We start from the raw sequence: 144179 nt of genomic DNA on the forward strand, positions 1-144179 counted from the left end.
AACTCTGGGCTTGATACTGTGATTGGCAGAATATGTTCTCAATACATTCTTGCTGAATAAATGAATGAATGCCCATGGGGCAAGCAGAATAGGGTCTTACAATGCTGAGCAGGGCTGAAATGAGCAGCAGCTTGCAACCCATATGTAGGAACTCTGAGCTTGAGGGTATGACATGCTGGTGCTTCTCTGAGAGTCCCATCTGTCAAAGCCCTTAGAACTGTGTGCTGAACGCTGTTTAAGTGGGGGTAAACATTAACACACCATAATTGCCCTGAATGTGAACTCAATCTGCACAGTGCTTATCTCTTGTTATGATCACCAGATACACTCAAGGAAGACAGATCAGTACAGGATTTTCTGCCTTTCTTCTCCTGGATACACTCCTACTCCATGCCCTGATATCCTTTGCTCTTTTAAGCTTCTGGTTCCATCTTCACTATTTATTTACTTATTTTGAATCTACTTTCTCTACACCCAGAAGACTGCCCCTGGTGGTCCTCTACCTCCCACCCCAGAGATTGAACCCAGGGATGCTTAACCACTGAGCTACATCCTCAAGTCTTAGTCTTTTATTTTGAGACAGGATCTTGCTAAGTTTCTTAGAGCCTCCTGAAGTTGCTGAGGCTGGCTTTGAACTTGTGATCCTCCTACCTCAGCCTCCAAAGTCGCTGGAATTACAGGCATGCACCACTGTGCCCAGCTGAAGGCTACCTTTTCTTTTTTGGTTTTTGTATTCCAGAAGGGTCTCAGGCATTCTTGCCCTTGTCTGGATTAACCAGCCTCCATGCTCAGGTCTCTCTGACCATGTGGGCTGATGGATCAGGATGTCACCTTTGTGACTTAACACCCACTCTCTCAGTCTATGTGCAGCTCTCTCTCAAGAGTGAGAAAGCCACTTCTCATGCCCCTGTGGTTTGAGGAGGAGGCATTATTTCATCACTAAGTCCTTAGAAAACCATTCCCCAGAATAAAGACATATCCCTTTCTCTGCAGTCTCTATTTCCTTTTTTAACTTCCTTTTTTGTTTGTTTGTTTGTCTATGCAGTCAACAGAAATTAAGATCATAATTAAGATCATAACTGAATGGACATCAAAGTTACTGCTGAAAAAAACTAGAATTTTGTGTGTATTTATTAATTATTATTATTCAAAATTTTATTATATTTCATCGTGATGTACATACTGTAAAATTCAATGCATATGAAAAGTAGACATGAAATATTAGGTCTACCTCCTATGCCCACACTTCCCCTTTGTAAGTTTCTTGCATAACCTTCCGGAGAGACTTTCTATGCATTTCAAATGCACAGATAGCGTCACTATTCTCTCTCTCTCTCTCTCTCTCTCTCTCTCTCTCTCTCTCTCTCTCTCTCTCGTGGTACTGAGGATGGAACTCATCCATAGTGCCTCCACCCTTGTTAAATTTTGAGACAGTCTTGCAAAATTGCCCAGGCTGGCCTTGAATTTGTTATCCTCCTGCCTCAGCCTTCCAAGTCGCTGGGTAAATTACAAGTGTGGGCCATGGTGCTCAGCTTTGTTCTCGTTCTCTCCTCACTTTTACATTATTTTGCTCCTTGCTCTGTCCCTAAACAGTGTGATCTGTATCAATAATCTAAAAGCTTTCTATCTTTTCATAGCTATATAATGTCCTATTATTTGGACAATCATAATTTTGAAGAGATGTAAACTACAACCTCACGTTAATTCAATTATAATAATGAATAAATTTTTAGAAATCAAAGGGTTTTTGTTTTGTTTTGTACGAGGGATTGAACCCAAGAGTTCTTAACTGCTGAGCCATGTCCACAGCCCTTTTAATTTTTTTTTTTTTTTAATTTTGAGACAGGGTCTCACAAAGTTGCTTAGGAAAATTGCTAAATTGCTAAAGCAGGCTTTGAACTTGCCAACCTCCCTCCTTAGTCTTCCATGAGGCTGGGATTGTAGGAGTATGCCACCATACCCTTCTGTTCATTTTTAATTTGATAAAGAGTTTCAAATTTCCCTCTAATTTTTTTTTAAATGCTGTCTTTATCAATACAGATTACACAATCTTTTTTTTTCTCGTCTGGGAACTGAAAAATGCATTGACATTGTAATTTTAATTTGCATTTCACTTGATCTCAAGTATGTATTTTATGTTTAGAGAATTTATGTTTCCTTCTCTATGAACTCTTCATGTTTTTGCCCACTTTTTCAAATGGGACAATAGTTTTTTCCTGATTGATGTGTAAAAGTTATTTACATTTTAAGGAAGGTTGTTTATGGTAGGTTTGTCTTAAGGAATTAAAAAAAAATTTTTTTTTTAAAGAGAGAGTGAGAGAGGAGAGAGAGAGAGAGAGAGAGAGAGAGAGAGAGAGAGAGAGAGAGAATTTTTAATATTTATTTTTTAGTTCTCGGCGGACACAACATCTTTGTTGGTATGTGGTGCTGAGGATTGAACCCAGGCCGCACGCATGCCAGGCCAGTGCACTACCGTTTGAGCCACATCCCCAGCCCCTAAAAAAAAAAAAATTTAAAGTATCTAAATTCACCTTTCTTTCAAGAAATATGTTTGTTTTTGTGCCATACTTAGGAAAGCCATAAATGGAGTTGTTATAAAAGTTCTCTCATGATCTTTTTCTAATAATTTAATTTTTTTATATAGATAAATCTGCTCTATCTGGAATTTAAGCAGTAAGATAAAGATTCATGTTAATTTTATTTCCAGATGGTCACCTTGATATTCCAACACCCCTCATTGGTTAATCTATCTTTTCCCTGCTGACTTGAAAAATCAAAACTTTATCATATCCTAAATCCCTAGGTGTCTCTGGATCTGCTTCAGAGTTTTTTGCTCTATCCACTGTTTTATCTGTGTAATGTCTGTCTTCATATTTTAAACTCTTTTGACTTCTATTATTTCAGAGGGGTCCCAACAGTGTTTTAAACTTGTATTAGGGGTCATGTTGTTATGTTGGTATCTAGCAAAGCTAACTAGACCTATGGAAACTGAATTCTCAACTCTGGTCTAAATAACTTTTTATTTATCCCAGTGCCAAGTACTCCAAAACAAGTTCTGACACTTTTAAGGAACACTGAGCTGAGGTTGTCTAGACACCACATCCTGCTTTCATGAAACCTTCAGGACTACCCTATAAGGCTATGTGTTCTGTGGGTTATTTTGGTTGCAAGAAATAGAGATTCACTGAGGCTGATTAAAAAGCAAGGGGTATTGTTTGTATATTTGTAAATGAGAGATGTGAATCTTAGTCACTTCATCAGAATAAGCCACACAGCAAGACCTCACAGGAAGGCCTCATTTTTTAAAATTGCACATCACTTATGTAATTTAAAAATATAAACATAGAAAACTGATTGTCTCAGCTTGAATGCTTGTGTATTTAAGGACCTATATCAAACATATTAGAAGTGCCCTATGACAAATGTTGGGAAGGAAAAAGGGTATGAAGATCAAAGTGTAAAAAGAAAAAAGTGAAAAGAAATAAACTGGAAATAGAGGGATTGTAGGTTGAGAGTGTGAATAGTGAACCACTTATATACAAGGTGCTTTAAAAATCAAAAGTCAAGCCAGGTGCGGTGGCACACGCCTGGGCTGGAGGATTGTAAGTTCAAAGCCAGCCTCAGCAACTTAGTGAGGCCCTGAGCAACTTAGTGAGACCCTCTCTCAAAATAAAATGTGAAAAGTGCTGGGGAATGGATGAAAAAAAGAAAAAAAAAAGGTCAAAATGCAAGACTCCAGATGTTGGGGGGTGATGTGAGAAGTAGGAAATCAGATGGAGGACTGCAAACCTGGTGCGATGCAGGGAGGTGTTAGGAGGAGCAGATGTTTGTAGGAGAGCCAACATTTCAAGTACCATATCTGTGAGGATGAAGTAGTTTATGCCACAGTAACAAATCACTCCACATTTGGCTTAAAACTAAGACTTACATTACTTGTCAATTCAGGTTGATGGGACTCCACTCTATATCCTCCTCCATCGGGGATCTAAACAGATACAGCCTCTGTCTCTGTGCTTCTATGATAGCCAAAGCTCAATTGTTGGGGGGCAGTTGCTGAATTGTTTCACTGGCAAAGAAATTCACATTACTGTATCTAACCTTAGAGGGACACAGTAAAGTAATTCTTCCATGAACTTGGAGGGAGAGGTACACATATTTGGTGAATAGAACTAATAATCACCACAGGTAGTTACTACAACCTATAGGGATGTGAGGCGTAGGGTGAACTAACCCAACTTTAGATTTCTGAACAGAACTCTGGGATAGAGTCATGTTGGCTCACAAGTCAGCTGAGGTCCACTGGGAGGTGGCTGCATACTGATGACACCAGCTGTCCCTGCCTGTGCTGCAGGCATGAGTAAATCCTCAAAACTTTCCCAAAGGCTTAACTATCAGAAACACACACGACCATACACCATTCCAAGAATGGATTGTCAACTCTTATCTTTGCCCTAAAAATCTGGTCTCTGTAATTAATGTTTTTATTTTCAGTCCAAAGATATATTGGACAAATAACTGTCAAAGCAAAAAACCAAGAACAGGGATATATTGTTCTTCTGGATGTTTTAGCTGATACTTTTACCTTGACTCCCTGAACTCCTATGTCTCCTTGAAATACCAACTAATGTTGCAAATGGGAGAAGCCAACCCCACATTTCCCCTGATGGCTCAAATCCTACTAATAGTGGTGCCGTACTTTTCTCCCTGATAAGATTTAGGGAAGCAATTTTGTAATATTGACCAGCCAGATTGACCAATGAGTAAGTGTTCTGTGGCCTTTTTTGAGTGACAGCTTTCTAATTCTGCAGAAATATAAATACAAAACAAAACTGCTTGCTTCACTGAGTTCCAGAACTATAGATCTATATAATCTATTGTAATGAGACCATGTGTTTCTAAATTGCCCATCTGGGTTACCTGGGTTACCTTGCAGGAAGCAGGCTCTGGATCTGTGACCCTGTGAAGCAGTGACAAACAGGCATTGCTGCTTGTTTCTTCCCAAAGCCCTTGATATTGTTTGGGATCCATCCTCCAATAACAAAAAGGGAGATGATGGGCTGGGGTTGTGGCTCAGTGTTAGAGCACTCACCTAGCATGTGGGAGGCACTAGGTTCCATCTTCAGCACCACATACAAATAAACAGATAAAATAAAGTCATTGTGTCCATCTACAACTAAAGAAAAATATTTTTTAAAAAGGTGTGGGGTGGAGAGATGACTCTCTCTTCAGCTCTAGAGGTGAGCCCTGATTAGTCGAAAGCCAGGATATTTCAGCCTTGGCATGATTGAGATTTGGGGCTGGATAATTTTAGGGTGGAGGGGGCCTGTTGTATGTATTCAACAATGTTTAGCAGTGTCATTGCCAGTCTCATTTCCCCCACTCCAGTTGTAACAATCAAAAATATCTCCAGAGCTGGGTGTGGGTGGTACATGCCTGTAATTCCCGAAATTTGGGAGACAGGAGTATCTCAAATTCAAGGTTAGCCTTGTCAATTTAGTGAGATCCTGTCTCAAAATAAAAAAATAAAAAGGGCTGGGGGTATAGTTCAGTGGTAAAGCACCCCTGGATTCAATCCCCAGTATCAAAAGAAAAAAAAAAGTGTCTCTAGATATTGTCAAATGTCTTCTGGGCCTGTCACCCAGTTGTGAGCCCCTGATATAGGCTAACCATTATAAACCTATTCATATTTCTAGGTAACTGGTTGAAAATGGGTATGTGATCATTTGGCTAATGAAATTAAGGGGAAAGAAAGTTGCTGAAGTCTTTCAGGAAATGCTTTTTTTTTTTTTCCTTTCCTTTTCCTCTTTCATTTTTTTTTTTTTTTTTTTTTTAACAAAAGGACCCATGGTAACGAGATTTCCTTTCTCTTTCTCTTTATTTCATTGTGGACAAAACCTGGATGCAGACATCTTGCCACCCATTTGAAGATGAAACCAAGTCAGGGAGCAATGTAGAGCCAAGAGATTCTCAGAGAAGTAGGGCCAGACCCTGACGCACGGGACTGGCACCTGGCCCACCCCTGGGTAGCTTTTTATTTGAAACAACAAATATCCTTATTGTAGGAGGCAGGGTGTTCTGTTACTTGCATCTGAAACCAAACTAAATGAAGTCATTGGGAGAGAGTGGCACAGACAGAGGGCTGCTTCAGTCTGCTGAAGCTGCCACCAACAGGGTCTGGGCTCCTGTCTGCTGGGACAAGCATCTTCTTAATTAGAAGCACTACATTTCCCATCATTGAACTGACAGGAGATGAAGACGTTCACTTGGGTTTTTGGCAAGTTCATAAGAAGAAAACTGAGCTTCCGCTATCTAGGGGCAGGGATGAGGCAGCTACAAAGATTAGAACAAGATGTTGCTGGGTCAGGAAGAGATACAAAGATTGGAGATAGGCAAGGGGTCAAACTGGTGCTGAGGGGCTAGTAGAGTCAGATCTAGATGTCAAGGCTGACCCAGTCTCAGCTGATCTCCCAAGCACTAAAACCAAAATACCCAGAGTTATGACAGCCCTGGTTTTTACCATTGGCTGCACACTGGAACTACGGGGGCGGGGGTGGCTTTAAAAAATTCTGATGCCTGGGTTCCATCCCCAAAGATTTTGATGTAATTGGACAGAGGTATGGTTTTTTTTTTTTTAATTTAAAATTATGATGGATTCAGGTTTCTTTACTTCCAGCCCTTGTCCTTTATATTTTTCTGTGCTACCTTCACAACAGAGGACTCTTTCTTAATTTAATTTTTTTGGCAAATAAGATATACTTGTACCTGGTACATGCTGGGTGTGGTGGTATATTTCTGTAAACCCAGAGACTCCGGGGTTAGGGTTGGAGTATCACACATTGGAGGACAGTCTCAGCAATTTAGCCAGAACCTCAGTAACTTAGTGAGAGCCTGTCTTAAAATAAAACATAAAAAGAATTGGGGGGTGTAGCTCAGTGGAAAAGTGCCTCTGTGTTTATCCCCAGTACAAAAAAAAAAAAAAAAAAAAGAAGGAAAAAAGGAAAAAAAAAGGATAGACTGTCTCTGACACCTGGTTTCTCTCTCAGAGGATACTTTATGAGTATATGCAGGAATTATGGTTTGGATCTGAAATGTTCCCCAAAGGCTCATGTGTTGAAGGCTTGGTCCCCAATATAGCAGTATTCAGAGTTGGGGCTCTTTGAAAGAGATTGAATCATGAGGCTCTAATCTCATCAATGGGTAAGTCCCTTAGTGAATTCATAGTTGCATGCACTACTGGGAGGCGATAGAAACTGAAGGGAGCAGGTCCTTGGAGTCAGGTCCTTGGGAATTATATCCTGTCCCTGGGAACCTTCCCTCTCACTCTTTCTGCTTCCTGACCATTGTGAAGTGAGCTGCTCTGTTCTGCCACATGCTTTTGTCATGATGTTCTGCCTTGCCACAAACCCACAACGATGGGGCCAAGTGGCTCTGGACTGAAATTCTGAAACTATGAACCAAAGTAAATCTTTGCTCCTTGATGTTGATTTTCTCAGGTATTTTTATCACAGCAACAAAAAGTGACTAAAACAACAAATATATATTTATTTTACTGTTAATTCCTTTTTATGTACCAACAGTAACTTTCTATGCAGACTGTTCTACATCCTGCTTCTGCTGACTTAACTGCAAACTGTAGATCATTCTGTATTCATACTTAGCTTGGTTTTTAAATTCGGTGGTCAAATTGTTTGTTTGTTTTTTAACTAGGGATTGAACACAGGGCCTCATGCATTCTATGCAAGTGCTTTACCATTAGCATAATAAGTTACTGAGGCTAGCCTTAAGCTTGCAATCCTCCTGCCTCAGCCTCCCAAATTGCTGGGATTACAGGTGTGTGCCACCACTCCCAGTACAGACCAATAATTCTATTGGGTGGATGTGCTGTAGTCTACCTAACCAATCCCCAAGTAGACAGAATTAAGGTTGGGTCTAGTCTCTCTATGGCACAAGATGTGAAGACTCTTACACAGCATGTGTGGGTGTACCTGTAACAAAAAATGGAATCACTGGCCCATAGAGCAAGTGTACCTATGTTGTTGGAGAGTGTCCAGTAGATCTCATGGAGGCTCTATGCTCCTACCAACAATGTGATTATCTATTCTATAATACTGAAAAAAAAATACCCAGGAACTTCAATATATATGTAACTCAGACGACTAGAACTAGAAGAGAGGCTTAACAGTGTTTCACGGATTTCATTTCCTCCTTGGAAGATCTGTTCACTTTGTTGGTAAGGTGTGTTATCATTATTTGATTTTTGCCCAGCTGATGGGCAAAAAGTGTCAGTCGAGTGTAAACTTGTATTTTTATTATTTGTGGGTGATATTAGTCATATTTTCATATGTCAAATAGTTATTTGTTATTTTCCTGTGAACTCTGCGTCCTTCACCCACAGGTTGGATGCATTTTTCTTAGTAAATAGAAGAAGGTCTCTATATCGTAGGAAAACAAACCTTTTGTATTTGACATATTTTTGATGACTGAATCGGTGCTCTTTTATGGTCTTTACTTTTATGGCATTTAGGTTTTTAGTTTTTCTCAGACAATGGCTGCGATTCAACAATATTGATTTAAAAAGCAATTGAACAAGATTTTCCCAAGGATTTGCAGAAATTTTGGGAGTAGTCCTGTTTACTTTTCCACATGAATGTTAGAATCAGTTTGTTGATTTTTTTAATCCATTACTTTTAGATGTATTGCATTTTAAATTTACAGATTAACCTAAGGGGATGTGAAATTCATGAGGTACTGTTAGGCCTCCCGATGTATTCAAGTCTCCTGAGTTCCTTGCAGGGATTAAGTTCCTAGGAATTTTGTCTTTTTGTTCACTGTTATAATAGAAGAAAAGATGCCATTAACATCTGTTGTTAATTTGGCATCAGGACTATTAAAAGCTCTCCAGGTGATCCTCACATAATAGGTACATAAGGGGTAGGAAGGGAGGGTTGCTCTCATCTAGAAAGCAGTACTTTGTCATTGATGTTGTTTAGAATTGCCAGCAATGACAATAAAAGCCAAACTGACTAAGGGTTTTATTATGGCTCATAAATTCTCTAAAGTGAACTCAATAGTGCCTGTCTGTAATCCCAGTGACCCTGGGGCTAAGGCAAAAGAATTGCAAGTTCAAGGCTAGCCTTGGCAACTCCGTGAGACCCTGTTTCAACATAAAAAATAAAAAGAACTAGGATGTAGTTCTGTGGTAAAATGCCCCTGGGTTCAATATGTAGTACTGACTAAAACCCAAAACAAAACAACAACATCAACACAACAATCCTGTCCCAAAGAGCAGTCAAGGCTTAGAACCATTGTCCTGGAGTCTTCCACCTCTCCCCGCCCTTCACATTTAATTACTTATCATGTCCTGTCCAGGCTGCCTCTCACATTTTTCTCACTTCTTTCACCACTTCCTTCTGCCATGTGTCTAACAGAAACCTTCATCATCATTTGCATGACTCTGGTCTCATTCCACACTGATCTGGACCAGACCATTGTACTTCTCTTGGGAACAAATCATACATATCCGGGACTTTACATTGGATGTTCCTGCTACCTGAACTTTTTTTAAAGCCCTGAATTCTTATTGCACAGAGGAGTTGTCATTATGAACAATGCATTTAGGAAACTGGTATTCAGGATTCACTACATGGAAGTCTTCACACTTTCCATCTTTTGATCTCATGAACTTTGCAGATGACAAAACTAGGGCTTGGAAAGACCCGAGACCAACTGGCATTCCCATGCCAGCCTCCCATGCCACAAGACCCTTCTCATGGCTCTATGCCCATCAAGATAAGAAATTTAGACATGTAGCCCTCATATCTGGGATGGTCTTGGAACAGTCCCCCCTGGCAATATTTCTAGTGGCTTTTTTATATGTGCTGTGACACTGCATGCATGCGTGGATAGGTCTCACCTTGTGTGTGGGGTCGGCATGCCAAATCATCTGGCTCATTGTCAATTCATTTGTGTCAGTTTTTCTGGTGTCAATTTGCCTACTACTTCCCCCCCAATTTAACTCATGGAGTACAGATATCCTATTTTTCAGTCCTTTGATGCATTTTGGATTTTAGAAGGTCAATTTGTCTAAGTGCATTTTAAACTTTTCAATGTAGCACAGTCAGTGACTGTTGGGTGTGGTGGATATTTGCCAAGCTTTGGGACTTCCCAGACTCCTTTGAAAAACTTTGTTTCTTTTTGTGATGCTAGAGATGGAATCCAGGGCTTCATGCATGCCAGGCAAGTGCTCTACCACTGAGCCACATCTCCAGCCCTGAACATCTTTTTTATATTTTGAGATTTTTCCACCTTATGACTCCTGACTCCCTGGCCTGCTTTTGTAGCTTCCCTTGCAGCTAGGCCATGGGTGTGGGACTAAATCTCTGCTATTCCAGCTGTAAAATGTCAATTTAAAAGTCAATACCCTTAAGAAGGAAATGCTATATAGAATTCCTTCCATCAAGGGTGCAGAGAGACAGACATCCAGCTGTTAAGGGCAAATGTGGCACATCCTGGCTATAGCATCCCATGTCTGGCATCAGGAGTAGGAGCAGAGATGCTAGCCCAGTGACCATAGCAATAGAATTTCCCCTGGCAGAGTTTTAGGGTGGAGCCTAGGCATCACTCTCAGGTGGTTAGCTTCCAAGCCTAATTCTCTGATCCTCCAGAAGGTCCAATAAGGGGTTTAATATTCTTCAATAACCTCCTTTTGTCTTTAAGTTAGCTTGAATGGGTCCTGTTTGCACTTCTTACAAATGAAATGAGATTGTTGTGAAACCTTGTGGCTTCCATTTTTAAATTTTAAGTTTCCCAATCTCTGAAATTTATTCAATAAATTTAAAATTTTAAATTTCCCAATCTCTGAAATCTATTCATTATAATTGAACCATGAAATACAAGAGGTTATACAGACTGTCAGTGCCCAATATTAAAAATAACATGAAATTTATATACAGGCCAGGTCCATCACCCTCATTCTTAAAATTCTCTACATGATCCCATGCTGCAACTTGATAAATCCTAACAACAACAACAACAACAACAGCAATGACAAAAATAATATTTGGCAGAGGGAGGTCTTTTGGCAAAGTAGTGTCTTTCTAGGATAGTTCATGAGGTCCAGTGGCCAGGCTCAGGCCAGTGTAATGTGGGGACAGTGCCAGCACCAGCCTGGCATGAAATTGGAAAGCTGGCATCCACATCTAGTCAGACCACCCTTGGTTGATATTGGCCTGTGTCTTCTACCTCCCTCTTCCAAAACTCTACAGCAGGTAAAGGCATAGACATATTGGGCATGGTGACTCATGCTTGTAATCCTAGCAACTCCGGAGTCTGAGGAAGGAGGATAAAAAGTCTGAGTACAGCCTGGGAAACTAAGGAAGACTTTGTCTCAAAACAAAAAGTGAGAAAGGTCTGGGGGTGTACCCAGAGGTAAAGCATCCCTGGGTTCAATCCCTAATACATAAAACCCCAAATCAAAAAACAGACAAGGACACAGACACATTGATTTGTTAATGATTTCTTATATTCCATAATATTTGTCAAATGTGTTGCTTTTAAGTCTCTGACTAAACAGTTAATCCCTTAGCAGCAAGAATATTTTTTAACCCTTTTATTCTTATGTAGTGCTGAGGATCAAACCCAGTGCCTCACACATGCTAGGTAAGTGCTCTACCATGAATTAAAACCCCAGCCCCAGGAATCATAGTTTGTTTCCTTGAATCATCGTAAGGGTTTAATAAATATTTGTTGATTGATTTTTGTTATGGAGCTGTAGAGTGTAAATTGTATGATTGTCCATCACTTTTCAATGTCCACATGTGCCTGTGTGTGTGAGAATCAATGAATAACAAACTCTAGGTGTGGAGTTTGGAGTCCAAAGAAATCAAAGATACAAGTCTCAGTGTTATGTGGGTAGTTTCCCTTTAGTTTGTCATGTCTGAATTGTGGCACATACAATAACTACTCCAAAGTTGGGTGCAGTGGTGCATGTCTGTAATTCCAGCAAGTAGGGAGACTGAAGCAGGAGGATTGCAAGTTTGAAGCCACCCTTGGAAACTTAGTGAGACACTTAGTTTTGAAACTCTGTCTCAAAAAAAAAGGGGGGGGGGCGTTAGGGATGTGGCTCAGTGGTAAACTGCCCCTGGATTCAAACTCTGGTATGGTTAAAAAAAAAAAAAAAAAGAAAGAAACCCAGAAAGAAAACAATACCTATTCCAATCATCTCCCAGGATTATTGGGAGCTTTGTAAGAGATAACCTATACTTAAAGACTTAAAGCACTTTGTGATCATTATCTGGTCCACATGAAATAGGACCAGAGAGGGTAGTGGAGGGGCTATTACAATTAGTCTGTGGAAAAGGTATCACAGTTGCCCTGGTCTCACTGGCTTTGGTCCCACCTGCCTGGGGACAATTGATTTTATAGTACAGGGATTTTGGCTTTTCAAGTGTTTCTAGGTAGCAGGCATTTTCTTCTTTAACCCCTGCCTCTAGCCCAAACCATTGATTCAGCCTCAGACTTCATAACACCTAAACCCATAGCCAGCTCACTGGCTCAGGTCCTTATCTTATAGTTTCTCTCTTTCCTTGTCTCTGGTCTCTGACCCTCTTCCCTTATCCAATGGAGGGCTGTTATTGTCTTACAAAAGCAAGTGTGATCATATCACTTCCTGCTTTAAACATCTCTGTTGGATATCTAAGTCTGCTGGATATCTAAATACAGAAGCCCAGATATGAGGCTGATGTAATTAGGCGAGAGATACTGAGTGTGTGAACTGGGGTAGATAGAGAGGTGGGAAACATTTGAGAAACATTTGATATATAAAGCATATAAAGCTAAACTCTCTGTATTGCTATACAAAATGTGAACCATGGACATCTTTAGGATTTCTTCTGTTACTTTATGCAATAAATACCTAATTACATGCCTACTATTTGAAGGGCACTGCAAATATGAGGGAACAACATAGACACAGACTATCCCCTTTTGTAGTTTGGTCTAGTGAGAAGAGAAAGAATAGGAAATCAACAAAGCCAAATAATAGTGACTTGGGAACTTGAGAAAAAATGGTCAGAGGAAAGCCCTCTGAGGAGGCGATATCTGAGATGAACCTCATTGAGGGAGAAAAGGCAGCAAGAAACAGGTCTGGAGAATATTCCAGATCGAAGAACAAGAAAAAGCAAAGGCTCTTGGGTGGGAAAGAGCTTGGCATTTTCGAGGAAAGTATGCCAGAGTGAGTGCTCAGCAGTGTACTGAGGAAAGTCTTACAGGACAGACAAGGAAGCAGGGATCTTAAAGTCTGGTGTTCATTGTTAGTACAAATTTTATTCAAAGACTAGAAACTGGCAAATGGCTTTGAGCCAGGAAAAGACAGTCTGGTTTGTATATTAAACACATGACTTTGGTTCCTGGTTGAAAAAGACATTATAAGCTGGAAGTGGTGGCACAGGCCTGTAATCCCAGCAACTTGGGAGGCTGAGGCAGAAGGATTGCAAGTTCAAAGCCATTGTCAGCAACTTACTGAGGCCCTAAGTAACTCAATGAAACCCTGTCTCTAAATAAAATATTTAAAAAGGGATAGGGATATGGCTCAGTGGTTAAGTGCCCCTGGATTCAATCCCCAGTACCCCCCCCCCAAAAAAAAAAAGACATCATAGGGGTCAACATGCATGGGGGTAGAAAAGAATGGAAACAGTAGTACTGGCTCTGGCCAAGTTATTGGTGGCTTGGCTAGGATGTGTCCAAAGACATGGAGAGAGAAATGTCATCAATACTCAGGGTCATTTTGATAGGTCAGACTGACTGCTTGTTGATGGATTGATTAATGTGAGGGTGAGTAGCAAGAAGGAATCAAGGATGATTAAAGTGAATAGGATGCCATTTGCTGACACGATTGGACAAGGAAAAAATTTGGGGAAAAAAAGTTGAATCCAGTGTTGTATATATTAAGTGTGCAATGCTCTCACTTCATGGAGATGACAAATGGCAGTTGGAATAAGTCTGGAGCTCTGGGAGAGGTCCTTGCTGTAGAATTATCTTTGTGAGTCACCCTGTGCAGATGACATAACAGTCGTGGGGCTGGAGGGATTACCCAGGAAGAGAATGTAACAAGATCAGAGAATAGGGTGGAAGGTAGCCCTGGAATACTCTAGCAGTCACCAGTATAGAAAACAGGAATTGAGGAGCCTGGGGAGTGAAGTTAGTGGAAAGCCATTAGAGTGAAGCATCTGGTTCTGACTGGGTATCCGAAGGTAAGTCCAGATGCAGGATGTGAACAACTGTCCCTAGAATTTTTGAGAGATGGAGGAAGAATAAGGGCAGGAGACAGAAGAGAACACAAGATTTTCAACACATAGGCCATTATGGTGACTATGATCAAAGCAGTTTGGTTTCAATCCTGACTGGAGTAAAGGGGAAGAAGGCTGAGGATATGCATTTGGCAAGAGTACACAGCTTATAAGTTTTGCTGAAAGGTGGGGTCGTGTGTGTGTGTGTGTGTGTGTGTGTGTATGTGTTTCCCTAACAATGAACATTCATTTCTTGTTTTCTTCTTCTTGATACTAGGACTTGAACCCAGGGCCTTGACATGCTAGACAAGCACTTAACCATTGAGCCAGGTCCCCAGCTCAATATATGTAAATCTGGGGACCTTGCTTCTCTCAGTATCTCTAAGCCACTCCACCCACCAAGGTCCAAGATCATCCAGTTTCACACTTACTATCACCTATTTTTGACCACATATTAGACCCAAAGCTGCAGGCAACGCTCCTTTCCTGCCTTCTTCATTCCTGCTCCTAGAAAGGAAGGATACAATAATGGGGAAGAGAATAAGATCTTAAAGCCAAAACGGATATGGGCTCCTTTTACCATCCACCACTGGTTAGCCATGAGGCCTCGGATGCCTCAGTTTCCTCACATGTAGTACAGGATTAGTAAAACCCATAGTTTATCAGTGGGGTGAGGGATAGATGGGCCGACTGTTCTAATGGCTGTGAGAGTAAGCAAGCAGTCAAGGCGGCTCCCTTTGCATCAGCGTTAGGCGGACCGGTTGAGCCCTAAATTAGGGTGAGAACCAGGATGCTTCAGAAGTGTGACTGGGTGATGGGGACCCCTCACATGATCTCCAAATACCAGACGGTGTCCCTCTCCGCGACTGGGCCAGGGCGTGTGCGGGTCCAGTGACTTGTCTTTCCAGTCATTCCACGCCTCCTGGGCCAGAGATCACGCGCCCCCCACCCGTAGCCGAGCCTGACGCGGCGGTGGCTCATGCGCCTTTGCGTTCCAGCCTCTTGCCACGGAACACACGTCCCATCCCCAGCGCCCGGCCCCGCCCCCTGCCCCAGGCGAGTCTCTGTAGCTTACCCGCTCGGGTGTCGGAGCGGCCGCGCCCGCGGGCTGTGCACGCTGATTGGTTGTCCCGTGCCGGCGGGCGGCCCGCGGGCGCACACACCCTCCCTGCGCGGCCAATGAGATTGCGCGCGTCACTGACCCGCCCGCCCACGAGCCGGCAGCCCCTCAATAAGCCACATTGTTGCACGAACCCCAGCGCTGGAGTCCCAGGCCACCGCTGGCAACGCGGTGTCACTCAGCTAAGATACGCGGGAGGGAGCATAGCTCGAGTGAGCCCGATAGGTCCGATCGCCCTAGTGGAGTCGGGCTGTGATTCTTGCTAAGTTGAGCCTTAGTGACCCTGTGGGAGAAATTAGCGCCTTGACGTTGGGCATCCAGACTTGTCGCCAGGAGCGATACTTAGGCGCCTTCTAGTAATTTTGACTCCCCAAACCTGTTTTTAGAGACTCGAGATCCCCTAGCCCGTGTTAACCTTCTCTGTGTACCGCCAGGAATCCCCGCTCCTGCCAGGCAACCGGGCCCCATTACAAAGCGGTTAGGACCTCGCTACCCGCTTCCCTTGCAAACACTCGCGCCTCAGTTTCCCAAGTCGGCGCCGTCTGGCCGCAACAGGATGATTGCCTCGCATATGATCGCCTGCCTCTTCACGGAGCTCAACCATAACCAAGTGCAGAAAGTAAGTAGTGGCGGGCTGGGGTGGGTTGGCTCGCTTCCGATAAAGTTGCGTGTTCTCCGGGAAACTCTTGCCGGGACCCGCTTCCTCCTTATTCAGGGATTGGGACGCAGGAAAAGTCTTGGGTAGCTGGGAAACTCCTGGGCGCGAGGAGCCACGTCCGCTAGGCGCTGGCAGACTTGTGCGCGCGTGCGAGGCGCCAGCGCTCGAGCACCGCCTGGCGCTCTTCCTCCCTGCTGTCCCGTGCGCGCTCGCGCTCTCCCCCTACCCCTTTTCCCCAGCTTCTTTTGGAAGGGCGGGTATCTCGGCACGTAGTCTAGGACTGTTGGGCCCACGTGGGAGGAACCCCCCCTCCGGTAGCCTGAGTTCCGGCGAGAGCACGTGGGGAGAACCGTAGCTGGGGGAGGAGGCGCCGCGGCCGCGTGGGGCTGCTGGGGGCCTCCAGCGCTTAAGGAAGCGTTTAGGAGGCGTGCTGTTCTCCCTAGTCGTCCCTCCTCGCCTTGCGGAGGAGGGCCAGAGGAAAAGACGACCCAGGAAGGAGCGGGAAAGCGCGCAGACTAGCTCTGCCGCCGCGCCCCCTCCCCGGAACTGAGGTGCCCGGAACTGAGCTCCACGAGGGGCGTACATCCCCCTAGCAGATCTGCCTCTGGACGGCTCCGCCTCGCGTCCCCGGGTCCCGCCTCCGAGTGGGGGTCGCCCTTTTTGTTACTTTTTGGTTTTCCCTTAGAAGTTGCTCGGAGAGGACCCCTCCCCCTCCCCAGATTCTTTGAGATTTTGTGGTTCTGAAAATGAGCCTTTTCTTGCGCCAGGCCCCGACTTGTCGGTGCCCCTTGCGCTTTCCGCAGCCCCCAGACCCGAGCTCCCTCCGCGGCCTGCGGGTTCATTTACATAAGAAAGAGCCTCGGGCCCTGCTGCGAGCCCTCTCTCTCCCTGCCTCGGGGTATGAAGGTGGGGGTGGGTTAGTTAGGGCCAGGTTCCTGGCGCTTTCACTCTGGGGGAGAATTGAGTTTCTGAAATACCTTGGATTAAGGGTATTGGCTCCTGGCCTGAGTCCTTGACTATGATTTGAGGGAGGGAATGGTCTGGGCTGGGGGTGGGTGGGAGTTTTCTTTTATAGCTGTGAGGTAATGACAGCATTGCTCGATTACATATTTGAGATTTCAGGGTCCAATGGGAACACTTATTTAGGGAAAATGTCTTGACATCGTTCTGTGGGGCGAGCTGTTCATATTCCCATTTTGGCGGTCCTGAGGGCATAGGAAAGAATGGTAGGTTATAATCTTGATGTTTCCAGAGCCTTGGCAGATGAACCTCAGACCTGAGGGGGATCCAGAGGCGCTGGTTTACTCTGTTTGTAAATGTCTTTACTTTCTGACCCCTTCTTGGGATGTGGCCCTGCACTTTAATTCAGTTTATTTAAAAACATGTCTTTGGGCTGGCAGGATCTTGGCAATTTCTGTAGGCTTCTCTGCCCAAGATAGGAGTTAACTGGTGGGGGTGGGGGTGGGGGAGAGACTGTGATCTCTTGGCAAGCTCTAAAATACAAAGTGGAGGATCATTAATCCCAGGGAGGTCTCAGTTGAGTGAATACCGCTCCAGGACATTTGAATTCTTGAACAAGTTTGCTTTTCCCTCCTTCAAAGGAAATAAGACTGGAACTGTGAAGTTGTACTATTCTTGGGGTCTGGAATGGGGGGTCATCTCCCCGGATTCCAGAGTGGAAAGAAAATTAGCCAGAGAATCTGGAAGTGAGTTTTAATGTCTTGTGGCTTATTCACCACAGGACCTTGAACCGCTTTGGACTTACTATTTATTTTTGTAAGATGCATAAGGGAGCAGCTTTGTCCATTTTAGAGAAGTACGATGAGACACAACAAAGTGAAAATATCTCTCCTGTAGGCTCTTCTCTAGGAGCTACCTTTCAGTCTGTGAAGTGTCCCTGAGAACATTTGGATGTATTTCCTGTAAGTTACCAATGGGGGCAGAGTTGAATCAGACCTTTAACTCACCAGGTGTCAGATTTAAGTTCTTAGTTTGGGTGAGCAAAGCTGTTTGATTCTAGCTGTAGTTACATGGAAAGTAAGAAAAGAATCAGAATGAATTTCTGGATGGAAGAATTAGGAGAGAAGGATGAAGTTTGAATTTAATTTTATAGTCATTTGGAAAGGTCTTTATTTGAACTGTTCTGAAATTACTCTGTGATGACATCATCTTACCTATTCTAGTTTGAGAGCATGGAAGGTTTATGTCACCTGTCCAGAACTAGGCACATTAGGAATCACTTGTCTCCTATGGACAATCCTAATGTTTTGGTCTTTAGGGCGACACTAAGGGTTATTTGCTCACTTTTGCTGATTGAAACTTTGGAACTCAAGAGCAAACATGAAACATCTACTCTGTACCTGGGAACTGTCGTAAGCTCTAGACATAGGGTAACCCATGAGATAAGTACCATTATTAAGAGCATCCCTATTTTGCTGGTAAGGAACTGAAGCACAGAGTAACTTGCCCAAGGTCACTAGCTTTTTTGCAAGAGCACTGTGGTGTTTTTTTTTTTGTTGTTGTTTTTGTTTTTTGTTTTTTTTTTTGCTTATTTTTCTTTTTGTAAGAGCACCATGCTCATGACCACTACTTGCCTACCTCTGAGGAACATAGTGGACTACTGATTTATGCCTTCTGGTAGCAACTGTACTCAATAATGTCCAGAAATAGAACTAGCTCTCCTGTTGGGAGCTCTGAAATCATTTTCCTTTCTGACTGCTCCACCTTTGTCAGCTGGTCTATGGGTTACTTCAGAGGCCTCCTAAAGTTTCCCCATTTCTGTTCTCTTTTTGGAGCTAGACTGAATTATTTCAAAAGCCTCTGACAACTTTGTATTGGTTACTGCATGTCCTGGACCCCATCCTTCATCTTCAGCCTCTTCCTCCTCTCCCTCTTTTCATTCCCCAAAGACTTGAATTGCCATACCTTTAAGTGTATGCCGTTCACATTGGGTCATTCCACCTTTGCCCTTGTGGCCTTGAACATGCAACCTAGCTTTTCTCAACAAGACCCCTTCCAGCTCCAATGCTACTTCCTCTTCCTGCTTTTTATTACCCCTCCTGTGTGCCCACGTTGCTGCACTTGAATCTTGCATAGTGTTGGTTGCATTTCTACCATACATGAGAGTTGGTGGTTTTCAGTTTCAGTTCCTTCCTCAGGACAGGCCAAATCCTGACTATTTCAATTTTACCACCACAATTTCTGTCTGCAGATGAGGTGGGCACTCAGTGAGAATGAAAGAGGAGGCCTTCTTGGAGAAAGAAACGGAATAAAGAATGGGCAGATGAAAATGGGCAGAAGGAAATGCAGTTCTCAGGGCTACTCTTTCCTTGGGATTATGGCCTAAGACTGATCCTGAGTGGCAGAAAGACAGAAGGGGGTACCTTTCCTGTTTTAGCAATCAAGGCTTTGTGTCCTATCTGGAGAAATAGAAGATTCATTTTATTGGGGTAAATTAATATACAAACTACAAGATTTTTGTTTTGTAGGAATCAGAATCAGAGCAGAGTTAACTGTAGATCTGAAATTAAGCATTTACCTCTTCCTTTATCCATTGATCAAATTGTTTTGATACACGTAGATTGAAAAACATTTTATACCAATTCTGGAATATACAGAGCTCACTTATGGTTTCTTGCTGTATAAGCAAGTGGTGACCTTCAACTGTGGACTTGAGGGGAGCATCTTGGAAGCAGAATGATTCAGCAGCAACCAGAGTCAAGACAGATAAGAATTTTAATTTCTTTCTTTCTTTCTTTTTTTTTTTTTTTTTCCTTCTTTATTTCACCTAAGGGTGCAAGGCTTTCTGGGTACCATGTAGGAAACAGAAACACTTTGCATTTATCTGGAGAGCTAAGTCTCCAGGAAAAGATAAACTTATGGCTATTAAACCTAAAGAGGATACATTGCCATGGTGGGGAGTGAGTGCCAATTAATCTCTAGATAAGGGGTTAAAATAGTAGGGGTAAACTACTTGCTAAAACCTTAATAAAATTATTTTTGACTATTAATTCCTGCTGGGTTAACTGTCAGGTACAATGTGTCATTTTTTCAGTTTGTAACATTTTACTGTCTTAATACAACCCCTTCTGTTGCTCAGAAGGCAGCTGTTGGTGGTAGTAAGAATACTTTGTAGCTTTTGTGAATCATCCATTTGCCAAGATCCTATTCACTAAGAAGCATTTTTTTTTTCTTTATTCTTGAAGGGATTAAAATTCCCTCAGGCTGCTCAGCCAAAGTCAGCATTTTACTTTTTTTTTTTTTCTTTTTTTTTTTCTCATTTTTCAAAGTTGAATTTTTCTAGCTCCCCGAGGAGTTTGGGGGCAGTTGAGGGCCCTTTTCTAGGGAGAATCAGAGCCACACAAACCACAGAGTTAAATGTGGCAGCTGGAGTAAGGAGATCTGATGTACCAAAAAATCTTGGGTGCCCCAGAAAGTGGGCCTCCTTTGTTTAGATACTTCCTGTTTCAAAGACCAACTCTTGATAAGAGGTTCCTCATTATCATTGCAGAGTTTTGAAGTCAGCAAGTTCGGTTTGTTTTCTAACACTGTGTGTTGTCTGTTGTTGCCATTTCAAAGCAGTAGGGGTGGGGTGTGGCAAATCAAAACCCCACGTTCATTGGATGCCTCTTGACATTGTCCCTCTTTCTTGCACTGGAGGGGTTGTTCCTGATTATTTCTAAAACTGTTTTTTCAACCTTGGTGCTTTTGACAGTTTGGGCCAGAAAATTTTTTCGTGAGGGCCTATCCCAGCAACAGAGTCAAGATTTGTAGGTCCTATCCAGCTTTATGGAGTTCTGGGTTTTTTTTTTTTTTTTTTACTAGTCCTTTAGAGCAGTATTTTTAAACTAGGAGTGAATTTTGTGCTTTGGGCAACTTTAGCAATGTCTGTCACCATTTTGGGTTGTCACATTGGTGGGTGAGTATGTTTTATTGGCATCTAATAAGTAAAAGCTGAGGGATGGATGATAAATACCCATCCTGTGTCCCGTCCTGTCCCATCCCGTCCCCCCCCCCCCCCCACAGCCCCATTCTCTGTAAGTAATTATCTGGTTCAAAATGCCTGTAGAGTGGAGGTTGAGAAACTGCTTTAGAAGAACATAGCCCATTTCCTTTTTTTCCTTTCAATTTTCAAGTACATCATTCATGGTTGTATAGCTAGTTGGCAGCCCTGGTTGAGACCAAAGCCCTCAGCTTTCAATAGTGTGTCACATCATGGGAAGTCATGGTGGGAGATAGGCTTTTACAAATAAGGAATTTAAGGTGAGGTTACCAGTCTCCAGCTGTCGACAGATGCCCATGATCTCTCCCTGAAGGGTGGGTTTCCTGAGGCAGGAGCCAATTGAGGTTTCTCTGTTCTCAACCAGAAAAATGGAGGCGGTGCCCATTTTCCAGGAAACCAGTGGGAAAGAAGTCTGCTCTTATCCTTGGGAAACTCTCGCTGTGGCTGTGTTGGGAGTTTCTAGGGAGGCTGAGTATCTGCCAGGCTTAAGGACAAGGCAGGTGTGTGACCTGGTGAAACCTGAGCTCAGGAGCTGCTATAGCTGGGGAGCAGAGGAGAGGGGCCAGTGATACCCACTGGGGTACAGGGACAGTCCAGCAGTTCTTGGGGGAGGCTGTGTAGTGAGATATGGAGTCGGGCTCCCTGGGGTTGAATCCTGACAGGGTGAGCTTGGGCTAGTTTTGAAGCTTCTCTAGGCCTCAGTGTCTTTCTTTTATAAAAGGGAGAGATTGTTGAATACCATCCTAAAGAGGATCGTTTTAAGGATTAAACAGAGAAAGTGTTAATATGTCAAGCTCTTAGAACTATTATGGACACATAGTTATTATGTAATGAAATAATAGTACACAGAAGGAAAAAAGAAAAGACACTGTTACCTACCCTCCTGCCTTACCCAGGTGGACAGGAGCAGAAAGAGGCCCTGCTTGGACCTAAAAATAATTCCCATGAGCTTCTTTTAGAGTATGTGGGTACTAGCTTGCCTGTGCTTCCTTATGATAGATTTGATCAGAGGACCAAGGGCTGGGGTCGGGGAGAGTCCTGGAGCTGGGAAAAAAGGAAACATCTCTGCCGTCCCTTTCAGCTTCTAAAATCTCTTACCTGAACTTAGGAGAGCCAGCCTTGACCCCCTCCTCTAACATGATTTCTTTCTGGTTCTCTGAGGCACACCCCCATTTGGTGATCTCTGGGATGCCTTGCCCATTGGTGTACCCCAGGTTGAAGCATCTTCCTTGCGATGCCATGAGAAACACAATTGCATTGAATGATCATGGTGTTAGTTTACTCACTCCTGTTCACTGGTGAATGCCCTCCCTACTGTTCCCCAGTGAGTTCCCAGAAGTACAAGGGTAGAGACCCCAAGGGCAGTTAGCTGCTCAGGCTTCTCCCTATGGAAGTTTTCTTCTGTTGTAGAGTTTACCTTTTGGATCCTTGCTCACCCTTGCTCCTCATGTCTGCCATAGGCCTTGTCTTCCCACTGAGGAAAGCCTTTGAGGTATCCAGGGCTAAAGAATCATAAGACAGGCCTTGAGAGGCTTGGCTCCCCTTGACTCCTGGAGATTCCCTGAAGGGTCTCAGCAGGGAGCTCTTTGCTCCTCATATTCAGACCCCTGGCCATAGAGTGTCTTCCCACTCTCATGTCTTCCCTCCTGCTGAGAGTAGTAGGGTGCCCCTACTTCTTGACAAACCTCAAAGGATCCTTTGTGTGGAACCCACACTCTGGCCCTCTAATACTCACTCCTGTTTCCTGTTAGAAACCGGGTATGGTGTATGCCTGTAGGCAGACAAGCAGGAGGAGTCCAAGTTCAAGACCAGCCTCAGGAATTTAATGAGACCCTGTCTCAAAAAAAAAAAAAAAAGGGGGTGGGGGGTGGGGGGGTGGGGAGTGGTGGTGCTAGGGGTGTAGCTCAGAGGTAGTGCTTGCCCAGCCTGTGCAAAGCCCTGGGCTCAATCCCCCAGCACCAGAACCAAAAAAAAAAAAAAAAATCTCAAAACAACCCAGTTTGGAGGTCTGGAGTCTTGACCTTGTTCCTGTGAATAGAGTCACACATTTCCCTGGAGTGCCACCCTCTTTTACAGGTGAGTCACAAACTTTTTGTGCTGTTGTCTCTGGATCTCTAAGCATTTCCTTGACATTCCTTCACTGGAGGGACCTTGATATTAAGCCTTATCTCACAGTTCACCAGCAGCTTGAGTCAGGCTCTGAAAACCAGCTCTGGTGCCCACCCCCGCATCTACCCAACCTTCTGACCTCCTTCACCATGCCTCCTTGGTTGGCCCCTAAAGGCTGGAGGTGGTCTGCATTCTCATAAGACCTATTCTCAACCTTTTTCTTTTCTCTGTATCATTGAAGGAAGGAAGGAATGAAGCCAGACAAACTACCTGACTACTTTAATTAGGGTTAATGAGAGCTTTTTAGGTTGCCTCCTCCATACCCATTTTCTAATTAATTAATTAATTATTGCTGTACTAGGGATTGAACCCAAGGCTTCTTGCATGCTAGGCAAGTGCTCTGCCACCGAGCCACATTCCCAGCCCTTTTTATATTATTTTGAGATAGGGTCTCATTAAGTTGCCTAGGCTGGCTTTGAACTTGGTATCCTCATGCCTCAACCTCAATAGTAGATGGGTTTACAGGCCTGTGCTACTGTTGCCAGTTTCTTCTTTCCCATTTGAGGGACTTCCTCTTGCTTATGCGCTCTCCCAAATATTCCTATTTCAGTACCCTCTGTGAGCTGGCTGCAGTGGTGCACACCTGTAATCCCATCTACTCAGGAGGCTGAGGCAGAAGGATTGCAAGTTTGAGACCAGCCTGGGCAATGTAGCAAGACCCTGTCTCAAAGTAAAAATAAAAAGGACTGGGGATGTAGCTCAGTGGTAAAGTGACCCTGTGTTCAATCCCCAGTATCAAAACCAAACCAAACAAACAAACAAAACCTTCCCTGAAGCCTTCCAATGATGTCCCATTAGTTCCTTCCCCTCACAAAGGACTTAAAAGGTAACAAACAAGTATAGTGCTTACTAAGAGCTGGCTTCTGATCACATGCTCTTTGTGTGGTAGCTGAGCTACCCTTAAACTGCCTCCCGGTGTAGGAACTTTTCTTATTATTTACCATTCAAATGAAGATAACAGGCTCAGAACCAAGGACAAGCTAGAATTCAAAACCTGGCAGCCTGACTCCAGAGCCCATGCACTTTCCCTTCAGCATGGGGCTGCTCAGAACAACTGGTGGTGGTTGATAATGTTTCAGTTTCATGGGGTTATGAGTCAGGTGTCAGCCGGGAAGGGATCTTTGGGATCACGTAATCCAAACTCCTTTTTACAGTCAAAGAAGCCAGCTGCTACAAACTAAATGAATCAGCCCAAGCTTTTTTTTTTTTTTTTTTTTTTTTTTAAAGATAGAGGAGGGAGAGAGAGAGAGGAGAGAGAATTTTTAATATTTATTTTTTAGTTCTCGGCGGACACAACATCTTTGTTGGTATGTGGTGCTGAGGATCGAACCCGGGCCGCACGCATGCCAGGCGAGCGCTCTACCACTTGAGCCACATCCCCAGTCCCCAGCCCCCAGCCCAAGCTTTTATAGGATAAGCACCAGATCTGGAACCCAATCCCCCAATCCCTGTCCTGTTTCCTTTAAATATATCGTTAAGGTTCCTCAAAAACAAAGTAAGAATTTGCTTTGTGGGCTGTTCCTGTGGGGACCCTATAATTTATTGCCCAGTTTTGAGAGTACTATTCACAGCCATGGTACCACCACAGGTGCCAACTGAGATTGTCTTGGGCAAGCTGGGACATATGGGTGCCTCTCCTATGGTGGGTGTGATCTTGGGGTGGGTATCAAAACAAACAGACTGGGAGGTCTGGTGCTAGACATGTGGAGCCGAGGGATAGAACCAGAGGGATTTGGTTCAGCAGGTGGTCAGATGGCAGCAGCAGAAGCGGGGAGTGCAGATGTCACTGTGAGGTGAGAGGCTCAGAGGGCAGTCTCTGGTCACTGGCATGGCACTGTCCAGGCAGGGGTGGGCAGAGTGTTATCTCTAGGGAATCTAACATCCTAGGCAGGGCAGGTGAGGGGGGGGGGTAGATTGGGAGGAAATGAAGTCAGGTTCTTATACAGTGAGAGTGCAGGCCTGAAGAGCAAGATCAGATACACAGCATGTGGTGTAACCCACTCTTCCCCTTCACCAAGTTGCTCTTCCAACTCTTCTCTTGGCATTCCTACCCCTGTAGGTAACCATAGCAAAGATTTCTTGAGCACCTAGTTTATCTTGAGTGTTGAAAGCCGTGGGCATCACAAGTATGTCGTAGATTTAGCTGGTACCTTTAGTCCTCTGGTAAGAATGAAAGAAAGGTGTCAAAAGTACATTGACATGGGCTGGAGAAAGGCCATTTGTGCTGAAGGGCGAGTGGGAGTTTGTTAGGTCAGAGGAGAACATTCTAGGCATAGGAGTCTACACATTCATGTGTTTCTAACCTTTTTCAAGACAATGGATCCATAAAATTGATTTGATGTGTGAGACTTAAGTGATTATAAGTCCGAATTTTATTACAATGAAAGAATCCACCTGTTGTCTGTCCTCACCTTCAGTTTATGAATGGAACTTATTCTTGGGAATTTTCTCCAAGCCTCAGTTTCCTTGTCAAACATTTGTTGTCTTATTTGCTTCCTGTCACCACCCATGGACTGAGTCTCTTTCTGGAAGAGGCTAGTGTCTGCTTTACCCTGGTATCCTTAGTGCCCAATCTTGGCACACTCAATTTGGTGCTCAGTCAATATCCATTGGGTAAATGAACTTAGCCAGGTCGTGTACATCTGGGATATATTATTCCTTTGCACTGCTACTCCACAGCCAGAACACAATGTCTGAGGACAGAAGGGCCCTGGGCTAGGCCTCCCAAATGTCCATCTCCTGGACCCTGGGACAGGTGCTGCTGCCTGAGGTCTGTCTGTCTGTAACTTGATGCAGCTGAGAGTGAGAACTGGAAGAACAGGAAACCCTGTGACTCACCACGGTGCAACAGGATCCTGGAGGAGTGGCCCATATGCCTCCCTGGTCAACTCCACACTTACCCTGCTGCCTGAGGCTTGTGAGTACATGGTGTGTCAGAGCTGGAATCTCCCTAAGGTGGCATGATGGCCCTGCTAAGGGGCCTCCTGATCCCATCGGTGAAGAAAGCATTGTAGCAGATCTGTTACTTTTTGTTCAACTGGTTTTCAGAGGACAGGGGCTTAATGAACCGGTGTTCTTCTGCTTCATGTCTTCCTCCCCAACTCATCTTTTTCCTTTTTATCAGAAACATCTGGTTTTGCCTTGGCAATTTTACAAGATAAACTTGCTGCTCTTTGCACAGCCTCGGCCCTCCCAGGAGGAGTCTGTGAGGGCATTATTATTAATGAGGTCATTGATAGCATTTGCCCGGCTTTCCTGGGATGGGCACACCTGTGCCCTAGGTTGGGGCACTCGACTGGCCACCGGATGTTGTGGGTCTTGCCAGGAACTAGCTTGCGGTTTGGGGAAGCTTCTCCAAGCTTTGGTTTCCTTGTCAAAGATTTGTGGTAAAACCTTGGCAAAGGAATAATGCAAAAAATATGAAATTCTTTCAAAACTAAGTTGCCAGATGTGTCAGCACAGAGTCACTGGAAGGCTGTGTGTGGCTGGATTTAAACTATGAATCTCCCCTCTGGATTGTCCTCTTGTGACCTCTTGTATCTCTTTTGGTGCTTTGACCATGTGTAGTAGGTAGACTAGGGTCAAGTCAGTGCCATCTGCCTTTTTTTCTTAACTACATTAAAAAAAAAAAAAGTAAAAATATGATACTGAACACATGGGGCAAATGCCACCCAGACACGATAACAGATCCTTCGTGTCAGTCCCACTTTCAGGCACTTGCACTCCTCCCCCACCCTCCCCCACCTTCCCCCACCCTCCCCACCACTCAGTGTGATCATATCATGATTTCTGACAGCATAGATCTGTTTCATACTTAATGAGTGGACTCACTTTCACGTCTGCTTCTTTCACCCAGCATTACATTGTGAGCTTCATCTACATTGTTGTGGGTGGCTGTAGGTATATGTTCTTAAATCAGATGGTATCTCCTGTCCCACCCTGGTCTGACTGTGTTTGATTTAAAGCAGACAAGACTAAGTCATACTTCCAGAGAACACAGTCCTTCTTAAATTTCTTTTGAGGAGGCCAGGTTGGAGCGTTGGCCTAATAATATAGATGATTTGGTTGTATCTTCCGGACAAGAACAGTGTTTAGAAAGCTGGGGTCTGGAAGCTAAAATGTTGTTCCACTGCCACCTGGAGAGAGTGTTCTAAATATTAACAGAAAGATCCAAAAACTGAAGAAAGGAACTGGACGGTGCCTCAGGTGTCCCTGAATCCATTGCCCTGATGCTTCTAAGCTTGTAGAGCCACTTTCTTATCCTATTTGATCACTTGAATTTACCCTTCTGCCAGGAGGGTGTGTCCTATAGAAATGACTGATGAGCATTTGCTCGTTCGTGTATTATTTATTTTCTGCCTGCTTACTAAAAGGATTTGGCGATTTGGGTCAGCTTTCAGTAAAAGGATTTCTAGAACAAGAGTCATCAAACAGGCAGGGATGATTTCCAAAAAAACTTAATTGGAGCTAAGGACAGAGCTTTGAGCTTCCTGACAGTCAAGACAAAATGGATCATTGTCCTTAAATCGGTATTTTCATCTCATTGGGATAGCAGGAAGCACGATGTATCTGGGCAGACAAACTTTTTCCTGACACTCAACCCTACAGGGAAATGACCAGCCCAGGAAGAGTTAGTGTATAGCACGAAATCTTTAGAGTAGGATGGTCTTCATGGTCCTTCCTTCCGGTGATTAGAAATAATGAGATCACATTTGGCCAGCTTCTTGCTTCTCAGGGACTCTTGTTAACTAGGTGGAAAAAGTCTGTATAGTTATGTTTATGCTAGAAGCATCTAAAAAATTTAGTATTTTTTTTTATCTGTTGTGTCCCCATTTGAAATATCTCAGATTCTACATTGTACTAGTTGATTATGAATAACCAGTTGCAAATTATAAAGAGCTCTTAAAAATGATAGAGTTAAATCATAAAACAATTAGTGAGGAACTATGAAATGTAGTGATTTGAATAGCTTCCTGGTACCTTGAATTCATATATACATATAGATGAGAAAAAATATATTTATGTATATACACACATTTATTTGTGTGTGTGTGTGTATGTGTGTGTATTTTTTTTTTTTTTAGTACTGAGGGGTGCTTTACCACTGAGCCACATCCCTAGTCCTTTTTATTTTTTAATTTTGAGACAGGGTCTCACTGAGTTGCTGAGGCTGGCCTAGAACCTGCAATCCTCCTTCCTCAGCCTCCTGAGTTACTGGGATTTTAGGCATGCACCACCATGCCTGACTAGAATTTGTAATCATTTTAGATCTTGGGCTTGCTCACCCCTTCTGAGACTTTTCACATTGTGGCCTCCAGGTCAACATTGATTCCCTGAGATGACTTAGCTCAAGAGCTCTCTCTTCTGAATGCTGTTGTCACACCTGTGACACTCCAGGGCCTGCCCTGCATCATGTTTGCCTTTCTAATCTACCAGGAGGCATCCCTCTGTGCATTCTAGAGGCCTTTATTGGTCTATATTTTAAATCAGGTTCTTCATTATCATATAAAATCCTATAGAACAGGACCTTGATTTCTTAAAATTTTTATTGTGATGATATATATAAAACAAAGTTTACCATTTTAACCATTTCTAGGTGGACAGTTAATTCAAGGGCATTAAGGACATTTACACTGTTGCACAGCCATCACCACTATCCATATCCAAAAGTAATTTCTCTTAAAATTATGGTTCTTTACCCCAGAGTATTTTATACCTAATTGGTGTTCAATAGATGCTATAACATAGGAGGCTGAGGTGGCATCAGTAGTTAGGGATTCAGGTCTGAGTGATAATGAATTCCTCAGATTTGTACATTGAGATTCATGGTTTCTTCTTTCCTTTTGAACCTCTTAAGGTACCCAAGATTGAATTCCTAGCCTGTTAAGATAAACTGTCAAAGTTGAACTGTTGCTCTTTTCTAGGCATTATTTGATAAGGGCCCGTTTCTCACTGAGACCAGATAGGGTGACTCCAGGATCCAGGCATTGGTCACCCGCCATTCAGTTGGATTTGGCCTATGAAATGAGATGGACCCTTCTGGACCAGCCAGGTTGTCATTCATCTGGGTGGTCCAGTTTCCAGTCTTAACTCCGGACTTGCTGAAGGCTGCTCCCTGATGGGCCTCTTTCTAGTTCTCGCCTCCAGGCCTCTAATTCTCACCTCCAGTGCCCTTGGGTCGCTGCCATTTCTGGTCAGGGCTGTGCCTGACTCAGCCTGTCCACTGTACATTTTGAGGTGGAATCTCTGTTAGATTGATCTTTTGTTTTCTCCATTCTTTATATTGTTTCCATGACACAATTTGCCTTCCTTTTAGTGCTGGTCCAGGGGGAAATTGGACATTTAAAGGGATGGGTGTTAATGGCATCCTAATTTGGGTTCTTGTTTTTATAAAGAGTATGGGGTTGATTTCTTATTAAGGCTACCCCTGCCCCTACCCCCAGCTCTGTAGAGGAAGAGCTGGTGTGTTATGGGAAAAAGGAAACTGACCAAAATTGCCCAATGAGGAAGTTCTAATCTCCTCAACATTGCCGAATAGGCATCAACTAAAACTGCTAACTCTTTCTCTCTGATACACACCCTTGCCTCCTGGGCAAGCAGGCAACTTTCCCAGACCCTATCCCGGCTTTGCTCTGGCCTGCCTTTGGTTCCCTAGCCTGGAAGGCTTCTTCCTTTCTTCCAGATAGAGAGAAGCAGTCCTGATAGGCCACATGCCCACCACAGGCATAGAAGGAAGCATTTTGGGAAATAGGCTCTGCCTTGTTCCCTGAGTGTGACTAAGTTGGGTTGAGAAACATCCTTGGCCTTCCAAGGATGCCACTTGGTGCAGAGAAATCTAGAAGAAAGAGAAGAGGTAGAAAGAAAGCAGGGCAACATAGAACTTCATGTTTGGCATTGCCATTATAGTCACCATTGCGTTAGGGCTCCTCATTCTATTTTATAGCAAGGAAACAGGGGCTCAGGGGAAGAGTGGCTTTTCCAATGTCTCACACCTGTACTGGTGTTACAGCTAGGATTTTGCACACTGGTTTTTCTGTTGCCAAAGTCCTTGCTTTACCACCACCAGCTACAAAATGAGGCTTGGCCAGAATGATTCTGCTTTGATAGTTTCCAACAACTTAATCTTTTCCCAGCAAGTGCAGGGTTTGTCTTTCCAGCTCCCAGCACCCTGGATCAACACAGGATTATTTCAGAGGCACACACTTGGCCCAGTCAGTGTCTTAACTACTGGCTATTAGAGACTCCAGGCAGAAAAGTGGTAAAAATGATTTTTATAAATAGTGTTGATCAAACAGTGTTGGTCAGTCATTATCACATCATTGGCATGGTAGAAACCTGCCCAGGACATGGGAGGATGTTTGAGCCACCAACCCTAGAAGTATCCATTTAGTTAGTCTAGAATGGATGTTTGGAACTTTTAATGCTTTTAAAAAGTTCCTTGTTTGGGCTGGGGATGTGGCTCAAGCAGTAGCGCGCTCACCTGGCATGCGTGCGGCCCGGGTTCAATTCTCAGCACCACATACAAACAAAGATGTTGTGTCCGCCAAAAACTGAAAAATATCAAAAATTCTCTCTCTCTCTCTCTCTCTCTCTCTCTCTCTCTCTCTCTCTCTCTCTCTCACACACACACACACACACACACACACACACACACACATACACCTCTCTCTTAAAAAAAAAGTTCCTTGTTTGATTTCTGATGAGCAGTCAAGTTTGGGAACTCATCACAAGTGGCAGAATGGAGAATAAAAGTTATCAGAAAGCAGATTTATCTCTGACTGAGGAAAAGCTTTCTGATTCTAACCAACAATGGAACTTAAAGAAGTATGAGCCTCTGATGCTTGTAAGTAAGCATTCAAACATGGGCCAGATGTCTATTGGGATGAGACAGGAAGTCCACAAACTCAGATGCTGTGTTCACTGGGATTTTGAACTATTTACCCCAAGGGCCTTCCTTTCTAAGAGTGGATATTGTTTAGCTGTTGACCTGTTGCCGTGTGTACATATGGCAACTCCTACATGGCTTTCTCCTCTGCCTTTGGGCCTTCTCTGGCTGCACTCGGGGAGAAAGTTGGCAGAATTCTGAAAACTACATTAATTTCTCTCCCAACCCAGGAAAACCATTCCTTGCGTGGAGGCTGTGTCTTGTCTCTGACTTCTGCTTCTTCGGCTACTGTTCACCCCACACAGCAGTGCCCCCTGTGTGGGCTCCACTGCTGTGTTTTGGAAGCTATGACATTAGGTAACTAATCATCTCTTCCTTGTGGCCCTAATAAACTGGGTGGACACATCATCATGTTCAGGTGCCATCTACTCCTGAGTTCCAAGAGCTCCAAAGTGAAAGAGAGGACGTTTGAGTCAAGATGTAGGACTTTCATCTTCTATCTGTTCCACATCCTTTCTCTTAATCTTCTCATATGATGGAGAAGAAACCAAGGTCCTGGAGTCATCCAAGAAACCAAAGGGCAGTGGGTAGGACAGGCAAACATGGTGGTCCTGGGGCTTGGAGGTGGATATGCAGACCTGAACCCCAGCTCTGCCTCTCACCATCCAAATGCCCTTAAAAACAGGATTATAGAAGTTCTACAAAAAGACCATAGAGATCAATCAAGTCAGTAGTGTTAGGTTGGCTGCTGACAAGTAAGAAATGTTTGATAAATGTTTAGCTACTGCTAACAAACATCCTTGTCATCGTGATTTTCATCTGTCATTGGACACGGAAAGATGATTCTAATCTATTGGGCAAAGGATGATATGTCTTGAGTAAGGGGTAACTGCTTAACTTGATCTTTGGGTGTTAAGGATGAGAAGTATCTGACTGGATTTCCCAAAAGTCTTGTGGCAGTTTCAACATCAAAGGTAAACTAAGAACGGCTGCTGTGAGTTTGCCGTTTTGTGGACATGACCTTGCACTTTAGGAAGTGGTATCAGGACCTCTTAAGGGCAGGACAGGATCAGCTCTTCTCCAAGGATTCTCCTGCCCCCTCTGTATATCCTCAGAGCCATCTGTGGAGGAGGTGGGTAAGGGGCCTCCCTGAAACTTTGGGCTTTCCTCTCCTTGGGAAAATAATAAGATGGAAACTCTAACTTTGTCATGTGTCATACTTATGAAAATGTCCCTAGACATATCTGCTGCCCCTGACCTGCCAGATTAGCCCTGTAGGCCATACACTGTGCTATTTGCTCTTGATCTCTGTTTTTTGGGAATCACTAGACTAGAAAGTGGCCTTTTTTTTTGTTTTGTTTTGGTAACAGGAATTTAACCCAGGGGTGCTTAATCAATCACTGAGCCACATATCTAGTCCTTTAATTTTTTTTTTTTTTTTTTTAATTTTGAGACAGGGTTTCACTAAGTTGGTTGCTTAGGGCCTTGCTAAGTCGCTGAGACTGACTTTGAACTTATGATCCTCCTGCCTCAGCCTCGAGAGCTTCTGGGATTACAGGCATGTGCCACTGCATCCAGCCAAAAGATTGCCTTTTAATGGGTGCAGCCAGCCTGAGTTCACTACAGTGCTATTAGTTAGGCCTGTGTAGACCTACTGTAGTCTAGCAGGAGAGGGGCAGTCATCTAGCAGAGTAGATAAGAGCATAGGCCAGCTAGACTGCTCCATCTAGTCCCTGCTCCATCCTGGCCCTTTTTGTCTATGTGACTTAGGGCACATCACTTTCACCTCTCTGTGGAATGGAGGTAATAACAGTACCCACCTCCAAGGACTCCTGTGAGGGTTAATGAGTTAATGGGTGCCAAGCTTTGACAACAAAAACTCACACATGCTGGCACTATGGGAGGGCTTGCTGTTATTACCGTTGTCCATGAGGGCAGGTCAACACTGGCCCTGGATGTGGCCTGGTATTGGCCTCTGGTCTGGGTTGCCCGAAACTTTGTGCATTTGTGCACCCTAGTGGTTAGGAAGCAGGAGGTCAGTGACCTAGCCTGGGCCTGGGAGGTGGGGTGCCAAGCTGGGAGGCTGAAGCAGTGGAAATAAGGCAAGCGAGGAGCTGGGACCCTGAAATGGAACAGAATGGACAGCTGGGTTCTCTCTGATTTAAACCCATGGACTTATTAAATAATCTGAGACAGTTTTTTAATATATACGGCAACAGGGAATTCTGGGAAATTCTTGTTGTGCAATTCTAAACCCAACTGATAAGACTGATCTTTTTGTAGGCTGGGGGAAGGAGTGGAGAAGCGGCTGAGGGCCAACTTAGTGGGAAGAAATTGCCTTGTCACCATTGTCTGCTCCTATTTTGTCCTTCTCCAGCCCATTTGAGGATTGTGTGTGTCCATTCCTTGGGTTTGGAACACTGGCACTGTGGAAGGGGGTGATGGTGGGTGATGTATCACGGGCTCTCCTTTTTCCTGCTCCTCACAGCTGCTTTCAACATTTGACCCCAGACTCTGGTCTTTCCACTTTTAGAATCTTGGAAGATTGATAAGAAGTCATTACTGGTCAAGATCTTTGAAGTGATCTGATGGCCTATCTCATTCTACAGGGCCAGAAACAGTCCCAAAGAGAAGGGACAGTCCAACCCCTGTAGGAAGTTAGAATAGGGCTTGGAAGGGAGAAGATGTAAGGGGACTCTCTCTCTTTCTCTTTTGTCACAAAGAAGGACACTGGGTTTTCCATGAAAGGATTAAATACCTGTACTGTTCCTTTGGAAAAATCCTAGGTTGCAAGTTCAGTTGAAAAAGAAAAATCAAGCGGAGCCAACAAAAAATGGTGGAGAATATAAAAGGCTATAATAATATTAATGACCATATTTGGCTGAGAAAGTTAATTTTGCTCCTCCATTAAAGTTGGGCCAGGGTAAAGGACTTGTTTCTTATGGCGGGTAACATTGGTAGTGGACATCAGCCAACCTTTTCCCTTGGGAATCCGTGAGTTTCAGAGCTGGTGAAGGATGTGGTATCCCTTCTAGTCGCTCAGTTGGCTGATAAGAACAGGAGGACCATGTACTCATACCTTCAGGTCACAACTGGGTCCTGGCTATATGGAAACTCATGCATCTCCTTGGATGGTTCTCTGTCAACCCTCTTCCTACAAAACTGGGAATATCCATGGCCAAGGCAGAGAGCTTCCAAGGAAGAAACTGTCCGAGAGGGACACTGGAGGCCTCTCCTTCTGGTGTTCAGTCTGGAAAAGTTTGTAGACATTTATTGTGGAAAACAAGATTAGTGAAATAATTAGGGAGAGTTGTTTCCACCTTCGAGCACAAGAGAGGTGTGATTTATACAGAGCCCCTGTTATGTGTCAGGCACTCTGCTACTCCAGAGACATGAGCCTGAACAAAGAAACATCGGTCTTTTAGCCTTTGGTGCTTATGGTCTAGCCGCTAATATAGATGGCCCCCGGCTCACATGGTTCCACCAATAATTTTTTGACTTTATGATACTGGGAAAGTGATACATGTTCACTTTGAATTTTGAATCTTGATCTTGGCCCAGGATAATGGTAGTATAATGGGCAGTGCCAGTTAGTCGTGGTTCCCAGTTAGCCATGTGCTTGCAAGGGTGAATGACTGATAATTCTACAGTGTAGAGTGGCTAAGCTATAATGTTCAGTAGATTAGAGCTTAAATACATTTTCAACTTGAGACATTTTTCAGTGTAACCTCACCCTAAGTCCAGGAGCAGCTGTAGACAATCATTTCCAAATTGTGGATGGTGTTGGGGAAAGCTAGAGTCCTTAAAGTATCAGGGAATCCCAACCATTATATTCAGGAAGGTCAGAGAAGAGGAGTCTGTGGAGAGAGGCCTGAAGAGTTGATGGGAGATGGCAGGGTCTGGTGCGTGGACCCCAGGGCAGGGAAGAGCAGGCTGGGAAATGAACCAGAGGTAGAGTCTGCTCAAGGGTACGGAGACATACCATAAGATCAGGAGCTGGGCAGAGGCCAGGTCACCTAGAAACTTGGAAGGTTTTCTGGTTTGGTTCCAATGGGAAGCTGTGGATAGATTTTTAAGCAAGAGAACAGCAGAGTCTGGCTTGGGGGTTGAAAAACAGATGGAAGATATATGAAATTGTGTGAGCCCAGGTAAGAGGCGCTTGGCCTAGGGTGAGGGACAATGGGATTGACATGACTGGCCGTGTGAGGTATGTGGGGAATAGAGGAGGGTCAGTAATGAATTTTAGTTGTCAGGTGTTTTAATTCAACCTGTCTGAAAAGAACTAACTTCTCTCTTCCCCAATTGTCCTTTCCCCAGGTCTTAAATATTCTCTAGAAATAAAAGTAAATCTATTTTCATTATTTTAATTTTTCAGTTTAAAAAAGATAATCTTGATAATTTGATTCCCATTAGTAGTCTTTAATAATCACGTTTTATGAATGACAGATTTTATTCTTTTGAAGGGATGTGTTATATTCTATTAGATGAACCTAATATTATATATTATATGTAACTATATATATTTAATATATTTATGCATGTATTTAATCCCTAGGTCTTGATTCTTGTTTTCTGTTTCAGGTTGAGCAGTATCTCTACCACATGCGTCTCTCCGATGAAACCCTTTTGGAGATTTCTAAGCGGTTCCGCAAGGAGATGGAAAAAGGGCTTGGAGCTACCACCCACCCCACTGCTTCAGTGAAAATGCTGCCAACTTTTGTGAGGTCCACCCCAGATGGGACAGGTACTGCAGCTGGGGGGTGGTAGCCCTGAGCAGTTTGGCTGTCATTACTTAGGGACCCAAAGGTTCTTTGGTTTTAAGCTTCAGAAGCCAATCCAGGCTAATGTAAGCAGGCGGGCAATGAATGGAAGGCTGTGGAATGGGCTAGGCAGGAAAGCTGGGAAAGCTGGCAGTCTGGGCAGGCGAGGTTGAAACACCTCTTTGTCAGCGCTACCTGGACACTCTGACAGCCGTTTGTTTTCCATCATGTGCTGAGAAAGGCTTCTTGGCTGTTTGGGATTTTACAGTCCCACACAGATTGCTCACGGTGGTGGTGATGAGCCACAACAAGCATACTGTGATGGTCACAGCCATGGGCTCTGGCAGTTGCTTTCTGGCCCACCTGTGTGCACATAGCCAGCACATTCTTTAGGCATGCTGGAGAGACAGTGTAGTTCAGATGGTCCTAGATTCTTTCATTTTCTTTTCTTTTTTTTCAGTTGGGGATATCACAGTGTTGCTGGTTCAAATTCCTGGGATCTAGTGATCCTCCTGCCTTTGTCTCCTAAGTAGCTGGAACTATAGGCACGTGACACCTTGCTTGTTGTTTTTGTTTTTTTCTTCTTTGTCCTGAGGATTGAACCCATGGGCACTGAGCTACGTCCCCAGCCACTTTATTTTTTCAGTTTTTAAACAGGGTCTCTCTAAGTTGCTGATGGTGACCTTGAACTCTTGATCCTCCTGCCCCAGCCTCCCAAGTCACTGGAATTACAGGCTTGTGCCACCATGCCTGGCTCATCCTAGATTATTTTTTGAGCTTTATGAAAAAAATACTAGACGTCTGAATAAACTTGGGGAAAATGTGAAGAACCACAGTGCACATGAGGTATCAAAGGTTCTGAAGTTCTATTGCAATAAGAACCTATTATGCTTTCTTTAATTCCCTGATTGGATACAGAATCCCTGTTTCATGGTGTGCCACCCATGAAAGCCTCAAACGTCCAGTCTTTCTTCGTAGGCACTGGGGAGTCAATAGAAGGACTGTGAGCAGAACTGTCTTGGTAATGTTATATCATCAACAGTAATTGTGGAACAGAGCAGGAGTGGAGGGGTCCAGATTGGAGATACAGAAATGTCCCTGGCATGTTGTGTTGATTCAAAGGGAATGTCAGGAGGTTGAGCACAGCTGCCTGGATGGCAGCATCCTTAGAGAAGAGGTTATAATGAGCTGTAAGAGCGTCACACTACTTGTTTCATTCAGTCCTCATGATAGCATCCCATGTCAGAAACGAAGCATCTGTGAGGCCCATGAGTGTGGGAGGCCAGGGGAAGCTCCTCACATCTAGAGGAACAGGGGAAAGAGCCCAAGGAGCAATTGCCAGGGCAGTGGAAAAACCAGGAAGCCCAAGTCCAAGAACTAGAAGGGAGGAGAGGACTCCAAGATGTCAGCTGGTCTCTGGTGAGGTGCTGCAGAGGAGTCACAGAGCTGGGGGCTACGGGCTGCAGGGAGGCATGGGTTACAGCTTATTCATGTACCACATGCCTGTGTGCCTCATATTTGTGTCCTTAAGGCTCACCATCCTGAGAGTCTTTAGGGACCTTGTTTGTCCAACAAGACTTTGTATAATTCCTAAAATAAGTCTATGTTTGCTGAAGCCTTGGGACCCAGCCCTGATGGTGTGACCTTGTTCAGGGTTGTTCTGAGTGTGTGTGTCTCAGCCCTTCAAAGAGTCCCTGGAGGTGGCAGGCCTCAGGAGTTCTCCCTCCAGTGCCCTCTAGATTGGCACATTTAATGAAGCTATCTCTCTTGGACTGGAAACCACACCCATTTCTATTATTCCTATTTGACGTTCTGATAAATTTACTGGCTCATGAAGGACAGTTTTTATTTACCCAGCAGTAGTATCAAGTAAGTACCCTAAATATTGTCCAGATATATATTATGGGATTAGGACTCTCCTGAGCGCCTACATGTGTGAACTCATTTGCATTTCACAAAACCTTAAAAGGTGCAAATTTTATCGGCCTATCTTAGATGAAGAATTGAGATTGGATGGTCAAATAACTTGCCAAAGATCACACAGCTAATGAGAGGCTCAGCCAGGAATCAAACCCAAATGTGCTAAAGTTGAGGTATCAAGACAACATTTGATGTATTGTCTTTGTGCACATGGGCCTGGCCTGTGCACTTGGAACTGCAGTGCGTAGCTAGTGCCAAACTAAAATTTTTTGAAATGAGGTTGGGGCTGGTGGTTTAGCCTGCCCTCTAGGCAGGTGAATAAATTTGTTGGGAAGAACAGATTATGGGGCAAACCATGTATATGACATCTCACATCTCAGCAATTCCATTTCCAACCATATACTCGAATAAACTCTCATATGATTCATTCCTGTATGAATCCAAGGAGACATGTCCAATAATGTTCATAGCAGTGTTGCTTATAAGGACAGCATATTGGAAACAGTTTGTGGTCTATTCATGTGATAGGATACTGTTCAGCATAGGAATGAGCACGTGTGAATATGGAGACATTGAAAAATAATAAAAGAGCCCAGCATGTGGCAAACACCTGTAATTCCAGCAACACTGGAGACTGAAGCAGGAAGGTGGCAAGTTTGAGGCCAGGCAGGGCAACTTAGCAAGACCCTGTCTCAAAACAAAAAATAAAAGGACTGGGGATGTAGCTCCATGGTAGAAAGCCCCTGGGTTGTAGTACCTTACAAAAAAATTTTTAAAAGTAATGAATGAGGGAAAAATTGTGGAAATGTGTGTATCTCCTAAGTGCAAAGTTAATGTTGAATGTAAATTCAAAAAGAATCCCTCAAAGCAATGCTCTACATGGCTTATGGACCCATACCTATATACATCCTGAAGTTATTAGGATATAAACTGGAACATGTACACCATGTAACCAACTGGGTTTTTTTCTGGAGAAGAAAATGGAACCGGGGAGGGGGAGGTGAAGGAATGAAGTAATTTAGAGTGGCCAACATCAAGGCTTTCAAGTTTGTGTTTTGTCATTTGGGGAGTGAGTGATGGAATGTGACAGTGAAGGTTGAGGATTCCTAAATTGACAGAGACTACTAAAAATAAAGATCTATCTCTCTCTCTCTCTCTCTCTCTCTCTCTCTCTCTCTGTTTTTGGTATCACAATAAAATGCTGAGAGGAAAGACCAAGGGCACACTTGTGGGCAGACAGTGTGGTCATGTGCAGCCGAGGGGGCTGCACTTCTGCACCTGCTTCCTGGCCAAGGTCTGGCCTCCTGTTGTTGGCGACTGGTGATAAGGTGTTTCTCCCATAGAAGGCTTGAGACCTTTGCTCCAGTGGTGTCTATTCAATACCACCTTTATCAGAGCCTTTGGTTCTCAGCCCATTGGTTTCCAGCGTTACTTTTCTAATCCATGGAATTAAGCCTTGAATCTAAACCTCTCATCTAGAATGACCTAATCCTTAAATCACTAGCTTTCTGACTTTTCTGGACCATATCCTCACAGCAGGAAACCCAAATGCATAAATGTTTATCCAAAATAACACAAGATTCAGGGACCAATGTTTACTCTCAAGTGTGATGCAGTTAGATCTATTACTTTACTTTTTTTTTTTTTTTTTTAAGTTGCTAGCCAGAATCTACTAGGTGTTTTTCAAAAGTGTTTGCCTTAAATGATCCTTGGCCCAGTCTTGTTCTAGATTGGCAGTAAGTCCAGGTAGAAAATCTGAGAGAGACTTTGGAAGTTTCAGGGCATCCACTTTTGATGGGTACCTCCATTACACTGGAGAAAAATGAACCTCCAAGTCATGTTTTATGGGTTCTCCGTGAGAAGGCAGGGCATGTCAGCAGACCCCAAGCCCTGCTGTGGTGGAGATGTTCAAAGACTACTATCAAGTACCTTTGCTTCATCAGCTGAGTGGATTAAGTGTGTGAAGATGTATAGTTAACACAGATAAAATTATGATGGATATAAACAAGTCGAAGAATATCTTACTCAGGTGATTGAATTCAGTGTCAGCCAGGTTATATGCAATTATTACAGGTTAATTAAACATTAAAAATGTTAAGGAGATAGAAATCTTAACTACCCTGATTTGAGCATTACACATTGTATCAAATTATAACATGGTACCCCATGAGTTTCTATACTTAAATTAATAATTAAATAAAATAATTTTAAAAAGTTCTTGCTTTCCCCCCAGTTTTAAAAAGTTCAAAGTATTCCATAGTGAGCATAATATTTACTAGATTTGCCTTATTATACCTCTTTATCCTTCCATCTATCAGTCCATCTTATTTAAAGCATTGCAAAATAAATTGCCAAAATCTGTTCAGTGCAGCTCTAAAAATTGAGCATGTCTAGAGTTCAATATTCTTTTGAGGTAAGATCTACATGCAATGAAATGACAAATCTTGAATGTATCATTTGATGAATTGACAAAAATACGTACACCTGTTTAAAACAATCCTTATCAATACACCACAGAAGGTTCTCTCATGCCACTTTCCAGTCAGTTCCTGTCCTTGACAACCCAGAGGCCGGTATAGTTTAATATTTTCCATGCATATTAGCTTTGCCTGTTTCAGAACTTCACATAAATAGATTCATACAGTATTTTTTTTTATTCAAGTCTTTTACGCTCATAATCTGAAACTTATTCATGTTGTGTCTATTAGTAGTTTGTTCCTTTTGATTGTTGATTCCATGATCTGATTGGAGTCATATATGACATGAATATTGGTGAATGCTTGGGAAGTTTCCAGTTTTGGGGTATTAAGAGTAAAGCTAACATGAACATTCTTGCACAAGCTCTTTCGTGGGCACAAGTTTCATTTTTCTTGGGTAAAACAACTGGGAATGGAATTACTGGGTCATAGTTTGGTGTGGTATATGCTTCAATTTTTAAAACTGCCAGACCTTTCCCCTAAATTGTTGAACAGTATTATACTTCCACTTATAAAGTAGAAAGAGTTCTGCATGCCTCTTATCCTCACCAATATTTTTTTGTCTGTGTCCCTTGACTTTTGCAGTGAAGAGTTAGGTAAAGGAAGCATTGTTTGTGTCTGTCAGGGATGACACCATCCTGAACTCCCTGCAGGCAGCCCTAATCTATGCCATCACTGAGCAGAGGATTGCAACACCAGTCCTACTCACAGTACTGTCAGGGTCCTGCCACACACACATTAAAAGGGTCGGTTTTTCAGAGAAGAATTCCATATTAAGAGGAAATGCAGGAATAATTGGCACTATTGAATGAGCGTACATAATGTCTATACTAAACTGTCTGCATAAATTTATTTTACCTTCCATAAAAACCTTACAAAAGAGAAATTCCCACTTTAAAAATAAGGCAAGTGAGTCTAAAAGAGGATTGATGATTGCCACGGTCACCTGTGACCAGTTAGTGACAGAGTTAGAATTTGGAGTTTGGTAGGTACCCCCTGGCCAGAAGATTTGTAGTTTCTGTTGGCTCGTGTTGCTGAACAAAAGGTTCTGGGACAAATCAGATTATCTTTTAAAATAAATCATCAATGGATTGACTTTGTAATCTTAAAGTACAGACACACACAGCAACTTGGGAGGCTGAGGCAGAAGAATTGTATGTTTGAGGCCAGCCTCAGCAACTTGATGAGACTCTGTCTCAAAAAAAAAAAAAAAAAAAAAGACTGGGAATATAGCTTAGTAGTAAAATGCCCCTGGGTTCAATCCCCAAACAAAACAAATAAAAACAAAAATTAAGTACAATCCATTGAAAAGCTATAAACTTTCCAGTCACATTCTAATTTTGAAATACAGTATCTTTGTTCTGTGTTTCTCGCCTCTTTGTCTTGGCTAGTGTGTTAAGATATAACTGCCTTATCAGGTAGGTCGAGGGCAAGTCGGTTTCAAATTGATCCATCAACATTTCTGCCCTCCCCTGAACTGTGATTTGTGTTCACAGGTGAGTGAATCTCCACCTTACACAGGCTTAACTCCCCTAGAGAGTAGGTAATGGTGGTATTGGTGGTGGTAATGATGATAAAAATTGTAGATGTATTAAAAATGCCAGAAATTGTGCTAAGCATGCATGAATTCTATTTTCTTTTTTTGGTACCACGGATTGAACTTAGGGATACTCGACCACTGAACCACATCCCCAGCCCCTTTTTGTATTTTACTAGATAAGGTCTCACTGAGTTTATTATCACCTTCCTTTTACTTTGAACCCTGGATCCTCCTGCCTTAGCTTCCCTAGCCGCTGGGATTTACAGGCGTGTGCCACTGTGCCTGGCAGCACGCGTGAATTCTTGGTAGGTCCTCTGAACTTCATTCTGCAGAAAAAGAAACTAGATTTAGAAAGAGCAGCCAACTTGCCCAAAGTCATAAAACAAGCAGGTGGCAGGGTTGGGATTTTAGTTCAGCCAGCTGGATGCCAGTGCCTGGGCCCTTAAGCACAACTCTAGTGGCACATTTTATGTGTATGTGTTGCCCATGTGGCTAGCACAATGCATTCATTCTTCTTTTGGAAAGTCAGGTCTAGCTGATCAGTTTGATTAAGAAAGACCTCTGTGAGACTTGGCCTTCTGTGAGGCAGCAGTGTGCCAAGTTGCCTTGTGCCCTGCCTTTGAAGAGTGGAAACTGTCTTCGGGGAGATAAAGCTTACCCAGATGAGACAATTAGAGAGTGATACCAGGCCATATAATGCAAAGCACATGATATGATAAAGGGAGACTGGGCTGGTGATCGGTTGCATGGAAGCCAGTGAAACCCTGAAAGAAGCCCTTATCTTGGTTGCTGCACATTATATCAACAGCCATGCAGTAAAGGCCTAAATCAACAGCTAGCACACAAGCAAGTTAATAAATGGATTTATGTAGTACCGATAATATAAATCAAAGATTGCCCCGATAGCCTCCCTATAGTAGATGGCATTTACTTGCGTCACACATTGTGCCTTGACTGTGTTGAATTTTGATGGTGTTCGTATGAGTGTGCGTATATGATATCCGTGTCCCTGTGTCCTGGGGTGTTGGTTAAAGAGGAGGTTATATTATCCTGCCCACCTTTGTTTTAACAGCTGATGCAATCTGAGTATCAGATTTCTAATAAATTACTTGAAGTCATGTGGCTAATACTGTACATGTTAAAACAGGATTCAAACCTAGATCTTCCTACCTAAAAAAGTTAACATGCTCAAAGCATGCACAATATTGAAACATAATCATGTTTTAATCCTTTGAAGGATGATTTCATCTCTGTGGGGCTAATGGAACACCTCTCTGTGGCTGGCACATATTTTGAAAGTATGAAACATTCCAGTGTGAAAAAGCAACAGACTCTGCTTTCTGAACCTACTAACCATGTGCTTTTTGTATGCTTCAACTCCCTCCCTTCAGTTGGGCTTCATTTGGAGCAGCTCCATTTTTTTTTTTTTTTAAGAATGCTGATTTTATTTGGGAAAAAAAAGTATCTTGTTGCTTAAAATGGTTTCTAAACCAAAGGCGTAGAAGATCCTGTTTCCATCTTAATTGATTGTACCAGACACCAGCATTTACTGACTGTTAAGCACAACGATACAATAACTTTAATGATAATGGGGTCACTTTATTGCTGAGCTATTAAGCAGAGGTGGGCTTTGCATTGTAACAGAGTAACAGGATCCTGGAGCTTAAGAAAAGGCTGCCAGATTTGGTAGTGACTGTGGTGGTTCCAAGTACATGGGAAATTGCACCTCAAAACCTGTGTCTTGCTGGATTGCCTCCCCAGGACCTGGAGATTTACCTTATTAGTTCTCCATGCAGTTGGAACCCATGCCCTTACATTCTTAGAGCAATCCATACTATGTGTGAGTAGGGGAAGAACAAGGTCTCCTCAAACCAAAGCCATCTCATGGAAGGTGATGCAGGATGTTCAGTGCATTCACCTAGGACCATTGAAAATGCTAATGCAGGGCAGGAAGGGGCAGGTCCCTTTGGAGGAATTGAATTAATATGGGGCTACTTCGGGAACTGGAGAACTGGATGTGTGTCTTTGATCTGCCTCAAAGTTGAAGGCTGCATGCTTAGGCATTGGGTGAAGAGGAAGAGCTGGAAGAATATGGTTGGATCTGGTGCAGTACAACCATTCTGGTGTGCTTGGGACTCCCCCAGTTTCACCACTGAAAGTCCATGTCATAGGAAATCCTTCCATCCTGGCAAATGGGACAGATGACCATCTGCATGGCCTGGGACCCAGGCCTTTGTTGCTACTTAGCTGGACTGTCATGGCAGCCTTCTAGCCAGCCTCCCTTACCTTACCGCCCCCAACTCCAGTGAAAATGCAAATCTGACCTGCTGAAGAACCAAGTTATTGGCAATGTCATTCGCTGCATGCTTGCAGCCATGTTATATAAGCCTTGTGTCATAAGGACACACTTCGGAAATACCATTTTCTGGAAGCCACAAATCAGAGCCATCTTGTACAGTGAAACCAATCCACTGTCCTGCCTTCTGGATATGTGGGCATGCCATGGACTTCCACACATGGCCACTGCATCTACATGTCCCCTTTTCTCTGTCTAGCAACTTCATATTCACTAAGTCCTGGCTGTCTTGTGTTGCCTCCCAAGAAACCTTCCTTGTCACAGCAGAAATAATCCTTCCTTCCATACTTGTTCCCTCTCTCCCTGTTGAGTCTGGGCCTGGGGTTAATGTAGTACCAGACAGCTAAGAAGTTTTTAGTAACTGTCTCCCATGATCATTGGCGAAACAACTAATGGCAAGAATGGAAAGTACTTTGTGAGATGGTTCAATCACAAATTCACTTTTTGTCAATTAAAATAGTGATTTTTTTCAAACATTTTTTGAAATGAAATTTTTTTTTCCCAATTTTTCAATTGTGGACCCCAGTCTCAAATTTAACAAAATGAAATCTTACAGGATAGAGCCCTACGTAAAATATAGAAGCACTGAGAAGAAATAAAAATTGGAAGTGAGGGTATAGGAGGTTAGCTGTATCTTTTTTATATTTATTTGTTGGTTAAATTTTGTTGTTGTTGTTGTTGAGCTGTATCTTTTTTGGGAGGGCGGGTACTGGGAATTTAACCTAGAAACAATTTTCCACTGAGCCACAGCCCTAGCCTTTTTTTTTATTTTTTATTTTTGTTTCGAGTCAGCATCTCACTGGGTTGCTTAGGGCCTCACTAAGTTGCTGAGGCTGGCCTCAAACTTGGGATCCTCCTATTTAGCCTCTCCAGTCGTTGGAATTATATGCGTGTGCCACTGTACCTGGCTGTGAGCTGTACCTTAATTAACCTCCCTTAACCTTCACTAAGGGCAGACCTTGCCATCTTTATGGATGCCTAGCACTCTGGGAACACTAAGTGAAAGGGACTCCTGGGAATCAAATTATGGCATTTGCAGGTAAGTGATGGAATTGGAGAATATCATGCTAAGTGAAGTAAGCCAATCCCAAAAAAACAAAGGCTGAATGTTTTCTCTTGATAATGTTTTTTTCTTGATGTTGATCCATAGTGGACATGGAGGGAGCATGGGAGAAATGGAGGAACTTTGGATAGGGCTAAGGGGAGGGAGGGGAAGGGAGAGGGGCGTAGGGGTAGGAAAGATGGTGGAATGAGTTGATCATCATTAGGTACATGTATGAAGACACAAATGGTGTGGTTCTACTTTGTGAAAAACCAGAGAAATGAAAAATTGTGCTCCATATGTTTACTATGAATTGAAATGTATTCTGCTGTCATGTATAATAAATTAGAATAAATATATAAAACGAGGAAAAAGAATAAAAGAAAGAGACTCCTGCAGTCTGAAGTATCTTTAATTACCTGAGGCTGGGGAGTGAGGGGCTGGACTCTGCTCCAGCCTCAATCAACCAGGGCACTACCATTTGTTAACACAGTTGCCTCAGATGAAAGGACACTGCTGCTTAAAAATACAAAACCAAACCAAAACTGTTTGCAAGAGCTTAGAGCACTGACTGGCACTCTGCTCTGAGTGCCTGGAAGGAACAGGTGGTGATCTATTTTAATGGGTGGCAAGTACCTAACGATTGAAAATAGACCCTGTTGGAAAAAATATAACTCAGTCCTTGCCGGGACCAGATAGCTGTTAGTACACAATATTAACAATGCTGGAGTGGTGGCACCAAATGAATTAGTTATGTCACATCAACTAAGGTTACATTGACCATCATGGTCAGGTGGTTAATCAAATGTCATTTCAGTCCTCAAGGTTCCCCTGTGACAGGTGAGTTCCCAGGAGAAATTAAAACCCCTTTATCTTGCTGACCTTATGTATCTGATAAGAGTGGAACTGAAAGTGGGCTGCCAGTAGTCCAGGATGAGAAATGAGTCATCAAACAAACCCTGCCAGAGGGCACCTCTTCAACTTCAACTCTCACCGTTGAGCAATTTGGTGGAGGAGGGTGGCACCATCAAACACTCCTATCTCCAGTTCCTCTTAGCTAGAGACCAGTGTCATTTCTTTGGGTGTCTTCCTTCCCACCCCTCTTTTGGTGCCCCTTCTCTTGCCAGAGTGGGGAGTCCTTCAGCAGAGAGAACTTGGAAAGTGACCTACAGGGTGGGAACAATGGTTTGATATAATTGTATGGGAGAGAGCATCAATTTGTGGCTACCAAAAAGAAAGAAAGAAAAAAAAGCCTGTATCAGTAGGTTCTGAGTTCCACTATAGAGAAGGGTGTGTCACCCCTTGCTAATGGCTATGTACCTGCCACCTCACTTGCCCCATCCTCCACTCAAGTCCAGTCTGAGAGGATATAGCCGTCTAATAAACCCAGGGATATGGGCTGTGGTTACTGATAAAAGCTTAGGGTGTCTGCTTTCTTCCTTGCTACTTTATGGCTTCCAGAAACCATGAAAGATGAGGGTGTGGTAGCAAGGGAAAAGCACAGATGGACTTGGTTTCCAATCCTAGCTCTCATTTACCCCAAAATGACCTTAACCAAGTGATTCAGCTTCTGAGACACAACATCATTTCCTTTGTCACCCAGGCCAGCTTGGGGCCTGCTGTCACCTCAAGGTCTTATAAATTGCTGTAGTTAGTGAAAAATTCCCTATTTGAAGATTTACAGCTTTCCTTTGAGCAGCCTCCTTGCTCACTGCAGCAGAAACCTTTGCTAGTCCTGGATTTGAATCTTGGTTGGAATGACTTGACCTGAGCCTGGTTTTCTCCTTTGCAACTTGGGATTAGGGTGCCTAACTGGGTTGTTGAAGATCAGTGAGATGTTTATAAAGAAAGAGCACATTGCTTACTTCAGTTTCTCTCCTGTTAAAGACATCCACTGTTGGGCCATCAGTCTACTAAATCTCCCTATCACCTGCCTCTGTCTTTTTTTTTTTTTTTTTTTTTTTTTAGCATAACCATCCAAATGGGAATAAGTCTGAACTCTGTGCTAGGGATAAGAGAAATGAAGATAAGGTCCTGGATTTTATTTTTCAAAAAGATCATAATAGAAGAATTTTAGCTGGGCACTGTGGCCGTAATCCCAGTCTCTTGGGAAACTGAGACAGGAGGCTTGCAAGTTCATGGCCAGTTTCAGCTACTTAGCAAGGTCCTAATCAACTTAGAGAGGCCCTGTTTTGTTTTGTTTTGTTTTTTTTTTAAAAAAAAGGCTGGCGAGTGTGTGGCTCAGTTCCCTGTTAAACAAACCTTTGATGATCCCTTGCCCCCTTACATTAGAACAGTTGTGACCATGTTTAAGAGGAATTGGAGAGATCTAGAAAGGGAGGTAACTGAATACAATCTTCATTCTTCAGAATTTTTAGAGATAGGACACTAAAAATCTTCAAACTGAATATTTTGACAATATAAAAAATCAAATCTTTCTGCATGGGTGAAAGTAGCATGCATCAAATTAAAAGATAAACCTCCAACTAGGAAAAATAATTGCAAATATATAATCATCAAAGCTGTTTTCTTTACTATACAAAGAGTTTTTTTTTTAAGAGTCTAAAGATAATCATGACTATCTTAAAAAAACAAAAACAAGTCATGAATAGATAATTCACAGAAAAAGAAACTCCATTCAACCTTTCAAAATGTTAACTTTATACCAATGAAAGAAACCAAGTTTAAAGAAATCAGATATCACTTTGACTTAGCAGATTGGCAAAGATTAATTGCTGCATAACATGGGACACTGTGTGCCCATGCCACAAGGGCAACACGCCAGCTGAGCTAGAATTCACAAGGTCTGTCTGCTGTCTCTGTGGTCCAGCACTGAACCATGGGGGACTGTCATGCATGGTGGGGATATGGGCACTAGAAGAAGGGTCTGTCTACTGTCCTGAAGAGACCACCTTAGAATTTCTGGAGTCATTGTGCTGGCTCAGATTCCGGACTCAGAAGTCGTCCTTGGCTGTCATAGTTGGGGTCATGGTGTTTGTCGAGGGGTCACAGGGGAATAGAAATGTGGAAGGATGAGGAAAGATGTCTGCTCTAGATGAGCCTGTTTGTGAGGAAAGCAAGGGATGACATTTCCTTCTTAGAATTTTCGACAGAACTTTATTACTTGTGGTTTCCCTTTAGCCCACCAGAAAATACGGCAAAACCACATTCCTGATGGAGCTGTGCCTCTGCAGTGAATCCAGCTGGGCTGGCCTTGGATGATAACCAACCAGGGCCAGCCCTGGCTGCCTCGTCCCCCGTGGTCACTGATTCAGCGGATCGTGTGTGCCCTGGGCCTCAGAGTGCTGATGAGGCAGTTCATCTTTGATTTTCCTTTTCATCCCTCATGACAACCACCACATAGCGTTTCCTAGAATCTGGCTGAGGTCCCACTACCAGGGGAGGCTCAGAACCGGAGTGTCTGGAAAAGTCGCCCATGGCCATGAAGGGGGCAGAGCCACCCCAGACGGGTGGTTGCTTTAGTGAGTTGGCAGCTGTAGTGTGTGATGAGGCTGCCTCCAGATGCCAGCAGGGAATGGAAAATTAGTCCTCAGGAGGAATGCTGAAGTCACTGGAGCTGCTTCCAGTGACTTGGACAGTTGTCTGTAGTCTCCCCTGCCATCGTGGGCCTGGGAGACTCTTCAGCATACATGCGGGGCAGTGTTTTCTGAGAGCCTGGATAGAACATACCTGTGATCTAGTGAGCATTCCTTAAGTTCTTGGCACAGTGCTGGGGGCATAACGTCTTATTTTTTCCCTTCACAATAATCCCATGAAGTATGCTGTTCCCATTTTAGAGATGAGGCAGCTGAGGCTCAGAGGCTCAGGAACCAGTCTTGGATGAAAAGCGATTGCACCAGGATTCTCATGTAGGTAACCTGGGCAGAAGAGCCTGTCTACCAGTGTCATACCTCCTGACAGCAGGTTGTGTACAGGTGAATCCTGAGGAATCTCTAGTGCATCTTGTCTGTTCCCAGTGTCCCTTTTGCACTCGGGGACTGTGGTGGTGTTGTCAGGGAGTTGGCAGGATTTAGCTTTTCTCAGGGCCAAAGAGCTGAAGGTGCTCAGGGGACCTGGGCACAGAATGAGCCCTTCATTTCAACTAGCAAGAACAGTACCTGACCCTCCTCCATTGTACCTTATTTCAGTGGCTGGCTTCCACTGGGGAAGAGGCTAAGTGTTGACAAACATGTCAATTAGTGAATTTCCCAGGAAATTACCCTGTATCCTTCCAGAAGCCGTGCTGTGTGGTAGGGCAGCAGAAGACTCTGGGAGCCATTATGGGTTGAGGAGGCCGGGTGCACGTGAGCCCTCCTCCTCTCCCAGCCCTGGCTCTGGGCTCTGCGCCTCTTCAGCATTTTCATTCTGTGCCATACAATGGGCCACTTCCCTGTGGCCGGCTGTATTATTATCCAGAATCTGGATGTTTCCTGTCTGCACTGCTTGTTTCCTGGCGGGAAGGAACTCTGCCTTTCTGGTGCACGTGAAGATTTGACCGATTTGTGTCTGTGGGAAGTTTTAGAGACCTACTGTCCCCTTTCTGACTCCTTCACAGCTCTGGGGGTTGAGTGGAGCAGCTGGGTGGCCTAACTCATGTCTTTCTCACTCTGGGGTCAGCATCCTCTCACACTCTAATAAGCCCGAGATCCTCTGGGGGCACCTGGTTGGCTTACTTGCTAGGCCACTGAGTTCATAGACAGTTGTTCCATTCTCCTCCATCATGTGACTCTTTGATTCTGTAGTAAGAGATCTCCATCATAGCATGCAAACATTTAGGCAGTTTTGTATGGTGGTCACAATTTGGCACAGGTCCAGGGTTCAGACTTGCTGGATCTTCTGAGGAGATAGAAACAAAACTGAGGCCTGGATGCCTGGCACAGGGTTTACTGGGGTCCATATGCTCGGTGAGGACTTGCAGAAATCCCTTAGGAGAGTCAGTCTTGAGGGGTTGAGCACCCTATTGTTGGATGTGAAAATGCCTCATTGTTGATGTGAACTATAAAAGGAAATTATAAAAGTGCTTAACATTAAGGAGATCAAATCTAACTGTGTGTAGAGAAGAAGTAAAATCCCTTGGCCATGCAGTCACCTGTAGATGGCCAGTGTCCATGAAGGGACTCGGGGTTTGAAGTCTTGATTGGTCTCTGTGAGGCAGTTTCACTTTGTCTTCCCCAAACTGACAGTGTCCCCTTCTTTGTGTTTAGAACACGGAGAGTTCCTGGCTCTGGATCTTGGAGGGACCAACTTCCGTGTGCTCCGTGTGAGAGTAACGGACAATGGGCTCCAGAAGGTTGAGATGGAGAACCAGATCTACGCCATCCCTGAGGACATCATGCGGGGCAGTGGCACTCAGGTATGGCCTCTCTCAGGGTCTACGAATGTCTTCCTTGAGATGTCCTTTCTGCACCTTCTCCCACTGCTCTCAGATTGGAGACACTGTCATGAATGGATACTAGCACAGCTGTAGGGATCCCTGGCTCTTCCTGCCACATTTTATATGCAGCGGGTGCTCAAAAATAAAAGGAATGCCTGGAGGAGAAATGGAGTAGAATGCTCTTCCGGCATTGTCACATCTTTGGCCTAAGGCTTGGGAGAGGTGACAGCCCTCAGAATTTTATGCCCTGTTCTTCTACCAAACCAGGCCACTCCTGGGAAAGGAATTCCTGATGACGAGCAGAGCAAGTGAGGAAGGTATTTTTTAGATCCTTTTTTTGACTTTGGAAGTGGCCTTGAGGGTAAACCTCTTTTCCTTGCTTGAAGGCTGGGGTTGGAGAAGGAGCCTGGGTCCCTGGGATTGTGGGCATTTTATCTCTGTGGAGGGTGTCCCATGGCTCCAGCGTAAAGTCAGGGAGACACAGAGGGGTGAGTCTCTTCCGCTGGCTCCCCCTGTGCCTGTGCCATGCTGTTGCGTTGAGGAGGTTGGGCTTCCATGTTCAGACAATCTGGCTGAGGGATTCTGGGCAAGTAATGATGGCACTTGGTAGAGCATCCGTTTATTCATCTGAAGAGAGAGGGATGAGAGTATGGAAACTGTGGTGGGGATGAGAGGAGAGGAGGATGCATATTAAGTATTTCACACAACCTGGCCCATAAACTGGCACTCTTAGCTATTTTTCTGTCCTTCCAATTGCTTCTTTGTACTCTGCTGTGGCCATTGTGGGGGATGTGATCATCTTTTCTTCCCATTGCCTCCCTCACCCATTCTGAGCCTCATCCCTCAGCTTACAGATATTTGAGAATCAAGTAAATAAGACAAAACCAAAAATAGCACCTGAAGTTTGGCTGTGCTTGCAGTTCGCTGAAGATGTGTTAGGCGGATTTTTATGTCATCTGACACATCTTGGTAGCCTATTGCTAACCCTTCAACACCATGAGGGGCACAAGGACCTCATAGTTCTTGTAGAGGTTCCCCCCCCCCCTGGGCCTGGCAAGGGTGTGGGACTCCAGCAGACAAAGTGGAGTATCTCTGCCAATCCAGAAAGAGAATTCATTTCAAACATTTATGATCTGGGTGAAATTTTCCTTGACAAGCTCACCTAGAAATCTCTTAAACCATCTAGTTTCTGTTTTTCATGTATATACATAGGCAAAATGTTTTAGTCCAAATTAATAAACAAAAACCAAAGAGTATGAGACCTACATGGAAATGAAGAACTGTTGGGTTGTTAGGAAGGTTTGGAATCAATGAAAAAAAAAAACTATATAAAAATGGAATAGAGATAAAACTAGGAGAAAATATGGGTGTTGATTTTTTTCCTAAGCAAGAGAATTGATATATAATATCTAAAATGATAGAAAGTATATATAATATCTAAAATGATAGAAAGTATTTGGAAAATAGACAGAAAGGAAATCTAAGGGGTTATTTTAGTGTTATAAATTAATGGTGCTATTTTTTTCCTATACCTCCTACCCCTTTTGGGGTGTTATGTATGAGTATTTTAAGTAAAGGAAAATAAATGGATTTTTAAAATGCAAATTTAGTTAAAACCAAGGCCAATTTACCAAACTCCGAACTTGCAGAGGTTTCTTGAGGAACTCTGAACCTGTGCAGAGTGGGTCCCTGTGTAAGATTCTAGAAGCAATTCTGCTCTTCTATTGGGGAAGTTGATAAGAGAGAAAATATGAGATGTATTAAACAAATTCCCAGTACCTTCTTCCTGATACACTAGTCAAAATGATCTTTAGTGCAAACAGTTTTATCTTCCCAAAAAGGAAGTTGTGTCTTCTGCCACATCACTTCCATTTCAAAGCAGTAGGTCATAAACCTAAATAGCAGCCACTTACAATATTTAAGGTGTATCTTGTGGGAAGGGGAGTGAGTGGATCCTTAGACCAATAAAGAAAAGGAAAACTTTCAAACTCCACACAGTGATGCCCTTTGAGCCTTTTTATAGCAGGAAGGTGTTAGCTCTTTCTCTCCGCATCTTATCTGTAGGTTCCTCAACTGACAGAAAAAAGGTTAGGCTTCCAGTTCAAGGAAGCGGATGGTCTCCTCTTCCCCACTTTAAAAGACGGTGGGAGGCTGAGACAGGAGGATTGTGAGCTCAAAGTCAGCCTCAGCAACTCAGTAGGACCCTGTCTCTAAATAAAATACAAAATTGAGCTGGGAATGTGGCCCAGTGATCCAGTGCCCCTGAGTTCAATCCCCAGTACCAAAAAACCAAAAACAAACAAACAAAAAACTTTTTTGAACCCAGCACTGGCCAAGGGAACTTTTTGCAGGACCTGTATGATTCTGTAGCTGTCAGCCTCTTGAGGCATCGAGCACTTGGGAAGTGGGGCTACTGTGATTGGAGAGCTGAATTCTTATTTTTATTATTTTCTAATGAATTGAAATAGCCCCAGATGGCCAGTGGTTACTTTCTGGGCAGGGCAGTATTTAAAGCATCTTTACTGCCTTTCCTCCTCTGCCTTCCCAGCTAGGGAGGGAGCCATGGTCAGGGCTGGTGAGGGGAAGGTGACTTTCTACTTCTCCTTTTAAAGACTCTTCATCTCTAAAGATGGCTTTGTTTCTTTAAACAGCTGCTGCACCTTCCTTTTTGGGGGAATAAAACTGTTTGTACTAAAGATCATTGACTAGTGTGTCAGGAAGAAGGTGCCGGGAATTTGTTTAATACATCCCATATTTTCTTTCTTATCAACTTCCCCAATAGAAGAGCAGAACTGCCTGGGGATAGATATCTCTAGAAACCCTATTTGCATATTAAAACACTGGACCTCTGTTAGAGGAAGTTGGCACTTGTGCACTGGTGCTCTCCTTTGGTGAGAGACCCCAGTCCTAGCTTAGCACTTGTCCTTGAATGTTTTGGTTTAGAGGTAGATGGTACAGTATCAGCTGTGGTTGACTTCTTGGGGATCAGAGTGAGGGACAGAATCCACCTAGGGAGCCCAGTTAGAACTACTGGCCCCTCCCAGGTTGGGCTGGCTCTGCCTTCCAGCTGCCTCCTGCTGACCATATCCCAAGCATGGGGAGCCAATCGGGACTGTGAATCTTCCCTCAACCTTTCAGCTTCTAAGTAAATGCAAATAATTTTCTGTGGTTTAAACCACAGCATCAGGATGAGGGCTTACTAGTAGATTGCTGGGCCTCTCTGAGTTTCTGCTATGGTAGGTCTTGGGAGGAGGGCGACTGGATTTTGCATTTTTAACAGGTTTCCAGGTGATGGTGGTGGTGGTGCTGCTGGCCCAGGACTATTCTTTGAAAATCTTTAGTAGAATCTTTACTTGTTTCTGGAAAGGAAAAGATAGTTGTTCTTTTCCACTTCCCCCCTCCCCCACTTAGCTTTTCATTTTTGCCACCGGGTTAACCTTGCACTTGGAATGTGTTCAGACTCTTTGGCGGCTCCTTATATTTTGTTCCCCAAACCTCTGGCCTCATCCTCTCAGCATCTGGAGGGTCACCAACTTCTCTTTGAGGGTGCTGAGTGGCCAAGAAGGAAGTCAGGGGGCTTCCTTGGGGCTGATTGAAAACCTGGCTCATTGTGAATGCATCTTCTCCAGGGCTGAGGAGCTGTGGGTTCTGCTCAGCATGATCACAGTTGTGAGAGTGCCCATCCACAAAACCCTATTCTTTGTTGCTCTTCAGAGAGAACTGAGTCTTCCGTTTTTGAAAGAAGAAAACAAAGATAACTTCTTTGGATTGCCCCCAGGCGATTAGTTTTCTAGAATAGCGGAAAAAATAGAAAAAAGTTACTCATTTTTGCTAAGTTGGTTCATAGAATGCCAACACAGAATGTTCCACCACTCCCCCAGTCACAAGAAATAGGGATGCTGAAGTACTACGTGGTGGTGAGGTGAACTTTCCTTTCTGGTAAGATAATTGGCTAGGCATCTGTGTCCGGGGGTCTCTGCCAGGGCCACCAAAGGATGGTCCTATTTGTAGGGTGTGCGTGGACTTTCTGATAACTTTGGCCATGATTTCCCCCTTCCTCTCAGGGTTATTTTGACAGATGTTTGACAGATGGTCTAAGTGGAGGACAGCTTTTAATGAGTACTAACAAGTATTAAGCCCTTATATGAACTGACTCATTTAATCATTTGGTGAACTGTTTGTGAGCAGGTCCAGTTACCATTCCCATTTCTTCGATGAAAAGCAAATGAAGGCTCAGAGTAGGAAGAGAATCTGGTGCAAATTCAACTAATTCCTTTGTGAGCCCAAAGTCTTAATTTCTGTGCCATTCTGCCTGCTCATCTTCCTGTATCATGTCTCCTTAGCTGTTTGACCACATTGCTGAATGCCTGGCCAACTTCATGGATAAGCTCCAAATCAAAGACAAGAAGCTCCCATTGGGCTTTACCTTCTCATTCCCCTGCCACCAGACTAAGCTAGATGAGGTAAGATGGGTTCTTCAGAAGACTTGCTGCATTGCTTCGCTCCTGGGGCTGGGAGGACTGGGAAGAACTCCCTGGTGGCCATCTGCTGCTGTGGTATCGGCAGTAGCACCGCTGGATTTTATAGCTAAGGATTCAGTATTGAGAGTTCTGGCCTCCGGGTGACTGTGCGTGTGTTGGAGGTGTTGGGGGGTGAAAAAGTATCAGGGAGGTGGGTGCTCTTTGTTACTCTCCCTTTCACACATATTGCATAGTGTCCCAATCCCACCCAGGGTGACAGGAATGAGAAGCTAGGAACTCTTTTGATCCTGAGTGTTTTGATGAAGGGTCTTGGAAGAAGGATACCTGGGGAGTTAATGATTCAAGGATATACATATCTTATTTTGGCAAGTCTATAGCCTGCTCCTTCTATTTCTTAGGAGTGGTGAATCATGAAGGAATCACTCATTTGATCTCCTTTCCAGAACCTGGGAGGAGCCTGAGTTTCTTTTTCCTCTGCTAGTTAGGAGACAGTCTACAAATTCAATCATGACTGTAGCTGGGCATCAGAGAGCTCTATTAATGATGCTTGGCAAAGTGTGGCCTGTGTTTTAATTGTAGAAAAATCAATATTCATTCCTTGGTTGTTTTGTAGAGCTTCCTGGTCTCATGGACCAAGGGCTTCAAGTCCAGTGGTGTGGAAGGCAGAGACGTGGTGGCTCTGATCCGGAAGGCCATCCAGCGGAGAGGGGTGAGTGTGGAGTGGTGGGACCTCGGGTGTGCAGGCCCTTTGGGATTCACTCTGAAGTCTGTCCTCAAACTCAGCCTGAGAAGCTTTTGTAGAGCTTAAGGGGAGGTTTTCTTCTTCTCTGCTATTACCCAGTAATTTGATATATGATTAGATGCCTTTGGGGTTTTGAGATTATCATGGTGGAAAGTAATCTTAGCCTCGGTGCAAGAAAAACCCTTCAGTCCTGAAGAAGACTTCATTCATATCATTTTAAGTAAGGAAGTTGGCATGATGGTGACATGACGGTAGAATGGGGCAGAGAGTGGACAAGATATAGTTCTGTCTTAGGAGTGGGAGGGAGAGAGAGAAAAAGAAAGGGAGGGAGAGAGGGAGAGAGAAGGAAGAAGAGGGGAGGTGAGAGGGAGAAGAAAGAGAAGTAGAAGAAGCATACAAGATTGACTTTCCTTAGTGCAGTAATGGCTACAAAGTAGACCACAGAGCTGGTGTCAGGAAAATGGTTCTCCACAATGAGAACAAGCAGGGTGGGAGTGAGTTGCCCGATGTTCACTTGGGTGTGGATCTAGCTCTCCAGCTCGAACCTTCCTTGGCTCTGAGTTGGGTCAGTAAGCCCGTTGCACTTGAGCTGTGCATCTTGCTGCTCTTTTTCCATCTTCACATCCTGTATCCATCCCTTCTGTGATGGTGAAGGTCAGAACCCTCCATTTCATCCCTACAGGACTTTGATATTGACATTGTGGCTGTGGTGAATGACACGGTTGGGACCATGATGACTTGTGGTTATGATGACCAGAACTGTGAGATTGGTCTCATTGTGGGTGAGTGAGCTCTGGGTGTGAGAGCCGGATGTGCATTTGGGGGTGTGGGCTGAAAAGAAGGGAGCGATCTGTAGACTGGGTTATATTTGAAGATAACGATGTAGTTGCTTTGGAGGGCCAAGCCAAGGCTTGTGGAGCTGGGGTAGTAAGAGTTCTGGACCATATATTGGGTGAGCCCAGAAGTCTGCAGGGAGGGATCTTAATACGGAGCAGCCTTGGACAGTAGCGTGAGAGGAAGATGGGGGCAGGGGAGGGACGTGTAGGGAGGTGCTTGAGCAGTCCCTTGCTTTGGTCAGGCACTGGCAGCAATGCCTGCTACATGGAGGAAATGCGCCACATCGACATGGTGGAGGGCGACGAGGGGCGGATGTGTATCAACATGGAGTGGGGGGCCTTTGGGGACGATGGCGCACTCAATGACATCCGCACGGAATTTGACCGAGAGATCGACATGGGCTCGCTGAATCCTGGGAAGCAACTGTGAGTGGGCCTTTGGGTGGCGGGGTTGGGGTGTGTGTTGGGAACTGAGGTTGGGGCTGCTCAGGGACAGGGGATTTGTTTTCAGGTCATCTCTATAGTCTTACTTTGTCCCCCAAAGTTTGGCAAGGCACCCACTGATTATGGGAACATTTAGGAATATAAATTGCTGAGAGGGCTCTAAAACCAGTGCAGGTGATAAACCCGGTCATCCTTCAGCACATTCACTTTGGAAGGTCATATTCTAGTTTTTGAAAGCCCCTTAGTAGCTCCCACCCACTACTCCCCCCTAAAGGACCAAGTTATGTCAGATGGCTGCTTACTGCCAACCCACAGAGTCCCAGGGCCTCCTGCCTCAGCTGTAGACTGACTAAAGCCTATGGAAAAGCTGGCTTCTCAGAAGCCTTTTTGGGCTCCACCCTGGGTCTGTGGCCCAACCATGATCTCGAAGTAGGTCTGATAAAAGGCCCCAGCATTTTGTGACCTGAATGCTCTATACTCCAGCCAGGCCAGACTTGGTTTTATGTTACTTTCGACTCTTACACAACCTTATTTCATTCTCACATTTGCCAAATGTCTCTGAAGATGTTGACAGGCTTGCTGCAAGCACTAAACATAGTTACAAAACAGTTTGAGCAATGCAGCATCTCTCTGGTCTTCTTGGTGCTGGGACTGTTTTGGGAAGTCTTTTTGCACAGATCTCTACTTAGAAAGGAAAACTAGCCCTATAAACCAGGTCAGTGGTGGGGAGTCCTTTCTTCCTCAAAGCATGGTTTCATTAAGCCATAAGCTTTTTTTACGTGTTGGAATGTGAGTCCATTTACCTGAACTTAAGAACATACCGGTTGTGTCTGCCATGGGTGACCAGAGGTTTATGAGCTGAGAAGTCACTCACTCAATGCCTGCCTCCATTAATGAGACACACCCATGTCATTCCAAAGAGCCCTGTACCCTTTGAAGTATCAAAAGACAAAATTGCCAGCCAGGTCTTGACAGCATATTCCTGGTTTATCCATAAAAAAATAGATTAGGAAGTCATCTTTCAGATTGTCAGCTGAGGTAGCCCCAAAATCATGAGCGATGACATCACACTGTAGAGACCCGCTTGCCCTGGGGGTGTTTCCCTCAGCTCCCATACAGCTAGCTTCACGGGTGAAGATGTGGAATCCTCACTGTTGAAGCCAAGTTAATCCCAAGGCAGGTGCCCATGTGGGTGGCTTTGACATTTTCAATGTGCCTTGTGCTCGGAACAAATGCTGCCACCTGTCCCTTAGCTCCAATGCTTCCTGACTTGGCCTGAGTTGTCTCTCTGTAGGTCATGTCCAGATCCCCTCCACACCCCTGCTCTGGGCCTCCTTGTCACTGAAGCCAGTCCTAGACAGTACCAGTAGCCCTGGGAGCCTCCTCCCTCTAAGACCCAGAGGCTTTCTGAGAGACCAATGGGTCTTCTTTGCCCAAAAGAGATTGCATTTCCTCTGCCACATAGTCGTCCCCGGAAAGACTTCTAAAGAAAACAGTGTCACCTAGTGCTGCAAAATTAAATTACCAAACTGCCTCAGGTTGGGAGCTGATCTCTGCCTTTCTAAAACGTGTTTCTTCTCCTATCACCAGCCTGCTCAGAAACTTCCATTGTGTTTACCCCCAGACTCTTTGAGATCTGTTCCAACCTGGTCTTGTAATCTTGCCTCACTATCTTCCTGCCCCAACTTGTCCCCCCTACCCCACCGTTTTCTCAGGAATCCACAAATGGCCTGTAAGAGGCTTGTGCCCTATATTTAATCAGGTGGAAATTTTTTTTCCTCTTGAAAAAAAATACTGGGACTCTACAAGAGATTTTATTGCAATGAAGATTTTTTTTTTTTTTTTTTGGAGAGAAGAAATTTTAAAAAACATTCTCCTACCCAAAATTAAATGACCTAAAATTCAGTCTGTTCCAGAATGTTCTATACTCCCTAGTTGTTTCATCTGGCTATTGAAAGTCCTGTTCTTTCCCATTGTTCAAGACCCACCAGCCTGAGGGTCAGTCCCAACCCCACAGTTCCTGCAGCCCCCCAGCTGTCACGTCGACACACACCTGAATAAGTTAATCCTTAATCATGCTGACCTCTAAAGCATGCTGAATCTCACATATTTGTGTCTTGCCTCCCTAGGAAAGTTGTGCATTCATGGACGGTGGGGGGATATTATTGTTTTGGTCTGTATTTCCCTGCAGGTTTGAGAAGATGATCAGTGGGATGTACATGGGGGAGCTGGTAAGGCTCATCCTGGTGAAGATGGCCAAGGAAGAGCTGCTGTTCCAGGGGAAGATCAGCCCAGAACTGCTTACCACAGGCAGCTTCGAAACCAAAGATGTCTCAGATATTGAAGAGTAAGTTTCTGGTCTCCATGCCACTCTGCTCACCAAGTGTCTGGTTATGGGGAGAGGCATTTGGGGAACATGGATGGGGCATTGGCTTTTGACTCTTTGAGCAGGAGGTCCACATGATTGTCTTTTTGGGGGGGAGGGGTACTGGGGATTGAACTCAGGGGTGCTTAACCACTGAGCCACATCCCTAGCCCTTTTTAAAATATTTTGTTTAGAGATAAGGTCTCGCTGAGTTGCTTAGAGCCTCACTAAGTTGCTCAGGCTGGCTTTGAACTCATGATCCTCCTGCCTCAGGCTCTCAAGCTGCTGGGATTATAGGCATGTGCCATGTCACCTGGCCACAAGAGGGTCTTGAAGGTGGCCCATGGTGGGCCTGTGAATTCACTCTACTTACTTGTCTGTGCTCCTGTGGATTTTGAGGGTGATGCTACCAAAGTGACTCAGGGTGCTGGGAACAGTTGGCCTGCGCATGCAGGGACTTGGGCTGTTGCACTGGGTTAAATCCTGGAGGCATTAAAGAGTGCACCTTAACACTTGTTTGCTTCTGTCTACTTGTTCTTCTCCTGAATTTCTGACATTTCTTTTCTTATCAGCAGTTCTCAAAAGGGACTACCCTGAGCCCTACTTCAAAACAGAAAAATAGGTGCTTGGATGCCCACAGATATATTCACCCACTCATAGTCCAGCTGGGGGGATGGGAGTGAGGATGGCCCATGGTATCCTGATAGCCGGGGCTAGTTTTTCCATTCTTGCTATTTCCTCGTGTGAATAGAGGGGGTCCTATTAGTTGAGGAACCAGGTATACCGAGAGAGGAGGTGACTTTAGTGCCAAAAGGAGCAGTGAAAGCATTCCAAGGACTTTGTTCCGAGTGGAACCTTTAAACAGTGGCTAAAGTTGCTACACCCCAAGGGGAGGGTAGTACTCAATCCAGTGAGGCATTTGGTTCCCCTGAGAAGGGCACTTATGGTGTCAAATCACCTACCCTTTCCCACCATCTTCAGGCACAGGCAAACTCTGGCTCCTTTAGAGAGAACAGATGGGCACCACAGCTGGATTCACATGTTTAGAGGTGACTGTCTATAGAGGCAGAGATTCTGTCTGTCTACCCTAAGACAAGCAAACGGCAAACGCAAAGAGTGCAGAAGATCAATGAACCAGGTCTTATCTTTATATTAGTGCACAGAAAAGAAATACTGGTTTTTCTTACTGGGGGAAAAATGAGCCAGGGTAGCACTGTGTGTGAGTATGTGTGAGAGTGTGTGTGTGTGTGTGTGTGTGTGTATGTGATGTCTGGGAAAGATACTTCAGGGTGGCAATGTTGCATTGTATTCCCTCCTTGTTGTCCCCCCCTCCTCCCCCCCCACCAGCCCTGCTCACAAACAGGTAGCAAGGTCATAAGAGATTCTATCCTCACTGATAGATGGGGTTTGCTGGAGCTGATGGGCTTCCTTGCCAGCCCATACCCTCCTCCTGTTGGCCACAGTGGGTCAGACAGGTGCCCACACACTATCTTTCTCTTTCCCAGCGATAAGGATGGCATCCGGAAGGCCTACCAGGTGCTGGTGCGGCTGGGTCTGAATCCATTGCAGGAGGACTGTGTGGCCACTCACCGGATCTGCCAGATTGTGTCCACACGCTCAGCCAACCTGTGTGCAGCCACCCTGGCTGCTGTGTTGCGGCGGATCAAGGAGAACAAGGGCGAGGATCGGCTGCGCTCCACCATTGGGGTTGATGGCTCCGTCTACAAGAAACACCCTCAGTGAGTCAGCGTCTTGGGCCCAGGAGTGAAGGAGGTCCCAGAGTACCTGGGACCGGGTGACTCCATAGGGCAGCTCTGTTTTGCATCCCAAGGTGTTGGGGGTCTTTGTAGAATTATAGTTCCCAACGGGGCAAGTGGATACCGGGGGATGTCATTCCTGGTGTGGGTGGAGGTGATTTCTGAAGGCTGCTGATGACCTGGCTGCTGGGTGCTCTTCTTGGCCACCCTCTTCTTTATAAGACAGAGTTTCATTCTTTACTCTTTATGATTCTTGATGGTTCTTATATGTGCTATGTATTCTGCCGGGGACCACCTCAGCACTGGGGGTTACCAGCCTCTGATTTGGGTATTGAATTGATGCCACGCTGCATGTTTTGATCCCTTGGGTTATATATATCCAGACATTCAAGTTTCAGTTGGGACCTGGAAGATGCGTCTTGTTGCACTCACTTAGTTTCTCCTAACATGAGTGCCAGGGCAATATGGCATCATTAACTGAGCTGGTCACTGTGGAAGGTCTCAGCCCTGAGGTTCCCTAATCTCCTAGCTCAGTGCCTCCCAAACTTTAGTTAATGTGCACATGAATCACATGGGGATCTTAAGAGGCAGATTCTGGCTCAGAAGGTCTGAGGTGAGTCTGAGATCCTGCATGTCACAGCCTCCAGTGAGGCAGTTGGCTCACGGACCACACTTGGAGTAGCAGAGCGATACCTCAAAGCAGTCATCACCTGGAGAGTTTCTTGCCGAACATAACATGTTATCTGTAGCTGTTCAGACACCTTGAGATGGTTGGCAGAAATTGGCAAAAGAGAGGCGAGAGTGCAGAAGAAGTGACATCTTCAAATAAAATGAGTTACGGGACATGAAAAATGGGTAATGTTAGAGCCACCTGATTCTATTAGACTGCAGAGGCTGATTGCAATCTCCTGGGCAGAGGAGATTTCTTGTGACTGCACGTAGGGAACAGTGTTTTGCTAGAAGTGTCCTTTCCTTTCAGTGGGGGATAAACTCCGCCAGGGCGATCATCTGAGTTTTTATACAGTGATTCCTAACATGGGAAAGAGTGGAGGGAGAAGGCTGAGGGCAGCCTCTGCTCCTGCAGGCCCAGCTTTTGGGCTGAGGCAGTGAGCCACTGTGCAACCATTTATACCACCGACCTTAACTGCGGACACCTGTCTCTTATCTCACCTGGGCGGCTATAGTTTTGCCAAGCGTCTTCACAAGGCTGTACGTCGGCTGGTACCTGACTGCGACATTCGCTTCCTCCGCTCTGAGGATGGCAGCGGCAAAGGGGCAGCCATGGTGACCGCAGTGGCTTACCGACTGGCTGATCAACACAGAGCCCGCCAGAATACCCTAGAGCCTCTAAAACTGAGCCATGAGCAGCTGCTGGAGGTCAAGAGGAGGATGAAGCTTGAAATGGAGCGAGGTCTGAGCAAGGAGACGCACTCCATCGCCCCTGTGAAGATGCTGCCCACCTACGTGTGTGCTACCCCTGATGGCACAGGTATGCAGCAGAGATGCTCACCTGGAAGGCCTTTGTCTTGGCATCGATGCTTGGGGAGCTCCGTTAGCATTAGCCTTGGACATTTGAACCGCCACCTGTTTTTGAAGCTATATTACTATAATACTAGAGTCAACCAGACATACCTCAGCTAAAACCAAAACAGTACTTACTGGTGCCTACTATGTATCAACATACTTAATGCCTATTAATTCCTTTAATATTTGTTAGCTATTAAAGATTAGTAGTTACTTTTGTGTATTAACAAACAGCTGTGTGTGGCAAAAAACGGAGGCCTGAGAAGTTAAGAAACTTGCCCAAGTTCACACTACTAGCAAGTGTCAGAGCTGGGATTCAAATCCAGGAATTCAGGTACCAGAGCCACTGCTCACAACCATCACTTGGTCCGGGTCAAGGGTCAGCATACTGTACTACCTGGGCCAGGTTTGGCCTATGCCTGTTTTTGTGAATAAAGTTTTATCAGCACACAGCTATGCCCATTGGTCTGTACAGCATTCATGACTGATTTGCACTACCCTGGCAGAGTTGAGTGTTTGCAGCAAGACTATGTGGTCCACGAAGCTTAAAATGTTTCCTGTCTGTCACTTTACAGAAAAAGATCACTATAAACCCTCTTGTAGGTCTTGCAACCTAATAAATGGAGGTCTTTTCCCAATTCAGAGAAAATGATTGCTGAGCAGGCCAATGTAGCAGTTAGTATAGGTTCCAGAGACTAGGGTTTGATCCCTGCTCCCTTTTTCTACTGATGTAATTCTACATAAGTAATGTTGTCCAGCTTAGCCAGATTTTGATCATCCATAAGAAAGAATGAACTATATCCCTTAGGATGGCCTAAGTGTTGGGTGGGGACTGTGTGTGAGGCTTGTGGCACGCTGAAATTGCCTAATGGTGGAAGTTTTTTCTCATTTTAAAAGATTTCCCTTTTAATTCTTTTAAAGAATTACATTCTCTTTTTCCTTCTCTAGTCTGGAATCTAACCTAAGGTGGTATTTGATTTGGCACAAATAGCGTATTTAGATAGTTTTAAATGTACTCTATCAGCATCCCCAGAGCTCTGCAGTGCTCACTTTGACTTCTGGGCCCCCAGCATGTGGACTCATTTGAGAGTCACTAAAGAGCCAGCAAAGATCTCGTCCTGGGGCATCTTTTTTCTTCATCATTAAATAGAGCTCACACTCCATCACCCCCTGAGGCTGCTGAAGCTATAGGGTGGCCGCTGTCAGGGGAAGGTACATAAACTGTCACTCTTTGTCGCCCCAGCTCATCACCTCTTTGGGATTTATTTTCCAGAGAAAGGGGACTTCTTGGCCTTGGACCTTGGAGGAACCAATTTCCGGGTCCTGCTGGTGCGTGTGCGAAATGGGAAGCGGCGAGGAGTAGAGATGCACAACAAGATCTACTCCATCCCACAGGAGGTCATGCATGGCACAGGCGAGGAGGTGAGCAGCATGGAGCGTTTTGCTTTCAATGACGCCTCTTTCCTTGTTCACCCGTGGACCTGGGGAAGGTTTGGTGGGCCCCAGGCCCAGGCTGCTCTCTGGGCTTGTGCCTGAGCTTTCATTTCTTCTGGATGGAAACCTTGAGCTCCTGCTGAGGCCTAGTTGGGGGCAGCCCGTCTCGGCCAGGGCCTCTTTCTTAGTGCTCCGACTTCTCCCCACAGCTCTTTGACCACATCGTCCAGTGCATCGCTGACTTCCTGGAGTACATGGGCATGAAGGGTGTATCTCTGCCTCTGGGTTTCACCTTCTCCTTCCCCTGCCAGCAGAACAGCTTGGATGAGGTAACAGTGCCTTCCCACAGGGCTCTCCTATGGGCTTTATTGACCCTAATGAGTGAAAGAAGGGCACTAGTGACCCTTGGGGAGGAAGGGCCCATTGATAAGAATAAGTTGGTTTAGTTAAGGATCCAACTTTCTTTGGAAGAATGATGATGGTGATGCTAATCAAAACATTAACTCACATATTTTAAGCACTTATTGTCTGCCACATAATACATTTAGCTTCCTATGTGCATTATCTCATTTAATCCTCACAGCAACCATCTAAGTTAAGTGTTCATATGCCCATTTTTCAGTAAAGAAGATAAGGTCTACAAAGGTACTTGGTGCCTTGCTCCAGGTCATCTAGCTTGGGAGTAGGCCAAGCCACTATTTGTATTCTGTTTTTCTGATGTCTTGAGCCTGTGAGCTCAAATTCTCTCTCTTGCTCCTGAGGCCCTTACAGGCTCAGGCATTTTTATTTTGTCTCCTATAAATGTGGATGCTCTGGTCTTTCTAGTCTCACCTTTGCCTCTCATTCCTGTTCAACTTGCCTTGGATGAATGAAAGAGGGGTTGAAGATCTGGTGTTCCCAGATGTACTGGACAGGAGTACATGAAGAGATGGAGGACAGCCGAGTAGGCAGTGCTGGGATCTGGGCTGATGGCTTCCATATTAGAGTATTTTTATTTGAACGGTGGTTCCTCTCTGACTTAGCCAGTCATGTAGAAACCTGCACGCATGCTGCAGGGTTATGGTGCTGTGGATGCAGTTGCCAGGTGCAAAAGGCATGGTTCCTGCCTTAGATGCTTCCAAACTGGGCTGTTGAAGCAAGCTCAGAAAAGTAAGAGCTGCTGTTTGGACCATGGCAATGGGATATTACAGCCCTGAAGACACGCAGTGAGTTGATGATCTGAGTGCAGCCCTGGAGGAGGTGAGGAGTACTTGGAGCAAATTAGAAGAATGACTTGATGGGGAGAGGTTTTATTTATTTATTTATAATTTTAATATCTATATTATATAGAAAAGAAGAAAAAATGATTAATAGAAAAGTAAAAACATTCTAACAGAGTCCTTCCAGACTTTTCCTACAAATTTTTATTTTATTTTATTTTAAACAGACACTATCTTTTCATACCAACATGTATTTATCTTTATGTATTTTATTGGGTATGATAACTGTTTCTATCTGAATAGAACAGTCATCCTGCTGGATCTTAATCTGTATGTTCCAATTTTCTGTAAGGAGCACATGTTATGTCTAGGATCTCTTAGCCAATGAGGTCATCCTGATGATGAGGTATTAGCAGGTGCTCAGGAGGCCCGAGGGCCTCTGGCTGTGCTTACTCGCCACTGGCCTTGGGCAAGTCTCCCCAGCTGTTGGGGCCTGTTCGTGTCTTTTTATAAGGATTACCTGAAGTGATGTTACTTGAACATTCTATAAATTTTAAAGTGCCGAACTTTTGCCAGAGATATGAAGCTAATGTGCAGATGAGAGAGATGGGTGGAGGTGAGCACACCCTTGTCTGGATGTGGGTGTGTAAACCAAGGCTCCACGGGGATGCGCTTTGTTCTTCTGAGTCTCTTGGGATCTGATCATGGTGTGACACATCCAGGTGGATGAGATGCCAAGGTGATGGGCATGAACCACCAAGCAAGGCCTGGGGACACCATGCAAGTGGGCGGTAGTGAGCACACAGTCCACTGGTGGGTCCAGCCTCTTGGGAAATGGATCTGGGAGTGCTGACACTGGTTTCTGATGTTCTGCAGCACAGAGGGCTCCAGTGAACAAAGATTTCTCCCACGTGCAAAGCCACCGGGCATCTACTTCCAGATGGCCCTGTGACATGGGCCACATTAAAGATGGGCCCACAGAGGACTCTGAGAAGCCTTAGAGAGCTTCCTCACTGAGAAATGTGGAGGAGTGTGAGGCCCAGACACTTCCCCAGCTGTGGCCAGGTACTCGTTCACTGGATACAGAAGTATGAAAAATTAAGAGACGTGCTGGCCCTTCTGATTTAAGTGAAGGACAGGGACAGGGCAAAACTGCTTTGCCCAGTGAAGGAAACATGTGTTGGGACATTTGCACAGTGCTTGTGAGCCATTGATTGGAGTCAGCAGGTCTGGAGGTGAGTCCTGCTCCTAGCTTCAAACTAGGCCTAGGCAAGTCACCTGGGTGCCCGGGTTACCTGTAAAAGGAGGGTGTGATCATGATAAATGTTCTCCATAGATGGCTGTGGGGATTAAATGGTGTAGCACATGTCATGCACCAGCATTGGTGCACAGGAAGTACTCAGTAAATCCAAGCAACAACCTTAGGTTGAGGATCACTGGTAGGTAAGATGGCTGCTTACTCCAGGGAATCTGTCTAGTTTATGAGGTTGAGAACCCAGAAATGACCCAGGAGCCCTTCTCTGAGGTCTTCTCTGTGCTTTTTAGAGTATCCTCCTTAAGTGGACCAAAGGCTTCAAGGCATCTGGATGCGAGGGTGAGGACGTGGTCACCCTGCTGAAGGAAGCGATCCACCGGCGAGAGGTAAAGGAGACCCCATGCATTGATTCCTTGATGCCTGAAGTGATGTGTGAGGGGCAACATTGAGTGCAGTTGCTTTGGCTGGCGGGAAAATTGATGTAGTCACTCAGCTCAGCAATGGTTGAGTGTCCACTGTGCATAAAGCTCTGTTCTGGGTGTGGGGATTCAGAAGTGACTGCAAAAAAACAAACCAACCAAAAAAAAAAAAAAACACTTGTTCTCAAACATAAACCCATAACCCAATGGCAACTGTTATTAAGGGCTAAGAAAAATGAAGTTGGACAAGGAGAGCAGATCAAGTGAGCAGGGAAGTGTGGCAATCTTAATAGCAGCCCAACTAGGGAAGTCTTCATGCTAGCCTTGAGCGAGCCTCATATGAAATGAGGGAGTGAGTCACAGCATTTGAGATGTACTTATATACATGTAAGTGTCCTTGCCGATGTCTGAAGGGAGAATGTGGGGGTTCACCTGTGGACTAGGCATCTGCTTCTGCCCTCTTAGGAGTTTGACCTGGACGTGGTGGCTGTGGTTAATGACACAGTTGGAACTATGATGACCTGTGGCTATGAAGACCCTCACTGTGAGGTTGGCCTCATTGTTGGTAAGGATATCAACCATCCTCCCCATAGGGGCGGGGGGCACAGCCTTGGGTGGGTGGGAGGCTGGAGCTGAGTGAGACCTGGTGCCCCTGTGATGGGCAGGCACAGGTAGCAACGCCTGCTACATGGAGGAGATGCGCAACGTGGAGCTGGTGGATGGAGAAGAGGGGCGGATGTGCGTCAACATGGAGTGGGGGGCCTTCGGGGACAATGGGTGCCTGGACGACTTCCGCACGGAATTTGACAAGGCTGTGGATGATCTTTCGCTCAACCCGGGCAGACAGAGGTAGGCACCCAACTAGGTGTGGGCCTTGTATCCCAGAACTGGATAGCAATGAGTGATGGGAGTCTCCACCAGACTGTATAATAATAATAATAATAAAGATAATAACAAGGATGCTTATTAGCTTGAGATGACAATGGTTTCTTGGAAAGTTCTGAGTTAGTAAATGTGAGGAAGCTGCTTCCACCGCGAGGCCTGGGAGAATGGGGGTGGGGATGGGATCAAAACCTAGGGCTGAGTCTGTGAGGGACAAATGAGGAGTGGACCACTGCTGCTCCTGGGGTGACACAGCATTGCTGGGGCGGCCCACACAGGAGCAAATCCTTTCTTTCTCCCCCAGCCATCCAGTGTCTAGCACCCTCTCTTGTCGGAACTGGCCAGCATCACAAAGCCCCATGGGTGGTGGTGGTGGGGGGGGGGATGAGGGGAGGAAGCGACAGCACCATGCTCAGTTTTGCTGAAGGTGGAGGAGGATCAGTGTGAGAGGACATAGGAATCCCGCCCAATGAATTAAGTGGCATTCCTTTCCCGCCGTGCTGCCCTCCGCTTTTCGTTCTGTCTCAACACATCCTACTACCTTCCGATTTAACCTCTGTAAATTGCAGGTTTGAGAAGATGATCAGTGGCATGTACTTGGGCGAGATTGTCCGTAACATCCTTATCGATTTCACCAAGCGTGGGCTGCTCTTCCGCGGCCGCATCTCAGAGCGGCTCAAGACAAGGGGAATCTTTGAAACAAAGTTCTTGTCTCAGATTGAGAGGTGAGAGTTTATTTAGGGATTGGGGGAGGATGGGGCCATGTCCTATGTATTCCTCATGGACAGACAAGCTGAAGGATTTCACAGCTCAAGTGAGATCAGAGCAGGGCTCACACAAGTCAATCTAGTGGCTCACACATGAAAGATGGTGCTGAGCATGGCATGGGACCATGAACAGGGATATTGTTGTATTTTAGATCAAATAGCAGAACAAGAAAGATAACCTGATCATAGGATATAAATTAAAATGTGCAGAGGAAAATAACGTGATGAAGCATCCATGCTTGGCTTGGGGATCCTTCTTCACTGCTGGCTGCAATAATCAGGCAATGAGGATTGATTAAAGAGGACAGGCTTCACTCTATCAAGGACTAAGTAAACCTCAGGCAGGACAGAGGCATGCTATGTTGTGGCTTGTTAGAGTGAAGCCTCGGTCCTCTGGTCTAATGGCAGAAAACTCTGCTCCAAATTAGAATGGTGAATTTCAGAGCCCTTAAAAAATTAATGCTATGTTACTCTCAAGGCATAGACCAGGAACTGGGTTACTGACCTGAGTGGGCCCCAAGGGCACCTGCATCAGTGAATAGAGTCTGCTCAGCTGATGGATAAGGAAATTCCAGGTCTCTACAATAGTTTTCTTTATAAAATAGGGTTTATTTTCTCACTACAATTTTATGTGCATCTATTTCATAAAAAGGGCATAAGCAGAATGCAGACTGCCCAGTGTGGGGAATGGAAATCAAGCAGGAGTGTAATGCTAGTAAGTTAATGCTTGTCCTGAAGACCCAGGGACAGCAATGAGAGAAGGGACATGAACGTGCTCTGCAGCTGGAAATGCCGCATGCTGGCATGGCCACTGTCTTTATTATTTCCAAATGAGTAGACAGTGAAGTTCCTTTGTGTTTCGATATGCTTTGTAGTGACAGTGTTCTACCTTCCCTGCACAAAGTAGAATGAGGACCTTCTTTTAAAATTTCCTCTCACTCTCAGGAAGAGTGAGCATGGTCCAGCAGGATGAGCACTGCTCTGAGTTCTTGATCAGGGCCCACCTTGTAGGGCCTGGTCCCCAAGGGCCGGACCCCTGCAGAGCCTCCTAGGATAAAAGAGCCATCCTGGGAGAGGGGGGTCTCCAGCCCTCTCTGCTCTTGACTGACCACTCATTGTCTCCCTTCCACCCCAGCGATTGCCTGGCCCTGCTGCAGGTCCGTGCCATCCTGCGCCACTTGGGCCTCGAGAGCACCTGTGACGACAGCATCATCGTCAAGGAGGTGTGCACCGTGGTGGCACGGCGGGCAGCCCAGCTCTGTGGCGCAGGCATGGCTGCTGTTGTGGACAAGATACGGGAAAACCGTGGGCTGGACACCCTCAAAGTGACAGTGGGTGTGGATGGGACCCTCTACAAGCTACATCCTCAGTGAGTGCCTGATCCCAGACCTTTATCGCTTTGTCTTTGTCCCCATCCCCCTTTTAACTTTATAGAAAACTATTGGTCATTCTAAATAGTGTTTTTAATGTTTATAGTTTGAAGATCAGTAATCAGAACCAGAATCAGGCCTGTGTTTCAGTATTGAAAGTGCCCCCCCCCCTGCAATTGCACCCTCTCCTGCCAGGAACAAGGGCTGCCCCAACTCAGTCTCTTGCTTTTCTTTTCCCCAGGTCTCTATGTTACACATCTATATTGTTTAGTAAACATACGCTAGAAATTGAGCATGATTTTTGAACTTGCCGTGAATAGAATCACATGGCTTCTTCTGTGACTGGCTTTTCTCACACAGCATTTATGGTTTGTTTATTTATTTTGGAGATGGGGTCTTGCTCTGTTGTCCAGGGTCTCAAACTGCTGGGTCTTGAGCAATCCTCCTGCCTCAGCCTCCCAAGTATGTTTTATGTGGATTATTTCTAGATTTTGACTCTTACAAACAGTGCTGCTGTGAATGTTCTAGCAAACATGCTGGAACTCAAGCAAGATTCTCCCCCTATGGTCCAGGGCAGGGGATTAGTAATTAATAGCCATGATTGCTCCTGTAAATCAAGTTTTATTGGAAGAGAGTGGCACTCATGTGTTTATATGCTGTCGATGGCCGCTTTTGTGCTACCCAGGAGAAGTATGGCCTGTGACACTGAAAGGGTTTGCTGCCTGGCCCTTTGTCGTGCCCTCAATATGGAAATACCAAGTTCCCCTTTCTTTTGACTGTGTTCCTTGTTTCCCTCTTCTTCTCCTTTCTCTCTTCTTATTACCATTTTGCTTCTGTCTTCTCTCACTTGTCTATTTGTATAATTTATTTTGAAGTCAGAAGTAGCCCACATACTCTCTGGAAGCCTTTCAGCTAAAAGCTAAAGGAGTAGAGCAGTGCCCGGCCTGCACAGCACCCGTGGGGTGGAGGGAGGGTGGAGAATCCTGGATTGATTTGTGACCACCTCTCCCCACATTTGTGTATCTTTTTTTTCCTAAATCAAAATGTTTGTATTAATATTTTTATTTATAAACATAGTTTCAATATATTTGGACAGTATTATACATTAGCTACATAGCAGCTACTTGATAATTTTTTAATTTTTATTTGTGTGATGTATCAAATATGCTTAGCATATTCTCCAGCACCATCCATTTACCAGCAAATACCATCATTCATCTTTAAGACTGAGCAATAGTCATGTATATAATTTTATATCAATCACATTTTTTATTCATTCATCAATTGAAGGGCACCTAGGTTGGTTCCATAGTTTAGCTATTATGAGTTGCTGTCACCACATTTATTTTAATGACCTAAGAGGCTCTTTGAGTCTGCACTATTAGTGAAAGTCCCTTTCCTCAGTGATAAGTCTCATTGTAAAAATAGGGTTCTTGGCTCCAGATGAGGGTTGGGAAAGGGACTTTTATTCAGCTTTCTCTTCCTGTCGAAAAATACATGAGATAATCAACTTATAAAGAGGAAAGGGTTATTTTGGCTCACAGTTTTGGAAGTTTCAGTCCAAGACTGGTTGGCCCTGCTGCTTTGGGGCCCGTGGTGAGGTAGCACACGATGGCAGGAGTGTGTGTGGAGCCAAACTGCTCACCTTGTGACTGGAAAGTGGAAAAGAAAGAAAAAGGGAGACCAGAGTCCCACAATTCCCTCCAAGGGCATAGCCCCAGTGACTATGCTACCTCCCACCTCTTATATGAGGGACTTCAGGGGACATTAGATCCAAACTGTAGCAGGTATGGAAACCTAGCCCCCAACCCTGGGACTGGGCATCCTCAGCTTCACAGGTGGGAGGGCATCCTGACCCGCTTGGGTTGGGTTGGGTTGGATGGTGACTGTCTCTTTTTTCAGTCCCATATGAAGATGATCTGTGATCTCTGTAATGTCCTAACAGAAACCCTATACATCTGCCCCTCTTGCCTTCAATGGCATTTTGGAGTCGGTGTAGGGCTGATGTGAAGTGATAACCCTTGGAAAATATAAAAACCACATGCACAGGATTTGGTCCTCCCCTGCAGAGGAGGTTACACACTTCTGCAAGACTCATAGGTGGCTCACATGACTGTTGAACTTCTTTTACTGATTAGTTTTAAGAGCACAGTTCAACAGAATCCCAAGGCATTTGTCCTAGAGTGAAATCTTAGCTCTCTTGAGCTAAGAGCTAAGTGGGTACACTGTGATGTTGCACTTGGACAGATTATCAGCATCTCCCAGGCTAATTTTCTGGTACAAATATATAGACCCACAGTGTAGCTGTCATGCTCCTCGTCTTAATTACCCGTGGATCGCCAGCATTACTTCTTAGCACCTCACCTCTGAGCACACAAATCTGTCATGACTAAGGTGCTTTGTTCTTTTGTCTTTCTCCCCCTTTTTTCCAGTTTTGCCAAAGTCATGCATGAGACGGTGAAGGACCTGGCCCCCAAATGTGAGGTGTCCTTCCTGGAGTCAGAGGACGGCAGTGGGAAGGGGGCCGCGCTCATCACTGCCGTGGCCTGTCGTATCCGTGAGGCTGGACAGCGATAGAACCCTGGAATTTGGAAGGGACTTCTCTGCTTCCCCCTCTTCCCTGTTTTAAATTATAAGGAGTCATCCTCTTGTGTCAGAGACACAGTCCCCTCAGCTTTTCCTTGGCAGAGAGGACCCCGTCGGATTGAGATTTTTTTTTTTTTTTACATTCACCGTAGAGTTTTGTGCCCAAGTCTTGGCCTTCTTGAGATACAGAAGCCAGGACTGTTCATACTGGTCACAATCATTCCCATTGGTTCTCATACAACTTAAGAAAAAAACTTAAAAAAAAATAATGACAATAATCCTTAGCACCTCGCCCCCTCTCCTGGAATTCCACGTCTCTGTACAATCCTAAAGGATGGGGCTAGCCTCCCCTTGGGGCTGACGGGGTACTTCTAGTTGGAGAGCATCCCCCTGCAAGGATGTCAATACTCTTTCTCCCATCAGAGATCCAGGAGGTCTCTGCTAGTCACTCAGTCTGATCCTCATGCAGGCAGATGTGGGGAGGGAGGAAGCAGTGGAGGGAGATCCCATGGAAATCCGTGTGGCAGCCCTTTCTCAACCTGCCATCGCCCCGTGGATTCCAGCATTTACTGAAACTGGAATTGAGGAATCCCAAATCTGGGCGATGACACCAAAGCCAGATGCATCCTGCAATATAGATTTATCGCTGCCTCTCCTTGTGGGTGCTTGGATCCCTCATGAGCAGTGGACCTTTGGGGGAGGGGGGGAGCCTTTTGGTTTGTTTTTAAAGATTTACCTGCAAAAGTGGAGACACTGTATTTTCATTTTAATTTATGTTTGAAATTTATTTAGTTCATGAAGTAGGTCTGCTCCTTCATCATGTAATGGCGGATTGTATGTAATGTATTTATATGTTAATTTGTTCTGTATATAGATATGCAGGGTCTCCTTAGACTCATTGGTAGATCAGTACAGTTAAGGACAGAAAGTGAAGACATTGACTAGCTACTAGAAATACCTCATTCGCCTGTGGGAAGAGAAGGAAAGCCTCTCCGGGGTGAGTGAATGGAAAAACATCCGCTTTCTGGCTCCTCCTGACCCTACAGATTTGGAAATGCCTGGAAGGCAGGGATGGAGACCAAGGCTGAGCCCATGGATTGGAGAAACCACAGCCACTGGCTAATCTGTCAAGAGACTTTCCTGGGGCAATATTCCATGGGATGCTAACCAAAGGAAACCAAAGGAAGCATTTCAAATAGACTCACTGTTTATAGAAATTTTTATTCTTAGCAAAGTCAGTACTATTTTGAAGCTGTCTGGCAAGATAAAGGAAGCCACCAATTTTTTTTTTTTAATTGTATCTAATCGTCAACATCAAACCAAAACCAAGCAATTAAACAACCAAACAAACAAAACCTCAGGGACAACATTTTTGGTGTATTTTGTGCCTTCTTGGCAAATTTCACCTTGGGTTTGTTTTGTAAATGTTTTATAAGAAATGTTGTCTATGTGCTTCCTTGGGCTGAGCTGGCATTGGTCTGCTGACCCGTGTTTGTTTTTTATACACAGTATTTATTTCAAACTGTTGGCAGGGATGGACCGTGGTATCATAGCTGCCATACTCTTTCCAAGAGTGCAGTTAATTCTGAACCTGAAAGCCCACTCTGCCCTAATATATGAATCAGCACAGATGTTAAACCTGGATACAACATAACAGAGAGGGAATGGCCTTGTACCACTATTAAGTAGGACACAAGGACAAAAACGGAGAGATGGAGAAGAAATCCACGGCTCGATCACACCCAGTTTTTGCACGTTTTTCCAACTTGTGCTGAGAACAGTGCCCGGTTATCATTTTTGAATAAGATGGTGTAGAAATTAGTAAAAACTGTCCAGCTCCTTCTGGGAAGCACAGAGGAAAGGGGACAGGTCCTTGATTGTCCCATTCTTACTGTGCCTGTCTGATGTTACTCCTCTGCTGCCTCCATCTGCAGTTATTGATCCAAAATATGGGTGCCTCCAACTGCAATGAAAACTGAAGGCCAGCTTTAGATTCGTTTGTCCCTAAAGGATGCCTGTGAAATACAAATGAATTTTATTTTTGAATTGTGACTTTGTAAATTTTAAAACTTAGGCACTGTCTATGAAATTATACTTTTTTTCCCCCCTAAGGTAGAGATGTGTGTATGGCTATTAAAGATGTGTTATTGGTTTCCAAATGAGAGCAATGGACCATACACATGGACTGTCTGTGTTCCTGGCATTGGGCTGGCAGCCCCCTCAATGATGCTACTTTGCTTGGCGTAAATACAGTGGATCTCAATCTTCAACTGGGATGCACTGAATATGGATCATCTCAAATCCTTGAGCATGCAGTCTTGTGAAGATGTTGATTGTTGTCACTATGTACAATAGAGAAGTAGTTGAATTAACTATGTGATGTTAACTATTATATTAATAAATTTTAACATTTTTCAAAATATTCAAAGTGTGATCTGAGCAAAATCTTCCAAATGCATTTTTAAGAAGGCAGTCATCTCTGGGACACTGTACTATCTCCTGGCCAGTCTATGAATCATTGATGGTATCTTGATTTTGAGAGTGTGCTCATTTTTCAGTACCCATGGGGGACAGGTTCCAGGATCCCCTCAAGATACCAAAATCTGGAGGCCCAAATCCCTTATAGAAAAAATAAAATAGTGTAGTATTTGCATAGATTTTATGATATATCCTCCACATACTTTAAATCATCTCTGGATTACTTATACCTAATATGATGTAAATGCTATGTAAATAGTTGTTAAGCTGTATTGTTTAGGGAATAATGTACATGTTTAATATAGATGCAAATGCTCCCCCATCCTTCTTTTTTTTAAAGATGGGAATTGGACTGAGCTACATTTCTGGTCCTTTTTATTTTTTATTTTGAGATAAGGACCTGCTAAGTTGCTGAGGCTGACCTCAAACTTGCAATCTCCTGCCTCAGCCTCCAAATCATTAGGATTACAGGTGTATGCTACCATGCCCAGCTTTCCTGAATATTTTTGATCCAAGGTCGGTTGGTTGAATCCTTGGATGTGGACTCTTCAACTATGGAGAGTGACTGAACTTGACAGGCATGGGGTCAAGAGTTATCCCATAGATTTCCCTTCTCCAAAACCCAGTCCTAATGGAACTGAAAGGCAACTTTTCCTGGGTTACTCCTGACCCCTGGATGTCAAACTTCACAAAGAACCATGGCTAGTCCAGCTTCTCCTGCTCAGACAATTGGGCTGGAATGTAGCCTCACTCCCAGGGTCCTAGCTGTCCTCAATAGGCAGATATGGTTTACTTTGAGCATGACAGTGCTGATGTGGACCAATAAGCACTTGCCTGTCTTTCCCTACCAGGCTCCCAAGAAATAAAACACAAATCTGGGGAACAGATTCCCTAGTGATGCCCATTGACACTGACAACATTGCTTGACAATAACTGAGAAAGGAAAATGAAAAGGCTAAGAGCATAATAGAGCCAATGATGAAGGAAAAATTAAAATTAGTTCCTATTGTTTTTAACAAAGTGGTGAGATCATGGGAGTATAAGTTGGTAAATTGGTCAAAGTATAAATTGGTAAAACCTGTTCAGTAGGGGAAATAGGATATATATATATATATACACACACACACACACACACTAGGTTTTGCATAATTTTCCAGAAATTTGTGCTAAGGAAATACACATTGGGAACTAAGTTTTTGACTATTATATGGTTTATAATAGCTAAAAAGAAACTGTTTGGCTCACCCCGTTTCAGGGTCCAGATAGTAAAAACAATTGTCTCCAGTGTTTCCAAACATTCTAATTTAGTGCTGTGATTATACAGGTGATGGAAAGTGGAGAAGCCAAATAGTACAGAGAAGCAACCCAGAAATTATGACATCAAGAAAAGCAGCTTCTGGGGCTGGAGTTGTAGCTCAGTGGTAAAGCGCTTGCCTAGCTAGCATGTGTGAGGCACTGGGTTTGATTCTCAGCACTGCAAAGAAATAAATAAAAAATAAAGGTCCATTGACAACTTAAAAAAAAAAAAAAAAAAAGCTGCCTCTGGAGGATTGCAAGTTCAAAGCCAGCCTCAACAATATAGCAAGTCCCTGAATAACTCAGTGAGACCCTGTCTCTAAATAAAATACAAAAAGGACTGCAGGTGTGGTTCAGTGGTTAAGCACCCCTCGATGTAATCCCTGATACCAAAAAAAAAAAAAAAAAAAAAAAAGGAAAGGGTGCTTCTATCCTGCTGCCTAGATCAGAGTGCAAAAGCTGGGGGCAGTGAAGAGGCAGTAACTGGAACCACAAAACTGGGTGGGGGATGTAGAGGTACCAGGGTTTCTCTCCCTCCCACCTTTTAGTGTTCTGCAGTGTTTCCTGATGGCTGAACCTAGTTGGTAAATGGAGCCTGGGAAATGGGATAAAGATCAGGGAGGGGGGATGACTTGGGCCTCAGCAATTAGCAAAGTAACTGGCATGTGCCCTACATTATTATGGTCTTTGATAAGACCATTATATGGGGTTATCAAAGAATATTATAGGCATTATAGAAGAATAATTAATAACAAGGACAATGTTCAAAGGATGCTGCTTCATGCCCCAAGTGTGTTAGAACCTGAACAGTTGCCCTCTGAGGGAGCTGCATCCTGGGATCCAACGGATTGAGAATTGAAAATGTAGTTAGGCCTTGATGTTTGCACATGTGAGCTCTTTTCTTATCATTCCTGGAACAATACAGTATAACAACTATTTACATTATATTAGGTATTACAACTCCTCTAGACGTCTACGTTCTCCTGTATGGGAAGGTATGTGGAGGTCATATGCAAATACTATACCATTTTATATAATGAATTTAAGCATTCATGAATTTTAGTATCCTTGGTGAGTCCTGAAATCAATCCTTCATGATACCGAGGGATATGACTGTATTATGATCCTATTGTTGTTTTTTAAAAAAATGCTATATGACAGCAGGTGTAGTGTTGGTACCTGTCCTTGGGTCTCTGTGGGTTCCCTTGAAGACTCAGAAGAGCGTCTCTGTCATTTCCCTTGTGGGGTGGGGGTTTGGGGTGGCATAGACCCTTAATTCTCCCCAGGCCCTAATACTAGACAAGATGTTCAGTATATAATTCTCTAAGTTTCTTAAGATGAATTCCTGCATGGGAGGGTCTCAGAGCCCTGGATTCTCCATGCTCATGCTCCATCCCTCACTATGGGGAAATTGTTGCTTTCAAACAAGTAGAAGGTCCGTACACTACCTGCTCACAGCTTAGAAATATCTTTTCTAGATTCAGCCAAAACCATCCAACTTTTTCTTTCTTGGTTGCTTTGTTTTCTTTATAGCTTGGGCCCCAAGAGCAGAAGGCCACTGCTTTATCCTTTCAGGGTAATTTCTCATCATTGCACAAACTTTTCTTGGCTTTTTATTTTCTTATTTCCTTTTGTCCTCACTCTTTTTTCATTCATATTCTCCACTTCCAAATGCCAACAATTGTGCTCCATGTGAAACTTATTTTGATGAAGCATATATTACTTTGATGCTTTTTAATTTTGTGTGTGTTTGTTTATGATACTGGGGATGACACCCAGGGCCTTGCAAATGCTATGCAAATGCTCTATCACCGAACTACATCCCCAGCCTCTGTGTGCCTTTTTTAAAAAATTACTAATTCTATTGGCTAAAAGTCTCTTTCTGTCCCCTACCTCACAAAGCACCATGTTTTCAAAGGCCCATGGGTGTTGTGTGCTCAGCTAATGCATTATTTCCCATTGCCACAAATATCCCATTGTGTGCATGTACTCACCCCGTGTTCCCATCCATCTTCTTAGAAGTGGTCATGTGCATTGACTCATTTCTGGCTACACAAACATGGCAATGAGTGTCACTGCAATGAGTTTCTTTGCACATGTCCTTGTGATCATCTCTCTGGGCATCTCCCCAAGAGCAGGACAGCTGGATCATAGGATGTGCATTTGCCACATTTGACCCCCACACTACCAGCTTACCCTCCTGAAAGGCTGTCCCTGCCGTCAGTCACCTGCACAAATCTCCACTAACATTTGGCATTGTCTAGACATCTATTCATTATTAATCTTATGAGTGTAAAGTTGAATCTTATCGTTGCTTGAATCTACATTTTCTCTGGTTACTGTGGGTTTCAGCATTTATTTATATGTGTTTGCTTTTGGATTTCCCTTAGTTGACTCCCTTTTAATATTCGTATTCAACCAGTGTTCTTTTTCCTTTCTGATACACTAGAACTCCTTATTTAATGCAGGTATCAATCCTTTGGGGGCTTTAGATATTGCAGGTATCTTCTAACCTGTTCATTGTGTCTATGGTGTGCTTTGTGGACTAGAAAGCCTTTCATTTGGAGTAATCAAATCCACCTATCATTTTTGTTTACAGTTTACAGTTTTGGCGGGTTTCTTTTGGTACTGGCAATTGAACCCAAGGCCTCTGAACCACTGATCCACGTTCCCAGCTCTTTTCATTTTTTAGTTTGAGACAGGGTCTCACTAAGTTGTTTAGGACTTTGCTAAGTTGCTGAGGCTTATCTTGAACTTTTGACACTCCTAACTTGGCCTCCCAGTTGCTGGGATTACAGGTGTGTGCCACCACTCCTGCTTACGGTTTGTACAGTTGGTTCTTCTGAATTTTCTCACCCTTAAGTCACTAAAATGGTCTTCTGTTAATTTTATTTATTGGTAATTTTTGCCTTAAAGGATAAATGAATCCCCTAAGAAGTTTGTTTTTCTATATAATATTAAATAGGGATCTAGTTTTTCTTTTCCCATGTTACCAGTGATTTATATCTTTTCTTACTGGCTTGGGACAACTTTTCTAAAATATATTAGGCTTGCAAGGTTCTATTTCTGAGTGTTCCATCTCTCTAATTAATCTCTTTTGTTTGTTCTTGGGACAGTAACATTCTGTTTCTATTACCAGGGTTTGGTAGTGTGCCTAGTATCTAGCAGGGTTAGTATTCCCTTTTCTTTTTCAAAGCTGACTATGCTAGTCTTGGCTCTTTATTATTTCATGTAAATTTTAGAATAAGTAATCTCTGAAAATAATCTGCCTAAATTTTGGAATTTTGTATTTATTGATCATGGAGTTAAAATTAATCTTTAGCATATTCACAAAAGCATTAAAAGTCTCTTATTGTATTTATAAAATCTTTTCTGCCTTTTGTTAGAGTTTAAAAGTTTATAAAGATTTTATGAATTAAGTGAATGCCCAGATCATTCATAGTTGCTGGGTGTGGTTCTTGATTTTTATTATATTTTTTGTCGATTATTATAAGTGTATAACATAGGATTCTAACCTTAGAATCATTACTTTGTTGTGTGTGTGTGAGAGGTACTATCTTTGGCATTTTAGGCTCTGTAGCAGATGTCATTAATACCCCAACGCCAGTTTAGACGAGAATGTCTTCAGATGCTTAATGTTCCTTGAAAGTAGGATTGACAGATAAAATACAGGATACCCAGTATTTTATCCTAAATATTACATGGGATATATTTATACTAAATAATTTTTAATCTGAAATTCTAACTTAACCAGGCATCTTATATTATTATTTTTTAAAATGTGTCAATTATACCTGAGAGGCAAGGAAATATACTGAAATTTTCCTTATAATTTTTTTTTGTTGTTTTTAGCCAGGTGTGGTGGCACATGCTTGTAATCCCAGCAGCTTGGGAGGCTGAGACATGAGGATTGTGAGTTCAAAACCAGCGTTAGTAAAGGTGAGGTGCTAAGCAACTCGTTGAAACCCTGTCTCTAAATAAAAAATACAAAATAGGGCTGGGGATGTGGCTCAGTGGTCGAGTGCCCCTGAGTTCAATCCCTGGTACCCCCCACAAAAAAGTTTGTTATAGGTTTTTGGTAACCATTCCTGGAATTTCTTTTCCATTCTTAGTGTTTTAGACCAGTTAGATTGTTAATAAAAAAATTCCATTAACTGGTGACTTAGAAACAGCAGAAATTATAGAGTAAAAAATTATTAAGTTGAATGATTGTAAATTGGATTAGGGACTATGTATTACATATTTTGACATTTCATATTGCATCACAAACTTACCAACAATATCCAGATTTTCACATTGTTTAGCATACTGTTGTTCATCATACTTTGAAAACTTTTATTTTAGAAAAATTTTAAGCACATATACAAAAGTAGATTAATGATCTCCAGTACTTCAGTGGTTATCAACTCACAGCTAATCTTGTATTTACAGCCCTGCTCTCCTAATGCTTTAAAGCAAATCACAGGCATTTTTGGGGAGTGGGGGGGGGTAACTAGGGATTGAATCCAGGGGCACTCTACCCCTTAGCTATATCCCCAGCCCTTTTTCATTTTTTTATTTGTTAAGGTCTTGCTAAGTTGCCCAGGTTGGCTTAGAACTTGCAGTCTTTCTGCTTCAGCCTCCTGGATAGCTGGGATTTCAGGTGTGCACACTGAACTTGGCTAACATGGGGGTTTTTATAACTGCAAATGCTCTTGTAGGGAACTTCAAAAGTTAAGAACTATGTTTTTTAATCTATCCACCACTCCTCCCCAGGTAATTATTGCTAAATATCAAGAAACCCCAATTAGTGTTTGAGCTTCCAATTATCTCACAAATGTCTTTTTTTTTTTTTTTTTTTTTTAAGCTTGTCTGTTTGAATCTGAATCTGAGGAAGTCTATCCATTGCACTTAGCTGATGTGTCTTCTAATATCTCTGGTCCCTTCCAGCTATTTTCCTTCCTTTGAAGAAATTGGGTCATGGCCTAGAATTGTCCATGATTGCATCTCCAGTTTGACATGTTCTCCTGTCCTCTGTATTTCTGCAAATTGATTCTTAAATGTTGACCCTCAATCAGATTTAGGTTTGATAGTCTAACAAGCTACTTCAAAGGGACTATTGTTATTACATCATTCTTTCGTCTTTGTCATATCTATAATTGTTTCTCCCCTTTCAATTAATCTTATCTATTTGCAATTTCTTTCCTTTTTTTTTTTATTGAACCTAGGAGTGCTTTACCACTGACCCACATCCCCAGCCCTTTAAAAAATTTTTGAATTTTGAGACAGGATCTGCTAAATGCCTTAAGGCCTTGCTAAAGTGCTGAGGCTGCCCTTGAACTTGCAATTCTCCTGCCTCAGCCTTCCGAGTTGCTGGGATTGCAGGTGTGCACCACTGTGCTTGGCTTTCATTTCCTCTTTTCTTGATTGGCCTTGGCAGAATTTTACTTTATTGAAGTTTTCAAAGAATTTGCTTTTGCTTTTGTCTTTTCTTCCTCCACTTCATTGATTTTTTGTCCTTATTTTTCTTTCTTGTTTATTAAATTTGCCCTTTTACTTTTATTCCAGTTTCTTGAATTAACAGTTTCTGTTTGAAGTTATGAATTTCCCTCCATCTACTGTTTTAAGTCCCAGGAATTTTAATTGATTACCATTTCATTGACATTCTGAGTGCATACTAATTTGCTATATGTTTTCTTTTTTTCACATTTGAAAATTTAATCTTATTTATTTCCCAGCAATATATTTTGCAAACTATCCTTTTGTTATGCATTTCTAATTTTTTGGCATTAGGGTCTGAGAAAATTATATGTTTGTTATTTTTGATTCTATGGTATTTATCAAGTAATCCTTTGTGGCCTGGCACATGGTCAATGACATAACCCTATATCTGTGCTTAACAACAGTTTTTCTGTGGTGTTGAGTAAAGAATTAGAGGGAGAGGGAAAAGGAGAGGGAGAGAGAGGGAGGGAGGGAGGGAGAGAGAAAGTACAGAGGCAAAGTGACTGTGGATATATTCCAGATTTTTTTTTCTGAGTTCCTTGATGGTGAAATTACAGGACATTTTTAGTTTCTTCTTCTTAGGTAGTGGTAGTCTTCACTTGCCTATGATTTCAGACAGTGTTGAAAACAATGTCAGAGATTTCACATGCCACTCACTTCCTTGGGCGAGCCACACAGTGGAGGGAGTAATGTTTGCCATTGCAGATCATCTGGGTTAATCACCTAGTTCATGTGGAGGTGAACTTTTTAAAGGCAAGAGGTTTATTTAGCTCACAGTTCCGGCAGCTAGGTTGGCTGAGTGCATCTGGTAAGGGCCTCTGCTGTGTCACAGTGTGGCAGATGGCATCACATAGTGGAATACGTGCAAGAGATGGAGTGAAGAGAGAGGAAGCAAGATATAACCATGGTTACTTCTTATAACAATCCATTCACCTGGGAACTAGTCCACTTCCTCCAGAAGGCATTAATCTCTTCCAAGGATGATTCCTCCAAACCTAATCACCTTCCACTAAAGAAGATCCACCACCTCTCATTACCATTACATCAGGGACCAAACTTCCAGCACATAAACCTTTAGGGGGACAAACCATATCCAATCATAGCACCTACACTTCCAGACCTTCCATCTCAACCCTATAAAACGAGGGGTTGTAAGCTTCCATCTAGCTTGAACATTTATGTTCTGCTTTTGTAAGCTCTACCTTGCAGCTGGTGTTACCTGAAAACTCTGGGACTAAGGATGTGATCCAGACTCTCAGATGCCAGCATAGGAAACCTCACAGACCTGGCCCTGAAGGTACACCATCCCACCCACTATAGTGGGCTGTGGGGAACCAGGCCTTTCTCACTGTAATGCTCAGAAAATGATGGGGCCTTTTCCCTGCTTTTATTTAGTAAGAAAAACAGTTCTTTCGTGAATCATGCTGTCTGCTTTCCAGGCTGCAAGCCCATTTCCAGGGAAAGCAGACAAGAAACATGCCAAAAAGAGTGTAGAAATAAACAGGAATTAGTATCCTTGGCAGCTTTGGGTCCTCAGGTCCTCCGAGGGACAAACGTGTGCTCTGTTTTATTGAATGTTTTCCATCTTAATAAGCAGTGGGAAATGCCAGAACCATCTGCAGCTGCTGCTGATCCTGGGGACTGAAGAGGGTGCAGCACAGGGCTTCTGAGCATTGCCATTTTCCCATTGCTCAGGAGGGCTAGGAAAGTCCTCGCCTTGGGGTACTGGAGTTGCCTCAGGAGACAGGCTGTGCCTTGCAGGACTGGACACCCCTTCCTTGGCCACATTCTTTGTATTTCTACGCCTCAGATATCGCCCTAAGGCCATTTACCCATGCTCCACAGAATGAAAACATGAAAAGATGTTTGTGCACGTGTATTATTCAGTTCATATACATTATGCATAAAGTGACTGTGAAGTTGCTGGGATGGAAGAAATGTCACTGTAGTGAAATCAAATTAAATCTAGTTCTAAGCCCTCCCTCACTAGGGAGATGAGCTGTCCAATTTCAGGTATTTCCCAGGATGGAGTGGGAGTCCCTGAGAGATGACACACGACAGAGCCACTTGAGAGAAGGCCTCCCATCTTCAGCCCATTGAGCTATCACTGCTTTCTGAATCCTGATGACCTGTTGGAGATCTCGCGGCGCCAGGGGGTGGTGGTGGCGGCGCTCCAGAAGCGCTGGTAGTAACGTAATTTACACTTGCCCAGAGATGCAGAGAGATGGTGCCCCTGGAGGCGGCACTGGGCACTGCAATGGACTAATGCCTATTCCTTTTCGGCGGCTCCGCCCCAGAGGCGCCCTCGTGTGGCTGTATTTCGGAACTGCTTCCTCAGCCGGAGCCATCTCTGTTTTTAAACCTGATCCTAAACTTCAGTATGGCCTCTGATGCACGCGGAAGACAGGACATTGCTATGTATCTTTTTTCATTTAGATTTCCCCAACAAGCAGATTAATTTAAAATCATGAATTTCCATTGTTTTTTTAAGCCGTAGACAATATTTCAAGGGAGGAGGGAAATAGAGATGGAGAGGTAGAGAGAAAGAATGAAAGGAGGAGGGGAATGGGGATAAAGGGAGCAGGGAGAGAAGGAAAAGAAAGAAGTTGCTAAGAAGGTTTGTCTTCTCTAAAGAAAGGGTGAGGAAACCAGGGGTGAGGGGAAGGAAGAACAGGCAGAGAGCTTTGGCCAGCATGTTCAAGGCACTGTCCACACCCATCAAACTCCCCTGTCCCCTCCAGTGCCTCTGCGTCCCCATCCTGCATAGATTGCCTTCAAAAGATCCAGTCTACCGCTAGAGAGAGCTGATGGTCTTAAATAAATGGCCAGATTTCCACAGACAAGTGGCTGGTCTAAAAGAAACTGACACTTTTGTTTAGGTTTATTGTAAACCGGTGATTTAAACTCCTCATCTGAACACTCATGAAAGCAGAGATAGGCTGACTGTGACGTGCTCCCTGAAATATGTACCTGGACACCCTGCCTTCTGCTGGGGTGCTTCCAAAGGCCTTGCTAAACTTTGTTTGACTAGCTAAATAGGGAGACTTCTGGGTTCTCTTGTTCTCTGATATTTACAGAAACTCAAGAGGGCTCATTTCTCTCCTCTACATTGTTTGTTCATCTTTATATCATGTTCCCGTAACTCTCTGTAATAAATGGTTTCATTTATGGTTCGGTGCTGAATCTGGATGAGGCCTCTTCTGTTGGAGACCAGGAAGGTAAGTCTGGAACAGGAGAGAGCTCTATCGTCTTTCCCACTGGCAACATCTCATCAAGGGTCAATAACACCACTGCCCCAAAGACTAAGTGAGAGGTCTCTAAGTCTCCCACTGTCCCCTCATGCGTCAAAGGCTTGGCCACCAGCCTGTGATGCTGTTGGGAGAGGGTGAAAGCTTTATGAGGCAGAGCCTTGCAGAAGGTCACTGGGAGTCTTTCCTTGAAGGAGATATTGGGACCCAGGCCCCTTCCTCTGTCTTTTTGCCTCCTTACCAATGAGGCAAACAGCTTTGCTCTGCCCCAGATTTCAGCCATGATGGACTACCTTGCCCCGGTTCCAAAGCAACAGGGCTAAGCAACCATGGACCCAAACCTCTGAAACCCTGAGCCCAAATTCTTTGATTCTCTCAGGTATTTTGTCTTAGGGATGGAAGCTTGGCTAACACGTCTGTCTCTTCTCCACATGTTCCCTCTCTCCTTTGCCTTAATTCACTCATTCATTGAGTCAGTCAACATCAGTTGAACAAGTTCCAGGTCTGCTGTTTTAGTTCTCGGGGTACAGCAGTAGTAAACAAAATGGACAAATTCCTGCCTTGTATCCTAGTAGTGAGAGAATGAGCACCTACCACCTGTCCCCTGTGCTTAGTGCTCTCAAGACAAAAAGAGCAGGGTAAAAGGACAGAAGATGTTGGTGTGGGGCCTATTTTATACAGGAGTGAAGAAAGGCCTTTCTGATAAGGTGAAGACAGCAGAAATGAGGAGATGAGGAAGAGCTGTGTGTGTGTGTGTGTGTGTGTGTGTGTGTGTGTGTGTATTTGTGTGTGTATGTGTGTGTGAAAGAGCTCCCCGGGCAGAGGGAAAGGCAAGAACTGTTGAGGAGGGCTGGGGATGTGGCTCAAGCGGTAGCGCGCTCGCCTGGCATGCGTGCGGCCCGGGTTCGATCCTCAGCACCACATACCAACAAAGATGTTGTGTCCGCTGAGAACTAAAATAAATAAATAAATAGATAAATGTTGGAAATTCTCTCTCTCTCTCTCTCTCTCCTCTCTCCTCTCACTCTCTCTTAAAAAAAAAAAAAAAAAAGAACTGTTGAGGAAGAGAACAGAAGCAGCTAGGCAGTGAGCACAGGGAGGTCGAGGGAGGGGTTCGAGGCCAGATCATGCAGGCCTTACAGCCTGTCGTAACGTGTCTGGATTCTTCTCCAAGCACAAGGAGAAGCAAATTATATTGAGCAAAGGAGTGCCAAGGTCTCGGTCATGTTATTCAAAAGAGCCTATCAGCTGCCATGTAGAGAACAGACAGAAAAACCAGTTATAAGGCTCCTACATTGCAGCAGGTGAGACCACAGTGCAGGGAGGTGGCCGTGGCAGAGCTGGGTACATTATATGAAGCCAAAGTCAGCAGATTTGCTGATAGAGCAGACATGGGTGTGAAGGAAAGAGGCTCAATGCTGACTCCAAGGTGTCTGGCCTGAGTAACTAGACGGAGGGAGTTGCCACCCATGGGCATGGGGAAGAGTGAGGGAGGAGCAGGCTTTGAGGAGAGAATCGAGAGATCTATTTCAAACGAATGCCACAACAGTCATGCCAGCATTCATACCGTGATCTTGCAGTACCCTTTTCCATGTTTGCTGACCAGAAGTATGGGGCAGGAAATGGACCGTAGGATCCTGGGGTATTTGGAAATACTAGCTAGCAAGGAAGCTCTCAAAGACGATTAGGGTCTGGTCCCAAGGACTAATGCCAATTAGAAGGGGCCCTCACTTGCTAAGGATGGGATAATGATCTGGGAGTGTAGCTCAGTGGTGGAGCCCTTGCTTAGCATGTAGAAGGCCCTGGGTCCAGTAAAAAAGGAAAAGAAAGAAAGACAGAAGAAAGAAAGAAGAGTATGTGAGCATTAATAAGGATAAAACTGCAATGAATTGCAATGTCATCAAATGTGTTTAAATCCATGAGTTTATGATGAGGCTAAAATTGATCTTTTAATTGGTGCCTGTTGGAGAATGATGTCTAACCAACTCATTATTGAGAAAAATGATTGATAGTAAAGGGAAGGGAGTAAGCATTTATTCTGCGTTTTCTGTGCAAACTATACCTAGGATAATCAAATAGTACTTGAGGGGGCATTTTTCTTTAATAATCTTCCAGCTAATGAATGAAGAAGAATGATAGAATTTGAATATCACACCATTTGGCCATCTTAATGAGGTAATGGGTCCAGGCAATGAGCATAAACTGCTCTGAATATGATAAAAAGAGAAACAGGGGAACATTATTTGCTTCCCGATAGAAGGATCTGCCACCACCTCTAGAATCCAAATACCAATTTGCCGATAATTCAGAGGAGGATGTGACATGCCAAACAATACTGTGGGGTGCATTCAGCAAGATCCAAAGAGAGGATAACACCATAAGACAAGTGACCTGGTTTCAACAAATAAATTGCCAAGAAAAGGGAATGCGAGGGAGAATCTAGAGATTAAAAGACTTACAGATATATGAATCACACTGTGCAGACCTTTTTTGAATTCTGATTCAAGCTTCCAAAAAATTATGAGGCAGATGGATAATGGAACATTGACTGGCTATTAGATGATGTTAAGAAATTGTCCTTTTTTTTTTATGAGGACAATGAAGGCATGATGATGTTTAAAAATGAGTACTTGTCTTTTAGAGATGCAAACTGAAAAAAAAAGATATATATGGAATGATGCAACATGTATGTCTGGGAAAGATAATGCAGGGTGGAGAATAGAAACAAGATTGGCCCTGAGTGAATAGTCACCGAGCCTGTGGGATGGGTGGGGGAGTTGGTACACCAGTCTGTCTATGGACTTTTGTGGATGTTTGAAATCCCTTATTATAAGGAGTAAGTCAAAGATAAAAGATAGGAAAGAAAAGGAGGAAGGAAGGAAAGAAGAAAAGGAAGCAAGGAGAAAGGGAGGGAGAAAGGGAAGGAAGGGGAATTTTGTTTTGGGCACCTTACAGTGAGGTGAGTTTGCTATCCAGGTGGAGGTGTTGCATAGGTAGTTGAGTCTGTGGGAAGGAAGTTCAGGAGTGTTAAAGCTAGAGACAAAAATTAAGGATTTTTTTTTTTTTTTAGAGTGGAAAGTTGAAGCTTTATTAAAGGACAGCAGAAAAGACTTCTCCCCAGAGGAAGAAGGGGACCCAAGAGGTGGAATCCCAGGAATCTTAAATTTATAAATGAAGAGCCAGGTGTGGTGGCCCATGTCTGTAAACTCAGTGATTCAGGAGGCTGAGGCAGGAAGATCACTAGTTCAGGGCCAGCCAACTTAGCAAGACCCTGTCAACCTAGCAAGACCCTGTCTGGTTCTCTCTAATCCTCAGCCACTTTAATTTTATTGATTTTATTTTGAGACAGGATCTCACTAACTTGCTTAGGTCCTCACTAGATCTGAGGCTGGCTTTGAACTGGTGAGCCTCTTGTCTCAGCCTTCCGAGTCTCTGGGATTACAGGCATTCACCACCAAAATTGAGAGGTCATAAAAGGAGCTATGCAGATGTGACCAATAAGGGAGGGAGAGAAGCGGGAGGGTCACCCTGGAGACCAACCAAGTGGGAGAGCATGCTATGAAGGATGGGCACGCTCAAGTGCCAAGTGCTGCACAGGGTCAAGTGCATGCTGGATGAAGAGGGGCTGTTACCTTTGGCAGCCATCATCCACCTGGGTTAAAAAAGTTTGTGGTGTGTGTGGGAAGAGAAACCCAAGTGGCATGGATTCTAGAAGACAGAGGAGATGAGAGGCAGTTGAGTGTTTAGGGGAGATTTTTCAATACAGAGCAGAAATGAGACAGAAGCAGCGTGTGAGAGCCATGTGAGGTCAACGGAGTCGTTTTATTTTAAGTGGGAGAAATTATTCTTATGGGAATGGTGGAGTGTGGGGCAGAGAGAAACGATGTGGGAGAGAGGGCAACTACTGAGTGGATTTCCCTGTTCATCCAGAACATCCTGAAACAGGTCACAGTGCGGTCAACTCCATTGCATTTGGTGTCATGACCCACATATTTCACTGTCAGAAGCCTGAATATTGTCCCCATGGTCTCCCCAGGGAGATGTAGGTTGGATAGCCACGTGGTCATTCTGGAAGCTGCATCCACAGTGAGGCAATGAGGTTGAGGCCCCATGGGTGCAGGGCTCACGGATCAGCACAGGGCGCTTTGAAAGCCCATGCCAGCCCAGGCTGGGGTCATCTGAAGACACTTTCTTGGGCCCCTTGCACAAAGTTCTTAGCAAATTCCTCACCTCTACTCACTGGTGGCACCGAGAAGCAATTGATGACTTCGGTGCCAACAGGAGTGTGTGCCCACTGTCCTAGCAGCGTCCTCATGGCTCAGGCCATGCTCTTGCTATGCTCCTCCATAGCTGTCCACACTGAGGACAGAGTGAAGAGGTGAAGGTCATTCCACACAGACCACACACTGGTTTGAGTGTCTAGGCGAGATGTGGAGTGGACAGTTGGACAGATGGGCCTAAAGTTCAGAGGGAAGATCAGGCTGGAAACAGGCAATGGGGAATCGTTAGACCGCGGCCAGGTAGTGAGCACAGGGAGGAGGGGAGGGCAGGTAGAGAAGAGGGTAGGCAGCTGCAAGGCACTTGAGTGAGGAGACTCACCTGTGTGAAATACTGCTGGCAGGTCACCTCAGGGGAGGACTCTTAATGGCCCCTGGGATTTGCAATGTGGAGTCATTTAATGAACTCCATAGAAGCAGTTGTGGCAGAGTCGTGAGAATGAAGCTGATTGAAGTGGGTTTGAGAAAGAATGAGAGGAAAAGAAGTGGAGTCTGAGTATGAATAAGTGCTTTGAAAAGGATGGATATAATATGGTGGTGAGAGGAGGCTTGAGGTTTGGGGTCAAGAAGGTTTTTATTTTTTTATGGGGGAGATTTTAGTACACATATGTGATGATTATGGGGGATGATTCAGTGAAAAGACAAAAAAATGTTCCAGAAGGAGAGACAGAGACAAATTGATGAAGTGATGTGGTTGAGTAGGTACAGGACAGGATCCAGGGTGTGTGATGGGGGCTGCACCTAGGAGCACACGCCACTCATCCTTCCTACTAGGAGGAACAGGGGCTATGATACAGTTGCACATGGTTACAGTGATCCTTGAAGTTTTTTTTTTGTTTGTTTGTTTTTTGTTTTTTGGGTATCAGGAATTGAACTCCAAAGCCCTTAACCACTGAACCACATCTAAATCCCTTTTTAATATTTTATTTAGAGGCTGGGTCTCTCTGAGTTGCTTAGGGCCTCACTAAGTTGCTGAGGCTGACTTTGAGCTCCTGATCTTCCTGCCTCAGCCACTGGGCTTACAGGTGTGTGCCACTGAACCTGGCTGAAAGTGTGGTTTTAAAACTGGGGGTGTTGTTCTCTAAGGCCCAGAAGATTTTTCTCAGGTCTGAAAATGTATTATCTCAAAAACAAATGTCATTATAATTGTATTTTTGACTCTTCCCTATTCTTCTCCTTCCAGATCCAGATAAGTCATTAGGTGATGTGATTCCACCTGCCCCAAGGGTCTTGTCTGTAGTGCTCTTGGCTTCCCTTAGCTCAGTAGCATGGAAGGGCCCCTGCTCAGCATTTGGCTGACTTGATCTAGCAGGTACTTGATGCCTGTTTGGGGAGCTTGTGAGCAAGTGATGTAATCTGTTTCCCTCCTAAACTTGGGTAAACTCAGGATAGTAATGGTACTTACCCACTCAGCCCATTAAAAAGATTAAAATAAATAACGGTGCCCAGTGCTCTGCACTTGGTGGGCATCAAGTTTGAGCGGTCTATATTTTTATCTGCCCCCACTCTGCATTTCAGGTTGAACTTGCATAGTGTGAATTTCTGCTCTAGAATCTCTGATGCGTCCTGTGGGCCCTAACTCTCCTGCCTGGCGTCCTCACCCTTCCTTGTACTTCAGATTCAGAACAAACCCACCATTCACTAACCCATATATTTCCATTTGCTTTTACAAATTTACAGAAGATACTGCTTCTCACATCTTAATCTGGAGAAATCCTGCACATTCTCTAGGTTTCATTGCAAAATACTGCAGTATTTCCCCTGACCTTTCTTCCCATGCCTGGCTGGTCCCTTCTTACCTTGCCCCTTATTTCTGTTTGCCCCTTACTTCTAGGTTTGCCTGTCTGTACTCCCATGGAACTATATGCTTCTCGGGAGCCCGATGACTATTTAGTTCCTGTCTTTATTTTTTGGTGCCTTGAACTAGTACCAGGACAAATCAAAGCTCGGAGGAATGAAGGAGTTAGTTATTTCCTCCTTGATATCCACCTCTTTCCCAGCTCTTTGTGATGCACATTGAATTATCTGTTGATAATCTACCTTCTCCATCATGCCATGAATGCACTGGGAGATGAGAGGTTCGTTTTATTTTTCCTCCAGAAATAACGATCCTAACACACAGCAGTGTCTATAAATGTTTATGCATAAAATAGAATGAATGGACCCTCCTCCCGCGCCACAATCTCCCTCACCCCGCCACCACCCCAAAAGCAGGTGGGCATCCCCGCAGATCTAGCGGCTGCCTCCAGGAGGCGCCCGCCTCTCGGAGGTGCTGGGAACAGCAGGTGCCCCTTCCTGGCAGGCGAACGGGTTAGTTACAGCCGCACCAGCCCTGAGCAAAGAGATGGGGACCGCACGATTGACGCGCCGCTTCCCCCACGGAGGCGCAACTTGCGTCAGGGATGCATCTCCTTTCTGTTCTTCTGGGCCTCGGTGCCAACGTTTAAGGAGCGTTAATTGAGGGTGGGTTGTGGGAGGCTGCCATCTTCCGGTGCTCCTTGGGAGATGCTAAGCCTCTGCTGCCGGCTGTGACAGCTACAATATGCCCACATACAAAATGTTCTTTATCTGTCATCAGATGATAACAGCAAGTGCGAGGCATGTCTAGCACTATCCTATGTTCTTTATACATCAACCGAAAGGCGCGTAATAAGATAAAAAAGTATAAATTCCCATCTTGTTAGGAAAATTAGATGCAGTGGGATTGAATTTCTCACAAGATGGCCCGCTTAGCAATAGCAGAGGCAAAGTTAGGACCCCGGCGGTTTGTACCTGAGTGTGCAGCAGGTTCCCAGCTATCCACAGCCACCTGCTGTCTAGACGAGGGACCACTGAGCTGACTTACCAGCTAGGACCCGGATAGCCAGAAAACAATTTTAAAGGCCTACTATGTTCCAAGTGGCTTGCTTTGCATTGAGTATCAGCAGGTAAACAAGTGTCCCCTCCTGGAACATTCAGACTGATAGGGGAGATCAAAATGTTGGGAGAGTGATGTGGCCAGTGGGAATGATGGGCAGAGTGGTAAGTGCCTGGGAAGGAGCCAGAAAAGGAGATGCCAGCCTTTTCACTGTCTTCCCAGGCAGCCCACCTGGCTTCCTCCTGCCACTATTAATGCATTATAGTTATACATAATATTGGGCATCATTTGTCATGAGTATACAAGCATGAAATATAGTTGGTGCTAATTTCATCTCTAGTACTTCTCCTTTTCCTCTGCCTGTCCCTTCTCTGTTTCCTTTCCTCTGTTCTATTGGTCTTCTACTTATTTATAGTTTTTTGATTAGAACTTTAGCGCTTTATGGATATACATAAAGGTGAAATTCACTGTGGTATATTTATATATGTACATAGGATAGTTTGGTCAATTTCATTCTGGTGTTCCTCCCTTTTCCCATCCGTTCTCCCCCTACCCAATCCCTTTCCTCTACTTCACTGATCTCACTTCTATTTTTTATGAGGTCCCCCACTATTTCCTTTATTTTGCTCTTTTGGGGGAGCTTGTGAGCAAGTGATATAATCTGCTTCCCCCCTTTTGGTAAAATCAGGATGATAGTAATAGCTTCCACATTTGAGAGATAACATTTGACCCTTGATTTTCTGAGTCTGGCTTATTTCACTGAGTACGATGACCTAGTTTTATCCATTAACCAGAAAATGCTATAATTTCATTTTTTTTAATGGCTGAGTAAAACTCCATTGTGCACATATAATACATTTCCTCTATCCAGCCATCTGTTGACAGGCATCTGGGCTGGTTTCATAAGTTGGCTATTGTGATCTGTGCTACTATAAACACTGATGTGGCTATACCACTATCATATGCTGATTTTAATTCTTTTGGTTAAGGCAATGAGATAACTGGGCCATATGGTGGTTCCACTCCTAGTTTTCTGAGGAATCTCCATACTGATTTCCGAAGAGGTTGTACTAATTTGCAGTCCCACCAACAATGTATGAATGTAACTTTCCCCCCCACAGCCTCACCAGAATTTATTATTATTTGTATTCTTGCTAATGGCCATTGTGACTGGAGTAAGAAGAAATCTTAGTGTAATTTTGATTTGTATTTCATCTTTTTTTTTTTTTAAAGAGAGAGTGAGAGAGGGGAGAGAGATAGAGAGAGAGAATTTTTAATGTTTTATTTTTTAGTTCTCGGCGGACACAACATCTTTGTTGGTATGTGGTGCTGAGGATCGAACCCGGGCCGCACGCATGCCAGGCGAGTGCGCTACCGCTTGAGCCACATCCCCAGCCCCGATTTGTATTTTCATGATTGCTAGAGTTGTTGAACATTTTTTCCATGTGTTTTTTGGTAATTTGTCCTTCTTCTTTTCTTTTTTTTTTTTTTTTTTTTTAGTTATTGGCGGGCACAACATCTTTTGTTTGTATGTGGTGCTGAGGATCGAACCCGGGCTGCACGCATGCCAGGCGAGCGCGCTACCGCTTGAGCCACATCCCCAGCCCTGTCCTTCTTCTTTTGAGAAGTGTCTGTTTAGTTCTTTCCCCCATTTATGAATTGTTTTTTTTTTTTTTGTGTGTGTGTGTGTGTGTGTGTGTGTTGTGCGTGGTATTAAGTTTTGTGAGTCCTTTATGCATTCTGGATATTAATCTCCTGATTGACACATTAATGGCAAAGATCTTCTCCCATTCTGTATCTTTCTCATTGTGCTGGCTTTTTTGCTGGGCGCAATACCCTTTTAATCTGATGCCATCCCACTTATTGACATGGTTTTATTGTTTGTGCATTAGGAGCCTTGTTTTGAAAGTTGGTGCCTGCACTAAGATGTTGGGAGTGTTGAGCCTGCATTTTCTTCTAGCAGTTGAATTAGACCATTTCTGGTCTAATTCCTAGGTGTTTGATTTACTTCAAGTGGACTTTTGTGTAGGGTGAGAGATACCATTTTTACCCCAGTCTTGTTATTGACTTTTCTTTTTGGCAGCTGGTGCTCTGGTCTTTGTGCTGGAAACCTGTCTGTGCCCTAGTCTCAATCCCTACCAGTCCAGTCTTGTCCCCAAGTCCTTGCATGGTGGTTGGAATTCTTGTCCTTAGTAATCAACTTCTCTTGTGCTTCCTTCCTGCTTAGGTTTCTGAATAACAAGGACTGTGCTTCGCTTGCTTATTGGACTGTTACCAGTTAGACCCCTCATCCCCATCTTCCCATGCTTTCCCATCTCCATGTTGGCCCCATCATCAACAGTTTGAACTTGCCTGATCCTCCAGTAGGCTCTGCATTCCTAGGCCCTGGCCTAGCTTTTCCATCTATTCTACCTCTGAAACCCTCCTTACCTGCTGGCTTAATCACACCCCTGCCTCCCCTCTAACAACTGCTGGTGTCTACAAGACCAACAGACTCTAGACTCTCCTTTTCCTCTGATAGTTTCTCAGGCACAAGAAGTCAAGTGTTCCCAGGGTCACTCGGGACTAAAAATAAGAGTCCACAGCTGCCCTGGGTCCTTGGGGACATGGGACCTCATCTCAGCCCTAGAGCAGGCTAGCAGCTTTTCTTTACCTCTCACCAGACTGGGCAGTTGAGGCTTGTTATTGGAGCTGGCTGTTCTAGAGGTGAGCTTTTCAGCCACGGAACTGCTGTTACGATGGACCGGGTGATGCTTGTGTCTGGGCTGTACCCTCTAGATGCCAGAGGCACCCTACCCTCTGTTGTGGTGGTGAAACCATCTCAACATGGCCAGTCACCCCAGTACCACTTACACAGAACATAGAGTTGGGGGGTCAAGTGGCACTAGAGAAAGGATCATGCCACAGTGACATCCTAGCAGAACTCCATGAAAAGGACATCCTCCCTGTAGCAGGGGTTGAAATGATCCGAGGAACAGGAAATGCTGACTGAGAGGGTCTCCTTGCAAGTGGAGCTCCATTTTGGGGACCTGGAGCCCTCTATGTCACAGTCATGTCCCTATTTCTAATTCCGTTCCTCTTGTCCCACGTGGGTTTCACCTCCTCACCTTCTGAGAAATCACAGCGTTCATGTCAAGGAGTCTCAAGGTTTTTCTAGTCACTGAGTCTCAAAAATGGTTGTGGGTAAAGGTTTCAAGAGAAGGTGGCTGAGAACCAAACAGGAAGTTCTAAACCCCCTTGAGTTCTCCTTTCCTTTCTACCCACAGTTAGGAGTAGCTGAGCATATACAGATGCTTCCAGACCTGTGCAGATCAAGCCATCTGGACTGGGAGGTCACAGTCCTCTCTCTGCCTTTTCAAGGGGCCTTGGGCAAGTCACTCATCTCCACACTAAAATTGTTACCGCTGTTGGCCGGTGACGAGTCCTTGCTTCCCTGATGTTGAAGAATAACACCAAAGAAGCACGCCGAGGCAAGGTCAGAGTAGAAATTAGAAGTTTATTAAAGGACAGCAGAAAAGACTTCTCCCAGAGTAAGAAGGGGACCCAAGAGGTGGAATCCCTGGAAGTTCGGTTGTTTCCCCTTTTTATAGTTTTGGGGGCCCGAGGGGTGGGACACTTCTTTGTGATGGGCTATCTTTAAGTTTGCTGGGGGCTGTTCATTAACACTTCTTTGAGGTGGACTTTGGCCTAGGGCCTTTTCGGACTTCATTAACATTCCATGAGTTGTCCTTGTTTCCCGGAATCATTCTCAGCATGGCCTCCATTTTAGATTTCACTCAGTATTAGATCCGATTTACCTAACTACAATGACTACCTAACTTTAAATCTGGCTTCAAAATCACACAGTCCCCTTGAGCTCTTGTCCCCTTGGGCCCCCTTTGGTTGTTGGAAGAACATACAGATGTTGAGTTGACACATCATGAGATGCTATCTTAGCACCAGGCTAGTGATTGACCGAACTGGGTTGCAAGACTAATGTGCCCCCCAGGGGAGCTGGGAGGGGAAGTGTCACCAGGTGCCATGCCCTGTGAGTACACATGCCCTTTGCTGGCACTTTGATGGGAAGGAGCCTCAAGGTTTCTGTAGTGGCCTCTGCCTTTCCAGGTGTTGTATAACATCCTTTTCCTCTATGCCAAGAAGGAGGAATGCAAGAAAGCCGAAGAACAACTTGCACTGGCCTCCAACATGAAGTCTGAGCCCAGGCACTCCAAAATGGACAAGGCAATGGGTAGGTGTGTCGGGGAGGGGAGGTTCCCACAGTTCTCACTGTGTCAGGGCTGTCTGAGTCTGGGCAGCCCTGCTCCACGCTCAGCATGAGGCCATTTAAGCTCTTGAATCTGTGCGGAGAATCCAAGGACAAGAGCACAGGGTGGCAGAGCCCTTGAATCTCTTGTAGTGGGGCTCCTTGGCAGCCTGGTACCCCTGGGCGATAGGATGTTGGAGGCTGAGCAGTGCTGTGAGGGCAGAGGGTGCTTGCTTTTGAGTCTTAGCAGCCTGGCACAGAGCCAGGGACAAAATGGCCCTCCACAAAACGTCTTGATTACAGGAATAAATGGTAAAAGTGAGTGATAGAGCACATTGGGAATGAAGTTTTAAATAGGATTTTTTGGTGGAACAGATACTGGGGATTTAATCCAGGAGCACTTTGCCATTGAGCTACATCCCCCAGCCCTTTCTTTCTATTCTTTTCTTTTTTCTTGTTATTTTTTTTATTTTGAGACAGGTCTCCCAAAGTTGCTTAGGGACTCTCCTTTCCTCAACTTTTCTGTCTCCTTGTAAACAGCTGTGCTGGACGACATCCCTGGCTGGATCAGCTTTCTGTCCTTCACCTGGGATGCTCATCGGTGCTGCAGTTCGCACAGTTGATGGGCTGATGCCAGGCTGGACTGGCTATCTGACTTGTGGGGACCAGTGTGAAATAAACTTGTAGGGCTCTTGTTTAAAAACTTCAAGAATTTCAAAATGGTGACAGCAGGTTATTAAACCAAGTGAGGAACGCTTTTGAGCATGGGTTCTTGTGCTTGATCATAAGTGTGGCCCCCACCTTCACTCAGCATCCAGGACTATGCATGTGACCATCCTGGAGTCTCAGAACTGCCGACTCCTCTGCCCTCCCCAAGGGCCTGCCACCACTTCTGTCCTTAGTTATCCTCCCCTGCCCCCCACCCCACCTCACTTGCAGGCTGGCAGGCCCTCTCATGTGGAAGGGAAAGATGGGGGTTCCCACCATGTGAAAGCCACCAGGACCAATGTGGCATTGAAGCCAGATTTAAAGATAGGTAGTTAGTGTAGTTAGGTAAATTGGGTCTAATATCAAGTAAAATGAAGGCCAGAATGAAGGCCATATTGAGAATGGAGCCCAGGAAAACAGAGAAGCACTTGGGGAAATTGAAATGTTAATGTTCCCAAGGCCCAGAGCCCAGTCTAAGGAAATGTTAATGAAGCAGCTCCCAGCAAACAGGGAGGTGCTAATAGAAAGCCGCCCCAGGCCCTTCCTGCCCAGATTACTCCTCTGGCCCTTCTGTCCCCCACCTTTGGGCTTTCCCACCTACATTCTAACTCTGCAAGATAACGGAACAAAGGACAGGAATTCGGGAAAGCTGAATGAAGACCTTAGCTATAAAAGAGGGAAGACCTCCCCCTTTCATGGATTCCACCTCTTGGGTCCCCTTCTTCCTCCCGGAAGAAGTCTTTTCTGCTGTCCTTTAATAAAGCTTTCTACTTCTACTTGCTTCTGCGTGCTTCTCTGGTGTTATACTTCTGCATCTGGGAAGTAAGGATGCGTCACCGGTAAACAGCGGTAACAGCTTGGTAGACAAGGACCCAGAATCTCTGTTATCAGTGGTCCCTTCTGAGGCTGGGTCTTCAGCTGCACATAGGATGATAAAACTACCCAGCTTTTCGAGAAGCAAAAGTCACTATTCTTTGACAATCCCTTCTTACTTGAACTTCATCTTCTATTTCTGAGGGCAGGAGTGGGAGAGGATTTTGTTCCACTTGCTCAGTGCTAGCCCCGTGCTCCCTGGGCATCCCCCACTATTTCTTTGCCCAGTGGAACCTTCAACACCCTCTGGGTGAAAGGGTCAAGTTTCTAAGCTGGAAAGCTTGAATGTAAAAGATTAGGTATTATTAAGTTCCTCTGTTACACCCAGATTCCTGAGATAGTTAAAACAACGCCCTACTGGCCATTTAGCCTAGGGCCCTGTGCAGTTCATCACAGGGCCCGAACCAATCAGTTTGAATGTGTAACCCGCTTAGGAGTGACCAATCACCCCCACCCGGCCGGTTCCCGCCAATGAATGTGCTAATCACGTCTCAGAGTTGTTGTTCAATTTTCCCGCGCCTCCTGATGATTTGTTCTGATGTATGCAAAGCCCACTGCCCTCTCCAGAAAGTGTACTTAAGCTCTGCTTGACCCCTGCTCTGGGCTCTGGGCTCTGGGCTGCTCTCCCTTCTTGAGTGAGCACGGAGCCCCAGCGCGCTGGAATGGATCCCCAATAAATCCCCTTTTGCCAATTGCATGGAGCCAGTCTCTTGTGTGGTCTCTTTCTCCGACGCTCCGCCGGACCCTTACAGGGTCCTGGTCTCATAGGTAAGGTTACCTAGGCACTGAGTTGAGACACACAGTTAAAAAGCTAGTCAGATCCTTGCATTTGAATCCAAGGATCTGACTCTTCAACACCTGAAGTAGGACAGTCCCCAAACTTCTCCTAATGACAGGATCCTCTGCCTAGACTCCAAACTGGCCAAAGTGGTGATAGTGGTACATTAAGAGGTGAAAACATCACTCAGAACCCCTAAAAAAGGCCTTCTCCAACAAAGAGTGACTTCCAAGCATCTCTCTCTGAAAAAAGAAGGCCAGAAGCCCCTGGACCCAAGGAGGGACTTCCTACCTGGCTTAAAGAGTTGTGCATTGATATCAATATCCACAGGTTCAGGAAGGGAGCTGGAAATAATAAGGACAACCACTTCTCCAAACTGCCTCCCACAAGGTCCTTTCCAGTGCCAGGTCTGTAGCATCCAACTTTCAAAATATCCCCCATCCCTTACACAGGTGCCCGTGGTGGTGGTGGTGTGGCATACTTTTTAAAAATAATAATTGTTAGAGTTATACTCTGAAATATTAATGGGGGAATCAAAATGGCACTTGGGGATTTTTCTTCAACTAATATGGTGGGTGGTGGTGTTGTTGGATAAAACAAGACTGAATGTGAATGGTTGCCCTGTCTTGCTGATGGGTGTATGTGAACTTGCTGTACTATTTTACCTATGTTTGCATTTATCTGAGTTTCTCTGTAGTAAAAGATTTTTAGCAGACTGTGGTGGCAAATGCCTCTAATCTCAGTGATTTGGGAGGCTGAGGCAGGAATGTGAGTTTAAAGCCAGGTTCAGCAAGACCCTGTCTCAAAGTAAAATATAAAAATGGCTTGGGATGTGGCTCAGTGGTTAAGCACACCTGGATTCAATCCCCAGTACCAAAAAAAAAAAAAAAAAAAAAAAAAAGATTTTTAGAAATAGGCATGAAAATGGAGGACAGTAAACTCAAGAGCTCTGTGTATATTAGAGTTGGGGTGGGCAACATCTCTGCTTTTTTAAACCTTGCAGTGACAGTTTATTCCAAGAACAATGGGTTCCTGTTTCTAGTTTTTCTGCTCTGAGCTCCAGCTGCAGAAGTATTAGGCAGTCACTACTCATGAAGGTGTGGGTCCCAGCTTTGCTGGGCCCTTCTTCCAAGCTTCTAAGTAATTAAAACTCCAATCTCATCCCTTTGTTCTCCAGCTCCAGAAGCAGGGATGCTTCCTACAGTGTGTTGATTTTCTTGATATTCCCCTTTTGCCTTTTCAATTTCAGTACCTGCTTAACCAATTGCCTAGATTAAATTCATTGTTGAAATAACTGGTGTGGTTCCTGTATTCCTAGCTTGATCTGCCTGATGCATGCCCTCAGAAGCACCACCTGAGAAACACATTAGGGTGTACCTTGTTGGCCTGCTCCAAAGATCCCAATCTCAGAAACCTGCCAGAAGCTCTACCAAGTCAACTTCTATGGTAGAGAACCTGCCGGTCACAGGAGAATCCCCTAATCTAAATCAATGTTTATAAGCAGAAGAGGAGGGTTAAATTTGCCAGTAGGGACTCTAAATCTTTCCATCCCAATGAAAGCTGTCAGAACCAGTTAGCATCAGAACCAGTCAGATGTCCCCCAAATTGCTGCCTCTCCAGCAGCTTTCCTGTCACCAAGGAAACCACACATTGGTGCACAGGGTCCCCAGGAACCAGACTGTAACTGAGTTGCCTGGTGTGTTTGTCATTATCAACTCTGCCAAAGCGCAGTATCTTTTGCAAGAATGATTCTCCTGCCCCAAACCCCTGCTGTCTTCTGTTTCCCAAACCGAGAATACTTCCACCTTCAAGAAAGACATGTGCTGGCAGGCATGACAGGCAATGGCAGGAGTCACTTGTTTACTCAACAACAAATAAAGCAGATTATCTTCTGCATTGGCCTTGGGACTGGCCCACACAAATTGGATGTCTTGAACAATAGGAATGGGTTGTCTCATAGTTCTAAAGGTTAGACATCTGAAATTGCCATGTTAGTAGGGCTGATTTCTTTTGAGGGTTCTGAGGGAAGGATTCTCCTGGGTTTGTAGATGGCTGTTTTCTTGGTCCTGTGGGATTCTTCCTGTCTGCGTGTCTATCTCCATATTTCTCCTTGTTGTAGGGACACCAGTCATATTGGATTAAGGTTCATACCAGTTTTGTTTGTTTGTTTACTTTTACTCTTCATTTTTACTTAATCATTCATCTAAAGACCTTCCATGCAAATAAGGTCACATTCTGAGAAACTGGAGTTAGGACCTCAATGTGAAATTTTGGTGAACATAATTCAGTGAAGGATTAATATTCCTGAGAACTGAGGGTAGGAAAAGTCTTCTGGATAGACAAGAAAATCCTTCTCAGTAGAAAAGCGTTGGACTTCTTTGAGTCAAGTCCTGAGTAAATTTATTAGGTCTCCAAGACAGGAAGATAAAAATCAAACAAAAAGGAGTCACCATTGAAGGAGATGTGCTTTGCTAGCTTCTAGTGGCAGCAAGAACAGTGTAGTTCCAGTGGCCAAGGTCACCCTGGTTGCCTTCTTCAGGGGGCATCAGGGGTAGCGGCAGAGGCAGAGTGGGTTCTGAAAACAGAAATACACAAGCATCTTTGAATGATGTTCATGCTGCAGATTTTTTTTTCAATCCTGGCAACTATGAAAATTTTTTTAGGGAGTTTTGCTTACAAATTCCGCTGACCATGAAGTTCTGTAGAAAAGAAAGTTTAGTGAAACTTATTAGGTAAGTTAGTGGGAGACTGTTTAGGATATCTCCTTGTCTTGGACAAGGGACTACCCAAAGAAATGGAGTGAGCAAAGAACCAGGTAGGTGATATCATTTAACTCTCCCCAAAGGGTTTTTCTTAGCTTCTTCTTTTTAATCCTGACCACCTTAATAATTTGCCAGCAGTGATATTTGTGTACCCTCTCCCTCAAACTCATTTGTTGAAGCCTTAATCTCTAATGTGGCTGTATTTGGTGAAAATTTCTTGACAGAAGTAATTAAGGTTAAATGGGTCATGCAGGTAAGGCCCTGATCCTAGGAGACTGGTACCCTTATAAAAAGAGTTAATGGAGAGTTCTCTTTGTCTTTCTCTCTCTTTTTGTCTGAGCGTGCACAAGGAAAAGGACATGAGAAGACACGGCAAGAAGGCAGCCCTCTACAAACCAGGAAAAGTCCTCCCCTGAAACCAAATTGGTTGACACTTCAAGTTTGGACTTCCCAGCCCCCAAAATTGTGAGCAATAAATTTCTGTTGTTTAAGCCACCCAGTGTGTAGTATTTTGGTATAGCAAATCAAATGAACTAATGCAATTAATTTATGTCTTCCCCATTAGAAGGCAGAAACCATGCATCTCTATTTCCCCAAACACCACCATGCCTGGCATAGTAGCTCTCATATGGCAGGCACTCAATATTTGTTGAATGAACCAATGATTAGAAATCAATGGGGGCATGGTAAGTATTATTATGCTTATTTTAATGTGGAGAAAATTGACAACTATGAAAAGATACTTAATACTCACAATGTTGGGACACAAATGCATTTTCTAAACTAAAATTAATTGAAAGTGGACCAGGGCCATATAACATCCTCATACACAAAACACATTAAGACTTGTTTTAGTTGCTGAGGGAGGAGGGTTGTATTATCCTCTGTTGTCTAGTGTTCTCTCTCTAATCAGGATCAGGGATTTGCCAACCCACATCTGGATCCTCATAATCAATGCTCTCAGAGTCAGCAGATAGATATAAAGCTAGAGGAATTTTTTTTTTTTTTTTTTTTTTTTTTTTTTGTTAAAGGCAAGGTGAGGTACATCAGAGGATGAGTATTTGGCATCTCTGAGAGACCTCACAGGGTGGCACCACTTCTGTCCAGGGCCCTGGAGGTTTAAGAACTGGATCTGTCAGCAGACTGAGTGCAGATCCATCTCTCAGCTTTAATTAATTAAGCATGAAGAGCTGATGCATGAAACCAGCATGTCAATTTATTGATTCACAAGAGGACTGGAGCTGCCTCTGTGTCTGGAATGCTTGTCTCTTCTCACATCATCTTCCACTGAAGACAGACTTCTAAGAAAGGTAAATATCAGAAAGTTGCTCAGTGAGCACGAAATCCAGATGAAGGGAACTGGATGGCTCAAATGTTTAATGGCAGTGAACTGCCATTTTTACTTTAAGAATAGTCTTTCTAATGGCAAAAATAATTCAAAACCATTGTCTGAGGCTCTGTCTGCAGAGGGCACTTCTTCAATAGGTATTTTCCTCACAGTGACAGAAGCTGACTAACATACCATCTTTTACAAATAGGTACCTGAAAATCATTTCATATAACTCACATATGACACTGGTTCTGAACTCAAAGTATTTGTGGGTTTGTACCAACCAGCTTTATGCAGCCATAAGGGCTTCAACTATTTTAAGAATGGAATGGTCATCAAAACTTTCCAGGGCTGGGGCTGTGGCTCAGCACTAGAGTGGTTGCCTTGCACTGTGTGAGGCATTGGGTTCTATCCTCAGCACTACATAAAAATAAATAAACAAAATAAAGGTAAAATAGGTAATTTTTTTATATTAACATACATATTTTTAATAGAATAACTTCTCCAAAACAAAGATTAAATGAGTGGATTTTTAAAAACAATTTTGCAAGTCTCTTGAACATTTGGCTTAATAGAATATAGTAGATTCTCACGTCTGCATTGTATTCAGTCTGTTACCATATCACACACCATATAGCCTCTGGAAAACTACCTCATACCTTTGAGAGAATGAGAGAACAAGGCAATAACATCTTATACTAGCTTCCTAGGGGTGCCACAATGAAATACCATGAACCAGGTGGCTAAGAACAGATCCTTATTCTCTCATCATGGAGGAGGCCAGAGGTTCAAATCAAGATGTCAGCATGATTGGGTTCTTCTGTAGGCTCTGATAGAGAATCTGTTCTATGTCCCTCGCCTAACTCTTGGTGTTTGTCAGCCATCCTTGGCTTGTAGCTTCGTCACTCCATTCTTTCTGTCTTTTTTCCCCCCCAATTTAACTGGATATCCTGTGTTTTTATTTTTTAAAATTTGTTTTAATTAGTTACACATGACAGTACAATGATCTTGACATATACAATTGAATCAGATGGAATATAATTTCTCATTTTTCTGAGTGTACAGGCTGCAGAATTACATTGGTCATGCAGTCACATGTATACCCACAGCAATAATAATGTCTATTTTATTCTGCTGTCCTTCCATTCCTCCCTCCCCCTCCCCTCCCCTCCCCTCCCCTCCCATCACTTCTCTCTACCCAATCTAAGGTGACACATTTCTTTTTTTTCCCTCACATCGTCATACCTGTATTCTGTAAATTTATATTAAAAACAAACAAACAAACAAAAACCTCTCCACATTCTCCAGAGTTGCTTGCATGAAACAGATGGGAATATTTATACACAAATTTTACAAAAGCAAAAGACAAAGTCATTGGCTTAGAGTAAGAATTTCTGAGTTTTTAATTTTGTTTTTATTATTATTTAGGTATGTATTTATTTATTTATTCTAATTAGTTACATGACAGCAGAATGCATTTTGATTCACAGTACACAAATGGAATACAACTTTTTATTTCTCTAGTTGTACACAAAGTAGAGTCACACCATTTGTGTCTTCATACATGGACCTAGGGTAATGATGTTCACCTCATTCCACCATTTTTCCTACCCCTGTGCCCCCTCCCTTTTTCTTCCTCCTCTTTGCCCTATCCAAAGTTCCTCCATTCCTCCCATGCTTTCCCCCACCCCCATTATGGATCAACATTCACTTATCAGAGAAAACATTTGGTCTTTGTTTTTTGAGGATTGGCTTACTTCACTTAGCATAATATTCTTCAACACCATCCATTTACCTTCAAATGCCATGATGTTATTCTCTTTTAATGCTGAGTAATATTCCATTGTGTATATATACAACAATTTCTTTATCCATTCATTTATTGAAGGGCATTTAGGTTGGTTTCACAATTTAGCTATTGTGAATTGAGCTGCTATAAACATTGATGTGGCTGTGACCCTATAGTATGTTGTTTTTAAGTCCTTTGGGTATAAACCGAGGAGAGGGATAGCTGAGTCAAATGGTGATTCCGTTAAAAGTTTTCTGAGGAATCTCCATACTGCTTTCCAGATTGGTTGCACCAATTTGCAGTCCTACCAGTAATGTAAGAGCCCCCCACATCCTCACCAAAATTTATTGTTGCTTGAATTCTTGATAAATGACATTGACTGGAGTGAGTAGTTTTGATTTGCATTTCTCTAATTGCTAGGGATGTTGAACATTTTTTCATATATTTGTTGATCAATTGTATATCACCTTCTGAGAAGGACCTGTTTAGTTCCTTAGCCCATTTATTGTTTGGGTTATTTATTTTTTCAGTGTTAAGTTTTTTGAGTTCTTTATATTCCTGGGGATTAGTGCTCTATCTGATGTGCATGTGGTAAAAATTTGCTCCCATTCTGTATGCTCTCTCTTCACCTAACTGATTGTTTCTTTTTAGTTTGAATCCATCCCATTTATCAGTTTTTTATTTTATTTCTTATGCTTTAGGAGTCTTGTTAAGAAAACCAGGGCCTAATCCAACATGATGAAGATTTGGTCCTACTTTTTCTTCTATTAGGCGCAGAGTATCTGCTCTAATTCCTAGGTCCTTGATCCACTTTGAGTTGAATTTTGTGCATGGTGAGAGATAGGGGCTTAATTTAATTTTGCTGCATATTGATTTCCAGTTTTCCCAGCACCATTTTTTGAAGAGGTTGTCTTTTCTCCAATATATGCTTTTGGAGCCTTTGTCTAGTATGAGATAACTGTATTTTTGTGGGTTTGTTTCTATGTCCTCTATTCTGTACCATTGGTCTACCAGTCTATTTTGGTGCCAATACCATGCCATTTTTGTTACTGTTGCTCTATAGTATAGTTCAAGTTCTGGTGTTGTGATGTCACCTGCTTCACTCTTCTTGCTAAGGATTGCTTTGGCTATTTTGGGTCTTTTATTTTTCCAGATGAATTTCATGATTGTCTTTTCTATTTCTATGAGGAATGTCATTGGGATTTTGATTGGAATTGCATTAAATCTGTATAGTGTTTTTGGTAGTATTGTCATTTTGACAATATCAATTCTGCCTATCCAAGAACAAGGGAGAGCTTTTCATCTTCTAAGTTCTTCTTTAATTTCTTTCTTTAGCCTTCTGTAGTTTTCATTGTAGAGGTCTTTTACCTCTTTTGTAAAGTTGAGAATCTCTGAGTTTTAACATTGGACCAGTCACTGAAAAGATGTGTGAGGTTCCATTTGTTCAGTTATTTAATGACAATACTGAGTAGCTGCCAGAGGCCAGGGGCTGGTCTAGGCACCTGGCAGATAAACAACCAAGTGAGACATGGATCCTCAGTGAGAAGCCAGTGGAGAGGGAAATAGAAAAGAAAACAGGAACTGCAAATGATTATAACACAATGTAAACCCTACAGAACACACACTGTATCATTCTGTTTATATAAAGTAAATTCTTAGTGGTAGAGTCAAGGTAGGGGTTTATGTGGGAGAAGAGAGGCTGTGAGATAGGTTTTCTGAGGCTTCCTAAGACTTCTTGATATGTGTGTGTTCGTTACACAGGTGTGATCCATTTGTGATAATTTATTGAGGTCTCAAAAAATAAGTGTACAAAAATATAATTTATGTTCTTTGTTATATGTGTTATGCTCAAATTCGGGACCGCCCAAAACCACCAGAGACCCAAGGTCGGTGTAAGCAGCAAAGAGGTGTTTATTGCGAGCTAGCTCCGTCCTCCCGTCCTCCGAGCACACACACAACAACTGGTGACGCTGAGAGGCCCCGAGCCCAGGGTTTGCAGCAGTTTTATACATTCTTTGGAGAGGGCAGTGACTTCACATACATCATAGCCTCTTTTAGCAAATCATCACACACCGCGGGGAAAATCAAATAACAACTCTAAAACATGATTAGCACATTCACTGGCGGGAACAAGTTGGGTAAGGGTGATTGGTCAGTACAAAAGGGGTATTCATTTGAACTGATTGGTTTGAGCCAAGATTGGTTTGTGCTGAACTACATGGTTTCCCAACTTGTTATCAACCACCATAAACTACTGGGAGGGTCATCTGGCATCCCAGGTATTTCCCTGTCTCATGCTGATTGGTGGCTGCTAGGGGGCTGCTATGGATCCCCACCTAGCCTGACTGAGTCAGGGACACCTGGCGCAGCAGATCTCTCTTGTTATTTGTAGATAAACAACTTAGCAGGGTGGGAATGTGCCTAGGAGTGCTCTGTGGGTTTTTCCAAGGACTAAGGTCATGTCCCTTCCTTGGACAGGCTTTGCTCTGAGGTAGAGGCTGGTTTTTCAATATGCATGCTATTCTTCAATTAAACCTTTAAAAAATAAGAATAGTCATGAAGAGTATTATTTGTACAGGCAGGAAATTAAACTGATTATGTATGATAAAGTACTATTTAATTAAAATATATATAATATCATCCATTATGCACGGCATTCTATAAGACAACTCAGCTATGTCCAGAAAACCTCATTAATTTGATAAATAATTCATTCATATCACAATTTTTCTGCATATCTTCTCACTGATATTAAAATGTTACACTTAAGTTTTTTATGTATGATGAATGACTAAAGAATAATTGAGTTCTGAATCAATCATGCCAACCAATCAGTAAGCATTGATTGAACAACTACTTTGAAATCATCTGTTGGGTGCTGTGGGAGCACACACAAAAAATAGAGTAGCATCTCTGCCTCAAGGAACTTCATTATTTTGAGGAAGACTTGAGTGGGAATACACACAGCAACCAAGGTACAGTCTAAGACTGCTAGGATTTCTGGAAAAAGAAAGAGAATTGAAAGTAACTTGCCTAGAAAAAGGCTGTGGAGGAGCTGGAGGGAAGAGCAAAGAGTAACTTCCATTCCTGCCCACCAATATTGATTTATGTGTATACTTCTTTGATTGCCCTTATCAAAGTCTGAATGTCTTTAAAATGCAAGACAGTGGGGCAGATCAGCAGGGGACATTTCTTGTCATATAGGATAAGAATTTAAGCAGGTGCCACAGGTGAAGTGATGGGTGGGTAGGTGAAGGTCAGGTGGAATGTTGTGACCAGCAGTGATAAGCCATGCAGGAGCCAGGGCTGAAATGTTAGAAGTAGCTGTTAAGCAGTGAAAAACCAGCCTCTACCTCAGAGCAAAGCCTGTCCAAGGAAGGGACATGACCTTAGTCCTTGGAAAAACCCACAGAGCACTCCTAGGCACATTCCCACCCTGCTAAGTTGTTTATCTACAAATAACAGGAGAGATCTGCTGCGCCAGGTGTCCCTGACTCAGTCAGGCTAGGTGGGGATCCATAGCAGCCCCCTAGCAGCCACCAATCAGCATGAGACAGGGAAATACCTGGGATGCCAGATGACCCTCCCAGTAGTTTATGGTGGTTGATAACATGTTGGGAAACCATGTAGTTCAGCACAAACCAATCTTGGCTCAAACCAATCAGTTCAAATGAATACCCCTTTTGTACTGACCAATCACCCCTACCCAACTTGTTCCCGCCAGTGAATGTGCTAATCATGTTTTAGAGTTGTTATTTTTTTTCCATCTTTTATTTTTTTTTATTGTTGGTCGTTCAAAACATTACATAGTTCTTAATACATCATATTTCACAATTTGATTCAAGTGGGTTATGAACTCCCAATTATACCCCGTATACAGATTGCTGAATCACATCAGTTACCCTTCCATTGATTGACAAATTGCCTTTCTAGTGTCTGATGTATTCTGCTGTCTGTCCTATTCTCTACTATCCCCCCTCCCCTCCCCTCCCCTCCCCTTTTCTCTCTCTACCCCTTCTACTGTAAATCATTTCTTCCATTTGTATTATCTTGTCTTACCCCTCCTTTCCTCTTATATGTCCTTATGTATAATCCTGAGGATCGCCTTCCATTTCCATGCGATTTCCCTTCTCACTCCCTTTCCCTCCCACCTCTCATCCCTGTTTAATGTACATCTTCTTCTCAAGCTCTTCGTCCCTACCCTGTCCTTGTTTACTCCCCTTATATCAAAGGGGTCATTTGGTATTTGTTTTTTAAAGATTGGCTAGCTTCACTTAGCATAATCTGCTCTAATGCCATCCATTTCCCTCCAAATTCTATGATTTTGTCATTTTTTAATGCAGAGTAATACTCCATTGTGTATAAATGCCACATTTTTTTTATCCATTCATCTATTGAAGGGCATCTAGGCTGATTCCACAATCTTGCTATCGTGAATTGTGCTGCTATGAACATTGATGTAGCAGTGTCCCTGTAGCATGCTCTTATTAGGTCTTTAGGGAATAGACCGAGAAGGGGAATAGCTGGGTCAAATGGTGGTTCCATTCCCAGCTTTCCAAGAAATCTCCATACTGCTTTCCAAATTGGCTGCACCATTTTGCAGTCCCACCAGCAATGAACAAGAGTGCCCTTTTCCCCGCATCCTCTCCAGCACTTATTGTTGTTTGACTTCCTAATGGCTGCCAATCTTACTGGAGTGAGATGGTATCTTAGGGTAGTTTTGATTTGCATTTCTCTGACTGCTAGAGATGGTGAGCATTTTTTCATGTACTTATTGATTGATTGCATGTCCTCCTCTGAGAAGTGTCTGTTCAGGTCCTTGGCCCATTTATTGATTGGGTTATTTGTAATCTTATTGTCTAATTTTTTGAGTTCTTTGTATATTCTGGTTATTAGGGCTCTATCTGAAGTGTGTGGGGTAAAGATTTGTTCCCAGGATGTAGGCTCCCTGTTTATCTCTCTTATTGTTTCTTTTGCTGAGAAGAAACTTTTTAGTTTGAGTAAGTCCCATTTGTTGATTCTAGTTGTTAACTCTTGCGCTATGGGTGTCCTATTGAGGAATTTGGGGCCCGATCCCACAGTATGTAGATCATAACCAACTTTTTTTTCTATCAGATGCCGTGTCTCTGATTTAATATCAAGCTCCTTGATCCATTTTGAGTTAACTTTTGTGCATGGCGAGAGATAGGGATTCAGCTTCTTTTTGATGCAAATGGATTTCCAGTTTTCCCAGCACCATTTGTTGAAGATGCTATCCTTCCTCCATTGCATGCTTTTAGCCCCTTTATCAAATATAAGATAGTTGTAGTTTTGTGGATTGGTTACTGTGTCCTCTATTCTGTACCATTGGTCCACCCGCCTGTTTTGCTACCAGTACCATGCTGTTTTTGTAACTATTGCTCTGTAGTATAGTTTGAAGTCTGGTATTGCTATACCGCCTGATTCACACTTCCTGCTTAGCATTGTTTTTGCTATTCTGGGTCTTTTATTATTCCATATGAATTTCATGATTCTTTTATCTATTTCTACAAGAAATGCTGTTGGGATTTTGATTGGCATTGCATTGAACTTATAGAGAACTTTTGGTAATATCGCCATTTTGATGATGTTGGTTCTGCCTATCCATGAGCAGGGTATATTTTTCCATCTTCTAAGGTCTTCTTCTATATCTTTCTTTAGTGTTCTGTAATTTTCATTGTATAAATCTTTCACCTCTTTTGTTAGGTTGATTCCCAAGTATTTTATTTTTTGGGGGGATATTGTGAACGGAGTAGTTTTCCTCATTTCCGTTTCAGAGGATTTGTCGCTGATATACAGGAATGCCTTTGATTTATGCGTGTTGATCTTATATCCGGCCACTTTGCTGAATTCATTTATTAGCTCTAATAGCTTCTTTGTAGACCCTTTTGGATCTGCTAGGTATAGAATCATATCATCTGCAAATAGTGATAATTTAAGTTCTTCTTTTCCTATTTTTATGCCTTTAATTTCTTTTGTCTGTCTAATTGCTCTGGCCAGTGTTTCGAGGACTATGTTGAACAGAAGTGGTGAGAGAGGGCATCCCTGTCTTGTACCAGATCTTAGAGGGAATGCCTTCAATTTTTCTCCATTCAGAATGATGCTGGCCTGTGGCTTATCATAGATTGCTTTTACAATGTTGAGGTATGATCCTGTTATCCCTAATTTTTCTAGAGTTTTGAACATAAAGGGATGCTGTACTTTGTCGAATGCTTTTTCTGCATCTATTGAGATGATCATATGGTTTTTATTTTTAAGTCTATTGATGTGGTGAATAACATTTATTGATTTCCGTATATTGAACCAGCCTTGCATCCCAGGGATGAATCCTACTTGATCATGATGTATAATTTTTTTGATATGTATTTGAATCCGATTCGCCAGAATTTTATTGAGGATTTTTGCGTCAAGGTTCATTAGAGATATTGGTCTGTAGTTTTCTTTCTTTGAAGTGTCTTTGTCTGGTTTCGGAATCAGGGTGATGTTGGCCTCGTAGAATGAATTTGGAAGTTCTCCCTCTTTTTCTATTTCCTGAAATAGCTTGAAAAGTATTGGTGTTAGTTCCTCTTTAAAGGTTTTGTAAAACTCTGCTGTATACCCATCCGGTCCTGGGCTTTTCTTAGTTGGTAGTCTTTTGATGGTTTCTTCTATTTCCTCTATTGTTATTGGTCTGTTTAGGTTGTCTATATCCTCCTGGCTCAATCTGGGCAGATCATAGGACTCAAGGAATTTATCTATGCCTTCACTATCTTCTATTTTATTGGAGTATAAGGATTCAAAGTAATTTCTGATTATCTTCTGTATTTCTGAAGTGTCTGTTGTGATATTGCCTTTTTCATCCCGTATGCTAGTAATTTGGGTTCTCTCTCTTCTTCTCTTCGTTAGCATGGCTAAGGGTCTGTCAATTTTATTTATTTTTTCAAAGAACCAGCTTTTAGTTTTGTCAATTTTTTCAATTGTTTCTTTTGTTTCAATTTCATTAATTTCAGCTCTGATTTTAATTATTTCTTGCCTTCTACTTCTTTTGCTGTTGTTTTGCTCTTCTTTTTCTAGGCTTTTGAGATGAAGTATGAGATCATTTATTTGTTGGTTTTTTCTTTTTTTGAGGAATGAACTCCAAGCAATGAATTTTCCTCTTAGAACAGCTTTCAATGTGTCCCATAGATTCCGATATGTTGTGTCTGTGTTTTCATTTAACTCTAGGAAGTTTTTAATTTCCTCCTTAATGTCTTCTAAAACCCATTGATCACTCAGCAACCTATTGTTCATTCTCCAAGTGATGCTTGATTTTTCCTTCCTTCTTTTATCATTGATTTTCAGTTTCATTCCATTATGATCAGATAAGATGCATGGTATTATCTCTACCCCTTTATATTGTCTAAGAGTTGCCCTGTGACATAATATATGGTCTATTTTTGAGAAGGTTCCATGTGCTGCTGAGAAAAAAGTGTAACTACTTGATGTTGGGTGGTATAGTCTATATATGTCAATTAAGTCTAGATTGTTAATTGTGTTATTGAGATCTATAGTTTCCTTATTTAACTTTTGTTTGGAAGATCTGTCCAGTGGTGAGAGAGGTGTGTTGAAGTCTCCCATGATTATTGTATGGTGGTCTATTAGACTCTTGAACTTGAGAAGAGTTTGCTTGATGAACACAGCTGCACCATTATTTGGGGCATATATATTTATGATTGTTATGTCTTGTTGGTGTATGGTTCCCTTGAGCAGTATGAAGTGTCCTTCTTTATCCCTTTTGATTAACTTTGGCTTGAAATCTATTTTATTAGATATAAGTATGGACACTCCTGCTTGTTTCCGCAGTCCATATGAGTGGTATGATTTTTCCCAGCCTTTCACCTTCAGTCTATGAATATCTTTTCCTATCAGATGCGTCTCCTGTAGACAGCATATTGTTGGGTCTTGTTTTGTGATCCATTCTACTAGCCTGTGTCTCTTAATTGGTGAGTTTAAGCCATTAACATTTAGGGTTATTATTGAGATATGGTTTGTTCTTCTATCCATATTTGTTTATTGATGTTACTAACCCTGATTTGTTATCTTCTTTGACTACTTTCCCCCCTTTACTGTCCTATCTCCCATTGTTGGTTTTCAATGTTATTTTCCATTTCCTCTTCCTGTAATGTTTTGCCAAGGATTTTTTGAAGAGATGGTTTTCTAGCTGCGAATTCTTTTAACTTTTGTTTATTGTGGAAGGTTTTAATTTCATCTTCTAATCTGAAGCTTAATTTCGCCGGATACACGATTCTTGGTTGGAGCCCATTTTCTTTCAGTGTTTGAAATATGTTATTCCAGGATCTTCTAGCTTTCAGAGTCTGTGTTGAGAGATCAGCTGTTATCCTGACTGGTTTACCCCTAAATGTAATCTGCTTTCTTTTTCTTGCAGCTTTTAAAATTCTCTCCTTATTCTGTATGTTGGACATTTTCATTATAATGTGTCTAGGTGTGGATCTCTTATGATTTTGCACATTCAGCGTCCTGTAGGCTTCTAGGATTTGGGATTCTGTCTCATTCTTCAAGTCTGGGAAGTTTTCTTGTATTATTTCACTGAATAGACTTTTTATTCCTTTGGTTTGGAGCTCTGTGCCTTCCTGTATCCCAATGACTCTTAAATTTGGTCTTTTGATATTATCCCATAATTCTTGGATATTCTGCTCATGGTTTCTTAGCAGACTTGCTGAGCTGTCTATGTTCTTTTCCAGTTGAAATACTTTGTCTTCATTGTCTGATGTTCTCTCTTCTAAGTGATCTACTCTGCTGGTAGTATTCTCAATTGAGTTTTTAAGTTGGTTTATAGTTTCCTGCATTTCTAGAATTTCTATTTGTTTGTTTTTTATTACCTCTATCTCCCTGTGAAATTGATCTTTTACTTCCTGGATTTGTTTGTCAATGTGATCTTTCATTGTCTGATTTTGCTGTCTCATGTCTTCCTTGAGACTCCAGATCATCTGAAGCATATAAATCCTGATGTCTTTATCTGACATTCCATCTGTTGCAGCTATTACCTCTTCTAAAGTTGAGTTGACCTGCATTACTTGTGGTCCTTTCTTTCCTTGTCTTTTCATACTGCTGGCGTTTCTTTCTGCTTGGTGCCACTGTTGTGTTTTTGAAATTTACCCCCTATTTATTTATGTTGCTCTTGTATAGTTGGGAAGTCTCCCTTGCTGGGAGGGTATTGGCTGTGCTCCTCCTCTAATTATGGTGGTCTGTCTACCCCGCTGATCGGTCGCAGGTCTGCCCCCGCTGCGGGCACTGGTGGTGGCTTTGCTGTGCCCCCACTCCAATTGTGGTAACGTAACTACCGCGCCCTGGGATCGTTGGTCCTGATCTGGATGTGGGTGGCGGCTCAGCTGGGCCCCCACTCCAATTGGTGTGACGAGTCTACCGCACTGGCAGACCTCTAGGCCGGTGGGTCGCAGTTCTGCACAGCCCCCACTCCCAATGGGGGTACCTGACTACCTCTCCAATGGGTCGCTGAGCCCCCTCCGGACCCGGGCGGCGACCCTGCTCCACCCCCACTCCAACCAGTGTGATGTGACTGCCTCGGTTTTACGTGTCCACCACGGTGGCAAGCTACCTGGCCTGTCTTGCCAGTTGGCGGCAGGTCTGCCTGCCCTGCTTGCTCGGATGGCAGCTCCGCACAGCCCCTACTCCAAATGAGGTTACTTGGCTACTGAGCCGCGGAATCGCTGGTCCTATTCTAGGCGTGGGCGGCTGCTCTCTTCAGCCCCAGCTGCGTTTGGGGTGTCATGGTACCATGCCGGCGGGTCACTTGGCCTGCTCTGGGCGCAGGAGGAAGCTCCAATCTGCCCCTACAACACCCCGCCGGACCCTGATTGAGAAGCAGTCACCGCCGGTTCCCTAGCCTTGGGCCAAAGCAGCTTAGGTAGCCGGAACCCCGCCTCTCCGATCTGATACACTCTCTGCTGGGAGCTGGCTCCAGGGAGCGACCCCCACGGGTTCCCCAGCCCCAGGCCAAAACTGTTCCAGGAGTTAGAACCCAGTCGCCCCAAGCTCAGCGCACGCTCCACTTGGAGCTGGCCTCCGCCGGCAGTCTCCGCAGTTTCCTCAGACCTGGGCCAGGTTAGCCCCGGGAACCAGAATCCAGCTGCTCAGTGCCCGGCGCACGCCTTGCCAGGCATGAGCCTCTAGGAGTATTCTCCACAAGAACCCCCGCCCCGAGCCTGAGCAAGAAATCTGTCTGCTAGACGCAGGCAAATACCAGCCTGATATCACCTGTTCGTAGTTGAATGGGCTGAGATCAGTAGAACACGGGGATGATTACATCATCTCTCCGAAATGGCGGCTGCTGTTCTCCACTGTGGTCCGACCGGTGTCTGGAACCAAACTGGGCCGCTTCTCTCTTCTGTTTCAAAGCTGGAACTCAGCACTTAGGGCTCCGATGTACCACTGGCGGGAGGCCCCCTGGATCCGTATCGCTGTTCCCCCGCTCCGGCACCCTGCCGCTCCCCGGCGCGCGCCACAGACTCCAGCCTCCGGGCGATCGCCTGTCAGGCTATGCGACCCTCCGTGCAGGGAAATGGAGCTCTCAGAGCCGAACTTCGCACGATGGAAATCTGTCCACTAGATTCTGGAGCACCTCAATTTCACTGGAACTTCCTAAAGATATCCTTCAGCCGTTTTGCATTGTCTTTCTCCCACTTAGTGACGCGACGCCCTGGGGTGATGCAGTCCCTTCGCCGCCATCTTCTTTCCGTTCTAGAGTTGTTATTTGATTTTCCCCGCGGTGTGTGATGATTTGCTAAAAGAGGCTATGATGTATGTGAAGTCACTGCCCTCTCCAAAGAATGTATAAAACTGCTGCAAACCCTGGGCTCGGGGCCTCTCAGCGTCACCAGTTGCTGTGTGTGTGTGTGGGGGGGACCCAACTAGCTTGCAATAAACACCTCTTTGCTGCTTACACCGATCTTGGGTCTCTGGTGGTCTTTGGGGGTCCCGAATTCTACCAGAACCTAAAACAAAGTCAAAACAAGAAGCGAATTTAGCTATTGAGGTTCATTCAAGACCAAGATCAGAGTCAACCATCAAGGTTAACTCCCAGGGACACCAACGTCTCCTAAAAGGAAAATTTTCCTAATACAGTATAGTCTAAGACTGCTAGGAAAATTTTCCTAATGCTAACTATAGGGTTTGCTAGGCAAAGTCTAGTACTTCTGTGCCAGGAGCTCTTCCTTCTTCTCCAGCTCCATTCACGGGCCACGTCTCTGTTTGGTGCTGTGGCCTTCACACGTGTACAGCTTTATTGACTCCATTGACTCTCTTTCCCCCATAAGATACCAGGACCCACAGAATCTTTCCTCTCACCTGAAATTTGGGTTTTGGGCTGAAAGTTGGGACAGGACTTTGACACTTAAAGTGTTTTTATAGACTATTTTGATAGAGGTGGTGTTTATGATGTGGGAAAAATTGGGGCAAATTTTTCTTAAAATGTTAGTCATTTTGAATAATTAATTTTCCCACTTCTATGGGATCATCTTTAAAGGAATTTTAAAAAGAAATACCATCTCTTTATAGTTATATCTTAAGAAGTTAGAACTGGAGTAAGATTAATGCTGAGAGAATTCCTATTTCAATATATTCATTAATTATAGAATTTCTACTATACTTCCAAACACCGCTCTCTCTCTCTCTCACGCCCTGGCAGTTTAGAGAGCTCATAGTGACTAATCCATTCAGTATTGCTGGCTCTGTCTTAGAAAAGTGTGAGACAGTGTCTTTAAGTCTTCAGGGGTAGTAGAACTAATTTGCTTCCAAGACACTCTGTTATCTCAGGGCCCCACATCAAAGAAGTTTGTACAGATCTCTGCCTGCTGAAGTAGCTATCTCCTCATTCCTGTCTGGCAGACGCAGACGATGTTTGCCCTTAGAATGATAACTTGACATATCAACACTCTGCAGAACCTGGTCTAGTCTGGAAAGAAAGGATTTGTGTTTATGCATATTGTCTCAGTGAGTATGTCTTTTGGTATGTAAATGAAGATTCACACCCCTAGTTCCTCTTTGTAAACCATTTCTTTCTTCCTCAGCAGTCTTAGAATGACAAAAAATTCCTTTATTTTTCAGATAATTTTATTATTATTATTTTTTAATTATGAGAGCAACATGTTTTTATTGTAACGGAAGAAATAAGACTAAGATCAGCAGAGAAAAAGTTAATTATTCCTGTCTCCCCACAACCCTGTTTCTTCCCTCCGACCCCTGAAATAATCACAATTGTAAATAGCCTTGTGTAACCCTTCCTCAAGGATCTCTCTCTCCCTCCCTCTCTCAGTCCACCTCCCACCCCCATCCTCAGCTGCAGGCCTGAGCTTTGCGCTTGCACTGGAGTCCAGGGGTCAGAAGTGAGGGCAGGGATGGAGTCTTTATTTGGGTGATGAAATGGGAAGAAAGACTTCACTAGAGAACAAACCACCCTTAGGTTCTGCTTCCATGAATTTCAAAGTCTTCCATTTAACTCCTTTCTAGTTTTTTAGTTCTGAGGACATATGTAAAAATGTGAAAATGCAAAAACAGTGTGGAAGTGAAATCTTGTCCTGCTGCCCCGGGGAGACTGCCTACTCACAGGACTGTTTTCACCAGGCTGAAGCAGGCAGGCAGTGACTCACCAGGAGTTGAGTGTTTATTAAATGCCAAGTAAAAAGAAATCTCTGTTTCCATTGCTAGAGCAATAGGGAAATAGAGAACCTGAATTTGACCAGAAGCCTGGATCTTACTGTAAGGTCGGTGCTTAGCATCTGGACAGCCATCTTAAGGGACAGTCACCATTTTAAGAAAAAAAATTCACTTTTTTGCCCAAGGGCCTTTCTGAGAAAGGCTCACTTCTCCCTCATAACAACCCAACCCTTCACCGCCTGCTTAGGACCGGCCGGAATCCTTGAGCCTGTCCCATAAAAGTCCCAAACCCCTAGCCTGTTTTGCCTCTCTTCATTTATGAAGAGATGTGCCTTTATTTGTCAGCTCTGACCAATAAACTCTCGTGTGTATCTCTGCCTGGTCTCCATCCTTTATTTCTCGCCTGTCTCCTGGTTCCTGGCTTTCCTTTCACTTACCACTTTGTGAATTAGCTGAGCAGCCCAGAGCAGCAGGAGGGGTAGAAGTAGTACACAAGGCCATTCCACAGCGAGGCGGCCCAGGCTAAAAAAGCACAGTTAATAGGCCATAGCAGGTATGTATTCTGGTTATGGAGAAACCATCCAATTTGACAATGGGTTTGTATACTGTAGGGACTAGGTTGCAAAGCCAACTGGAGCAACTTAGTGTTTAATAGCAAAGTTTCTTAATTATGGACTAAGAGCTGCTTAAAAATATGTGGTAGCTTAAGCTGAATGGTGAGATCCTTGTCTTGTTGCCCTGATATTTTTTGTACTGCAGTGTGCTAACTTGGGGAGACTTCGCAAGAGAACAGTCCTCAAGAGCTGTCTTTACTAGCACTGGATAAAGTGGGGAAACTTCAGTATAAGTAGATCAAGGGACCCACCCAATTTGCCCGATTAGAAGATGCTGGTCTTTGTGTTCTCCACTTTTTTTTTTTTTTTTTTTAAATTGTAGTGTTGGGGATTGAAGCCAGGGCTTCACATATGTTAGGCAACTGTTCTACCACTCAGCTATATCTCCAGTCTTGCCTTCTCTAATTTTAACTATAATTAACTTTTCTTTCTTTTAGCACATTATTCATTTTTGTCTTTCTAGTGTATTTAATTTATTATTTATTATTTTATTTTCCTAGTCTGATTTTTAAACCTATGATTTTTAATCTTTCATCTTTCATATTATTTATTCTTAATATCTATTCTGCTTATTAATCTCCTTTCTGCTATTTTATCTTATTGTCATTGATAGTGGTAAAATTTTGTTGTTGGCGCTTTCTCTTTACTAACTTTATTTCTGCATGGAATTTTATCTAGCTCTGACCATACCAATATAAGAGAATAGAGAAAGGGCGCCACAGATAGAAGACTGTGAAGAAGGCCTTTGGCCAAATCCATAAAGAAGAAACCTTGGTTGAAGAGGAACCCAGCTCATTCACCTGCTTTTTCAAAACTGGACTTCCTTTCACTAAAATCCCTTGAATTTGTTACTTGTAGAACTTTAGGCCTAGGAAAATAATGTGTATATCTCCCAATGACCTAGCTGAACTACTGGAACTTTCTGCAGCATCTTGCCTCATAGTTGGGTGGGGAGGAGTGGGAGGTAAAGAGGGAGTTTGATGGGACTGGTACAGTCATATCCGGCAATTAGGGGAGGAAATCGTGTTTGTAGTCCTTGAGCTAATAGTATAGCAAAGCTGTGAATTTGTTCCTGATTAAAGCTGGCAAGAGAGTTCTTGCTCAAGGCAATGAAACAATGAAGGCCAGAGGGAAGAGCCAGCACAGAGAGTTGTGGAGTCCTGCACTGCTGCACATGGTATGATGAACATGATTCTGCTGAGGCTGCTGGGTAATCCTTGTTGTCTCTGCCCTGGGCAAGGGTTTCCTCTGAAGGGTAAGATCAACCCTTGCATCAGCCTTTGAGGAAGTCAGGTGCTGTTGTAGGAAAAAGGATGGGAAATTGTCCCCAGGACAGTAGCAGAGGGAGCTGGGTGAGAGGTTTGACTTGGGGTCAGGCAGGAAGACAGCCAGGAAGTGGCTTTAAGCTGCAGATGGATGAATAGGACTCTGTAAATCAGATTATCAGACTTTATCACAGGCCCTGTTGTTGGTTTCCCCCAGATGCTCCCAAGGCCTTGGTAATATACTACTTAAATGTCTTGGTTGTGACCCAGTTGTGTCATTGAAGTCTAGGTCTATAGATATATTTTTGAGGGAGTGAATGTTCCATGATAATTTTCAAGTTTTAGGGTTTTGCTTTGAAGATAATCTGAACGATATATATATATATATATATATATATATATATATAAAGTGTTCCACCACATTATTTCAGTGCTTACAGCTGAGTTTGGTGCCTACTGAAGAACAAATAACATCACGGCATGTGTGCCTTGGGAATACAGATTTTGCAGGAAGTTTGAACAGAGAAAGGTGGTGGAAAAATTGATCTGTTTCCTGGCCTAAAGGTGGTACAGGCATCCTCAATTCAAATTCTCTGTTATAGCAGTGGAATTTCATGTCAGGAGCAGAGTTATTAGGAAGTGTACCAACTTGAACTATTGCTAATTAGCGAGAAAGGAACAAGAAAGTAATTTTAAAGTAATTTCTATTCAATAGTATTTATAATCTTAATCTTTAGTTTTGTTTTTCATCATTATGCACTTGCTACATGGATGTGGTTTGTGTGTGTTATCCCAAAAGGTCATGTGTTGGAGCCTTGATCTCCAGGGAGCTGGTCACAGGAAATGGTATGAACTTTTAAGAGGTGGAACCTGGTGGAAAGTCAGTGGAGGTAAGCCCTTAGAAGGGATTGAGGTATTTCTTGTGGGGCTCTGGTGAGTTCCCTCTAGAGGGTTGTTATGAAAGCCCAAGCCTGGCCCCACTTAGCCTCTCTGGCTTCCTGTTTGACACTGTGATTTCTCCATCTTGTACATAGTTCTACCATTGCCATCTGCCATGAGGTGATAGGACCAAGGGGGTTCCCTCACCAGAGCCTGCTCTATCCTATTTGGACTTTCAATATACTAAAACTGTGAGACTCAATATACCTCTTTTTATTTAAAAAAATAAAGTTTACTCATCTCAAGTATTTTGTTATAGTAATGAATAATATAGTACTTATTGGAAATTTTTATTTTATTTTATTAAGGAAGCTGATTGTTTCCTTAGGTCTTATAGAATATCTGGGTGTTCTAAGAAATTCAGGGGAGAGTTTTAAGTGTCAAAGAACTGAATAGAAAGAATAGTCATATAAGTGCAGAAAACTAGAAATTTGGGTTCATGGAGATGAAATGAAACTTATATGTGTCTGGAACAAATCTTTGTGTGGGGGTGGTGGTGTGGGGATTAAGAAATTTGCCTACTCTTGTTTGTGAGCTGGTGATGGGGTGTCTGCTGAATAGCATCACCCATTCCCCAGACATCTTTCTCGCGAGAGCTTGGCTTGGGGTTTTTCCCGGTTGTCTCAGGTATAAATCTAGGTATATTTTGAGTTTTTATTTTGGAGGTTGGGGAAAAGTTCCCATGAATGCACTTTAGAACAGTTACTTTCCATTATAATCAAGTGTTGGAGTGACCACAGGGCTAGTGGGAGGCCACTCTCCTTCCATCACATTTCACCATTTATTTCAGCTCTGTGTCTTGGTTGTTAAGGCATGCACACATGGCATGGAGAACTGGGCCTTGGTCAGAGCTAGGGAAGTAGTAAAGTCAAGGTGAATACATATAGAGAGATGTTATAGAAGAGAGAACATCAGGATTAATGGTACTTGTGACCTTATGGGACCTTGGATAGCCACTTTCCAATTTTCTGAATGTGTAGAATGCTACATTTAAGTATAAAAGAACACCTGCTCTCTCCAATGCTTGACACTGATAAATATTAGTCTTGGTGTGCCAGAGCGTGACTGGCTGATACTATGAATTGCCTAAAATTCCTCCTTGTACTGGTCAGCTGTTAGTGGGTAGCTCCCTCATAAAGATAACAAACTACAAGTTTTATGGAGTGAACTCTTCTGAATGCAGTTTCAGAGTGGTAGGGCAGGTCTGTTATCTGCTCAATGGGCAGCATCAGTAGTCCTGGTCTAGGACCTATTCAAAGCATTCTCTCTGACCCTGATGGGTAGATGACAAGTGAATTGGAAAATGAGGAGTCTTTGAATAATACCTTCCAGAATAATAATATAAATTGGGATCTGGGGTTTTCCCATTCTATATTCTTATGACAACCTGGGGTTTTCTTTTGACATATATAATAGTTTGTAATGACACACTTCTGTACTTATTTGATTAATATTTACCATATGTGTTATATTTTAAGATATAAAAAGGCAGGGATTGTATCTACTTTTACTTACTGATGGATCCTCAATGGTTAGCATATTGCCTGAAAGAGTGGGTTTCTTGGTTATGTGTTAATTATCTGTTGCTGCATGACAATTGTCCCCAGGCTTAGTAGCTTAAAACAATCAACATGTATGTATCATCTTACAGTTTCTATGAGTTCACAATTTGAGAGTGGCCTAACTGGGTAGTTCTGGCTCAGGGTCTCTCATGATATTGCAGTAAAGATCTTAGTCTTTCCTAATACAGTCATCTTAGTCAGCAAGGGTTGGAGGATACGTTTCTAAGACAGCTCATTCTCATGGTTGTTATCTGAAAGGTTCAGTTCTCTTGCTGTTTACCTATAGGAGGCTTCAATTTTTTCACACATATGTCTCCATAGTGCTATTTGAGTGTCCTTAATATGGCAGCTAATTTCTCCTACAGTGAGTGATAGAAGAGGAAGGGAGGAAAGGAGGGAGGAAGGACAGGGGGGAGGAGAGGAGAGAAAGGAATCAGTAGTGCCTTTTTAAATAATAGTTTTTAAAATTTTGAAATAGAATTCACATATCAAAACATTCATTCTTTTAAAGTGTAAACTCAGTGGCCTTTAGGATATTTACAAGGTTGTGCAATAATTACCACTAATTTGTGCATATTTTCATTATCCCCCAAGAGAAACTCCATATCCACTGACAGTCACTTCTCATTTTTCCCTCCCCACAGCACCTGACAACCACCAATTTACTTTTTGTCTTAATGAGTTTGCCTATGTGATATGTGGTCTTCTGTGTCTGGCTTCTTTCACTTAGCATGTTCTCAAGGTTCATCATTTTGCAACTTGTATCAGTGCTTCATTCCTTTTATGGCCTAACAATATTATGTTGTATGGATAGACCACACTTGGTTCATCTGTTCATAAGTTGATGGACAGTTGGGTTGTTTCTACTTTTGTACATTATAAAGAATGTTGCTAAGAATATTTGTGTACAAGTTTTTACTCAGACATATGTTTTAAGTTTTCTTGGGCATATACCTAGGGGTGGAATTGATGGGTCATATGGTAACTCTGTTAAACTTTTAAAGGAACTGCCCATCTATTTTCCAAAGTAGCTGCACTGCTTACATTTTAACCAGAAATATATGAGAGTTCCAATTTCTCCATATACTCACCAATAGTTTCTCTCTCTCTCTCTCTCTCTCTCTCTCTCTCTCTCTCTCTCTCTCTCTCTTTATTGCTGTTATAGCCATCTTAGTGAGAAGTGGTATTTCATTGTGGTTTTTGACTTGAATTTTCCTTTTCTAATTAATAATGATATTCAGCATCTTTTAATATACTTATTGGCCATTTGTATATCTTCTTTGGAGAAATGTCTACACAAATCCTGTGCCCATTCTTAAATTGGGTTGTCTTTCTATTATTATATTAGCTGTTTATTTTTAACCAATATCCTATTCTAGGTACAAGTCCTTTATCAAATACATGATTTTTCAAATATTTTGTCTTTTCATCTTTTCAATAGAATCATTGAAGCACAAATTTAAAAATGTTGATGAAGTCCAATTTATCTGTTTTTTCTTGTTTCTTATGCTTTTGATGCTTTTGTCTAAGGGTTCTTTGCCAAATACAAAGTCATAAAATTTATACCCATGTTTTCTTCTGAGAATTTTATAGTTGTGGTCTTCTCTTCAGGTCTTTGATTCATTTTGAGTTAATTTTTGTACATGGTGTAGGGTAAGGACCCAACTTCATTCTTTTGCATTTGGTTATTCAGCTGCACTATCGCAATTTGTTGAAAAGATTATGCATTGCTCATCGAATTGTCTTGGTGCCCTTGTTGAAAGTCAATCATCATAAATGTGTAAGTTTATTTCTGGGCTTTCATTTTCATTCCATTCATCTATATACTTGTCCTTAAGCCAATACTGCCCAGTCTTTATTATTCTAGCTTTGTAGTGAGTTTTGAAATTGACATGTGTGAATCCTCTGACTTTGTTCTTCCTCTTCAAAATTGTTTTGGCTTTTCTAGTTTTCTTGCATTTACATATGGATTTTAGGATCAGATTGGCAATTTCTGTGAAAACAGCAAGATGGGATTCTGATAGAGATCGTACTGAATCTTAGATCGATTTATACAGTATTGTCTTCCAATTCACGAACATAGGGTATCTTCCAAGTTATTTGATGTTCTTTAAATTCCTCCAATGATCTTTTATAGTGTGCAGATTTTGCACTTGATTGGTTAAATTCATTTTTAATAATTTTTTGTTTGATGTGATTTTAAATAGAATTATTTTCTTAAAATTTGGACTGTTCATTTCTGTTGTTTAAAAATACAATTGATTTTTCATATTGATCCTGAATCTTGCAACCTTGTTGAACTCATATATTAGCTCTTGTAGTCTTCTTATGTACTATGTCTTTTATGATCTAATCTTGAAGGGCATACAGGTCACTTCTCCATATTATCTATTATTAAAAGTTAGTCATGGAGTCCAGCATACACTTGAGGGGAGGGATTTCAGACTCCACTTTTTGAAATAGGATTGTCAAAGAATTTATGGACATAATTTGAAGCTATCACAATAGTGTACTAATGATTGATTGCCTGATACAAAATTGCTACCCAGCCCTTACTCCTAATGTCTGTTTGAGTTCCATTTGGTCCTAGTCCTCTACTCTAGAGGACAGGAACTAGTAAAGGGGTGAATTTCAAAGTTCTCTTTGAGAATGCTGCATTTGTGTATAGTAGAGATGGATGGCTTCTTACTACAGATTGAATCAGAAGAAAGATTTTGAATAAGATTTTGAAAGATTTGAACCAGGTGTCGTGCCCTTATAGAAAATTATTAAATTGTATCAGCATGACCAATAAATCCAACTTCTAAAAATAATGTTAGTGGGAAGTCAGGCCTGATTCACAGTAGGAATAAATTTACTGCTTATTTATAGTTTTTCTCCTTCCTCTCTCCTTCCCTGGAAAACTTTCTCCTTCTCTCCTTTCTCTGTTTCTGAAAAGAACTTATAATGTTTAATGAATACTACCTCTATTTGATCACTAGCACAGAGGCTGTCCCATATCCTTGAACTTCTCCTTAGGTCTTCTGTTTAAGAACCTTCACAGTTACTGAATGCTTCATGAGATTTCTTCTCACTTTGTGGTAGACTGGCTGCATCCATCAAAGATGGCGACTATTGTTTCAGCAGCATTAACTCTTGTCTGCTTCACCAAGGATCTACAGTATGTTGACAGAGAAATTCTGGTTCTTTTTCAGGAGGTAAAACTTCATGCTGCTCTTCCAAGTGACCAGAGTGTTCTTTGTGGTCTTGTAATGATGCATGCCACCAGCATTCTCTCAGCCTCTTAGGAGCTTCCAGTGCTGGGCAAAGTGATCATAGCTGTGGTTCACAAATCCCTGAATTTCATGGCCTTAGTCTAGATGTCATGACCCATGATGGGGTGAAAGAGCTTGGATAGGTATTCTACAAGAACAATTTCAAAGTTAAATTTGTTCAAAAATAATCATAATAAGCCTCATGGAATTAAGCTTAACATAAAAGTGCTTCTAATTATAAACACTGGTGGGATAATAAATGATACTTAACACTGTTTATGTGGTAAATATTTCTATATAACAGTTTAATTCATAACTGAAACATCACACAACTTGACATTTACTACTTCCTTAATTCTTATACTCTCTTTTGAACACTTCTTAAATACTACATATACTTCACAATAATTCTATTATTTCTCGAGAATAAGAAAATCCAATCTTCTTGACCACTGAACTAAAAAGGAATTTTTTGGAAGTGATTTAAGATAGTGTTTGGCTCTTCATGATTGCTACTCCTGGTTGCTCATAAACTTTTCCAAAAAACACCAGATTCCACAGATGAGAGTGTGGGGCAAATTCAAGGAGACTAAACAAACAAAGAAAATGACCCAAAGGTGTCATAACAAGCATCTATCTTATTTTCTGTTTTTTAAGTTATAAAAGATATTTTTCTTTCTTTCATGCTTTTACCTTTCCCCTCCATCAAAGTAAACAAAATAAGTAAGAAAATGCTAAATTAATTGTTCAAGGGGGTGATTCTAAGGATTGAGGGAAGGACGAACCCATTATAGGAATTACTAGAGGCTCTTAGTAGGCATTTTCAAATAACAATTCTAACAGGCTTTTTTTTTTTTTTTTTAGGAGACATCAAGTCCAGGTGAGTCACTGTTAATGACTCATTCATCCAGTAAATATGTATTGAGCACCTACTAAGTGCCAGATACTGTACCAGACTGAAGACTCAATGAGCAAAATCAGACGGGAACACCTTCTTTCTTTATAATTTTTTAGTTGTAGTTGGACACAAAGGTATTGTACTTTTATTTTTTAATTTATTTTTATGTGGTGCTGAGGATCAAACCCAGGGCCTCAACATGTACTAGGCTAATTCTCTACCACTGAGCCACAACCCCAGCCCCCAGGAATACCTTCTTTATGGAGGTTTTGATTTGGAGGTGAAGGAAGAGGAGACAAACATTGATCTAATAATCACACAGGGAAATGTAGGATTATAACTGTGATCAGTTCTAAGAAGGACAGAGCCCTGTAGTATGAAGAATGTAACCTCACCTGTGGAAGGGTGGGTTGGTGGTGGAAAGCCTCCACAAAGAGACAGGATGAATTTGCAGGAAAGTGAGAAAAACTTTCCTGGAAAAATAGGATGTGGTTCAGGTGCAGAGAGGATAGGGAAGTTGTATGAAATAGAGCTGGAGAGATTGGAAGGAGCCCATTGTGGAAAACCTTCTAGACAATATATTATTTCAGTCAAAGGTGGGGTGAAAAGGTCAGAAATCATTGCCTAAGTAATTTAAAACACTGAATTAAAAGTAAACTTTTCCTTTGTATCTTTATTTTCTCCCTTTTCTTTTTCTTAAATGTGAACTGAAGAGAATTCAGAACTTTTTTTTTTTTAACCGGGGATTGAACTCAGGGGCACTTGACCACTGGGCCACATCCTCAGCCCTATTTTGTATTTTATTTAGAGACAGGGTCTCACTGAGTTGCTCAGCACTTCGCTTTTGCTGAGGCTGGCTTTGAACTTTCGATCCTCCTGCCTCAGCCTCCTTCAGATCTGAGGTTCTAAAAGAAGTTTTGGTTAAATGTTGGTGACTCATACCGTACTAAAGATTTTAATTTTGGGTGAAGACTAACATTCTGCTGTAGTGTAGCCTGTGTTAATCCAGCAAAGTTTACCACATAATCCTGGAACTGATTCCAAATGTTATCTTGGCTTCATTACTTCCTCACTTCTTGGCTTCACATCTTTCTGTAGGTGAATTATTTTTTATTTTAATAATTATTTTATTTGTTCTAATTACTTATACATGAAAGTAGAATGCATTTTGACACATCATACATAATTGGAGTATAACTTCTTGTTCATCTGGTTGTACATATAATTATATGTGCACATAGGGTAATGTGTGATTTATTCTACTTTCATTCCTACCCCAATGCCCCCCCCCCTTTCACTTCCCTCTGTCTAGTCCAATACCTTTATTTTCACCACCCTCCGCCCATTGTAAATTAGCATCTGCATATCAGAGAAAACATTCAGCCTTTGGTTCTTTGGGATTGGCTTCTTTCTTTTAGCATGGTATTCTCCAGTTCCACCTATTATGGTAAATGCCATAATTTCATTTTTCTTCAAGGCTGGGTAATATTCCATTGTGTGTATATACCACATTTTCTTTACCCACTCATCTACTGAAGGTTATCTAGGTTGGTTCCATAGTTTAGTTATTGTGAATTGAGCTGCTATAAACATTGATTTGGCTGTGTCGCTGTAGTATGCTGATTTTTAGTCCTTTGGGTATAAACCAAGGAGTGGAATAGCTGGGTCAAATGGTGATTCCATTCCAGGTTTTCTGAGGAATCTCCATAGTGCTTTCCAGATTGGTAGCACCAATTTGCAGTTTCTGTGGGTGAATTATTAAGCATTTTGTGCCTCAATTTCCTGAACTACAAAACAAAATTAAAATAATATCTCAATAGGGTACCATGAACATTATGTGATTTACATAAATGTTAAGCACTTTGAACTACACACATAGTGCTCCAAAAAGTGAGCTTTATTTATTATGACATAAAACTTTTATTGCAAATATTAAATATTCCTGTGTTACCAGATCTTGAAGTATGGTATGAGAACCTGCAGGGGGGTGGAGAGGGGATTTCTTGGACATCCTTTTCAGGGGTGAAGCCAAAAACTATTTCTTAATACTAAGAGGTTATTTGCCTTTTCCTTTCTTTCTCAAGGAGATGCAGTAGCTTCTCAGAGCTATTAAAAAATGGATACTATTAATATATATAAGCAGCTAGATGACCCGGTTGTCTTCTATTAGGCTGGACATTAGAAACTTCCCACTAAATTTTTCATTTTCAAAGTTACTTGTCATAAAAATGTTATTTATGTCATCGTGTAAAGTACTAAAATATTATGAAATTCTCATACAATAAATATTGGCATAACCTACAGGAACAAAAGCTTTTTGGATCATTATTATTATTTTTTAGTACAAGGGGACCCAGTGATCTGATGCAATCTCTGAACAAACGTGGGTGCCTGTGACTGCCTCAACATCATACTTTCCGGCCTCCAGACCTTCTTGTGGTTTCCTCTGCCTGGACTGCACTTCTTCCACTTCTGCCTGCAAAAGTCCTACCTCTCCTTCAAGAACGACTAAGGCTGGATCTCTCCTGCAAGTTGGTCTAGGGTTTGCACCCTCCTACGCCACCAGAGCATGTCCAGACCTCCAGGATGGGGCTGGGTTCCTCCACCCCAGGGCGCTCCTCCCAGCACCAGCCTGGCACAGCCAAGTTAACTCGACTAAAAGGTCGGTTCCTGGGCGCTTCTAAACCGGAGGTGGTCGAAGGGTCACCAGGAACAGCTGGTGAAATACAGCCATCACGTGGGTGGAAAGGAACCGCACAGGTACCAGTTTTACAACCTTGCCCGCTGGGCTTCCGGGCACGCCTCGCCGCGTAGGGGCGGAGCCACGCGTCCGAAGAGGGCGTGGCCCCCAGCCCGCGCGGGAAAGGGGCCGGCGCCGCATGCGCGCTCACAGTCGGCGGCCGCGCGCAGCACGCTCAGGGCCGGGATGGCGGCAGCGGCTGGAAGCGGGGCGCCCCGGGAGGAGGAGGGGCCTGGAGGGGAGGCAGCGGCCTCACAGGCTCAAGCTCCGACGAGTGCCCCGGGGGCTCGTCTCTCGAGGCTGCCTTTGGCGCGAGTGAAGGCTTTGGTGAAGGCAGACCCCGACGTGACGCTAGCGGGACAGGAAGCCATCTTCATTCTGGCGCGAGCCGCGGTGCGGCGGGAGTGCAAGGGCACTAGGGGTGGCGGCGCGTGGCCCTGGGGGGCGTGGCTTCCCAGGGGCGGGGCTTGGGACGGCTTGGGCGGAATTTGGGGAGGGAGGAGGAAGAAGAGGGTCTGGGCGGGGTGTGCTGAGCCAGAAAGTGAAAGGGGTGTTTGGCTGCAGTCTGAGGCGTGTGTAATCAGGAAAGGCTGGAGCAGAGGGTCACGCACCTTCATGGGTTGTATTGCTTTGTTAACCACTTTACGAGGGCGCAGAGATCAACTTTAATTTGCAGCTCTCCTGGCTCACATACAACTTGTAGCAGTCTAGTAAAGGAACACGGTGGATTTATGAGTAGGGGGGAAGAGGTACTGGAATGACCTTAGTGAAGTCCAGTACCGTCTTAAGTTTCAGAACCTCCCCACCTGCTTGAGCCCTTCACCTTCTTTTCTTTCAAAAGCAGGAGTCCGTTGATTTTTTTACTTTGTTCATTTGTTTGACAGGAACTGTTTGTGGAGACCATTGCAAAAGATGCCTACTGTTGTGCTCAACAAGGAAAGAGGAAAACCCTTCAGAGGAGAGATTTGGGTAGTGTCTCTGTAGTATCTGGCAGTAGACAGTGGAGGGCTGGGTTAAGCTTCCCCTTTGCAGGTTGAGAAGGCAAAGCAGGTGTTTGATTTCTGACCCTCTGTCTAGCTGCTAACCCTTGCACATGTCCGAAGTTTTCAAATCTTGTACTCCCTGCTATATTGCCAAACTCTTCTCTGATAACTTTCAGAGCAAAGAGAATAAATTCAAGAGTAAAGCAACATGGTAGGAGGATTCCCATTTCCCCTTCTCACTGAACAGTATTTGCCCGGTCTTGACTTTACTCTATTAGGCAGCCAGTATGTAAGATTTAGTGATGGAACAGAATAAATCTCAAGACAGCAAGGGACATATTGTATAAATGCCTAAATCTGTATAAAGCCTTATCCCCTTCATTGTGTGGATTGTGCTAATTTGGAGCTGATGTCCAGATGACTACAGTCAAGTGTCCCTTTTCCTTGTGTTTCAGATAATGCAATAGAAGCTGTCGATGAATTTGCTTTTCTGGAAGGTAAGCTTTTTATCAGTGGAAAATCATTTCCACCTATCTTTTCCATGCTCATGATGCGAGTTCAGCTCTTAAAAACAAATGTTTGGTTCTCTCTTATTTGTACAGAGATAGTTTCTTCTCCTTACTTCCTATTAGGACAGTGAAAACAAACTTGCTAACTCTATTTAGAGTCAGTTTCCCTTGAGGAGTTAGAACTTCTGGAGAACTGCTAACCATAAAGAAGGGAGAGGAAATATGAAGACACATGGTGGACTCAGATGAATTGGAAAGTTTTATACCTGCTTGTGTTTTCCATCCCTAAATATAAATAAATAGAAATTTTGTTCCCTCATCATAACATTAGCCATCAGGAACAATTGCCAACATTCTGTCCATTTTCTTCTTTAGCAATCTGTATGTACTGATTATTATGCATTGAGATTCTGTACTTTGTGTAACTATTTTTTCTTAGGAATTTTAGGTTAACTCTTGTACTAACTAAATCTTGTCATCAAAATAGGAAATACTTGAAGTACTGCATTTTAACTGCTTTCTCAGCTGTTTCTTCTACTGAATTCCTAAGTCTTACTCTTCAATCCGTGTATTCTGATTGAATAGCTTTTCAGAATCCATGTGCCCTCAATTCATTCCCACCTTCACCCTAACAAGGTGTTCTCATTACCTCCTTTAAGCTTCATTACTTTCTGAAATCTTTTCTTCATTTATTTCATTCTTTTTATTCCGTGTTCTGCATCTCCATATCACACTAGGCCTGTGTTGTAGTCTTTTAAATGTCTTTGAAGATCCCTTTCCATGGCCAGCTTCAAGCCTAGATCTTAAGTAATCTTTAATTTGTAGATCTTTGTTCAGCCTCTTTTTCAACCTATTTTTCTTAAAAATAATTTCTCTTAGTTTCGTTTGTTGCTCTATAATCCAGTATGTTGGTGTATTCTGTGTGTGGGTTCGTATGAAGAAAAAGTGTATTCTCCAGTTGTTGGGTGCAATGTCAAGTCTCATTGCATAGTTTATATTTTCTATATTCTTACTGAATTTCTTTTGTCTGCTTACTGTATCAATTAATGAGAGTTGTGTATTAATGTCTCCTATGACTGAAGAATATTTTCACTTATGGTTCTGATCTATTTTTCATTATAGATTTAAGACTGGAATTAGGAATATACAAATTTAAAATAATTATATATTGCTCGTGATAGAACCTTTAATATTTAAAAATTTACCATTGTTACTTCTAGTAATGTTTTTTGCCTTAAAGTCTATTTTGTCTCATGTTATTAAAGTTTGTCAGCTTTCTTTAGTGTTTGTGTTTTTTCCCCTATCTTTTTGTTTTTACATTTCCATATCTTTGTAAGCGCTGTATAATTGGGGATATTAAATTCATACTGACAATCTTTGCCTTTAACTGGAGCACTTAGTTCATTTATGCCTAATTTAATTAGTGATAACAATAGACTTAAATCTCCCATCTTATTTTTTCTGCTTTTCATTTGTCCTATTTTATACTGCCTTTTGTATTATTATTCCTTTTTTTTCCCTCCCTTCCATCTGTTGGGAAATTGTATATATCTATCCTTTTAGGATTAGTTCATTAGTTACTATATGCATGCTTAATTTATCAAAGCCAAAAGTTAGAACCTTTTTCCTCATCCTCAGCAAAATGGAATCTTAGAATCCATTAATGCCATTTATAAACCCTCATCCCTCAACTTAACATGCTGTTATTGCCATGTGTCTTTATCAGCCCACATCAGACATTGTTATTCATGTATGATACAGATAATATATGAGTTTATTCATGTTTACTACAATTTTTGATCTTTTTGTATTTCTTATCCTCCATTTGTAATCCTTTTCCCCCAAATAAGTCCTTTAGAGCTTTCTTTGGTATAGGTAACTGAGAGCTGACTCTCAACTTTCTTTTTTCTTTTTTGAGGGGGAAATGGAAGTACAAAAAGATTTTACTGCTAAATTTAGAATTCTAGCTGTCCTTTTACCATTTTTTGGCTTCCATTGTTTCTGTTGAGAAATCACAGTTTGTCTTTTGAAGGTAGTTTATCCCTTTTTAAGATTTTCTCGGGCTGAGGATGTGGCTCAAGCCGTATCGCGCTTGCCTTGTGTGTGTGCGGCCCGGGTTCGATCCTCAGCACTACATACAAACAAAGATGTTGTGTCCGCCGAAAACTAAAAAATAAATATTAAAAATTCTCTTTCTCTCTCTAAAAAAAAAGATTTTCTCTTTGCCTTTGATTTTCTGAGATTTCACTCTGATGGATAGAAGTTATGGATATGCTCTGGGAAATTCTCAGCCAGTTTCTCTAGACATTGACTCTGCTTTGTTCTTTCTCTGCACTTTTTCTGGGATTTTCACTAAACATACATAAAAGCCCAACCCTAATTTTGCCTTTGTATGATATGTTCTGTGTAATTTTTTGTTTTGGAATTTTCGGTTCTCTCTTCAGTTCTTTTCATTTCCTTTAAACCTCTTTGTTGATTTTCTGTGGATACTCTGAAACTTGTCTTTCATTTATTTAAGTGGTGAATGTAGTTGTTTATTATAGAGTATGTCATGTGTAATATTCCATCTAATATCCAAAGCCTTTTGAAGTTCTTTGTAGTATGTCCAATCCAATATCTAGACTTTTTGAGTTTGTCTTTTTTTAATCTGTTCTTTCTTTTGGTACTGTCTTTACATAGTGGTCATTGCACTGGAAAAAATTATTTGTTGATAATTTGAGATTTTATGGTGATATCTTTCTCCAAAGAAAAATTTTCTTTGCTCCAGCAGGACACCTAGGAACATTATCAGTACAGTACCTCCTTAATGAGATCTAAGACTGAAAGATTCCTGCATCATAGTGGTGACGTAACCTCTGGGCTACAGGTCTGTGAGGAGTCTGATTTAATTTTGGTTACTGTGAGGGTATAACATTATGGGACTCTAGCTTAAAAAAGGATGGGTTACCAGTCCTCCTTACTCAGGCAGACTTTGGGGTTTGGCTATTGATTGGTTCCCTGCCTTTTGAAAATTTTAGATTTGCCTTTTCTTGATTTTTTTAAATGTCTTAAAGATCTTCTCTCATTTATACACACACACACACACACACACACACAGTTGTTACATATATACATGCACATATTTATATATTTTAGCTTTATTAGTTGGTCTCAGCAAGATGTTGTCATTGTCAAAAGCAGGCTATTATCTTTTTAAATTAGAGGTGTTTCTGGCTTGTTTTTACTATGTTCTTTGCCTTGAGTTATCTGTTTTATGCTAGAACTTTTAAAGTAAATTTTGGTCTCTTTTATTTGTGTAGGATTTCTTTAAATTCTCAGTGATGTTTATTCTTTTTAAGAGTGAAAGAATGTGGAGACTGGAAGCTGTGTGTAGTGTAGTGGGGATGGTTGTTGCCTGGCAGCTTTGCTTTAGGATGAGCAGGGTTGTGGTCAGATGTTAACCTGGGGCTTCCAAAGGCCAGTATACAGAATGCTCTGTTGTGGGAGCAGTGTTGTTAGAGGAGCTCTAGTGTCTCCTGATGGTCTGTCTGGCTCTTAAAGAGAGCCCTGTGCTTCTCCCATCCAAGTTAGGTGTAAATGTCTTCACCACATAGAAAAAGTTATGAGAGACATGTGGGGGCAATAGTTTGTGATAGAGAAACATGGGTCATTGTCTCATTTTCCTCTCTGGTCTTTTATAATTCTTGATGACTGAGTCTAGATCCTCCCTATGGTTCTAGGCAGATGGGCTTCCTCTTCAGCTGCAGCCCCCTCTGTGTTCCTTCTGGGTTCATTTTTCTCTCCTCTATTTATAAACTTGCTTCAGGCAGATTTTGATAATTCACTTTTTGTTGTTGTTGTTGTTGTTGTTGTTGGAATCTGTTAACTGCCCATAGGCCCCTGTTCCTTATTGTAGATTTATACCTTTTTTAAACGTTTTTTTCCTTTTGAATGTAATTTTGGGTGGCAGCGCATATAAATTTATGGGCTTGGTCCTACATCTTAAGCTGGAACTATCTAAAAGATTATAAACTCTTTTAGCTTATGTCATTTATTTTATGTCACTTACTCCTTGTATGGTTTTCCTGTATGTTTAGTTACACAACAATTTCTTAAACCTTACCTACCTAATTCTAATTCTCTAGGTTGGTATGCTTAATTTCCAACTGCCCACCCTCTTTAATATCATATTTTTCCCTGAGGAGCTTTTGGATAGATATTCTTCAAAATTAGAATTGCTGCTTATATCAACATCCTTTCTATTTTAACTTTGCTCAGTTTGTTACACTAATCCCGCTTTCGAGGTACCTTGCTTTACATATTGCTCTTTGTATTTTTAGGTACTTTGGATTGATTGCTGAGCTGGACAGTTTTTGAGCCTTCACTGCATTCTTCAGCTTGCCTCTCTGTAGGCCTCAGCTTTGAAGAACAGAATCTCTGCACATGTGCACATCTTCCTGCTCTACCTTTACTTAAGCCGGGATATGCAGAGCTCTTACCTGATAACTTTTCTTTATAAGGTCTTCCACTACTTATGTCTTCCACTTTAGCCCTGGATGCAGCTGTTGCTGCTTGGGGCAGAGATGAAGAAATTGTTTGCATAGGTGGCTTAATGAATGATGAGGACCAGAATAAAGGTCTTTGATCAGCTTCATTCTAGTGTGTTCCATGATCTTGCCTTTGTTCTTGCCCTGTGATTGGAAAGCCACCATGCCCTGGTACAGACCTTCCTGATCTTCCCTGCCAGCCATTTTAAACCACAGTCCTTTCATTATTTTTGTTCTTTGTTCAATGTGGCACCATAATGTGGTTCCAGAATTTATAGAATAGTATTTGTCTTTAGTAGTCATAGATTGAAACTAGTTAAATTTTTTAATTGAGAAATAATTCATAAACAGTTCACCAAAGTGCATAATTCATTGGTTTTTAGTATAGTCACAGATGATGTGCAACTATCACCAATGAATTTTTGAACATTTTCAAATGAATGGAATCACATAATATGAAGGCTTTTGTGCTTTTGTGTCTGGCATTTTTCATGTAGATTTTTTTTTCTTTTTTTTCTTTCAAGCGGTCATGTTTATTTATACCAATAGGTTATATTAGATCATTAGTATGATAACTACATTATTGTTCATGTAGATTGTTTTTGTTTATTTTTTTTAAGATTTGTCCATGTATCAGTACCTTTTATAAAAATTGTGGTAAAGTATACATAATATAAAATTTACTGTTTTAACCATTTTTAAATGTATTTAGCTCAGTGGCATTAAATATATTGTTGTACTACCCTTACCACTATCCTCCAGAATTGCTGACACTTTGGGTGGGGAGAAACAGGGGAAACAGTATGGTGAAGGTTTTATTTATTTTTTGCAAATGTAGAACTTTCCCTTAGAAAGATGTTAACATAGTGGGTGTTTAAATTCCTTTAAATTGTGTAGCTTGTATTCTTAGATTCTGTTTCCAATTCTTAATAACGGCTGAGATCAAAAAGTGAAAAAAAGTAAACTGAAACTTGATACCCATTAGATACCCATTAAACAGTAACTCCTCTTTCCTGTCTCCCTTAGTCACTGGCTAAATTTTTTATTTTTGTGAGAAAGTGTGAGTGACATAGGAAGCAGGCAGAGGACTAGAAAGCAGTGATTAAGGGAAGCAGCAAGAAACCTTGGAGAGCAGTTCTTGAGTATTTCTGGTTGTGGACCACTTTTAAGATACAAAGTCCAGGGCTGGGTGTGGTGGTGCGAGTCTGTAATCCCTTCGATGGAGAAACTGAGGCAGGAGGATCACAAGTTCAAAGCTAGTCTCAGCAATTTAGTGAGGTCCTGAGAACCTTGGCAAGCCCAAAATAAAATATGAAAAGGGCTGGGGATGTGGCTCAGTGGTTAAGTGTCCCTGGGTTCAATCCCCAGTACTAAAAAAAAAAAAAAAAAAAAATACAAAGTCCACAGGATCTTCCCCCTAGAGTAACAATGAGATGCTCAGTCCTATAACATTAAAAAAAAAAAATAAACTTCATTTCAGAATAAGATGATTCCCAGAAAGTTCTTGCACATCCCATACCTAGTTCCCCCATTGCTAGCATCTTAAGGTTACTAGGTACATTTGTTAAGAAATGGCATTTATGGATCACTATTAACTGCACTCATAGTTTTTAGGATTTCACTAATTTTCCCATTCCAAGATCCAAACCAAGATACTATATTGCATTTACTTGTCATGTTTCCTACTCACTGGTTTCTGACAGTGTCTAGTCTTTTCTCAGTTTTTTAATTTTTTTTTTTTTTTTTTACTGCTTTGACATTCTTGACTAATTCTGGCCAAGTATCCTAGATTGTGCCCCTGCCTGGGTTTGTCTATCTGTCTTGTCATTAGTAGCTCCATAACTTTGCATATAATTTTGGATGTTTTACAGACCTTGGAGGCCTGTCTGTATGCCTCTTATTATGGTAAATGGGAGTTTACAAGGGCATGCTGACCTTTTCTCAAGGTAAATTAAAATATAGGTTGCAGCTCAATAGTGGGACATGAAATCAATATAGTGTGTTGCCACCAGCATTTTTTAATATAGCAAGGTGACTGACTGATTGTTACGTTGACATACCATATTGAAAAATATAGACAAGATGTTAGATGCCGTCACCAAAAAGTAAGTAATGCATTTTAAAATTAGCTAGATTTAACCATGTCACGTACTTCAAAACATCATATATGTAATTAAAAACAATGTTATTTGTTCATTTAAAATTAGCATCAGGTGTTGAATTTAGTAAGTAACTAAGTATTTTAATTTTCATTGCATGTATGTTTGTGTACTAGGTCCTTGTGTAAAATGTATGTGGTAGGTAAAGTCTTGGCCCCCTTTACCTTCATGCCCCCCTTCCCTGGTGTCATGCCTGTAATGTTATGTTACAGGGCAAAAAAGATGTTGCAGATATAACTAAGATTATTAATCAGTTGATTTTAAAATAGATTATCCTGAATTGTCTGGGCAGGCTTAATCATGTGATCCCTTAAGCAGTTTCTTCTGGCTGAGAATAGAAAAGAATGTGACCTGTAGTTGCTTTGCTGGCTTTGAAGATACAGGGGGCCATAAGCCAAGAAATGTGAGCACCTTTAGAAGTTGAGAATAATGGCCAGCACAGAAACCACCTCAGGCCCTCAACTGTATGGAACTGGATTCTGCCAGGCACTTTAATGGTCTTGGAAATGGATTTTCCCCTAAAGATTTCAGATAAAAAAGAGCCCAGGCCAGCCAACATCTTCACTTGTGCCTCATGAGACCCTGAACAGAGAATCTAGCAGCCTGTGTCAGTCTTCTGACCTTCAGAATTGTGAGACAATAATTGAATGTTTTGCAGCTATACTTGTGATTTATTATGGCAGCAATAGAAAATTAATGTGGCACATTTTGTACTGAGAGGGTAAAAAAAACTGGGAGTCAGGAGGTTTTGTTCTTATCCTGCTACTCTAATTCAGATAATCACTTGCCCACTGTGAGATTTTTCTTATCAGTTGAGTGAGTTAAAATTTGTTCTGTGTGACTTTTATTTTATGAGCTTTTTTCCAGCAAAATTCATCCCTTTTAGTGTACATTCACTATGAGTTGTAATAAATGCATATAATCACCTTCACAAAGAACAACAAAAAAATCCTCATGCCACTCCTTTGTGATCAACTCCTCCCACCAATCCTAGCACTGGAACCACTGATCTACTTATTGTCTCTACTAGTTTTGCTTCCTCCAGAATGTCATTTCACAATGTATATGTTGTGAATGTTATATAAATTGGATATCAAATAAATTTAGTCATACAGTCTATATCCTTTTGTATCTGGCTTCTTTAATTTAGCATAATGCATTTGAGATTCGTCCACTTTGGTGTACCAGTAGTTTGTTCCTGAGTTCATTTCATTATATCAAATGTATATAATAATCTCTTCATTCCCCAATTGAGCATTTGGGTTATTTCCAGCTTTTGAGAATGAATAAAGCTATAAACATTTGCCTTTAGGTTTTTGTGTAAACATTAATTTTCTTGGGTAAATATATAGGAATGAGTGGGATCTTATTGTAAAAGTATGTTTATAAAAGAAATGTCCAACTGTTTTCCAAAGTGGGCATACCATTTTCCACCTGCAATGTTTGAGGATATCAGTTGTTTTGAATCCTTACCAACGCTTGGTATTAACTTTCAGAAATTAAAAAGTGGAGCCGCTTTAAAGGCTATTGATATCTCACTGTGATTTTAATTTGCATTTGTCAGATACATTATATTTTCTTCCAGTCCAGCAACACTTTTTTTTTTTTTTTAAATCCTATGACTAATTCTTAACTGTATTCAGCTCTGTTGGAGAGAAGACTTCATGAGGCATCTGCGTTTCTAGGGGACTACTTGCTTTTTTATATTTCCTTGTAAACTCTGGAGCAGCAGAACTTCCTTTGTGGTTAGAAACTCTTGTGCTGTCCTGTCTCAGTGTGTTTCTCAGTCAAGGGTTAATGGATCAGAAAGGGACTGGGCATTCCCATTCTATCTGGCTGGGAGCACTAGAATAGAATTTACTGGTAACATAATGCATACTTGGGATGGGGAAAGGCATGTTACCAAAACCTGATGTAAAAAGTACAAAGGCCTAATATTGTAAAAGAATAAGTCATACCAAAAAGTAGAAAATTTTAAAATTTGTTTGTGTTCCTTCTTTGTATCTGATCAGAGATGTGACATTTCTTACTTAAGGCTAAATAGCTCTGAAATGTCAGCACTTAAAGCTCCTTTATTTTTGTGACTATGTTCTCCATCTTGGATTTTTAAAATACTCTTTAGGGTTTTATGTTCATGTTCTTTCCTTCTTTTCGTAGGAATCTGGTTTTCCCAACCAGGTCTATAAAATTTAGGTGACTTGGGGTCTTCATTGTGGGTATGAATACTATATTTGTTTCGGGATGGTATGTGATGTACCACAGAATCTCCATTCCCTAATGCCTACTGTGTAAAATGAACAATTCCCTCCCACTGAGTTTGTGTCCATTAGCAAAATATTTCACTGCAGTAATGAATTAAGGAATAGGGCAGATTGAAATGCTATAAGCTTTAAAAAGTAGTGAATAGGAATGACAGAAGATTCCGGAATTGATAGGAAGTATATCACAAGTATTTGTTACAACCAGGGAAAGCTAACAACATTGTTATTGTAGCTTTTGTTATGGGTTGTCTTGGCCTTCAACAATGCTTACTGAGCATCCCAGACTTTCCTATTCTAGTGTGAGTCACCTATAGAACAAAAGCTTTAAGAAATGAGTGCCAGGAGGACACGTTTGGGGGTGACATAGTCTGAACCCCTTTGGGGATGACATAGTCTGATCCCCTTTACTATGCTGGCATTTTTGGTTCCTCACAATGACTGAAAGAGCTGTTGCAATTGGAAAGGGGTCAATATGCAGAACCACCCACCCATAGAAGAACTGGCCCCTGACTGGTGTTTCTTGAAAGGTGCCTCCAAATGGAGTAGAGCATGTTCATGACATAATACAAAAATATGTGTAGACACTGACCGTTTTCATTGCCTATGAAGTTTATATGGAAATGAAGAACTATTTGTCATAGGAATTTCTAGAAAGAAAGCTTTGTAAGTGACCTGGATTAAAGAAATTAGAGAAATTGAAGGGAAAGAAAAAAGAAAGTAATGGCTGTTTCAAACACTTATAGGGAAATATTGTAAATGGGTAGACATGTTTGTACATTGGACAATGAATGTCAGACATTGGCTAATGAGTGTTCATTTCTAAGAAGAAGGTTCATTTTAATGTGCTAACAATCCCATGTTTCTTAGTTTGAGACAGTTTCACTGGGATTATTAATGCTGCAATGAAAGACTGCTGGTGAGCTTTTACCAAAGACAACATGTCCCTTGTGCTTTGTTCCCAACTTCCTAATAGAGTCCAGTATCACAAACGGAAAAAAAACCCACGCTTTTAAAAAGACCCTGGTCAGCTCATGGTGTTTTCCTGATGAGCTGATAATGAGCACATTTTTACCTTATTAGAGAAGATAAATAGAGATAGACCAGGAAACTGCAGGGAGTGAGAGTTATAGAAATAATGTGTCCTCATTTCAGGGATGTCACACAGGAGACATCATGAAACAGATCACCATTTGGCTTTTTAAATTGCACAGGTAAAGATAATGAATTCTCTAAAGACTCTCAATGCATCTTAAAGAAATGTATACCATTTCAAGATAAACTGTGAAACTGTATTTCAGAACAACGGGCAGCAATATTTCTTACTTGCCTTCCATGCTTTGAAATAATAAAATATTCATTGGGTGAATGCTGGATGAAAATTTTAGAATTTCTGGATTCTTGTTTTCACTGTTATTACATGGTTGCATGCTAAAAGCAAGAAGCTAAATTAGTTTTTCACCTAATGTCACTCTTAATTGCTGGTGACATGAACCACAGTGATTTCATGAAGCAGTTTGTGAAAGTGAAAATGCCTGCAGTTCAGAATGGGTGTCCTTATATAGAAAAATGTCAGGTATAACAGATTAGGGAGAGAAAATTCCTAAGAGAGGTTATGATCACAGGGAAACCTCTAGCTAAGAGCCGAGGTGGGGGGTGGGGGCAGGCAGATAGAGACTCACTGTGGCCTAAAAGCTGATTCTTGGCCACAAGACAGAGGCAGCCCTCGACTTTGTTGGCACTGCCACTGAGAATGAAGGTGCCAAGAGGTTCCAGAAAACCAGCATTTTTGTGCTAACAAGGATCAGTTGAGGTTTTGATGATATGAACTAATGTCTATTAATACATCCTGGGGCCCAGAAAGGCCTAGAATGGCCTAAATAGACTTGGTCCTTGGAGGATTTGACAATAAGATTACACTGCACTAAATTTATCAAAAGTATTAGATTGGGGCTGGGGTTGTGGCTCAGCGGTAGAGTGCTCACCTAGCACGTGCAAGGCCCTGGGTTCGATACTCAGCATCACGTAAAAATAAATGAAAAATAAATATTGAAAAAAAAAAAGGACTGGATTTCTCTAGGATTTATTTTTTTCATAGTTTGATATAGCTAGAGGTGTACAATAATGGTACAGTCTGCCTTAAAGAGAAGCATCTATTAAAGTTGGTCCTGAGAACCAGGAGTTAAAAGCTTGAGTCTGATGGATGGATGGCCTTTCTTCAATTGAGGCCAGGAAAGCACTGCCTAGTATTCTGAAATATAAAAGGGAAATTCACAGTTGTGAGAGACTGAATGTCATTCAGAGTAGGAGATGCTGATAACTGATCATTCTAAAGGGCAAGTCAGTTCAGCTCTTTCTGCTGGAAGTTCTGTGACTACGTATAGGCTTTGGGATAGAGGCAAAATGTTACAAAGGGTAAAAACTAAGTAAACCCTTTAGCTTCCTGATTGACTTAAAAATCACTAATTTTGGAGGTCACATAGCTGAGGAATACATTATTAGTACTCTGATAAGCTTTGCTGTAGATGAAACCTCTGACACATGGGTTATGATGATAATGTTGCCTCAGTACTCTTCAGGGACCTGAGGGCTGCTTTTCTCTTCACTTGGACTTAGGATATCCAATGGATGACTGGTACAGGATGAAAAGACTTCATATTGTGTCTGTCTTCTTTGTTGTCTTAATTTTGGGGTCAGATTCTACTTAGCTCTGCACATAGACCTGTTGAGCATTTGAGAAATGTTTTGTCCAAAACTATAATTCAGGTTTAACAACCCAGACTTGCCTAGTCTTTCTCTCTCCCTCTGTCAGGGCTAAAGACACCTACCATCTACCATGACCAGATACACCAAACTATTTTGATAATTGCTGTAAAATCAGTACTCAGTATTTGCATTATTATGACTATGCAAAGATTGCTTGCTGCCAAACCAAAGGGCATCATGAGGATTGAGCCTTCTTTCATTTTAAATTCTCATTTCCCCCTAGTATAATAAGCATGCTATTTTTTCATATCTTTTCATGATCCTCTTACTAAGTCTATCCAAATGCTCTAACATCAATGTATCACGCCTACCAGTAATATTTTCCATGTGCCTAACTATAACCATTCCTTTTATATTCCTCAGTTGGCCCACTCCAGTCTGGTTTGGTTAGACCCTAGCCTTGCTATTATCTGGAAATTTCCCTTTGCTATTGTGGAAGGCAGAATTCTAAATATTGCCTAAGATTCCCATCCACTGACCATGCAAACACTAAGTACTATTGTGGGGGACTTTGCAGATGTTATTAAAGTTACTAATCAGCTGATCTTAAAATAGGGCGACTATTCTGAAAGGTTCAATGCAATCACATGAACCCTTAAAATCAGAAGAGGATGAGAGAAAAGCTAGTCAGATATGGTGGGGTCGGGGTGGGGGGTAAGCATGGAAAATACTGACCTGCTGTTGGCTTTGAGCGGGAGGGAAGGGAGCCTTGAGCCAGGGACTGAGGTGGCTTCTAGAAATTGAGTCTGACTCCAAGGAAACAGGACCTCCATCCTACAACTCTGTGGAACGGAATTTAGCCAACAACCTGAGTAAGCTCGGAAGCAGATTCCTCCTCAGAGCTTCCAGAAAGGAACCATCCTGCCAACATCTTGATTTTAGCCCTGTGAGACTCTAAGCAGAAACTAACTAAGCCATGCTGTATCTAGACCTCAGATCTGGAAAAACTATGAGATAGCAAACTTGAGGTAAGTCACTAGATGTGTGGTAATTTGTTGCATTGGCAAGAAAAAACTAGCAGCGCTATTATCACAGGCTTCACTCTCTCCTTTCCTGCATTGGAGTCTATTTTCTAGACTCTTCATTTTCCTTCTGGAGCATGTTGTTTGTATAGTAGTTCTCAAGCATTTTTGTTTCAGATCCTTAAATGCTCTTAAAAATTACTGAGGACTCCAAAGAACTTTTGTCAATGTAGTTATTTCTCTCCATAATTACCATGTCAGGAAATAAAGTTGAGAGATCATGAAAATATTCATAAATTTATTTCAAAATAACAACAATAAAACACATTGTCATATTGACATAAGGAACAGTCTTTATGAAAAACAGTAATATATATATATATATATATATATATATATATAAACAAAAAAGTACTTGTTTTTGCAAATCTCTAATTTCTGACTTACAAAAGACAGTTGGGTATGTTGCAATGTATCATTTTAGTTGAAGTGTATGAAGATAATCTGGTTTCACATAGATATGTAGTTAGAAAAGTCCTCATTGATCCCTGGAAAAATCTCAAGGGCCTTGAAAATTATAATATCCTGTTACTCTTAGTCCCACGGCCAGTAGCATCAGAATCATGCAGGATCTTTTAGAGAAGTAGACTCAGAATGACAGTTTCATAAGATTCCTCAGTGATTTATTTGTTCATGAACATTTGAGAGATACTTCTCCAGTAAGTTCTAGGGAAGGCTGCTGGACCGGTCCATCCTGGTGTGCTTACATGTCTGAAAATATCTTAAGTCTAGCTTCATGCTGACTTTATAATTTGTTTGGTGAGATGCGAGATGTTAGGTTTAAAGTCATTTTAGTTTTTAATTTCTATTTCTTCAGAGAATAAATCAATGGTGGGGGAGTAGAGATAGTTTCTTTCTTTCTCCCTCTCCCTCTCTCTTTTAGAGGGTTTCTAATTGCCCTGTAATAGAAGCTCATCTACTCTCACTTGCTTTATCCTCACCCTCCCTAGGACATTGTTGCTTGGTGTCCCAAGGCTTCCCTGGGTCTGTAGAGGCAAAAGCCTCTCCTTACCATTGTAGTGTTCTCTCTTTCCCCATCCAAGGCATCTGTTTATCTTTCCTCTGTCCCTCTCTCTGTCTTTGGTTTTTGATTCACACTTTTGTTTATTACTTCACTATCTTTTTAGTGGTGTTTCAATGGTTGTTTGCCTAGAAATCTCTGGAATGATTTTGATTATCAGCACAATACAAAATACTCTCTGTTGGTGGGGTTTAAAGAATATTCCATCTCCCATTTTTATTTTTT

At 42.8% G+C, this 144179-nt stretch overlaps 2 protein-coding genes across 4 annotated transcripts; both read left to right on the forward strand.

The window, feature by feature from the left end:
* Positions 1 to 15522: 15522 nt before the first annotated feature.
* Positions 15523 to 75071, forward strand: Hk2 (hexokinase 2). Of its 3 annotated transcripts, XM_026397459.2 has the most exons (19): positions 15523 to 15617; positions 15840 to 16024; positions 35701 to 35863; positions 50419 to 50567; positions 54932 to 55051; positions 55683 to 55778; positions 56494 to 56593; positions 56890 to 57073; positions 59283 to 59438; positions 60962 to 61195; positions 62398 to 62702; positions 64011 to 64159; positions 64381 to 64500; positions 66916 to 67011; positions 67510 to 67609; positions 67710 to 67893; positions 68496 to 68651; positions 69829 to 70062; positions 72496 to 75071. In XM_026397459.2, the coding sequence occupies exons 2-19, from the start codon at positions 15962 to 15964 to the stop codon at positions 72638 to 72640; spliced, it is 2754 nt and encodes a 917-aa protein (XP_026253244.1). In that variant the 5' UTR covers positions 15523 to 15617; positions 15840 to 15961; the 3' UTR covers positions 72641 to 75071. The 3 variants fall into 3 exon arrangements, with proteins under 3 accessions (XP_026253244.1, XP_026253246.1, XP_026253245.1); XM_026397461.2 differs by lacking the exons at positions 15523 to 15617; positions 15840 to 16024 and adding an exon at positions 16536 to 16614; XM_026397460.2 differs by lacking the exons at positions 15523 to 15617; positions 15840 to 16024 and adding an exon at positions 26000 to 26151.
* A 53802-nt stretch (positions 75072 to 128873) lies between these two features.
* Pole4 (DNA polymerase epsilon 4, accessory subunit) lies at positions 128874 to 136127 on the forward strand. Its single transcript, XM_026397441.2, has 4 exons — positions 128874 to 129103; positions 129595 to 129679; positions 130149 to 130190; positions 134522 to 136127. The coding sequence occupies exons 1-4, from the start codon at positions 128897 to 128899 to the stop codon at positions 134533 to 134535; spliced, it is 348 nt and encodes a 115-aa protein (XP_026253226.2). The 5' UTR covers positions 128874 to 128896; the 3' UTR covers positions 134536 to 136127.
* Positions 136128 to 144179: the final 8052 nt, after the last annotated feature.

Source organism: Urocitellus parryii, chromosome 12, assembly GCF_045843805.1.
Source record: "Urocitellus parryii isolate mUroPar1 chromosome 12, mUroPar1.hap1, whole genome shotgun sequence".
In the NCBI taxonomy this organism is placed as follows: Eukaryota; Metazoa; Chordata; class Mammalia; order Rodentia; family Sciuridae; genus Urocitellus; species Urocitellus parryii.

Bases quoted from the DNA above. Each gene is read 5' to 3' on its own strand.
- Hk2 (XM_026397459.2), top strand. From the start codon at position 15,962: ATGATTGCCTCGCATATGATCGCCTGCCTCTTCACGGAGCTCAACCAT. The intron at 50,568-54,931 runs GTATGGCCTCTC...ATGTCTCCTTAG, and splicing joins TGCGGGGCAGTGGCACTCAG to CTGTTTGACCACATTGCTGA. The intron at 55,779-56,493 runs GTGAGTGTGGAG...TCATCCCTACAG, and splicing joins AGGCCATCCAGCGGAGAGGG to GACTTTGATATTGACATTGT.
- Pole4 (XM_026397441.2), top strand. From the start codon at position 128,897: ATGGCGGCAGCGGCTGGAAGCGGGGCGCCCCGGGAGGAGGAGGGGCCT. The intron at 129,104-129,594 runs GTGCGGCGGGAG...TTTGTTTGACAG, and splicing joins TCATTCTGGCGCGAGCCGCG to GAACTGTTTGTGGAGACCAT. The intron at 129,680-130,148 runs GTAGTGTCTCTG...CTTGTGTTTCAG, and splicing joins CCTTCAGAGGAGAGATTTGG to ATAATGCAATAGAAGCTGTC.